Here is a 144,179-nt window from a genome sequence, read left to right on the forward strand (position 1 = left end):
GGGATCAGGGGTTATGGGGAGAAGGCAGAAGAATGGGATGAGAAAATATCAGCCATGATTGAATGGCGGAGCAGACTCGATGGGCCGAGTGGCCTAATTCTGCTCCCATGTCTTATGGAAACGTATGGACTATGCACCTCAAATACTGACAGATAGTGTCACTCATCAAAAGCTTAACAGGTTGCCCAATGTAATTCTAAGGGGATACAAGCCTGTGCTGAATTCACTGATCTCGGACACGCTGGCAGTTTGGGGGACAACTGTTCCCCTGAATCTCTGTGGGATGTGAATGAGGAACATTTCGGGCAGGATTTCAGCAACAGTCCCTGTGAGACACCATCGGTGTGTGTGTGTATTTCTTTGCTCATGATGCCTTCACAGTTGAACAGCTATTACCATTAGGGGGTGTCTGAACTCACACATGAATAATGGCCATCCGGTCCAGGGACAACTCTTCAAGAACATGTCAAGATTTCAATAAATCAAACTGTATGTATAAAAGAAAGGAATGGTTATTATCCAGCACCTGTAATGACCCGATAACAGCCCAAAGTGCGGACGAAGTGTTGTCAGTGTTGTAATGTAGGGAAATATTACAAGCAAATGTTGACTTTAATTTGAGGTCTACAATAAACAGTGCAGCAGACATCACAAACTGCGATGACAATTTTGGGAATTCTGGTAGCTTTGTAAACCTCTCTTACCTCACTCCAATTCCTGAGACACAAAATCTGCAGCCTGGATAGCCAGCTTCTAAATGCTATTTACTGGATACTTAAAATGAAATATTGTCACTTTGCAGTGATTTGAAGACACTCTGAGTTAATAAACATGCTCATTACTCATTGACGTTACTTCCCTCAGAATGATAAATAAGAATTATACATGAATTAGGATGAAGATATAAATGCTTAGATAATGGGACATCCCTAAATGATTCATAGCTGGTATTTATTGCAATTAATAGTGCATGTTCCACCACCTTACTGCATGTTTTACAACCTGGTCATAGTTCTATGGTTAAACCATTACCGCACCAATTATTTATTTGGGCTATTTTATCACTTGCTTTTAGACAGCAAACAGTGACAATGTGCATTACAATGACTGCAGTGAATGTCAACCAGGCTGAGGGACAGAGGTTAGATAGGGTGACTGAAGGCACGTTCAGCGGCAACACTTTGAGGTGGAATGCAAGGTCAAGGAAGTTTGGGAAGATGAATTCCAGGGTGTGAGGGAGCAGATGTTAAATCACGCCCCATCTGCTTTCTTGCGCGGCTCTAAATTATCCCATGACACCACTCTGAAGAAAAACATGAGCCTTGGCCGATATTTATCACTAAAACAGATTATCTGGTCGGTACCATTTCCTTTGGTACAACGATGACTCCATTTCAAAAGTGCTGTATTGGCTGCAAAGCACTTTTAGACTTCAAACTGGTGTGAGAGACACGATGGCCGAAAATAACGTCCCAGTTGACCACAGACGCAAAGCCCGTATTGGCCGCTAAACCCCTAGAGAGGCCTAAAACAAAATTTGCGCTGGCGAGATCTCAGAACGAGATCACCCCCCCCTTACCTGATGACACGATCAGGAACGGCGTGAGCGTGATTTACATAAATTAGTGTGCATTGTCATTGAGGTACCCTCAATAATGACGCTTAGAGATTAAACTGTAAAGAAGGCTTTATTAGACTAATAACTATACTACAGCTAGAGACGAGAGCTGACTGTTACACAGACCATGAGGCAGGCCTTTCTGTATGGCTCCCAGATGGGCGGAGCCAGAGGCGGAGTCCCCAGGGTTCCAAGCCCGGTCTTAAAGGGGACATCATCTTACATGATGATAAGGCAGTAACCGTTCATCACAGTCATGTAATCATCAGGCTGGACGCTGCACTGTCAGTCCCATTGAGGGGGGGGGGGGTCCCGTTATGAGTGGTGGAGAGGTGGAGGGAGTGCCCTGATGCCTTTGGGGACAGGGGAGTGCCCTGATGATTTTGCAGGGGGGGGGAGGGGCGGTGTTTATCACCCCAATACTTGTGGGTCTGGGTAGCGGGGAGGGGATTTAAAGGGATTCCTAGTCTTGCTGCTTTTTTTAGGCCCTACAGCTCCAGCTGATTGGCTGATTCTCACCTCGCCTGTGAAATTAGAGAGTGGTTCAATGTGCCTCTGAACCTCACACCGGTCCTCTTGCCTGAGCCAACGCTCTGTGCATTTTGGGAAGGTGCTGCCCTATGTAAATAGAAGTCTTTCTTTCATTTCACTATCTATTGCACCTTGCTATGCAAAAAGTAGTCCCTGCATTTCTGACATGACAAAAGTGCCCCCTAAATTGGCTGTGGAGTGCTCTGGGGTCTCCTGTGATAATGGAGAATGCTATTTTAGACTCGAAACATGAACTCGGCTTCTTTCTCCACGGGTGCTGCCAGACCTGCTGAGTTTTTCTGGCACTTCCTGTTTTTATTTCAGATTTCCAGTGTCCACAGTATCTTGCGGTTACTGTACATATTCTTCATTTTTTTTCAAAGGCTGGATTACTGTGCCTTATGGTAAAGTGCTCTGCAGAGTATTCCATAGCCACCACATTTGACAAAGGGAGCCTCCTAAATTGAACAGAATTATGATCTTTTGCAAACGTTTTGCTCTCTGAAGTGCACCCAAGGCTTAAAGCAGAGACCTCGGGGACGATTCTCCGAGCCCTGGGCCGGGCCGGAGAATCACCGCAACCGCGCCACGATGCCCCGACGCCGGCGCGCGATTCTCTGAGGTGCGGAGAATCGGCGGCATTTGCGCCGGCACGTTTGACGCGGGGTCGCCGATTCTCCGGCCCAGGTGGGCCGCGCGGCCGCACGGATACAACAGAGTCCCGCTGGCGCCGTTCACCGCTGGTCGCTGCCGGCGGGAACTCTGTGCGGATGGTCGGGCGGGGTCCTGTGGGGCGGGGGATATGCGATCCTTCACCAGGGGGGGCCTCCGATGGGATCTGGCCCGCGATCGGTGCCCACCGATCGGCGGGCTGGCCTCTCCCCTCCCGGGCCTACTTTCCTGTGCGGTCGGCCCCTGAACACCGACACCATGTTGAGTCGGGGCCGGCACACTGAAGAAGTCCTCCGCGCATGCGCAGGTTGGCGTGGTGCCCATTTGGCGCCGGGGAGGGAGGCTGGAGCCCCGTTCTGGCCCCCTGTGGGGGACAGAATCGGTCGCCCCTGTGCCCGTTTTAGCCCCGTCGTGAAACGCGACGGCGTTCACGACCGCGCAAACTCTTCATCTCCATTTTGGAGAATCAGCCCCCTAATACCAGAGAGGGATGATGCAAACAGTCCAAACTAAATTTGAACCTAGCTCATGTTATATTACCACGATTGGTAATATGTTGTATTCTTTGTCTTTTCTTGCAGAATGACCCGATGTTGTGTTGACGAAGGATGCACCAATCAAAAGACTGAAAGAAAACTAATTTATTATTCCACTACTAATTAAATGAAGTTCGAGCACTCTACTGAGTAGCAGATGATAATAAATGATATTGAATCTGTCTTACAGCATTCAATATCCTATCCAGTCACTGACTACACTATGATCTAACCTTGTGCTATCTCTAATTAACATTTACTCTGCTCTGAGCTTCTCCTTGTGCTTTTCACCCTGTTTCTCCTAGAATTCCCCAAGAGGCTGTCTTAAATACAGAGAGGTAGTAACGCCCTCTAGTGTTTGATTTCCACAGAGATGTGATTATTAACCCTTCACTAAACTGACGATGTACATATCATTGCAGCCCACTGGTGAAAGCCTGTGTTACAGACCAAACTGTTTTAAGCAGACTGAGAAAAATTGATTTTCGAGGATGTGCTTGTTCATTACGAAATCCATTTTCCAATATTCGTAAAGGAAGGAAACGGTAGACTTTCAAATGCTACCAAACATCTGCTTCTCGTAGAATTTAACATTTCAGAGACTTGCAATGTTTTTAAAAAATAAATTTAGAGTACCCAATTCATTTTTTCCAATTAAGGGGCAATTTAGTGCGGCCAATTGCCCTACCCTGCACATTTTGGGTTGTGGGGACGAAACCCACGCAAACACGGGGAGAATGTGCAAACTCTACAGTGAACATAGAACATAGAACATACAGTGCAGAAGGAGGCCATTTGGCCCATCGAGTCTGCACCGGCCCACCCAAGCCCTCACTTGCACCCCATCCCCTTAACCCAATAACCCCTCCTAACCTTTTTGGTCACGAAGGGGCAATTTAGCATGGCCAATCCACCTAACCTGCACGTCTTTGGACTGTGGGAGGAAATCGGAGCACCCGGAGGAAACCTACGCAGACACGGGGAGAACGTGCAGACTCCGCACAGACAGTGATCCAGAGCCGGGGAATCGAACCTGGGACCCTGGAGCTGTGAAGCCACAGTGCTAACCACTTGTGCTACCGTGCCGCCCCAACTTGCAATGTTTTTAACTCCTGCCTTTGATGTACACCTTTTTCTTTAATAGGAAATCATAAGCGAAAAATTCATTGCTTGCACCATCACTAGAGCTTTCATCTCCAGATCAGTGCAGGTGTACGTGACAAAGAAGAGTTAAAATATATTTGCATTTTGATGTGTATTTTTTGAATGTGCTGCAATACCACTTTTATTTAATCCCATGCTTTTGGTATCGCCTGACCTGATGCCCGTCTTGCATTCTCCATAACCCTCATCCATTATAAAAACAGCCAGTATCAGAGGAAGGGCAAGGACGAGCGAGGTCTCCCTGTTCCCCTCCCTGTCACTGCCAGGGTGCCAGGTTGGCCGTCCCAAGGTGCCCAGGTGGCATCTTGCCCGTAACGGAATCAGTCCTGGGGCTACCCTGCTCTTATGAGGTGGGGTGAGGGGGGACTCAAGGAACTCTATTCGGTATGTTGGGGGTAGCCACGGGGTCCAGTGGTTGCATTATCAGGTCACGGTGGCACAGTGGTTAGCACTATTGCCTCACAGCTCCAGGGACCCGGCCTGGGGTCTGCGTGGGTCTCCTTCAGGTGCCAGGGTTTCCTCCCCCAGTCCAAAGATTTGCAGGATAGGTGGATTGGCCATGCTAAATTGCCCCTTAGCGTCCAAAAGGTTAGGTGGGGTACTGGGTTACGGGGATGAGGTGGAAGTGTGGAGCTTAAGTAGGGCGCTCCTTCAATGGTTCCGTGCAGACTCGATGGACCAAATGGCCTCCTTCTGCACAGTAAATTCTATGATTCTACGATTCTATGAAGAGGAGCTGAGTTCCCCAGTGCAGGAAATGAAGGTATATGTGTCCTCAGCGGGTCTTCCTCGCTGAGGCCCCAACACCAGAACAAAGTCCTGATTAATAGCAGGGTCACTCTTGGGGTCGCAAGCTAAACGCATTCAACACGGGATTCTTTTTTTCCCATTAAATCGCACCCAGCATTTTCTGTTTTTCTTTCAGATTTTCAGCAGCCACAGTGCAGCGCCGTGCATTTGCCTTTTTTAATGTTCCATTTGTCTTTGTTCTCTCTTTGATCTTTCTGCATTAATATTTAACTCCAACTGTGTTTGCCCAGGGCCCTCTCCTTCGTCTCATTTTTACAGGACGTACTTTCGACTGCGTTCAGGAACCTGTTTCCTTGTAGGTCCTCATTCCTGCAGTGTGCCTTCTATCTGGGAGTCTTTCCTGCTCCGCGTCCAGTTCACTTCCGTGCTCCTGATCCCAGGCTCTTTCTCCCCCCGCCCCCCCCCCCCAAATCACGTTCTGTTAGGTTATTACAGCGAGTTCAACTGTTGAGTTCAGGAATCCCACATTCCACTGACATTCCATTGACTGGCAGCTGTCAGAGGAGATCGAATCCACGCACAGCCTCAGGAAATGGTCCCATTGTACACTGAAACCTGCAGTTCCTATTTATCCTTACAAACAAAACTTTAAATAATTTGGTTAGGTGGAGGGGTGGTGGGAGATGGTGGGTGGAGGTGTGCGTTTCCCAGTCGTAATGATTTAGAATTTGCCCAAAACACCTCCTACGACACGCCCGCAGAGGAAAATATTGTACACCGGGTGACATTGAGTACTTAAGAGATTTGGACAATTTATTTTAAAGGTTTGGAAGCAAAGTATTGAATGCTTTGTCTATAACAATGAAAGGGCGTCCGTCATAACTATTTTAACACTCCCAGGGTGTGGCAACTCGACACTGACACCTCAATCTTATCGCAGGATTTCATCAGCTGCAGGCCACAGCGTTTTAAAACCACCTCAAACATTTCGACTCAACGTCCTTGAACACGACAAAATTAACAGATTTTGATGGAATAGATAGGGAGAAACTGTTTTCACCAGCGGGGGGGGGGGAGGGCGTTGGTCATAACTGATGTAAGATGATTGACAAATGAACCAAGGAAGAGATTTGTTTTTTTTTAAAGTACATTTAGAGTACCCAAATATTTTCTTTTCCAATTAAGGGGCAATTTAGCGTAGCCAATCCACCTACCCTGCTCAACTTTGGGTTGTGGGGGCGAAACCCATGCAGACATGGGGAGAATGTGCAAACTCCACACGGACAGTGACACAGGGCTGGGATTGAACCTGGGACCGCGGCGCCATAGGCAGCAGTGCTAACCACTGCACCACCGTGCCACCCAAACCAAGGGTGAGATGAAGAGAAATAAATTTGATGCCATGAGTTGTTTGGATATGGAATCCATTGTCTGAAAGGGTGGTTAAAACAGAACCAATAGGTATTGGCACATGTACTTCAAGGATGAGAAAGTTACAAGGCTATGGGGACAAAGAGAAGCAGAGTGGGGCTCTTTTATAGTCAGCCTCCTATTACATTCATGGGCTGGGATTCAGCCCTACCCGGCGGGGCGCGGGGTCCCGGCGGGATGGAGTGGCGGGAACCACTCCTGCGTCGGGCCGCCCCTTGAGGGGCTCGGCCCATGCCGCAGTGGTTGGTGCACTGCCGGCCGGCGGGAAAGGCCATTGGCACCACGCCAGTCGGGGCCGAAGGGACTCCGCCAGTCAGCGGATGCCCGCGCATGCGCCGGAGCGTCAGCGGCTGCTGTCGTCATCCCCGCACATGCGCGGGGGGGGGGGTCACTTCCGTATCGGCCATCACGGAGGCTATGGCCGAGGCAGATGGAAAAGAGTGCCCCCACGGCACAGGCCCGCCCGCGGATCGGTGGGCCCCGATCGCGGGCCAGGCCACCGATGAGGGCCCCCCCCCCCAGGTGCCAGATCGCCCCGTGCACCCCCCCAGGACCCCGGAGCCCGCCCGCACCGCTAGTCCCGCCGGTAAGGTAGGTGGTTTGATTCACGCCGACGGGACTGGCATGACAGCAGCGGGACTTCGGGCCATCGCGGGCTGGAGAATCGCCGGGGGGGGGGGGGGGGGCACGCCGACCGGCGCGGCGCGATTCCCGCCCCTGCCAAATTTTCATGCCGGAGAATTCGGCGGCCGGCGGGGACGGGATTCACGCCGCCCCCCCTGCCGATTCTCCGACCATGGTCTTTCCCACAATGGTAGTGATGCACTTATTTTGAGTCAACTGTTTTGAGGCATGAGAATTTAAAATAAAAAAATAAAATAAATAATTTTGATGCTATATACTAGGAAGCGTCTAATTTGAAAAGGTGCGGAAGAAGCATTGGGATAGGCACAATGTGCGATGCTCATATGGTAAAACACAGCAAGGTGTTGTCAGATACCACGTTACATTTATATATACCTATAATTACAAACACCTAGATGTACATAATGCAGAAGTGATTTTCCCACTTTTCTCCATGTACTGGTGAAGTTACATCACGGACCTCAGCACAGCTACATGCGGGGGAATGCCTGGTGCTTGGGCAAACAAGCCATCCTTCAGACCACCTCTTTTTAAACCAGTGAACCAAGACGGGAAAAATATCCATTCACACAACCACAATCTGGAGCAACTCAGATAAGTGACCCTCGCTCAAATATATTGCTATGCCTTCAACAAGAAGTGACACGTGTCGGTAGCTGCCTCAAGGCTGTTTCGCATCGTACACATCTCGCTGAAATGATGTATGACAGGCAGGGTAGAGGCAATGATAAGAGCCAGCAAGCCATAGGAGAACAGGAAAATCCTTTCCAGATTGCCAGCAGCTCATTTATGCTTTGGTAATCTGTGTTTTATTGCAGATTCATTTCAACAGAATTTAACACTTCGAACTAATGGTATCTTTAGTTTGAGATTTAATACGAGTCTCCAAACACTCCGAGTAAGTCACTTCGATACTCTAAGGTGATTATAACAATTTTTAACATTTGTTCACACAAATGCTACCCTCGACTCCCAGAGCCAGATCCGCATTAAGGTCACGCATCTTAGATTACAGTCAAATTGTTTGCTTTTCCAACGGGTTACCATGGAATAAAAAATATATTTTTCCTGGCATCAGCTATCAATACAGTGCTGTGTCTTTGAAAGAGCGAATCCAGCTCGTCCCATTTCCGTGCTTTTCTCCCCATAGCCCTGGAAACTTTTCATTTTCAAGTATATGTTCAATTCCTTTTTGAAAATAACTATCGCTTCTGCTTCTATCGTCATTGCATGCAGTGCATCGCAAATCAGAACAATGCACAGAGCAAAAATTATTTTTCCTCATCTCCCCCCTGTGGTGAACCACTGTAATAGGAGATGCAAGGTAGGACCTGCACTACAGGTTCGCCGATAGCTCCTGCCGACTGGCTCCGCCTACTGAGAACTGTATAAATATGCATGACCTCCAGCGCCCTGCCATTTCGCCAGCTGCAGCAGGAGGCCACAAATCTGACTGTAATAAAACCACAGTTGTACCCAACTTTAGTCTTTGTGCAATTGATTGCGCATCAATTTATTACAGTCAGATTTTCCACAGAATTGATATCAGAATTAAGCCCGATCGCCTGCAGCTGGATCCGCACTTGCCGGACGCCAGAAAAGACTTTACTCACTGGCTAGCATGTTCTGAGGCCTACATCAAGGCTGCGGACCCCGAGCCAACGGAGGCTCAGAAGATAAACGTCCTGTACTCCAGACTGAGCTCCAGCGTGTTCCCGTTGATCCAAGACGCCACGAACTACACAAAAGCAATGGAACTCCTTAAGGAACACTACGCGCAGAAGGCAAACACGTTCTTCGCCAGGCATGTACTCGCCACCCGCTCGCAACTACCTGGTGAATCCACCGAAGACCTCTGGCGGGCCCTAATTCCACTCGTCCGGGACTGTGACTGTAAGGCAGTTACAGCCGCCGAACATGCGAATCTCCTCATGCGCGGTGCCTTCATGACGGGGATTGCGTCGGACCGCATCCGAGAACGATTAGCACCCCCGCTAACACTGCCCGGGCCGCACTGCAGTATGTAAAGCCTGCAGTAAAAAGGGCCACTTCGCGGCTGGGTGCCAGGCCCGTGCAGTCGCTGCGATCGTGCCCGCTATCGCCCCCTCCCCCACGCCAGGCGCACAATGGGAGCCGCCATCTTCTCCTTCCGGGTCCATGTACGACCAATGGGCGCCGCCATCTTGTCCCCCTTCGGCCACGTGCGCCCCATCGGCGCCGCCATCTTGTCCCGATCCCGCAATGTGCACACCATGGGCGCCGCCATCTTGTCCCGAACCCGCACTGTGCGCACCAGGGGCGCCGCCATCTTGTCCCCCCAGGGTCTCCGGACATCCCGACATCGGAACGGCACACGCTCGCCACCCGAAGCATCCGATGACTACCCGCAGCTCGCTTCGCTGACGCTGGACCAATCTCGCCTGCACAACCTGGCCACCGCGTCGACGACAGTTAAAATTAACGGCCACACTCCCTCGTGCCTGCTGTAGTCAGGGAGCACCGAAAGCTTCATTCACCCAGATATGGTAAGGCGCTGTTTCCTCGTGGTCCACCTTGCCAATCAAAGGTTCTCCCTAGCCTCCGGATCCCACTCCGTCCCGATCCGAGGCTTCTGTACAGTCACGCTCACGGTCCAGGGCGTAGAATTTAGTAACTTCCGCCTCTATGCCCGTCCTAATCTCTGCGCTGCACTCTTGTTGGGCCTGGACGTCCAGTGCAACCTCCAGAGCCTCACCCTCAAACTCGGCAGGCCCCTACCCCCCTTCCCGTTTGTGGCCTCGCGACCCTCAAGGTCGATCCCCCCTCCCTTTTTGCCAATCTAACTGCGGATTGCAAGCCCGTTGCCACTAGGAGCAGACGGTACAGCACCCAGGACAAGACCTTCATCAGGTCCGAAGTCCAGCGGCTGCTTAAGGAGGGCATTATCGAGGCCAGCAACAGCCCCTGGAGAGCCCACGTGGCAGTGGTTAAAACTGGGGAGAAACACAGGATGGTCATGGACTACAGCCAGACCATCAATCGGTACATGCAGCTCGACGCATACCCCCTCTCACGCATATCTGATATGGTCAATCAGATTGCGCAGTACCGGGTCTTCTCAACAATTGACCTGAAATCCGCCTACCACCAGCTCCCCATCCGGAATCGGACCGGCCATACACTGCCTTCGAGGCGGACGGTCGCCTCTACCACTTCCTTAGGGTCCCTTTCGGTGTCACAAATGGGGTCTCGGTCTTCCAAAGAGAGATGGACTGAATGGTCGACCAGTACGGTTTGCGAGCCACTTTTCCGTACTTAGATAATGTCACCATCTGCAGCCATGACCAGCAGGACCACGATGCCAACCTCGATAAATTCCTCTGCACTGCCACTCTTCTCAACCTGACCTACAACAAAGAGAAGTGTGTGTTCAGCACGACCCGGTAAGCCATTCTCGGCTATATCGTCCAAAACGGACTTCTCGGGCCCGACCCTGACCGCATGCGCCCCCTCATGGAACTTCCCCTCCCCCACTGCCCCAAGGCCCTCAAACGCTGCCTGGGGTTCTTTTCCTACTACACTCAGTGGGTCCCAAACTATGCAGACAAGGCCCGCCCACTCATCCAGTCCACCCAATTCCCCCTCGCGGCCGAGGCACAACACGCTTTCGCCCGCATCAGAGCAGACATCGCCAAGGCCGGGATGCACGCAGTGGATGAGTCACTGCCTTTCCAAGTAGAAAGCGACGCTTCAGACGTCGCCCTTGCCGCCACCCTAAACCAGGCAGGCAGACCCGTGGCATTCTTTTCGCGCACCCTTCATGCCTCAGAAATTCGACACTCATCCATCGAAAAGGAGGCCCAGCTATCAAGCTATCGTTGAAGCTGTGCGGCATTGGAGGCATTACCTGGCCGGTAAGAGATTCACTCTCCTCACTGACCAACGGTCGGTAGCCTCCATGTTCGATAACACACAGCGGGGCAAGATCAAAAATGATAAAATCTTGCGGTGGAGAATCAAGCTCTCTACCTATAATTACGAGATCTTGTATCACCCCGGTAAACTGAACGAGCCCCCAGACGCCCTCTCCCGAGGCCAGCGCACAAGTGGACCAACTCCGGGCCCTACACGACAGCCTTTGTCACCCAGGGGTCACTCGATTGCACCATCTGGTCAAAGCTCGCAATCTGCCCTACTCCGTCGAGGAAGTAAGGACAGTCACCAGGGACTGCCAGGTCTGTGCGGAGTGCAAGCCGCACTTCTACCGGCCAGAACGTGCGCGCCTGGTGAAGGCTTCCCGCCCCTTTGAACGCCTCAGCGTGGATTTCAAAGGGCCACTCCCCTCCACCGACCGTAACACGTAAATTCTCAGTGTGGTCGATGAGTACTCCAGATTCCCCTTCGCCATCCCATGCCCTGATATGATGACTGCCACCATCATCAAGGCCCTCAGCACCATCTTCGCTCTGTTCGGTTTCCCCGCCTACATCCACAGTGACAGGGATCCTCATTCATGAGCGATGAGCTGCGTCAGCTCCTGCTCAGCAGGGGTATAGTCTCCAGCAGGACGACCAGCTACAACCCCTGGGGGAACGGGCAAGTAGAACGGGAGAATGGGACGGTTTGGAGGGCTGTCCAGCTGGCCCTACGGTCCAGGAACCTCCCAGCCTCTCGCTGGCAGGAGGTCCTCCCTGACGCTCTACACTCCATCCAGTCACTATTGTGCACCACCACTAATAGCACACCCCATGAACGTGTTTTTGCCTTCCCCCGGAAGTCTACATCCGGAGTTTCGCTCCCGACTTGGCTCGCTGCTCCAGGACAGGTCCTTCTCCGTAGGCTCGTCCGACTCCACAAGGCGGACCCCTTGGTGGACAGGGTTCACCTGCTCCACGCCAACCCTCAATATGCCGACGTTGAGTTCCCCGACGGCCGCCAAGATACTATCTCACTCAGGGACCTGGCACCGTCAGGTTCCACCCCAACACCCCCCCCCCAAATGCACCCCCCCCCCCACCTCCCACCACGCCGCTAATATTAACCCCACCAGAGCACCCCCCCCCCTCCCCTTTTCTGCACAAGAGGACGAAGAGGACTTCTGCACGCTCCCGGAGTTCCCCGGTGCCTGGCCAGCATCAGCACCACCACCACCTCCATCGGTGCCACCTCCACCACCGCCAGAACCGACTTTGCCACCACCATTACGCCGATCCCAATGAAGCACCAAAGCACCGGACCGGCCGAACCTTTGACGGACTCCGGACCGTCAACATGGACTTTTCTTTCCCTACCACTGTACATAATTGCACTAATTTTATATAGTTTCACGTCGTCCCCACCGGACTCATTTTTACCAGGGGGTGAATGTGGTGAACCACTGTGATAGGAGATGTAAGGTAGGACCTGCACTACAGGTTCGCTGGTAGCTCCTGCCGGCTGGCTCCGCCCATGGAGAACTGTATAAATATGCATGACCTCCAGTGCCCTGCCATTGCGCCAGCTGCAGCAGGAGGCCACGCATCTGACTGTAATAAAGCCACAGTTGTACCCAACTTTAGTCTTTGTGCAATTGATCGTGCATCACCCCCTAGATATGTTTGTCATTATCTTAAGCCTGTGTCCATTGGTTACTGACCCTCCAGCCAATGTAAAAGTCCCTCCCTGTCTCCTCGATCTAAACCCTTCAGATTTGTGGTGTTCAAGGGTGGAAAGGTCATTAATCAGATTGGCAGATGGTGAGGAGTGGTGTTCCACAAGCATCAGTCCTGGCACAAACGTTGGACTCCATCCACAAAAAGGAAATTGGACTTGGGAATTCCCAAAAATATCAAATGGCACCAAATTGGAGCAAGAGTTGGGGGCCCAGGAAGTGTAATTAACAGAGGCGTACTGTCCCAAAATACAGGAAGATAATAATAAATTAGCAGAGTGGTTGACTTATCTCCAAATTAACTTAAATCTGGATAAATGTGAGGGGATACATTTTTATTGGGATAACTTGGAGGCCAGATACCGTTTGCAAAATAAGTGGCTAAATGGGGCAGAGAAGGAAAGAGAATTAGTGAGTATAGGCACCCAAAATGCTAAAAGTGGTGACACCGGTTATAAGGCCACCCACCTGCCCCTCAGGTACCGGACCTGAAGAGGCAACCGTGGACTTCCATTGGATTCATTCATGATCATACTTGGCAAAGTACTGAAGTGGTCGGAATAAGAAAAACAAACTGCACACTGGAGATAGAATTGAAAAGCAGGGAAGGCATGTTAGGTCTGTATAGAGCCTTGATGCGACAGCACATGGAATGTGCTGCACAGTTTTGGTCTCCAAGTACAAGAAAGATAGAGAAGTGTACTAGAAAAGGTGGTAAGACATGTACTACCATTGTGAGACATATTTGTATGTCATGGCCTGAAAGAGGTCTGCAAAATGATGAAAAGATTTGATAGAGTCAATGCAGAAAATATGTTTCCCTTTGCACAGGGGACCAGAACAAAGAGCCCTAAATGTGAGATAGTCGCGAAGAGGTTCAGTGGAGAACTCAGCAGAAATTTTATGCAGGAGTTAGAAAATGGAACACGCTGCATATTTAGTATTTGTGGCGAATAGCGTGGATGTATTTAAGTGGTCGCTGTGCATGCACAGTGCTATCAAAAAGTGAGTTCCAGGATTTTGGCCCAGTGACAGTGAAAATATAGTTCCACGTCTGAATCTCGGGTCACTTGGATGCAACTGAGAGGTGGCGGTGTTCCCAACTAGAAGATAATGCTAACATGTGATGCATCCCCATATGACCTTGGGGCAGTTTTATCCCACAGAATGGATGATCAGTCGGAGAGATGTGTCACATATGCTTTGAGTACCCTTACAAACGCGGAGCAGAACTATTTACAAGATGAGACAAAGGGTCTAGCTGTCATCTGAAACATCAAAACATTCCACCAATATCCATACAGGAGACATTTAACTTTAGTGACAGAGCACAATCCACTGTTGGGCTTATTCAAGGAAGGCAAGGTGATTCCACCAATCTCTTTGACCCAGACACAGTGTCGGGCATTGTTCTTGTCGGCTGATGAGTACTTAATTGAACATCATCCAGGGACACAAATAGCCAATGCAGATGCCGTGAATCAGATTCCTTTGCCACAGATGGCTGCACCTCCCACTACCAGAAAGCCAGTGTTGGCTCAACAGATTACGTACTGGACAAACAGAGACCCAGTGTTGCCAAAGGTGGAACAGATGATATTGTATGGAAGACGGAACAAGAGAACTTCAGAGGAAATGAAGCCTTACCCAATCAGCAAAGATGAGGTTAGCTTTGTGGATGGTATCATCACCTGGGAATCGAGAATGGCTGTTCCCAGGCCAGGAAGATCATTCTTACTGGAAGAGTTAAATAGTGCCTATCGGGGCATGAATAAAATGAGGATGCTGGCTGTTATATCTTCAGACGAACAGTACAAAAGAAATAGATTGCTGAAGCATATGAGTTTAATGCAAGATCAACAGAGGTTTATTTAATAGGTCTGCACTGTGCAAGGTTTGGCAGGAGACCAGTGAGCAAAGTAGCCGATGATGTCATGCATATCATGTGACTCCATTCTTAAAGAGACATTGCACACAACTACAATAACCCACATGTATAACACTCGTGGGAATCTGCATGCGGTGGCCTGGCATTGACCCTGCAATCGAAAGGATGGTAAAACACTGCGATCAGTGCCAATTTCAGCAGAAGTTACCTGCCGCAGTTCTATTACATCCAGGGGACTTTCGAGGTCAACAACGGTTTTGGGTCCATGTCAACTATGTGGGATCGTTTATGGCCACCGTGTTTTGTTGTTAGTGGATGCCCACCTAAGTGGATCGAGGCATTTGAGCTGAGGTCCACAATTGCTTGTGCCACAGTTGAGAAATGTCACCAGTGCTTCGCAATCCACGGGATACCAGCGGTCCTCGTTTCAGTAACGGAACGGCTTTTACCGGTACCGAGTTTCAGAGGTTTATGATTTTAATGGAATAAAACTATCAGAACGGCACTGTACCATCCTTCATCTAATGATCTGGCCGAGAGGGCAGTGTAGACTTTCGAGGCTGGCTTGAAGAGGCAACCACCTGCATCTTTAACCACCAAGTTGACTCGGTTTCTGCTATCGTATAGGATCACCTCACATACGACTACTGCAGTCTCTCCAGCTGAACGACTGATGGATTGTCGGTTGAGGACCAGCTTATGTCTGGAGTACCCAGATTTAGTGGGGAGGGTGGAGACAAGCTTGAAGAATCAAAAGAGGAACCACAATTCGTCAGTACAAGACTATTCGAGATAGAGGAGGCAATGTTTGTGAAGAATTTCAGAAACAGATCAAATTGAGGTACAAGAGTTGAGGCCAGAACAGGGCCGGTGTCCGATGAGGTTAAAGTACAGGACAAGGTTTTAAAGAAGCATGTAGACCACTTGCATGGGCAAGAGTGTCCCAAGAGCCAGTGTAACCACCTGATCCAATTGTGTCACCAGGAAGCGTTGTGGGTTGCCAGAGAAGTGAACTGTTGGATCAGTGAGTAACAGACCAAAATGTTATCCCCCAGGAAAAAAAGAACAAAGAAAGAACAAAGAAAAGTACAGCACAGGAACAGGCCCTTCGGCCCTCCAAGCCTGTGCCGACCATGCTGCCCGTCTGAACTAAAATCTTCTATATTTCCTCGGTCTGTATCCCTCTATTCCCATCCTATTCATGTATTTGTCAAGATGCTCCTTAAACGTCAATATCGTCCCTGCTTCCACCACCTCCTCCGGCAGCGAGTTCCAGGCACCCACTACCTTCTGTGTAAAAAAACTTGCCTCGTACATCTCCTCTAAACCTTGCCCCTCGCACCTTAAACCTATGCCCCCTAGTAATTGACCTCTCTACCCCGGGAAAAAGCCTCTGACTATCCACTCTGTCTATGCCCCTCATAATTTTGTAGACCTCTATCAGGTCGCCCCTCAACCTCCTTCGTTCCAGTGAGAACAAACCGAGTTTATTGAACCGCTCCTCATAGCTAATGCCCTCCATACCAGGCAACATTCTGGTAAATCTTTTCTGCACCCTCTCTAAAGCCTCCACATCCTTCTGGTAGTGTGGCGACCAGAATTGAACACTATACTCCAAGTGTGGCCTAACTAAGGTTCTATACAGCTGCAACATGACTTGCCAATTTGTATACTCAATGCCCCGGCCAATGAAGGCAAGCATGCCGTATGCCTTCTTGACTACCCTCTCCACATGTGTTGCCCTTTCAGTGACCTGTGGACCTGTACACCAAGATCTCTCTGACTGTCAATACTGTTGAGGGTTCTACCATTCACTGTGTATTCCCTACCTGCAGTCAACCTTCCAAAATGCATTACCTCACATTTGTCCGGAGTAAACTCCATCTGCCATCTCTCCGCCCAAGCCTCCAGACGATCTAAATCCTGCTGTATCCTCTGACAGTCCTCATCACTATCCGCAATTCCACCAACCTTTGTGTCGTCTGCAAACTTATTAATCAGAGGAAGGAGAAATGTCAGCACAAGGAGTGAGTCCTGATGAAACCACCTCAACAGAAAAACTAGTATAGCTCAGTGTCCTGGCCAGCTGGTTTGTGATGCAGACTAAGGCAAGCAGCGCAAGTTCACATTCCTGTACCAGCTGAGGTTATTCATGAAGGCCCCACCTTCTCAACCTTGCCTCTCGCCTGTGGTGTGGTGACCCTCAGGTTAGACCAGCACCAATCAGCTCTCCCCCTCAAAGGGGAAAACAGCCTATGGAACTATAGTGACTTGACCTTTTATCAATAGAAGAACCTCAGTCACTGGAACTACGTTGCTCAACGAATAAGAAGAAGTCACCGGGGCAGACGGACCTATTGATCGCCTGGTGTAAAAGGGTTCATGACCATTGCCGTTTTGGTAATTGTGTAGTTTAATTATGTGTGAAAAGGGATTTAAAGAAGGAGGGATGTAGTAGCTAGAGCATTTTAAACCCTCTGTAAATTGATATTTCTAGTTGGAATAAAATGTTGTTTCTGATAGGTTAACTGGTGAATTAAGCTAATTCTTGAAGTTAATACAACAGCCTTGGCCTTCATTCAGGGGATATGGATGTCGCTGGCTGGAACCGCATTTATCATTCATCCCTCATTCCTCTTGAACTGAGTGTCTCTTTCGGCCATTTCACAGAACATTTAAGAGTCAACAGAGTTACATGTGGTGTCATGTGAGACTACCTTTAAGAAATGGGTGTTTATAAATTGGTGTGTATATAAATATCTGTAATGAGAGTACCTTTACGAAATGGGTGTTTACTACTGCAGTGATGTCAGAGAGTGGGTGGAGCTGGGCTGTCTGTCAGCTTTTTACTTTCGTTTTAGGCTGTTTGCTGCAGGGTGTGTTTTAGTTTCGTTTTTAGTGTTGGAGCTGAAGCCAGACAGGGCAGGTGTACTGTTGATCTCTCTGCAATGAAAAGACTATCTCTTGATCATTTGGTGAATTCAGAATTATAAATGTTCTCAGTAGTGAATGTAAACCTAATGTTCTTCTGCTAAAAGGTGTTTCTTTGTCTTCTGGATGTTGTTTGGGAAGTTATTAAGGATTACTTAGTGTTGTATTCTTTGGGGATTGATGGTTGCTAAGATGTTCACTGTATGTTTTAAAAAGGTTAACTTGAGTTCATAGAATAAACATTGTTTTAATTTAAAAGTACTGTAAAGCTCTGTTTACACTATGCCTGTAGAGTGGACCGTGTGCTCCCCAGAACCACAATCTATTAAACGTTGTAGCCATCTGGGATGGCCACTTCCCGATTACAAAATGGACACTCTGCAAAGATTGCAGGGAAAATGGACAATACTAAGAAAGCAAGCAGGTGCAAGGTTTGTCTGTTGATTGGAGCCGTAGCTCCCAGACAAGACCGATACTGCAAACCATTTCCATACTAATGAGCCATCCCCGGGAACAAAAAGGTAACATTTAAGTAAACAATACCAAGACAGAACAAAGCAGGCCAACGGCCACCTAGGACACGCCCAGCAATCAGGGCACCCACCCCTCGATTGGAGGAAATCGATAGGAGCGATTGGGAAACGGCCCAATTAATTGGGGCCAAGTTCAAGGCCCGCCCAAAAGCGCGCGAAGCCCCTTTTGGGTATAAGAAGAATCCCCCAAGAGAGAATCGCTCTCTTGCGGCCCCAGCTCTCACCAAGGAGAGACCTGCCCAACAGCAACATCAGAACAAGTAAGTCCAAGGTCAATCTCAGAACCGAACCACGGCCATTGTTCCTCTGACTGAGTGGGCGCCTGAAGCTAAGTATAGGCTTTAGCAGTAGTGATGGTTTCGTTTGGAGAGTTTTATGCATGAGTATATTTGACTGTGTGTAAATAAATGAGCATTGAGTTTGAACTAACTAACTGGTGTATCGAGCCTTTGATCAGTATTCGGGTTTGAACCTTGTGGCGGTATCGAAAGATACCTGGCGACTCTAGAGCAAACGTAATTAGAATTAAGGAAGGCGACCATATTGGCCGCCATCTTCAGAGCCAAATTAAGAGAAACACAATTGGCAACAAAGTCGTGGGTCAGGTGAACTCCATGATACACTTTGGGGTTCTCTAAACCCTGGCCCATAACTGTAGGCCAGACCCGGCAAGAATGGGTGATTTCCTTCCCTCCCCCCAAGGGATATTAGTGAACCAGATGTTTTTTTTTACAACAATGGTTTATCATCATTCGGCTTTTAATTCCAGATTTTGATTCCGTGAAAACAAATTTCACTGCCTGCCATGGTGGGATTTGAACACGGATCCCAGGTTATTACCCAGGGTCTCAGGATGACCAGTCCAATGACAATACCACTACACCACTGCCTCCCCTTGTTGCAATGCATGTTGTTGTTGTTACACCTTGTAAAGGGTACATATCTGCTGGTCACTGAGTGCTAGTAGTGGAGGGGGTGAATAATTAAGGTGATGGGTGGATTGACAATATTGCGGACTGCTTTGTCATGGATGATGTTGAGCTTCTTGAGTGTTGTTGGAACTGCATTCGTCCGGCCAAGTGGAGAATATTTCATTACACTCCTGACTGGTGCCTTAGAGATGGAAAACAATCTTTGGGAGTCAGTAAGTGAGGTATTCAAACACAGAATGTCCAGCCTCTGATCTGCTCTTGTAGCGACGATATTCTTGTGGCTAATCAAATTAAGTTTCTGGTCAATGGTAACTTCCTGGATGCTGATGAAGGGGGATTCAGTGATGCTAATGCCGTTAAATATGAATGGAAGATGGTTGAATTCTCGCTGACCTCTCCATTTACACTGACCCTGCACTCCCACAATTGAGCAAGGGAAAGAATTTACAGGGTTCTAGGGAAAGTAGAGGCCATATGTGCTAAATGGCCTCCTCCTGCACTCTATCACTCCGTAACAAAGAAAAGGAACAAAATTAAACAGAAGTTTAAAATGAAATATCAGGCTGTGCCGTGAGTTGGATTCTGCAAAGCTACACTCCGCTGGATAGATACATGTGGCGAGATCAAGCTGCAATTCTTTGCTGCTGGTTCATTCATTGTGAGGCCAGCTTCTGCAATTCTCTCCCAGCGACATTCAAAACCTATCACCTATCTACACAATAGTGAACAACTTCCATCCATTAAAAAAACAGCTTGGAGCAATTGATCCTGAGGACAGTCAACAATGGCACAGATACACTCTGCACTCAGACGCATCATTACAGGCTATCAGTGTTCCTTTCGCAGAGTGCTTCCTAAGTCTTATTTCTCCACTACACTTTCATTGCAGGCTTAGGGAGTAATGAGCAGCATCAGGTCTCCAATGGTGACACTAATTAATCATTATTTTTTCAATACCGAATACATATTTGAAATGTGCTTCAGAGAGTAATTGGAGGCATCAGGTTTTTTGTTGTGTTGTTAAGCGAAGTGACACAGTCACGTTATTCATAAATCGCCACGGATTCAATAAGCCGATTCGAGCCATTGGACCATCTGTGGAACTTATGTTGTTAAAAAATGTTTTTAAATCTGAATTTACATTGTGCCTTAAGTGACATCCCAAAGTGTGTTTCTAACCAATGCAGTAAGTCACGTGTTAGGAAGGTCGGGATTTCAGTAGCCAGTTTATGCACAGCAAGCTCCCAAAGCAGCAGTGAGATAATGACTGAATATTGTATGTTTGCCATGTTGATTAAGGGATAAGTATTGTCCAGAACAGTGGGAGATTTACCCAGCTCTTTGTTGAAACAGGACCATGGGATTTTCAGATTCAGTTGGAGGGGCAGAAGATTCACTGGTTTAATATCAACCAAAAAGCAGCAACTTCTTTTTGGTTCATTCGTGGGATGTGAGTATCACTGGCAAGGCCAACATGTGTTACCCTTTGCTAAATTCCCTTGAGAAGGTGGTGGTTAGCTGCCTTCTTGAACCCCTTGAGTCCACATGGTGTAGGTATGTCCACAATGCTGGCTGGAAGCAAGTTCCAGGATTTTGTTCACATGATATTAAAATGAATGGAATCATAGTTGTACGCAAGGATTGTGTGTGGCACAGAGGGAAAGTTCCTGGTGGTGGTGTCCCCATGGATCTACTGCCCTTATCCTTCTAGGTGACAGAGGTTGCAGGTGTGGTGGGTGCTGTCGAAGGGGCCTTGGTCAGTTGGTGCAGTGCATCTTATAGAAGGCACACAGTATGCCAGTGCCCGTGGTGGAGGGAGTGATTGTTTAAGATGACGAATAGGATGTCAATCAAGGGCAGTATGGTGGCACAGTGCTTAGAACTGTTGCTTCACAGCTCCAGGGTCCCAGGTTCAATTCCAGCCTTCCACCTAACCTGCACATCTTTGGACTGTGGGAGGAAACCGGAGAACCCAGAGGAAACCCACGCACACACGGGGAGAATGTGCAGACTCCGCACAGACAGTGACCCAAGCCGGAATCGAATCTGGGACCCTGGAGCTGTGAAGCAATTGTGCTATCCACAATGCTACCGTGCTGCCCCAATCTTCAGTATTACTTCCAGAATATTGTCAGGCCCAATAGCCTTTTCAGTATCCAGTGCCTTCAGCCATTTTGTGATATCGGGTGGGATGAATCGAACGAGCTGAGCACTGGAATCCGTGATGCTGGGGACCTAAAGAGGATGCCGAGACGGATCGTCCATTGGGCTGAAGATGGTTGAAAATAATTCAATCTTGTCTTTTTCACTGATGTGCCGACTTCCTACATCATTGAGGATGGGGATGTTTATGGGCCCTCCGCCTCGTGTTAGTTGTTTAATTGTCTGCCACTTTTCACGGCTGACTGTGGTGGGGCTGCATGTCTTTGCCGTGGACTGTTGGCTGTAGCATTGTTTAGCCTTGTCTATCACATGTCACTTCCACTGTTTGGTATGTGAGCAATCCTGTGTTGTAGCTTCACCATGTTGACACTTCATGTGCAGGTATGCCTGTTGTTGCTCCTTCATTGCACCAAGGTTGATTCCCCAGCTTTATGGCTATGTTAGAATGAGGAAATGCCCGGCAATGAGGTTACAGGTTGACATGGAACTTTGTTGACTATATAGGAGTAGAGTCGTGATAGGACAGGGGTAGGAAGCGTAGGTACAATATTATTTCATTGGATGTTGTATCAGAGAAAGTTCCCTCGCCTGATCCCCAGTATGGAGGGATCGTCTTGTGAGCAAAGGGTAAACAGGTTGGGACTCGACTCATTAGAATTTTGAAAAATGAGAGGAGATCTCATTGAAGCATAGAGGGTTCTTAAGGGACTTGACAGTGTAAATGCTAAGAGGATATTTCCACTCATGGGAGAATCTAGGACCAGAGGACATAGTCTAAGGACAAAGGGATGCCAATTTAAGACTGAGATGAGGAGGAACCTCTTTTCTCAGAGAGTGGCGAGTCTTTGGAACTCCTTGCCACAGAGAGCTGTGGGGGTGGAGTCCATGCATCTCTCTAAGCCTGAGGCACATAGATTCTTGATCAGTAAGGGAATCAAGGGTTCGAGGAAAGGGCAGGAAAGTGGACATGAGAAATGTTGGGTCAGCCGTGATCCTATTGAATGGCGGAGCAGGCACGAGGGGCTGAATGGCCTACTCCTGCTCCTATTTCTTAGGGTCTTACAGACTGCATCCCCTACCCTGGGAAGCTGGTGGGAAGCAATCTCCTAGTAGTTGGCAGCCTCCCTACAAGGTGGAGGGCTGTATTGGTTCTGATGGAATACTCAGAAAGAGCAAGAGCGTGACATTCATTGAAAAATTCTTCGAAACAGCCAGTACAAACACAATAGGCCAAATGGCCTCCTTCTGTGCGATATGATCCAATGAACCTAAATGACATTTTATGTGGACAGGTGCAAGGCAGTGAACCCAGAGATGAGAAATAAACATTGGGAATATAAACTAAGTCATCTCCAGGACACAATTCCTGAGGGATCAGGAGTATTGATTGATAAACTCACTTTAGTCAATAGCACGGTGTGTGGCAGGAATAAGTAAAACTATCCAAGATATAGCCAGAGGGATAGGGCATAAGTCCCAGGAGGTGACAAAACACAAAAATATGGCTATGCTTGTGCAGTGTGTACAATTCTGATCATCGGACTGCAGCGTTCTAAGCAATGGAGGAAGAGGCACTCTCTTTGATAGTTTTCTCAAGGTATCAGAGTTCTTTGAGTAGCTTGTGATTGTCTGCACTGTAGAAGAGAAATCTTACAAATATCTTTCAGGCATTGAGAATTCTTAAAGGAACAGTTAAGTTGAACCCCAGCAAGATATTCACAATTGCCACAACTTCAGGTTTAAGTACTTGATGCAGAATGTCAATAGGTTACTGAGGAAGGCAGTAAAGGAAGATAATGTGGAAACCTGAGAGGAAAGTTAGACAATTATTTGAAGGAGTGACCGATAGGCAGAATTTGATGGGTGGTGGGAATTCCTACCATGCCTGAAGAGGGAGAGTTGGGGCTCCTGATGACAAGGTCAGGTGGGAAGGGGATCATTTCCCTAGGGGTTGGGGGGGGATCGAAGGGGGAAGATCTTGCAAGGGCACCTGATCTGGAGAATGAGCCAGTGATGGAGGTGTGCACACCCCACCTCCCCCAGCAACCCCCCCCCCCCCCCCCGGTTTAGCACACTGGGCTAAATCGCTGGCTTTTAAAGCAGACCAAGGCAGGCCAGCAGCACGGTTCAATTCCCGTACCAGCCTCCCCGAACAGGTGCCGGAATGTGGCGACTAGGAGCTTTTCACAGTAACTCCATTTGAAGCCTACTTGTGACAATAAGCGATTTTCATTTCATTTCACCCCAGCCTCTGCTACATAACACATGAGCAGAGTGACTTGCCCACAGGCCTCCCCCGTTCCCTGAACTCCTCTGTCGCCCTCAGTTGGGCCGGGAACGGGTGGCGAGCGGGTGGGCCGCCGAGGCTGCGCATGTCCCCTGCAAAGTTTCAGCCCAATTGGGGGCAGACAGGAATGTGGTGAGTCAGCTACCCAGGGAATGTTATAGATTTTCCACCTGCAAACCTGTCAGAAGATACCTTTTAGAATGAGCTGCATGATTTGTAATTTTTGTACAGCTTATATCACGATTAGCAAAGTCTTGCAAACCTTCCGTGAAATCTTCCCTTCTCATCTAAGCCAATGAGATGCCAAAATCCTATTGCCAAATATTGAGTCTTCCCACAAATAGACCTTGAATTAAACTATCTCTGACTGTGGATCTGAAGAGAAGACACTGAACCAAAACTCCACACAATGCAGTCTGGGCAGTTATCCACAGATTATCACCACCAGTGCCTCGAACACTGATGTTTACTGGTGTTTAGTGGATTAGGAGGGCACCTAATTAGCTTAGGATCAGAGGTTAAAGCCATCACTACAGCTCTGTCTCTGAGTAACACCCTGCACCAGGGACCCTAACAATGGGCCAAAGTGCTATCCCCCAACTCGTGATGTTTGCCTCACCTTGAACTCCCGTATCCCTTGATGTTTTTAATATGTTGGACCCTATTGATCTCAGTCTTGAGCATACTCAATAATTGAGACTCCCTCCGGAGTAGAGAATTCCAAAGATTCACCACCCTCTGAGTGAGACATGGGTGTCGCTGGCAAGGTCAGAATTTATTTCCCGCACTTGGCTGTCCAATGAGAAAATGTTGATATCTACCTTCTTGAACCTCTGCATTCTGAATGGTGAAGATACTTCCACAGAGCTGGGAGGAAGGAAGTTCCTGAATTTAGTCCCAAGCATCATAACCCTCAGCCTGGGCCGCTCGGAGAGCCCTATGATATTGCCAGAACTTGTCTCCAGGTTCATGGTGTTCTGCTGCATCATCTATAATCTTGAGGTTATGAGGGTGCAATCATTGCTACCAGGCCTGCAGAGACCACCTGATGTGGAGGCGGCAAGGCACAGCCATCTGTAAGCCCTTTGCTTATGATGGACGTTCCATGAGCACCGACTGGGGCATCAGTTCAATCAAGATGCCGCCCCATTGTCATCATTCTCCATCTTCCCATCCAACTATAACGTCCCATGACAGCATCCTCCTGACAAAGATCCTACAATAAAATCGACAAGCAAGTGCCTTTCCATAACAACCTTATCCAACACATCCTCTCCTGTGGGTGCTTTTGCCAGGCCTTGTGCTCTACACAGTGCACTCCAGTGGCTACAGCACAATTAGTGGAAGGAGGCTGAATTTGAAGGGAGAGATTGCAGGTGGCCTTTTTGGATGCCCTAGACCTCGAGGACCTCGCTATAGAGTGTACCTCCTTGCCATGGGGCACAGCAGCCTGGGATTGCTGGCTGGCGTGCAACAGGAAGGGCGCGATTGGAGTGGCAGTAGTGCTGTCACGCTGACAGAAAGTAGAAGATTCATGCTAAGACACAGCCAGTCCCCTAGGGCGAACCCTCAGCAATTCTAGTAATCTGCTTGAGAACAGGTGGCTGGATTTCCGTGAGAGGCCTGACTGCACCTTTGAACACTGAGATTCACAATCAGTATGCACCTGCATAGGATCAAGCATGGGTGTCACAACTTTTTCTGAGTTTCCATTGCAGTAGAGAGGTTTTGAATGTTTTTTGCCTGTGCTGCAGTGGAAGCTGAGACAGGGATCCTGGATCATGGATGAGTCTGTAAGTGCTGACATAATGTCAGGGTGGAAAGGATGGGCTCCAAGCTCTCCGAATGCCCTTCCAGATTCCATAATATTCCTTGACAGTGACAAGTGGCATGCCGGCCAGGCATCTCTGTGCAAGTTCATCAGCGTTCTCCTATATTCTGCACCATTAAAATCCACATCTGAGTTTTCTGTCGTAGAGCCGGTCTGCGACATCACCCTCTAGTTGAGCTGTTAAATCTGTGTTTCTTCTTCCTCGACTCTATGCAGCCCACTCATGTTCGATGACTCACCATGTTCAGGTCCTGGCTCAATACCACACTCCCTTTACATGCAGTGCCAGTACCCGAGCTGGCGACTGCATGTGAGATCATGGCTTATCTTCTACTTCACAGGTAGCACAGTGGTTAGCACTGCTGCTTCACAGCTTCAGGGACCCGGGTTCCAGCTGTCAAGAAGCCAGCTGTCTTAGCCCACTGTGCTAAATCAGCCCCTGGGGTGCTCTTTAGGGGCAGCATGGTCGCACATTGGTTATACAGTTGCTTCACAGCTCCAGGGTCCCCGATTCAATTCCCGGCTTGGGTCACTGTCTGACGGAGTCTGCACGCTCTCCCCGTGTCTGCGTGGGTTTCCTCCGCATGCTCCGGTTTCCTCCCACAGTCCAAGTGCAGGTTAGGTGGATTAGCCATCCTCATTTGCCCTTAGTGTCCAAAAAGGTTAGGTGGGGTTACGGGGTTACGGGGATAGGGTGGAGGCATGGGCCTCGGTAAGGTGCTCTTTCCAAGCACCGGTGCAGACTTGATGGGCCGAATGGCCTCCTTCTACATTGTAAATTCTATGATCCTATAAGTGATGGGGCGTTATTCCCAGTGGTGTGGTGGGAGCTCTCACTCTCCCTTGATCCTGCCCTGCCAGAGGCCTTGGGTGTGTGAAACTAAATCTAGAATGGACGGAGGGAAGGGATTTGTATTGAAAAGTAGGAGGTCCAATGTCACACCATTTGCAGCTTGCATTTCACACCAGTTAGCAGGAAGAGGGGAGCAGGGATTTGAGAAAAATCATAGGGCAGAAACATACTGTCATCCAATAACCCGGACAGCAGGCTCTGTGATGTGGTTCTGTGTCGCCTTTCAAAGACTTGGGTGACATCGGCAAACCTCCCAGTTCTGCTCTGCTCCCAGCTGCTCCCAGCGACTTTATCCTGCAAGAGAGAGGGAAGAATGTCAGTGATTTTATTGCATAGTTCATGGGTGATGTGCTTGCCAGTAGCTGAAGGTCTACGAAAGCAGCAAGAAGTGGATGTGCGAGTGAACATAGAACATAGAACATTACAGCGCAGTACAGGCCCTTCGGCCCTCGATGTTGCGCCGACCTGTGAAACCACTCTAAAGCCCATCTACACTATTCCCTTATCGTCCATATGTCTATCCAATAACCATTTGAATGCCCTTAGTGTTAGCGAGTCCATTACTGTTGCAGGCAGGGCAGCAATGTCCCTTCATGATAAACATCACCATCCGAGGAAAAAGGCTCTCACAATCCACCCTATCCAATCCTCTGATCATCTTGTATGCCTCAATTTAGTCACCTCTTAACCTTCTTCTCTCTAACGAAAACAGCCTCAAGTCCCTCAGCCTTTCCTCATAAGATCTTCCCTCCATACCAGGCAACATTCTGGTAAATCTCGTCTGCACCCTTTCCAATGGTTCCACATCCTTCCTATAATGCGGCGACCAGAATTGCACGCAATACTCCAAATGCGGCCGCACCAGAGTTTTGTATAGCTGCAACATGACCTCATGGCTCCGAAACTCAATCCCTCTACCAATAAAAGCTAACACACCGTACGCCTTCTTAACAACCCTCTCAAGTGGAATAGCTAACTATGAGGACTGAGTCCTGACTCCTCGACAGTGTGACTGAGCAACCAAAAGAAGTGTGGTACATTGAGCAGTGTGTGAGGTTGGTTGTGCAGTGGGTCGCAGGTGTCATTGGAAGATGCATTCACTGACATCCGTCACCTGTTAAGCATCTGGGAATGCATGCTTGCTGGTCCTGCATCACGTGATGTGTGGTGACATCAGCAAAGTGTTTGGGCCGGCTTCAGGCAGATCATCATCTCGATTGTATGAGCAACACCCTTAAAAAAACCTCTCTTCATATTTTACAGGAATCCAGATTGTGAGCACCTCCATAATTTTTTTCTTTGTGGCAACAAAGAAATATAACAGAAGAGAACACTGGAGACGAGGATTGAGGCAGAAAAATTGCTGGAAAGAAGATCTTCATCGACTAATTGTAGGACGGCTTCGGGAGCAACAAAGGACTCTTGAGATTGGGCTCACGCAGGGCTCATGCACGATCAGACGTTGGTCGAAGCACGACCGATGAAATGAAGGTTTAACAGACGTCTTCAACAGCAACTGTGAGTAAGAAGACCCACAGTCAGGGAGGACTAGTTTGCATTGAAGTGAGTGGGGTCAGGCTGCAGGGACCATGCACCTGGCGAAATTACACGGGCTGCGGGGAAAGGTGTTTTCGAAGTCTGCACGGGCCACTACTCAGAGGAAAAGTATGAAAGGAAAAGAATTCCTAGTTGCTTGTTCAAGGGATTATTTGTGCCTTACTTTCCAACATAGTCGGAAGGGAGGAAGCGTAGACCTAGGAGCCGGGATCCTAAAATGGCAGGGGAAACGGGCGCCTTGGATGTGTTTGATGAGGATGATGAAACATGGAATTCATATGAAGGAAGATTCTAGTTGTTTTTAAAAGCTAATCAGACACCTGAGGACCTAAAGGTTGCAACATTTCTCAGCTCAGTTGGCCGTAAAACATTTATGCTGTCACAGAATCGTGTTCAACCAGCAAAATCAGGAGACAAGGTCCCCAGTGAATTAATAAAAATCTTCGAGGGGTATGTCTCTCCGAAGCAGCCAATGGTTTCAGAAATATTCTGATTTCACTGCTGTAGTCAGTAAGAAGGTGAAAGTATTTTACAATTCATAGCGTCGTTAAGAAGGTTAGCTAGATACTGTGAATTTGGTTCCACACTTGATGGTGCTCTTCGAGACAGGCTGATTTCTGGATTACGCAGTGAAGCAATTCAGAGGAAGCTACTAATTGTAAGTGATTTAACTCTAAAAGATGTCCTGGTAATTGTCACATCTATGGAGCTTGCAATGAAAGAAACTTTGCAGATAGAGGCTAGAGCGAAGATCTACAAAATGGATACCTCAAGGAATAGGAGAGACAGTGGCACTGTGGTATTGCCACTGGACTAGTAATCCAGAGACCCAGGCTAATAATGCTCTGGTGACCTGGGTTCGAATCCCACCATGTCAGTCGGCAAAATCTGAATACAATAAAAAAATCTGGAATTAAAAGTCTAATGATGACCATGAAACCATTGTCGTAAAAAACCATCTGCTTCATGAGTGTTCTTTAAGAAAGGATTCAGTCATCCTTACCTAATTCGGCCTATATGTGACTCCAGATCCACAGGAATGTGGTTGAGTCTTAAATGCCGTCAGGGATGGGCAATAAATGCTGGCCCAGCCCGGCGCACATTCCATGAATGAATTTTTATAAAGTTCAACCATGTCACCTTTGTATACAGGTTGGACACTCAGTGGGGGAATGCTGAAGTAAATCGAATACATGCAAGAACTGTGGCAAAAAGGGCCACATTGCCAAAGGGTGTTGAGCTCAGCAAACGTATTCTACACCAAGAAAGTGCGAGAAGAACAAGACAAGTAAACAATCCAGACGTGTCTACAAATTAGTGGATGAAGCTCAAGATCATTCAAAAGACAGCGAATCTGAGCTACAGCAAGAGATAAAGCTAGGTTCTTTGTCCATGCAGGCAATTAACAAAGTTTTGGGGCATATCCAAAACTTCAAGGTCATGTAATTAAAATGGAAGTGGATAGAGGCGCAGCTGTATCGTTAATACCTGAGGCAGTTTATCATCAACAGCTGAAGCATCTGCCTTTAAAATCATCAAATATGATCTGAAGCACTTACGCTAAAGAGATCGTACCACTAAAGGATGTATTTTGATGAAAGTAGAAGCAAATAGGTAGCCAACAAAGTTGCCTCTTCACCTTGTCTGTGAAACTTTTTTAGCTCTATTTGGCAGAGCATGGTTGGCTAAGATTAGACTTAACTGGGAAGCCATCAATCAATTAGTGGATTCAAAGAGCAACTTGCAACAACTTCTGAAGAAGTATGAAAAGGTGTTCAAAGATTCACTAGGGTCCATGACTGGAGCTGAGCTACACTAAAAATCAAACCAGACAGCACACCCAAATGTCTAAAAGCTGTAATTTAGGCCTTCAAGCCTAAAGTTGATGAAGAATTAGAAAGATTAGTCAGGACAGGAGTCATTGAAACTGTTGCTATAAGCGATTGGGCAACACCAATCATTCTTGTGTTCAAACAGGATGGCTTTTAGAGAATTTGTGGAGATTTTAAAACTGCTATTAACCCAGTTTTGTGCGCAGATCATTATCCATTGCCGTTGATTGAAGACTTGTTTGCTGGACTATCTGGAAGCATGAAATTCAGTAAAATTGATCTTTCACAGGCATATCTGTAGATGAATGTGGCTGCTGAATCACAGCCACTACTCACCATAGTGACTCACAAAGGCCTGCTTCATCACAGAAGACTTCCTTTTGGAATAACATCTGTGCCTGCTCTTTTTCAAAGATCAGTGGATCAAATTCTAAGTGGGTTGAAGGGAGTCCAGTGTTATTTAGGTGACATACTCATCACCGGTTCAAGTGAACAGGAACACTTGGAGAATGTGGAAGATACCCTGAAGCGGTTACAGAGCCACAACCTGAGAGTTTAGAAGGAAAAGTGTGACTTTTTCAAAGTCATCCATAAATTAAATTGGTCATATCATCGACAAAAACGGTTCACACAAGGAATCAAGGAAAATGTCAGCAATCTTAAAAGCAGCACATCCTCAAAATGTGACCCAATTAAGGTCATTTCGAGGGTTGATCAATTATTCTGGTAAATTTGTGCCAAATTGAGCAACACGATTGAAACCTTTCCACGCGTTGCTATTTGTCAAACAGGCATGGTACTGATCAGAAGAATGTGACAATGCAGACAATGAAGTGAATGAAGCCTTGCAAAAGTCAATGCCGTTGGTTCATTATAATCCAATAATGAAGTTGCAATTAGCTTGCGATGCCTCACCCTATGATGTTGGTGCAGTTTGCTCACACATAATGACTTCAGGAGAGAAATGACCGATATCATTTGCTTCAAACACTCTTACCGGCACAGAAATGAATTATGCTCAGCGAGAAAAAGCTTTGAGCATCATTTTCGGTGTACAAAGTTTCAACCATTACCTTTTTGGGAATCATTTTACCCTTTTGACGGATGATCGACCCTTGACTACAATCTTTGGGCCATATAAAGGTCATCTCTGATATAAATGTCTTCTTGTCAGCTGGTAGATTGCAAAGATGGTCATTAATATTGTTGGCACACGCTCACGATATCGAGTATTGTAAGTCCGAGCAGCATGCAAATGCTGATGTTTAATCACAATTGTGGGCGGCATCATAGCACAGCGAGTAGCACTGTTCTTTTTTTTAAATACATTTAGAGTACCCAATTCATTTTTCCCAATGAATGGGCAATTTAGCGTAGCCAATCCACCTAGCCTGCACATCTTTGGGTTATGGGGGCGAAACCCACGCAGACACGGGGAGAATGTGCAAACTCGACACGGACAGTGACCCAGAGCCGGGATTCGAACCTGGGACCTCGGCGCCGTAAAACAGCAGGGCTAACCCACTGCGCCACCGTGTTGCCCTAGCGGGTAGCACAGCTCGAGAGTCCCAGGTTCGATTCCCGGCTTGAGTCACTTTCTGTGTGGAGTCTGCACATTCTCCCCGTGTCTGCGTGGGTTTCCCCCGGGTGCTCCGGTTTCCTCCCACAAGTCACGAAAGACGTACTGTTAGGTAGTTTGGACATACCGAATTCTCCCTCTGTGTACCCGAACAGGCACTGGAGTGTGGCGACCAGGGGCTTTTCACAGTAACCTCATTGCAGTGTAAATGTAAGCCTACTTGTGACAATAAAGATTATTAAATTGACAATTGCCATTACAAGTCAAGCATAACCCAGAAGAAAATTTTGTCAATGTTTTTTATTACTCACTCGTTGGTAGTGTACCTGTGACTTCATCTCAAGTTTGAAATATGCAAGAACCAACCCAGTGATGGGCCTGGACCAAATAGGAAAAATCCAGACCTCAAACATTACATCGCACAAAGACTTGCGTTGACAGTATAGAATGGACTTCTGTTGTGGGGAATCTTTGCGATGATTTCCATGTGCTCACAGAGTGGATTCCTTTACCAACATGGTGTGGATGAAGGAATTGGCACAGTTATTTTTAGTGGCCAGGATTGGATACTCAAATTGAAGAGAGAGTTGTGCAATGCCAATCTTGTGCAAAACTCAGAAACATTCCACCATTGCAACAGTTCCATCCGTGTGAATGGCCGACTCAGCCATGGCAGAGAATACACATCGATCATGCTGGTCCACTGGAGGGTCACATGTTCTCGGTGATTGTGGATGCGCACTCGAAATGGCCAGGACGTGCGATGACTGAGCAGACCATTGAAAAACAAGACAAAGTATTTGCAAGATTGGAACACCAGAGCAGATTGTCAGCGACAACGGTACGCAGTTTACTTCAAAGGAATTTTATGACGAATTGAAAGGGAACAGTATACACCGTATCAGGTCAGCTCCATATCATCCAGCAATGAATGGATTGGCTGAACATTTTGTGCAATCATTAAATCATTCTATCAAAGCACCCAAGGACTGGGGGGCATTATCCAGAAGAGCAAAGACATTTCTAATACCTAATCAGAACACTGTACATGCTACCACACAAAGTTCACCGGCAATGCTGTTGTTTCAGAAGAAGCGACGAACACAGTTTGATTTGTTAACTCCACCTGATACTTCAGAGATTGCCAAATGACAACAAACACAAATTGTTAAGAGGGAGAAAATCTCTAAAAAAGCGAGTTTTCAACCAGGCAGAGTGAGTGCCAGCTCGGAGTTACCACCACCAACGAGAAATGGGTACCAGCTATGATCCAGCAAAGATAGGTCCAATATCGTACATTGTACAGACGGATGATAAACGGTTTTGGTGAAGTAATTTTAATGAAGGCGAGGGGAGTTCGCCGAATAAACAAAAGACATTTATTCATAAGAAGAACTACTTACTTGAAGCCCGGTTATACCTCACTGGGCCCTCTCTCTGTGTCAGTTGGTTACTGACTGGCCGACCTTTTATACAACATGGTTTTCAGCCCCATAGTTAGTGGGAGAGCTCATACTAATGGAGCCACATGGGGAAAACTGTCCCTTACATAGAACAGTACAGCACAGAACAGGCCCTTCGGCCCTCGATGTTGTGCCGAGCTTTGTCCGAAACCAAGGTCAAGCTATCCCACTCCCTGTCATTCTGGTGTGCTCCATGTGCCTATCCAATAACCGCTTGAAAGTTCCTAAAGTGTCCGACTCCACTATCACAGCAGGCAGTCCATTCCACACCCTAACCACTCTCTGAGTAAAGAACCTACCTCAGACATCCCTCCTATATCTCCCACCCTGAACCTTATAGTTATGCCCCCTTGTAACAGCTACATCCACCCGAGGAAATAGTCTCTGAACGTCCATTCTATCTATCCCCCTCATCATCTTATAAACCTCTATTAAGTCACCTCTCATCCTCCTCCGCTCCAAAGAGAAAAGCCCTAGCTCCCTCAACCTTTCCTCATAAGACCTACCCTCCAAACCAGGCAGCATCCTGGTAAATCTCCTTTGCACCTTTTCCAATGCTTCCACATCATTCTTATTGTGTCCCGTGCAGGTTATCACACCCCTCACCCCCAATGTTCGAAGACCCCCAAGGGGGATGAAGAGGATGATGAAGGTGAGGAGTAGACGAACAAGTCGAAAGCACTGACGATGCGGAAGGAACAAATGAAAACAGTGCAGTTCCAGTGGGTGGCGAACAACACAGACGTTTTGGCTTCGAAACATTGCTGCCAGGCGGTGGGACTGCGTGGGCCGACGTATACCGAACCGGAGAACAACATTTGCAGCTGGAACGTCTGGTCGGAGAACCATCCGAACGTGGTCGAATGATGGCGTCCGAGTCAGAGACCCCAGAGGCCTGTGTCGCCATATCAGAATCAGACGACCCGACATCAACCATCTCAGTATCACAAGCAAAACAAGATGAGATAGTTGGAAGCAGAGCCATGTCATGGGAGCAACCAGCGGGACAGGAGTGGAAGACCCCCTGAAGATCGTCTCTCCGGGCAGGGAGGTGATTCAGGTGACGGTTCATTAGCTGACCTTGAACAGGGTCCTGGTACGAGACGGGACAGGATTGACGAGCGACAACCCTCGTGAACCAGATGCAAAACATTGTAAAAGGTGATGCCCAGTATGGCGACGTCCTTGTCAATCTTGTGTACGGCGCACTTTTGTGCCAATGTCAGGGAGCAACAAGCCCAAACTAGTCCTGAATCGGCGACCCATCAATCCTTCGGGCGGGGCCACTCCAGTCACAGCGTGAGATATAGTCCTACACCAGAACAGAAAATTTGTGGTCTGGTATCCATCGAACCTGTGGTTTCTTTCTTCAGGCCCCGCTTCACCATCTGTACGGCGCACTCTGCCAGCCCATTTGATACCACATGATAAGGAGCGGTGCGAACATTGCGAATGCCATTTGCTTTTGTGAATGTAGCAAATCCCTCACTGGTAAACAAGGCCCCGTTGTCGGTAATGAATACGTCCGGTATATTTCTGTCTGAATAGAGAGGTGCGCGACTGTTCAATGGTTGTGTGGGAGATGATGGACACAATGGGCTGGATTCTCCGTTTCAGGGACTATGTCCCCGCGCTGTCGTGAAAACCGTGGTCTTTTACGCCCGAAAACTGATGTGAAAAGGCCACATATTCACAGCCCTGCAGGGGGCTGGCAGGGACCCGTCGTGAAGCTTGCAGCTCCAGTTGCAGATACGGGCCCCCGTACTTCCGGGTCAGAGGCTGCGCATGTGCATGACGGTGGCCTCCAATGGCCGGTCCATGCTCCATGTCGAACTCAGGTAATGGAGCTGGACCACGTAAATATCGCCCCCCGATCGGCCGCTCGCCCGAGCCGGTCCATCCGATCAAAAATACCCCGGTCTCGTATAAGGCCCCTACTGCCCTCCGATTGGCCCGCCCCCGACCATGCCGGCAGTGGACTGAGTCCGCAGCCGCCACGTGAGTATCCCAAACGGCAGGACCACATTAGATCCACGCGTCGGGACGTCAGCCGGACGTGGGCGGAGAATAACAGGGCAGACCTCTGGCAATGGCTGCAGGTGGCTGATACACGGCGGGCCCGAGAATTTGGGAACCAGCGCTGGCCCCAGTTCCTTGCATTGAACTGGATTCTCCGCCCCTCCGCTGGATGCGATTCCGGCGTCGGGCTGCGGAGAATCCAGCCCCCTATTCTGGACCTCCAGCCACTTTGAGTCTGCATCCACCAAGGTGAGAAACATGGATCCTAAAAACGGGCCAGCGTAATTGACGTGAACGTGAGCCCAGGGATGTCCTGGCCATCCCATGGGAGCAGGGGCACGCTGCCGGAAGCTTTTGATGTTCTTGACAAATGGGACAGCACTGGGCGACAACCTCAAAGTCCGCCTCGAGTCCCGGCCACCAGATGTAATCCCTGGCCAGCATTTTCAGCTTGGAGATACCGGGATGTGCCAAATGAAGTCCTTTCAAAACCAAAGCTCGCCTTTCCCAGGGACGATGATCCTTGCGTCCCACAGGAGGACATCGTTTTCGACGGTCAGCTCCAACATCTTGCTGGAAAAGGCCTTTAATTCCATTGGACGTTTTTGTTGTGGTCCACCGAGTAAAACCAAATGTCGCACCTCAGCCTGCACCAGGTCGGTTTGGGTCCACTCACGGGTGCAGGCAGCCATCACGGGTAAAGTGTCGCTGACTGCAACAATTTCATCGGCCATCGGTGGGTCCGCCGAAACCGCGGGCAGGGGAAGATGGCTCAATGCGTCTGCATTTGCTATCCACATTCCTGTGGTGCTTGAAAGAAAACTGGTATTCATCCAAAAGCGGAGCCCACCTCTGGATCTGGACACAAGCGATCGCCACTGCCTTATCTTCACGAAACAGGCCAAGCAGCGGCTTATGATCAGTAATTATGAAACAATGGCGGCGGTAAATCTACTGATAAAAACATTTGACTCCAAACATCACTGGCAATGCCATACGATGATGTATCGCACGTCAGATACAGGGGCCTAGTTGCGTTGACTTGGGTCAGCATTCTCGACAAATCCAACTTCTGCTTCACCAAACGGCAAGCTGCCTCTTCTTCCGCGCCCCAAGCCCAGGTCTGGTGTTTCTATGGAAGAAAGTGCAGAGGGGTCCGGACCATCACAAAGTTCGTAAATGAATGGCCGTAATAATTGATCAGCCCGGAGAAAGAGCGAAATTCCGTAGCGTCACGTGGCACAGGGGCCATCTTGATCGCCTGTACTTTGTCTGCGACTGGGTGAAGGCCATCCCAGTGGACCCAGTAGCCGAGATACACCACCTCCTTAGCGCTGAAAACGCACTTCGGCGTACGCAGGCAGATGCCATATTCTGAAAATCCATGTAATACCGTTTCAAGGTTTCGCAGGTGCTCACTCTCCACGGCCTCTGTGATCAATGCATCATCGAGATAGGTGGCAACATAGAATTTACAGTGGAGAAGGAGGCCATTCGGCCCATTGAGTCTGCACCGGCTCTTGGAAAGAGAACCCTACTGAACCCCACCCTCCACCCTATCCCCGTAACCCTGCAACCCCATCTAACCTAAGGGCAATTTATCATGGCCAATCCACGTAACCTGCACATCTTTGGACTGTGGGAGGAAACCGGAGCACCCGGAGGAAACCCACGCAGACACGGGGAGAACGTGCAGACTCCGCACAGACAGTGAACCAAGCGGGAATCGAACCTGGGACCCTGGTGCTGTGAAGCCATAGTGCTAACCATTATGCTACCATGCTGCATGCGGGATACCTCGTAATATCCTTCCCATGATGCATTGAAACACGGTGCACGCCGAGGAGACGCCAAATGGAAGCCGGGTGTACTCCCACAATCCTTTATGAGTCTTGATAGTGACATATTTTGTCGAGCCCTTGTCCAATTTAAGTTGTCAATAAGCATTTCTCAATATTTAACGTGGTAAATGTAGAACCACCAGCCAGTGTGATGTAGAGATCTTCAATTTGAGGTAGCGGTTATGGGTCTAAATGGGAATCTGCATTGCTGGTCAACTCGTAATTGCCGTAAAGGCTGACCGGTCGATCCAGTTTCATCACCGCAACCACTGGCGCTGCCCAATCAGTGAAATGGACCAGCTGAATTATACCGAGGCTCTCTAATTACTGCAGCTCAACCTCCACCTTACTAACCACAGCATGAGGGACTGGTCGAGCACAAAAAAAACAGGGCTGGGCCTGCGGATCCACTGGGATTTTCAGCACGCCCCCTTAATTTTCCTAAGGCTGGGCCCGAAAATGAGGGGGAACTTTCGCAGTACCCTGTATAAGCACTCGTTTTCACCTGGAGGACACGTTGCCAGTCGATCCACAAATGGTTCAGCCAATCTCGACCCAGCAGGTCAGGGCCACCCCCCTGTGCCACAAGGCGGGGAAGGCGCAGGGAATGTTCGCAGATCACTTGGGCGAGCATGGAGCCTACTATAGCCAAACGCCCCCAGTGTACGTGGCAAGGCGGGCTGTCCCTTCTCTGTATTTTCAACGACAATTTATTTACCCCATGTTAGACACGCGGGGTGCGATTATCCGACTCCTAGCCGGGCTGGCGTGAATCCCGCCCCCGTCGGTTGCCGAATTCTCCGGCACCGGAGATTCGGCGGGGGCGGGAATTGCGCCACGCCGGTTGGCGCCCCCCCCCCGCCCCCGCCGTGATTCTCCAGCCCGGATGGGCCGAAGTCCCACTGCTAGAATGCCTGTCCCGCCGGCGTGGAGTAAACCACCTACCTTACCGGCGGGACAAGGCAGCGCGGGCGGGCTCCGGGGTCCTGGGGGGGGCGCGGGGAGATCTGGCCCCGGGGGGTGCCCCCACAGTGGCCTGGCCCACGATCGGGGCCCACCGATCCGCGGGCGGGCCTGTGCCGAGGGGGCACTCCTTTCCTTCCACCTTCGCCACGGTCTGCACCATGGCGGAGGCGGAAGAGACTCCCTCCACAGCGCATGCGCGGGGATGCCGTGAGCGGCCGCTAATGCTCCCGCGCATGCGCCGCCCAGCAATGTTATTTCCACACCAACGGGCGGGACACCAAAGGCCTTTTCTGCCAGCTGGTGGGGCGGAAATCAGTCCACCGCGGGCCTAGCCCCTCAAGGTTAGGGCTGGGCCCCCCAAGATGTGGAGGATTCCGCACCTTTGGGGTGGCGCGATGCCGAACGAATTTGCGCCGTTTTTGGCACCGGTCGGCGGACATCGCGCCGATACCGGAGAATTTCACCCGTGGTGTGGCACCATTGAGACGGCAGCGGCCGTATCGAACGCCATTTGGATTAAGTTGTCCGTTGACCCGCACAGGATTACGAATGGGAGCCACCCGTGGTGCAGCCACACAGTTCGGCTGCATTTCTGACTCATCTCCAGCTTCTTCAGAGGCATCCAAATGTAGGGTTCTAGCATGGGGACAACGCCTACCACACCCCGGGCAACCAGGGTGTTGTCCATCATGCTGCCGGTGGTCTCGGTGACCCCGACGTCCACATTCCTGGCAAGGGGCCGAGTCAACATCGCCCCAATCCAGAGAGAGTGTGCGGTTTGGCCCAAGACCCTGTGGATTCGGGCGCCCATCTTTGCAGCAGTCCATTCTAGCCGCTAATGGACGGCGAGGGACGGCAGCGCCAGACAGCATTCACCTCCATTCCCTGGAGCTCCTGTACTCCCGGAGCATACCTCCCCCGCGAGAGAGAAAGTTGCAATACCTGCTGGAATGCTAGCGAACCCTCACCTGGAATCTTTTGGATTTCGAGACTTTTAATACCGCAAAACAGGCGGTCGCGGAGCATGCCTGACAATACAGCACAGTATTCGCAATATTGGGTCATTTCTACTCGGCAACTGACTCCCTTTCTGACCTTTTCGCTGTATTGAACCTGTGCCTTTGCACAATGGCGGATGGAGTTGGGTTGGAAATGTTCCCCACTCACGTGATAAACTGGATAAAATGCTGTCATGTCCGACGCTGCCAGAAAAGTAAGGTCCTTAATTACGCCTTGTTTGTGCGTCCGCAGGACATCAATAGGATCACTGTCTGCCGCTCATTTTTGGTAATGTTAGTTGCTCTGAAAAAGTAATGCAAGAATTCCACGTACTGATCCAGCAGGGTCAAAAGCATACAATCGACCAAGCAAAGGGATGGTGAAGAACTTAATGCTGTACCTCAGTTCAAGGGGGAAGTAAAGTCACAGAGAGGCATCTCAGTTGGCAGAGTTGCATATCAACAGTTCCTATTTAATCCTCATTGGCAGTTTAATAAAGGCATCCAGCAAGTAAACTATTTACATGGGGCCCGGTTACACCTCACCGGTCCTCCAGCTGTGTCAGTCTGTTCCCGACTGGCCGAATATTTATAGAACATGATTATCAGCGCCATAGTTAGTGATGGAGCCCATACTCCCCGAGCCACACGGGAAAACAATTGACCCCTCCCCATGTGTCCCATGCAGGTTATCACAGTCATGCTTGTCGTGTTATTCAGCCTGGGGTAACACGGACTGCAACTGGATGCAGTTGTACTGTAAAGTAGACAACAAACTTAGACGTTAGTTCAATACGTTTTATTAAACTTCTGGAGCAGTGCACCCAGCTTGCTGTGGGTTGACACTCTACTAATCTAAGTGTGCTAACTATAACTAACTAGACCAGACTATCTCTGAGCCACGTGTAGAAGGTGCTAACTGGTATATACACCCTGACTGTCATGACAGTTGTCACAAGTGGAAAGAGGCAGAGTGCTGATGCCTCGTGTGTTTTATAGTGGGAAACCCCCCTCTAGTGTTCTGCCTGGTGATTGGTTGTGTTCTGTCCTGTGTGTTGATTGGCTGGACTGGGTGTCTGTCACTGACTGTCTGTATCTCATTATGTGCATGAGTGCATATCATGACATCCCCCCTTTTTAAAAAAAAATTGTCGGTTGCATGGAGCATATGCGACTGTATGTACATTAAATGGCGAGTGAATGAATATGTACATGAAAGGTGTCTAGCGTGCAGATACAGAACAATATTTACAAGATAAATGTCTATAAGTCCAATCTTTGGGGCTGGCGTCGGATCCTTGTCGACTGCCTGAAAGGTGGAGGTGGGGACGACGGCGCCTTGACAGGCGGGATTGCTGCCATATTGGTGGCCTCGTTGTGCGAGGTGTCCGGAGGAGGCATAACAACATCTGGAAAGGTGAGATTTGGTGACAGGCAGGCAAGTTTGCGTAGCGCCCTTCTGTTGCGCCTGACAATGGAGCCATCAGCCATATGAACCACAAACGATCTGGGAGCAGCCTGTCGAACAACAACAGCGAGGACTGACCAGCCTCCATCAGGTAGCTTGATGCGAACAGCACCTTCTGGAGATAGCACAGCAAATCGGTGGCATGAGCATCGTACGTCAGCTTTTGCCGGTCCCTGAGTTGCTGCACCTTTTGCAGCACTGGGAGGTGATCCAGGTCTGGTAAGTGTATGGCTGGAACAGTCGTCCGCAGTTTTTTTCATGAGGAGTTGTGCCGGAGACATACCGGTGGACAGAAGGGTTGCCCTGTATGCCAACAGCGCAAGGTTAAAGTCAGAAGCTGAGTCTGCAGTCTTACAGAGCAGTTGCTTCACTATATGGACCCCTTTCTCGATCTTCCCGTTGGACTGCGGGTAGTGTGGGCTTGAGGTAATGTGTTTGAATTGGTACCACTTAGCAAAATTGGACCACTCTTGGCTGTGGAAATAGGGACCATTGTCACTCATGACAGTGAGTGGAATACTATACCTGGCAAATGTCTCCTTGCAGGCCTTGATGACTGTCCTTGATGTGAGGTCTGACAGCTTCACAACCTCTGGGTAATTTGAGAAGTAATCTATGATGAGCACACAGTCACGCACATTGGCGTGAAAAAGGTCGATTCCCACCTTGGACCACGGATTGGTCACGGTCTCGTGTTGCTAGAGCATTTCTTTCGCCTGAGCAGGCTAGAAGCGCTGGCAGTTCGCACAATTGAGGACCATGTTGGATATGTCCTGGGTGATTCCAGGCCAATAGACAGCCTGCCGGGCCCTGCACCTACACTTTTCGACACCGAGGTGTCCCTGGTGGATTTGTTTGAGCACTAAGCTCTGCAGACTGTGAGGAATAACAATACGATCCAGCTTGAGGAGGATCCCCCCAATGACTGTCAGGTCGTCCTTGACATTAAAGAACTGAGGGCATTGCCCTTTTTGCCACCCATTTGCAAGGTGGTGCATTACACGCTGCAGAAGAGGGTCCTTGGCAGTCTCTTCTCGAATGTTGATCACTCTTTCATCTGAGGCCGGGAGGTTGCAGGCACACAGCTGCACCTGTGCCTCAATCTGGCGGATGAAGTCAACCTGGTCACAGGATGAGGTGGTGGAGCGCAACAGGGCATCCGCAATGATTAGCTCCTTGCCTGGTGTATATACTAACTCAAAATCGTACATGCAGAGTCGAAGGAGAATGCGCTGAAGCCTGGGAGTGATGTCATTCAAGTCCTTATGAATGATATGGACCAAGGGTCTGTGGTCAGTCTCCACTGTGACGGTTGGTAGACCATAGACGTAGTCATGAAACTTTACAATGTTGGTTAGGAGGCCCAGGCACTCTTTTTCTATCTGGGCATACCTCTGTTCAGTAGGAGTCATGGCCCTTGACGCATAAGCCACTGGAGCCCAGGATGAGGAGTCATCCTTCTGGAGGAGCACCGGACCAATGCCGTCCTGGCTTACGTCCGTGTAGATTTTTGACTCCCTGTCCGGGTCAAAAAACACTAGTACCGGAGCAGTGGTGAGCTTTGCCTTTAGCTCGAGCCACTCTGCTTGATGTGTGGGTAGCCACTGGAATGCAGTGGACGTCTTCACCTGATGCCTGAGAGCCGTGGTGTGTGGTGCCAGGTTGGGAATGAACTTTCCCAAAAAGTTTACCATACCGAGGAAGAGTAGTACCGCCTTTTTGTCTTCCGAGGTCTTCATGGCGTTAATGACCTTGACTTTGTCCGAATCTCGTTGCACACCCTGCTGGGATATCTGATCGCCCAAGAACTTGATGGATGACATGCCAAAGGAGCACTTGGCCTTGTTCAACTTGAGGCCGTTTGCATGGACACGTCGAAAGACTTGTTTGAGACGAGATATGTGTTCCTCGGGGATTGTGGACCATATGATTACATCATCTACGTAGACACGCACACCCTCAATGCCCTCCATCATCTGCTCCATGATCCTGTGGAAGATTTCAGAGGCTGAAACAATGCCGAATGGCTTCCGGTTATAGAGCAGATAGAGCAGGGACAGGAATGGTTGTTGCAGGTTACGGGGTTCAGGTGTTTTAGTAATCTCAGAGAAGGAGGCAAAAGAGGGGGAGGTGTGGCGCTGCTAGTCAAAAACAGTATTACGGTAGCGGAGAGGACGCTAGATGGGGACTCGTCTTCCGAGGTAGTATGGGCTGAGGTTAGAAACAGGAAAGGAGAGGTCACCCTGTTGGGAGTTTTCGAGAGGCCTCCTAATAGTTCTAGGGATGTAGAGGAAAGGATGGCGAAGATGATTCTGGATAAGAACGAATGTAACAGGGTAGTTATTATGGGAGACTTTAACTTTCCAAATATTGACTGGAAAAGATATAGTTTGAGTACATTAGATGGGTCGTTTTTTGTACAGTGTGTGCAGGAGGGTTTCCTGACACAATCTGTTGACAGGCCAACAAGAGGCGAGGCCACATTGGATTTGGTTTTGGGTAATGAACCAGGCCAGGTGTTAGATTTGGAGGTAGGCGAGCACTTTGGGGACAGTGACCACAATTCGGTGATGTTTACGTTAGTGATGGAAAGGGATAAATATACCCCGCAGGGCAAGAGTTATAGCTGGGGGAAGGGCAATTATGATGCCATTAGACATGACTTGGGAGGGGTAGGTTGGAGAAGTAGGCTGCAAGTGTTGGGCACACTGGATATGTGGAGCTTGTTCAAGGAACAGCTACTGTGTGTTCTTGATAAGTACGTACCGGTCAGGCAGGGAGGAAGGCGTCGAGCGAGGGAACCGTGGTTTACCAAAGAAGTGGAATCTCTTGTTAAGAGGAAGAAGGAGTCCTATGTGAAGATGAGGTGTGAAGTTTCAGTTGGGGCACTTGACAGTTACAAGGTAGCGAGGAAGGATCTAAAGAGAGAGCTAAGACGAGCAAGGAGGGGACATGAGAAGTATTTGGCAGGTAGGATCAAGGAAAACCCAAAAGCTTTTTATAGGTATGTCAGGAATAAAAGAATGACTCGGGTAAGAGCCGGGCCAGTCAAGGACAGGGATGGGAAGTTGTGTGGAGTCTGAAGAGATAGGCGAGATACTAAATGAATATTTTTTGTCAGTATTCACTCAGGAAAAAGAGAATGTTGTGGAGGAGAATGCTGAGACCCAGGCTATTAGAATAGATGGCATTGAGGTACGTAAGGAAGAGGTGTTGGCAATTCTGGACAGGCTGAAAATAGATAAGTCCCCGGGGCCTGATGGGATTTATCCTAGGATTCTCTGGGAAGCCAGGGAAGAGATTGCTGAGCCTTTGGCTTTGACTTTTATGTCATCATTGGCTACAGGAATAGTGCCAGAGGACTGGAGGATAGCAAATGTGGTCCCTTTGTTCAAGAAGGGGAGTAGAGACAACCCCGGCAACTATAGACTGGTGAGCCTCACGTCTGTTGTGGGTAAAGTCTTGGAGGGGATTATAAGAGACACGATTTATAATCATCTAGATAGGAATAATGTGATTAGGGATAGTCAGCATGGCTTTGTGAAGGGTAGGTCATGTCTCACAAACCTTATCGAGTTCTTTGAAAAGGTGACTGAACAGGTAGACGAGGGTAGAGCAGTTGATGTGGTGTATATGGATTTCAGTAAAGCGTTTGATAAGGTTCCCCACGGTAGGCTATTGCAGAAAATATGGAGGCTGGGGATTGAGGGTGATTTAGAGATGTGGATCAGAAATTGGCTAGCTGAAAGAAGACAGAGGGTGGTGGTTGATGGGAAATGTTCAGAATGGAGTTCAGTTACAAGTGGCGTACCACAAGGATCTGTTCTGGGGCCGTTGCTGTTTGTCATTTTTATAAATGACCTAGGGGAGGGCGCAGAAGGGTGGGTGAGTAAATTTGCAGGCGACACTAAAGTCAGTAGTGTTGTCGACAGTGCGGAAGGATGTTGCAGGTTAAAAAGGGACATAGATAAGCTGCAGAGCTGGGCTGAGAGGTGGCAAATGGAGTTTAATGTAGAGAAGTGTGAGGTGATTCACTTTGGAAGGAATAACAGGAATGCGGAATATTTGGCTAATGGTAAAATTCTTGGAAGTGTGGATGAGCAGAGGGATCTCGGTGTCCATGTACATAGATCCCTGAAAGTTGCCACCCAGGTTGATAGGGTTGTGAAGAAGGCCTATGGTTTGTTGGCCTTTATTGGTAGAGGGATTGAGTTCCGGAGTCATGAGGTCATGTTGCAGCTGTACAAAACTCTGGTACGGCCGCATTTGGAGTATTGCGTACAATTCTGGTCACCTCATTATAGGAAGGACGTGGAAGCTTTGGAACGGGTGCAGAGGAGATTTACCAGGATGTTGCCTGGTATGGAGGGAAAATCTTATGAGGAAAGGCTGATGGACTTGAGGTTGTTTTCGTTAGAGAGAAGAAGGTTAAGAGGAGACTTAATGGAGGCATATAAAATGATCAGAGGGTTAGATAGGGTGGACAGTGAGAGCCTTCTCCCGCGGATGGAAATGGCTAGCACGAGGGGACATAGCCATAAACTGAGGGGTAATAGATATAGGACAGAGGTCAGAGGTAGGTTCTTTACTCAAAGAGTGGTGAGGCTGTGGAATGCCCTACCTGCAACAGTAGTGAACTCGACAACATTGAGGGCATTTAAAAGTTTATTGGATAAGCATATGGATGATAATGGCATAGTGTAGGTAAGATGGCTTTTGTTGTTTGACTTCCCATGTCGGTGCAACATCGTGGGCCGAAGGGCCTGTACTGCGCTGTATCGTTCTATGTTCTATGTATGACAGTACCTTCCGAAAGGTATATTGAACGTGCAGAGCGTCCTGCTGGACTCGTCCAGTTGTATCTGGCAGAAACCACACGATGCATCTAGCTTCGTGAAGAATTTGGCATGTAAGGGCATGGCAAGGGATTTGGCATCCCTTGGTAAAAATCAAGGGCGCCTACCGTTCCACCCCCCGACCACACTTTGGGAAATCAGACCATAAGACGATGCTCCTTCTCCCGGCATGCAAGCAGAAACTCAAGCGGGAGAATCCAGCTAAGAAGGTTGTGCAGTGCTGGTCCGAGGAGACAGAAGAGGTCTTACGTGATTGCTTAGAGACAGTGGACTGGTCCATATTAAGAACTCAGCGACCAACTTAAATGAGTATGCCACCACCGTCACAGACGTCATCAGCAAATGTGTGGACGACTGCGTGCCAAAGAAAGCAGTACGTGCGTTCCCCAACCGGAAACCATGGCTCAATCGCGAGATTGACTCCCTACTGAAGGACAGATCTGAGGCGTTCAAGGCAGACGACCCTGACCTATACAAGAAATCCAGGTACGACCTCCGCAAAGCCATCCGGAATGCCAAGAGAGAATATCAAACCAAGCTAGAGTCACAGACAGACTCTCGGCGGTTGTGGCAAGGACTAAACAACATAACGGGCTACAAAGCGAAGCCGAACAGTATCTCTGGCAGCAGCGCACCCCTCCCCAATGAACTCAATGCATTCTATGCTCGGTTCGAGCAGGTAACCAACAATCTGCTGGCTAGTGCCCCAGCAGCCCATAATTCACCCATACCCACCATCACAGCTTCCGAAGTCAGATTGGCCTTCCTGAAAGTGAACCCTCGGAAGGCGACGGGCCCGGACGGGATCCCTGGTCGTGCACTCAGAGCCTGCGCGGACCAGCTGGCAGAGGTATTAACGGACATCTTTAACCTGTCCCTACTCCACTCCGAGGTCCCCACCTGCTTCATGACGACCACCATCATACCGGTACCAAAGAAGAACCAGGCAACGTGCCTCAATGACTACCGATCAGTGGCCCTGACTTCAGTCGTAACAAAGTGCTTCGAGAGGTTGATCATGAAGCGCATCACCTCCATACTCCCAGAACACCTTGATCCACTGCAATTCGCATACTGCTGCAACCGGTCCACATCAGACACCATTTCCCTGGCCCTACACTCATCCCTAGAGCATCTCGAAAACAAGGACTCCTACATTAGACTCCTATTTATTGACTACAGCTCTGCCTTCAACACCATAATCCCAGCCAAGCTCATATCAAAGCTCCAAAACCTAGGACTTGGCTCCCCACTCTGCAACTGGATCCTCGATTTTCTGACCAACAGACCACAATCAGTAAGAATGAACAACAGCACCTCCTCCACAATAGTCCTCAACACCGGTGCCCCACAAGGCTGCGTACTTATCCCCCTACTCTACTCCCTGTACACACACGACTGCGTGGCAAAACTTGGTTCCAACTCCATCTACAAGTTTGCTGACGATACGACCATAGTGGGCCAGATCTCGAATAACGATGAGTCCGAATACAGGAGGGAGATAGAGAACCTAGTGGAGTGGTGTAGCGTCAACAATCTCTCCCTCAATGCCAGCAAAACTAAAGAGCTGGTAATTGACTTCAGGAAGCAAAGTACTGTACACACCCCTGTCAGCATCAACGGGGCCGAGGTGGAGATGGTTAGCAGTTTCAAATTCCTAGGGGTGCACATCTCCAAACATCTGTCCTGGTCCACCCACGTCGACGCTACCACCAAGAAAGCACAACAGCGCCTATACTTCCTCAGGAAAGTAAGGAAATTCGGCATGTCCACATTGACTCTTACCAACTTTTACAGATGCACCATAGAAAGCAACCTATCAGGCTGCATCACAGCCTGGTATGGCAACTGCTCGGCCCAGGACCGCAAGAAACTTCAGAGAGTCGTGAACACAGCTCAGTCCATCGCACAAACCTGCCTCCCATCCATCGACTCCATCTACACCTCCCGCTGCCTGGGGAAAGCGGGCAGTATAATCAAAGATTCCTCCCACCCGGCTCACTCACTCTTCCAACTTCTTCCATCGGGCAGGAGATACAGAAGTCTGAGAACACGCACGAACAGGCTCAAAAACAGCTTCTTCCCCACTGTCACCAGAGTCCTAAATGACCCTCTTATGAACTGATTTCATTCACACTACACCCTGTATGCTTCATCCGATGCCAGTGCCTTTGTAGTTACATTGTGTATGTTGTGTTGCCCTATTATGTATTTTCTTTTATTCCCTTATCTTCCCATGTACTTAATGATCTGTTGAGCTGCTCGCAGAAAAATACTTTTCACTGTACCTCGGTACACGTGACAATAAACAAATCCAATCCAATCCAATCCAATGTGCCATCTCACTGGTCAGTTCCTCCCGCTTCGGGATCGGGTAGTGTTCCCGCATTATGTTCCGGTTAAGATCTTTGGGATCTATGCATATCCGCAACTCTCCTGAGGGCTTCTTCACACAGGCCATCTAGCTGGCCCAGTCAGTCGGTTCCGTCACTTTAGAGATTATACCCTGGTCTTGGAGCTCCTGCAGCTGCGCCTTTAAACGTTCCTTCAGAGGAGCCGGCACCCTGCGTGGATTACAGGCTTGGCATCAGGCCTGAGTAAGATCTTGTAGCAGTATGGCAGCGTACCCATTCCACGAAACACATCTGGGTATTGTGTCAGGATGTAATCAATATCAGCCTAAAGATCCACATTGGAAGAGGACATGGCATGGACTCGCTGTATGAGGTTGAGTAGCTTGCATGCATGGGCACCAAGCAGGGATGCCTTGTCAGGCTTGACGATTTTGAATCGCAGTGTGGCATTGATGGTCTTGCTAGAGACAAACAGATGACAAGATCCTAATGCAATTATGGCATTGCCATTATAATCAAGGAGCTGGCAGGCTGGCGGAAGAATTTTGGGTTGCTTTTTAATGCGGTATCCACATTGAGAATAGATAGGTATCTTGCTGAATTTGAGGAGGCATATTCACATGTAGTGATGATGCCCACACGATATGGGGACTCCAGGCAGTCGTCCTCTGGATCCGTAGTGCTACCAGGATCAGAATCCAGTAAACCTTGCTGTACACATCGAACGCGCTTGCGTTGGAATTGGAATCGCTGGCCCTTGACTGGTGGTGCAGACCTGCACAAGGCTGCATAATGTTCAGGCTTCCCACAATTTAAACATCGCCTGCCTTTTGCAGGGCATTGCCGCTTTAAGTGGGCGGTGCCGCAGTTCAGGCACGTCATGACGTTGACGTCGTTACGTTCCATGCGTCGTCGCACATGCGCAGTGCGGTCAGCCGCCACTTGCACCTGCGCAGTTTGGTCTTTGGCCGCTTCGTTCTCCCTTTCGTGTTGCGCATGCGTGGGGCCCCGGAAAAGCGCGCAAAATGGCCGCCTTCATCGACACTGAGGCGCCACATCCGGGCGATGGCCTGTACACTCTCTGCCTCGTGGGAGGCAAGTTGTTCATGTTCTGCCGATTTGAGACGGGAGTACCGATTTCTTGCCTCGTCATGAACTTTACACATCTCGATTGCGACTGGCAGGGTCGTGTTTTTAATTTTGAGGAGCTGCTCCCGCAAAGAGTCGGAGTGGACCTCAAACACGATCTGATCCCTGATGAGGGAATCAGCAGTGTCACCATTGTTGCAGGACTGCGCTAATATACGGAGATGAGTTATAAAGGATTGGAAAGTTTCATCCTTACCCTGAAGGCGTTGCTGGAAGACATAGCGCTCAAAGCTCTCGTTCGGTTCGACTTCACAGTGACTGTCGAATTTAGCTAAAACGGTCTTGAATTTGGTCTTGTCCTCGCCGTCGGCAAAAGTGAGCGAGTTGAAAATTTGGATGGCTTGGTCCCCCGCAATTGATAGGAGAAGCGCGATTTTTCTGGCATCGGACGCATCCTCGAGGCCCGAGGCCTCAATGTAGAGAAGGAACCTCTGCTTGAAGACCCGCCTGTTGGCGCCGAGATTGCCGGAGATCCGTAGCTGTGGAGGGGCCTGGATCTTCTCCATGCCGCTGGAAGGCACTCGCTGGTCCTCACGGAATCACTCGAGGTAAACCACTTAGATAAAGTAGACTACTGGTATCATGTCGTGTTATTCAGCCTGGGATAACACGGACTGCAACTGGATGCAGTTGTATTGTAAAGTAGACACCAAACTTAGACGTTAGTTCAATACGTTTTATTGAACTTCTGGAGCAGTGCACCCAGCTTGCTGTGGGTTGACACTCTACTAATCTAAGTGTGCTAACTATAACTAACTAGACCAGACTATCTCTGAGCCACGTATAGAAGGCGCTAACTGATATATACACCCTGACTGTCACTACAATTATCACCAGTGGAATGAGGCAGAGTGCTGATGCCTCGTGTATTTTATAGTGGGCAACCCCCCTCTAGTGTTCTGCCTGGTGATTGGTTGTGTTCTGTCCTGTGTGTTGATTGGCTGTACTGGGTGTCTGTCACTGCCTGTCGGTATCTCATTATGTTCATGAGTGCATAGCATGACAGAACTGATCAGTTATTTCCTGCACAAAGTGAGTTTGCAGAAACTTCTTAAGAGGTTCTACCTTGCGAAGACCTAGAGAACTAGACTTTGGTGCAGAGAACAGGGACAGTGGCAAGTTCAGAGTCTATTTCTGAAAACGTTTCAATGCCTATAGTGACAGGCACTGAAATAACTACTCAAGCAGCACCATCTACAGAAAGGAATGAGGACAAGTCTGAGGTTGTAAGTAGCCGAATTCAAGAAAGCTAAATTCTAACAAAAAGAATAGATGACCACCATTGAGACTGTCTTATAGCATTGTAGATATATATATAGAAATGGAATATTTGGGGGTCTGTTGTATAAATGTAAATTATTTTAGTTGCACTAATAAAGTACAGAGGGTACTAATAACTGTTGAGGGTGTAATGTATCCGGGAATACATTCTTGCCAGTTCTGTGTCATGTAATGTGTAGTGACGTCAGCAGAATTTTTGAGCGGGCTTTGGACAGATCACCATCTTGATTGTGCGAGCAACACCCTTAATAAACCATTCATGTTTTACAAGAAGCCAGGGGACATCTCCAAAGCTTTCTTTCTTGCGGCAACAAAGAAATATAACACCACTCACGTGATGTCACCAGCGATTTGTGGCACGGTTGCCAGGCATTTGGGTGGGACCCCTCAGATTGACCTCGCTGGCCATCTGTTCCCATTCCATGTTCAGGGCGGTCCCTCAAGGCACTCCTGCCTTTGGTGGAAACATTGCCTCCTGCCCACCTCCCAGATGAAGGCCTTGAACACAGCAACTGAGAAACTGGGAGTCCTCTCTCTTTTGCCTCTTCTTAGAGCCAGTTGCTCCAGAGACAGTTCCCTCATGCAGCTCCCCTTTAGCTAGTTGTAACACATACTCACGGGCTGGGCCGCCGGCCAGACAGTTCAGCCAGCCAGCAGCTCAGTTGAAAACTACAATCATTCAAATGAGGAAACAAGGTGAAGGTTGTATGCTTCCTGCCGGAATGGGCCAACCACAATTCCTGACCCCTGTGCTCGAAAACAAGAGCAAGCCAAGTTTCAGACTCCAGGTCCAATAGTTGGAATGTCAATGTTGATCATGAGTTGAGTGAGGAAGCTACAACCAATCATATCATTCTCTGACCTATAGAGGCTGTTCCCGTGCTATCAGTTCTCACCCTAGGCTTATTGATCTCTGGAATCCACATAAGGGCAATTATTATGTAAAGACATTGTGGTCCGTCAACCACTCCCACTCAGCTTCTGATGAGGGAACTGTTGAGCACAAAATTGCTCTTAGTAACAAGGCATTTCCGATGGGCCCAGCTACCGTGTTTCCTGTTTCTTTTCAATGGATCAGCCTGTGGTGAATGCATTCACCATAATGCATGACACTGTAACCATTGTATCCACCTAATGTAACCTTTGACCTGGAGGTGGTGATACGAGCTGCTTCCAGGTACTGTACGGGCACCCTGGTGGGCTCCGCCTCTGGCTCCGCCCTCACCGGGGCCATATATAACCTGGCCACCTACGGGTGGCACTCATCTGCACAACCGACTCTGGCTAGACAAGTTCACGACTAATAAAGCCATATGTTCACTCGCTCTCTCGGCCTCTCGGTGAATTGAAGGTATATCACAGCCTTTAGTCATCAACCTCCTCATAATCGCCTTCTCCTGCACATGAAAATGTAACGTACTCTCTGGCTGGATTCAAACCCTCCTTCCTTCACTCAGGAATGCATCCAACTCTCAAATCCATTTACACTGCTGCCGTGGTTTTTCACGGTCACTAGAGCACAGTTTGACCTGATTTTGCTTCTTAATCACAACTTTCAAGCAATGTTCCTCATTATTCCTTCACCACTGAGGATAATTTGCCTGGAACACTTTTACCAATTTGTTTCATAATTTTGAACCTTTCCATTGAATTCCCGCTATTAAAGAAAGCAAGACAGTGATCAAAGACTATTCTCCCTGACACTTACATTTCAAACAGTTTATTTCATTGCTGCCTGCCTTTGTACATTCTCAAAAAGCAACCGTATATTTTCTACTAATAGGGGATCATATCTACACAGCGTATTTTGGAGGAAGAATTTGCATTTTTATTGAACATTATCAGGTTTTCAGGATGTTCCATGGCACTTCTGAAATGATGAAGGAATTTAGAAGTGAAGTAGCTAAGTAACAGTCAATTTTCACACAGTAAGTTCCCACATCCATCAATGTAATGATGAGCAAATAATTGAGGGGTGATGAGTGAGGGGTGAATGTTGGCCGGGAGGTCTCCATTGAATTTCAAAATAGTGCCCGGGGATGATTGAGCCTCGGTTTAACACCAGAACCAAAAGCTGACATTGTGCATGTGCATATGTGTGTGACGTGGGGCAGAGGCAATGGAAGGCTTTTTAAAAATTCATTCAAAGGATGTGGGAATCACTGGCTAGGCGGCACGGTCGCACAATGGTTAGCACTGTTGCCTCACAGCGCCAGGGTCCCAGGTTCGATTCCCGCTTGGGTCACTGTCTGTGTGGAGTCTGCACTTTCTCCCCGTGTCTGCGTGGTTTTCCTCCTGGTGCTCCGGTTTCCCCCACAAGTCCCGAAAGACGCGCTGTTAGGTCATTTGGATATTCTGATTTCTCCCTCCGTGTACCCGAATGGGTGCTGGAATGTGTCGACGAGGGCCTTTTCACAGTAACTTCATTGCGATGTTAATGTAAACCTACTTGTGACAATAAAGATTATTATTATTTATTTCTCCTCCCTAATTGCCCCCGGAAAAGTGGTGGTGAACTGTCTTCTTGAACCGCTGCAGTCAATGTGGTGTAGGTACACCCACAGTACTGTTAGGGAGGGAGTTCCAGGATTTTGACCCAGCAACAGCGAAGGAACCGTGATATAAGTGGTTGAGAAGCGAACTTCCATATGATGTTCCCATATGTTTTCTTCCATTTTATTCCTAGATGGTAGCAGTCTTGGGTTTAGAAGGTGCTGCCGAAGGAACCTTGGTGAGTTCCTACAATGCATCTTGCAGATGGTACACACAGCGGCTACTGTGCATCGGTGGGGGTCAAATTTTCCAGCTGTATCTCTCCAGACAAGGTGTAGGAGCATTTTCAAGGCCTGTGTATTGAGTCGGCTTCCATGTGGGATTTTCTCCTGTGGCTCAACTGAGTACAAAGAGCAGCAGACACATCAACAGTCTGAAGACGGTTTAATTTTCTACAAGCTTGTTTTCATGTACATGAGAGATAAGACCTGGATAGCTGCCAAGGTCCTTCTACAGAACAAAGACACAAACTCAGCTCATATACAACTTTCAAAAATCAATAGCCCTCCCTAGTTGGATGTGATCCAATCCCTGAAGCTGCTATGTTTAAACTCACCCAATAGAATTGCAAGCAATAGTTAAACTTCACCCAATAGAATTGCAAGCAATGTTTAAACTTCACCCAATAGAATCGCAAGCAACCAATGATTGATGCCAGGATCTTCATCCTGACAGCTATGTACAATCGCAACATCTTGTGCTGTTTGTTTGTGAGAAACAGAACAACAGAACCAGCACCCTGGATTGTTTCACTATTGATTACTTTTTACTGCTATGTCCTAAAAATACATGTTTAATGGTTAATAATGATTACTTGGTACTCTTCCTATAATTCATCGCAATCCTTAATAAAACAACTTATGTAAAACTATTCTAGTGGCATGCTAACGATTTAGTTTTAAGAGGTATCATCGCTGAACCCCCCCTTCACAAGGCTATGCCATCACACTCATTAATTGTGCCTCGTAGGTTGTGCACAGGTTTAGGGAGTCAAGAGGTGAATTACTTATCATAGGATTCCTATCCTCTGACCTGCTATTATAGCCACAGTATTTAAATGGCTAATATGGTTAAGTTTCTGGTCACTGATAATGCTCCCCCAGTAGATAGTGGGGGATTCAGCAATGATAAAGCCATTGAATGTCGAGGGGTAAAATTGCCCTTATGTAGAACAGAGTTAGAGTTCTATATGTTTGTGATGGATGGGGAGGGGAAATGGGATGAGAGAGAGAGAGAAAGAAAGAGAGAGAGACGGAAGAGAGAGAGAGAGACGGGAGAGAGAGGGAGAGAAAGGGAGAGAGAATTAGTCCATTGAAGTCATCGCTAATTAAATCACATGCCAAAAATGACAATTGGCACGAAGCAAAGGATTTCTTGTCAGATAAAAAAAAGATTGATTTTTAAAAATCGAAGTCAGTCTTTTATTTTACATTCAAGATGCCCATAACATTCCGGATTATCCCTTTGATCAAGAGGGAATACTTCAGTTACATACAGAGATGATTGTATGCAACTGACAGTTTTGCTTGGAGGCTTCATGATATTTATTATGTAACTGATGTAGTAACATAACATTCCTTTCATGTGCCTGACCTGTTTGATCAGAGGAGATTTAGGATAAGATTAAATATGTGAGCGCTCTCTCCATTTTACTCGGGGCTAGATTGACAGAAGGGACTGGAGATTTTAGCCGTGAAATGTATTCAATTGCACACCGACAAAATTAAAGAGATAATACCACTCTGATTTCCAGTTATGTAAATCATTATTTAACAATGCATTAAAGATCACATAATTTACCTTTTGTGAGTTACCATTTGTTAATTCCGCGTTCGTTAATTCCCAGTTTTAGATCATTGCGAACAAACAGGTTCAGTCGCCGGAACCGGACCCCTCGAACAGGCGCTGGAATGTGGCGACTAGGGGCTTTTCACAGGAACTTCATTGAAGCCTACTTGCGACAATAAGCGATTATTATTATTATTACTATTTTCCATCCCTTTTTTCCTGCATCAGACGAATGATGTCAAAGGCTCCGATAGCAGATAGGCCGCTGTGTTTATGCTCAAAGATGTTTCATTACATTGAAGATTCCATGCAAATGCAAGTTGTTGCTTGGCAGAAAATGAGTTGTTGTCGTAAAAGACGGAGACATCTTGGGGTGCGATTTAATGCGCAAAAAAGAGTCCCGTTTTGGACGCGCATGGCGGGTTGTGTCTCGGCACAGGAACTCTAATTTTTTTCGCCCTCTGGCGGGAATGCCCCACCAAAGCCGCACTTACCTTCTTTCTTGCACTGATGATATCAGGAAGAGACCGGGGCGCCATTTTTAAATGCCGCCACGATTTTTCAGACGCCCCCTCCCCATTGCACTAACCTACCTCTTAGGGGTTCCTCGATCCAGCCCTCACCCCACCTCTTAAAGGTACGGCACCCCTGATCCCAATCCCTGGCATGGGAAACAACCTCCAGTACCTGTCCTACAGAGGTATTCTCCATATTTAAACTTTGAACTCAGGTACCGAATATCAGGAGGCTGTTTGATAATGAAGGACAGCAGAGCCCAGTCAATCTGTGCTCAATAGAACAGAGAACATACAATGCAGAAGGAGGCCATTCGGCCCATCGAGTCTGCACCACCCCACTTAAGCCCTCACTTCCACCTATCCCCCTAACCCAGTAACCCCTCCGAACCTTTTCTGGACACCAAGGACAATTTAGCATGGCCAATCCACCTAACCTGCACATCTTTGGACTGTGGGAGGAAACCGGAGCACCCGGAGGAAACCCACGCAGACACGGGGAGAATGTGCGGACTAGGCACGGACAGTGACCCAGCAGGGAATCGAACCTGGGACCCTGGCGCTGTGAAGCCACAGTGCTAACCACTATGCTGCCGTGCTGCCCTGTGACGACACACATTGGACAGAAGGAAGGGAAGAAAGACCTGGCTTTTCACAACCTCATTGCAAAGAGCTTCACAGATATTGGAGTACTATTGAAAGCTAGCCACAGTTGTAATGTAGAAAACGCATCAGTCAATTTCCTCACCGTGCTATCCCAAAAACAATTTTAAAAATTAAATGCAGGAGGAGGCCATTCGGCCCATTGAGTCTCCACTGACCCTCCAGAAGAGCACTCTGCCTAGGTCCACTCCCCCTGCCACCCCACCCTATCCCCGTAACCTAACCTGCGCAATCGAACCTGGGACCCTGACGCTGTGAGGCAGCAGCACTAACCACTGTGCCACTTGTAACATAATGTCCCGGCAGTGTGGACCGATTTGTGTGGCCCCTCCCCACATTGGCACATTGCCAAATCCCTTCCGCCGTGGAGGAATGCCAGAACCAGAGCATGCAATGCTATCTCTCTGCCATACTCCGTGCGTGCTCTGCAACCTCAGGGCCTGCCAGGATTTGGAGTCATAAAGAGCTCACAATTCTTCACAATAGCATTGTGAGATCTTTTGTATCCAATGGGGAGGGAAGCTGGGGTTTGAGTTCAGTCTCTCATCCAAAAGATAACACGTATAAATCCTTCAACACTGCACTGAAATGAGAGCCCAATAAAGTGCGGTAGCACAGTGGTTAGCACTGTTGCTTCACAGCACCAGGAACCCGGGTTCGATTCCCGGCTTGGGTCACTGTCTGTGTGTAGTCGGCACGTTCTCCCCGTGTCTGCGTGGGTTTCCTCTGGGTGCTCCGGTTTCCTCCCACAAGTCCCGAAAGACGTGTTGTTAGGTAATTTGGACATTCTGAATTCTCCCTCAGTGTACTCGAACAGGTGCCGGAATGTGGCGACGAGGGGCTTTTCACAGGAACTTCATTGCAGTGTTAGTGTACGTCTACTTGTGACAATGAAGATTGCATTAATTTTTTTATAAATGTTCAAGTCTGTGGAGCAGGGTTTGGCATTAAATCTTCCGAGAGACATAAGGAGCGGGATTCTCCCGCAATTGGAGGGATGGCCCGACGCTAGCGCCAAGAACGGCGCGAACCACTCCAGCACCGGGTCAACCAGAAGTTGCGGAATCCACCGCACCTCCGGGGGCTAGGCGGCGCCGAAGGGTCGGCGTGGGTTGGCTCATGTGCAGACCAGCTGGCGTGTTTCCTGCGCATGCGCAGGGGGGCTCTTCTCTGCGCGGCCATGGCGGAGCCTTACATAGGCTGGTGCGGAAGGAAGGCGTGCCCCCACGGTACTGGCCCGCTCGTAGATTGGTGGGCCCCAATCGCGGGCCAGGCCACCGTGGGGGCCTCCCCGGGGCCGGATCCCCCCGCGCCGCCCCAAGGACTCCACTAGACGGCCTACCAGCCAGGTCCCGCAGTGTTGGACCATGTCCATTTCACGCCGGCGGGACTGGCCAGGAACTGACGGCCACTTGGCTCATTGGGGCCCGGAGAATTGCCAGGGGGGGTGGCCGCTGCCAACGGCCCCCGACCAGCGTGGCGTAAACCCCACCCCTGCCCGAAAACCGGAGCCGGAGAATACGGCAGCCGGCGTTGGAGCGGCAGGGAGGGATTCACGCCGCCCCCCGGGGATTCTCCGACCCAGCGGGGGGGGGCGGAAAATCCCTCCCAAGATTGCTACCATTGAGCCAAGGCTGAAACTAATAGCAATTGGAACTTGGAACTTCAGCTAAAATGTTTCCAGAGTTCAGTGACCGAGACCATTTTCGCATCTCAATCACTATCCCCACGGAATCAATCGAATTGAACACAATTATACCTCTGTTTGAGACCTTCGATATTTGTCTTTGCTCTCATTGTAACATTTATTTTGATGTTCTACTCCCACACAATGATTGAGTACACCAAGCAATGATCACTCCCCTCTTTCTGATATCTTTGCTTGAGTCTGAATTGCAAACAGAAGGAAAGGAAGACTGTTTTGAAATGTCACGAATTTGGGCTATCCGGCAACATTGCAGCAATGAAGTGCGTTTCTTTTTAAACGTCGGGACTGTCAGGAAATATGGCAGCCAATGTGCACACAAGCTTCCACAACTAGGAATGCAAAGGTATCCGGGTGTGGTAGACGGTATTAGGGGTATTACGGTACCTAGGTTGAGGCTGTAAGATCATTGCTGTGGGAGGTACCTGAGACAGGAAGATCATTGGTGAAGCCTGCCTGCTGGTCACGCCCAGTAAGGCCGGGGAGCAGCACAGGGTGGTCATCGATTATCGTCAGACCATCAACAGGTATACGCAGCTCGACGCGTACCCTCTCCCCCGCATATCTGATTTGGTCAATCAGATTGCACAATACAAGGTCTTTTCCACGGTGGACCTCAAGTCCGCTTACCACCGGTGAATCCCTTCCCTTCCAAGTTGAGAGCGACACGTCCGACGTAGCTCTGGCGGCCACTCTCAACCAAGCAGACAGGCCCGTGGCCTTCTTCTAACGCACCCTCCATGCTTCAGAAATCCATCATTCCTCCATTGAAAAGGAGGCTCAGGCCATAGTAGAAGCTGTGCGACACTGGAGACATTACCTGGCCGGCGGGAGATTCACGCTCCTCACTGACCAACGGTTGGTAGCTTTCATGTTCGATAATGCGCAGCGGGGCAAGATAAAGAACGATAAGATCTTACGGTGGAGGATCAAGCTCTCCACCTACAACTATGAGATCTTGTATCATCCCGGGAAGCTAAACGAGCCTCCTGATGCCCTATCCTGCGGCACATGTGCCAAAGCACAAGTGGACCGACTCCGGGCCCTCCATGAGGACCTCTGCCACCCGGGGGGTCACTCGATTCTTCCATTTTATCAAGACCCGCAACCTGCCCTACTCACTGGAGGAGGTCAGGACCGCCACCAGGAACTGCCAAATCTGCGCGGAGTGCAATCTGCACTTCTACAGGCCAGAGAAAGCGCAACTGATAAAGGCTTCCCGTCCCTTTGAATGCCTCAGTATGGACTTCAAAGGGCCCCTCCCCTCCACTGACCGTAACACGTACTTCCTGAATGTGATTGACGTGTACTCCTGGTTCCCATTCGCCATCCCCTGCCCCGACATGACCGCAGCCACCGTCATAAAAGCCCCCACAGTATCTTTACCCTGTTCGGTTTCCCCGCCTACATACACAGCGATAGGGGGGTCCTCCTTCATGAGCGACGAACTGCGTCAATTCCTGCTCAGCAAGAACATCGCCTCGAGCAGGATGACCAGTTATAACCCCCGGGGAAACGGACAGGTAGAGAGGGAGAACGGAACGGTCTGGAAGACCGTCCTACTTGCCCTACGGTTGAGGAGTCTCCTGCTGGCAGGAGGTCCTTCCCGATGCATTCCACTCCATCCGATCACTGCTGTGTACCACGGCAAGCGAAACACCTCATGAACGCCTCCTTGTCTTCCCGATGAAGTCCTCCTCCGGGACCTCGCTCCCAACCTGGCTGTCAGCTCCTGGACCCACTCTGCTCCGCAAACACGTGCGGGCGCACAAGTCAGACCCATTGGTAGCGAGGGTCCACCTCCTTCTCGCTAACCCTCAGTACGCCTACGTGGCGTACCCTGATGGCCGGCAGAACACGGTCTCCCTACAGGACCTGGGCCCGCTGGATCCCCACCCTCCCTCCCACCGGCGCACCCCACAGCTGCTCCCTTCCCAGGTGGATCGGTTCTTCCACTGGTCCCACCCAGGGGTTATGAAGCTACCGAATAAGCCGAAGTCACGCTCCCGGAGGCACGGATGCCCGAGCCGGCGCCTGCACCACCGCCGAAACTGCGACGATCAGAGGACTACCAGGGTCCCCGATCGACTAATTGCTTCATTCTGATATGTACATGTAAAATGAATAGTGTAAATAGTTGTGACATGTAAAAAGGCAAAACACTGAACCACTGACGGGAACCACCATAACCTCTACCACTGTATGACGCAAGACCACCACATCCGCCGGACTTTTTTTTAACAGGGGGTGAATGTGGTAGTCGGTATTAGGGGTATTACGGTACCTAGGTTGAGGCTGTAAGATCATTGGTGTGTAAGGTATCTGAGACAGGAAGATCATTGGTGAAGCCTGCCTGCTGGTTCCGCCCAGTAAGGCGGAGTATAAGAGTCTGTGTCTCCCTAGCAGCTGCATTCTGTACCTGCGCTGCAGGGGGAAACATCTAGTCCAATAAAGCCTTCAATTGTCATCCAATCTCGCTTCTGGAGTCATTGATCGAGCATCACCGGGTTACTTGTTCAATATCGGGTAGGTCACCGGGAAAGAGCTCCCTTGCTCTTTGAAGTGGTGCCAAGTGAAATTCTACATCAGTCAGAGGAGGCAGATATGGCCTTGGTTTGACATTGCACAGAACCAGCAAATAAACAACCGGATCAGCCCTCTTATTACAGAATGAGTAAGCAGCAAAACCTGGACCAGGGAAACATCTACATACATCAGGGCATTAGCAGGGAAACCTGCTTATTGCATGCAAGTGGATCTGATTGCATTTGCATTTGATTGTACAATGCGTGATGATTTTACTGAGAGACAGTGTGTGGGTGGAAATTATTCCGCCCCCCCCCTCAATAAATGGAGCACAGAATTAAGCTGATGCTGATGGGATTTATATACCTCCAACCAGTTAATGGTTAGCACCGGGATATGAAAATCTGTCATGCACAAGGATAAATTCTTTGATCCTGCACTCCCAATGGAGAGCCTCATTTCAAGGCTCTGTAGATCTCAGAATTGGTGCCTTGTCCCTGACTCAAATTCCTTCAAACGTTTCTTCTCCCTGCATCCACTGAGAGTGTGGGATTGCTGAATGTACATCATAATCCCTCCTGCCAGACATGAGGTTGGAAATATCTCTGGTGACCAAAGGTGCACGGAAACCGAGAGAAGGCAGCTGCCCCGATTGTACCCTTCCTGGTACTCGAGGCTGTGGCTAAATGAACAGCTCGCCTCAATATTAGGGAGGAAATCACTGACCTCCTGGCCAGCCAAGATTAGAGTCATCCAGCCTGAAGGAGGAAAGCTTCCTTGCCCATGGAAACCCTGGTTAGAAAATTGCCAAAGTTCCCAAGGAGCCTGTCCTCTCAGTGCCCAGGAAAGCAGGAAGTGACACGTATCCCTTTGTGACCCTCATGTTCTTTCCTCAGCTCAACATCATCCAAACATTGCTGCCTATTCTGACATTGTCCTTCTGATCCGTGGGCTCTCGGTGTGGTAGTTGGTTAGTAGCACGGCAGGCAGCACAGTAGTCAGCACTGTTGCTTCACAGCGCCAGGGACTCGGGCTCGATACCCGGCTTAGGTCACTGTCTGTGGAGTCTGCATGTTCTCCCCGTGTTTGCGTGGGTTTCCTTCTAGCGCTCCGGTTTCCTCCCACAGGTCCCGAAAGACGTGCTGTTCGGGGAATCGTACATTCTGAATTCTCCCTCAGTGTATCCGAACAGGCGCCGGAGTGTGGCGACTAGGGGCTTTTCACACTGCAATGTGACACTTAAGCCTACTTGTGACACTGATAAAGATTATTATTAGATAGACTGTAATCATACTCTGGTACTTGCTTCGCATTTTGTTATTAGTATCATATCTAAATGGGTTGCAGAGTAGGCATGCTGCTGCTAGGCATGATTCCAACCTCTTTGTCTAGAGAGAGAGTCGAACACATGAAAAGATTGACTATAGTACAATACTCCTTCATCCCATCTATATCTCCACAAATGGACATAGATTTTTAACAATGGCACAAGTCATAAAATCGATTAAATTCTAGTGTTCTCTGCCCCTGTAAAGCAACTGTCGTCAGACGCACCACTCTCTGATGCAAAGATGCCACCCGCTATACCGGGCAGGATACTCCGTTAGCTGACTGCGAAATCGGGAAATGCGATTTGGTGGAGAAACAGCTTCCTACGCCAAAATCACGGCAGCCGCCGATTTGACGCCAAATCGTGATTCACTGTCACCTCGAAAACGGCGACAATGCGTTTCACTCTGCATGTACAGTAGGCAACGTTTGCACATCATTAGAGAGCCCAACCTAGTACTCTCCAGGGACTCCGCGAATCTTCGCCTTCGAAGGACCGAGTTCCCGATGCCGTGGTTCACATGTGCTTTTAAAAATCGTGAAACCGGCATGGCGGCTGCTGAGGGGAGAGAGAGGGAGTATGGAAAGAGTCCAACATGGCCATAGTGTGCTGAGAGTCGTGCTGTTGGCGGGAGGGGCTTCTGCCAGGGCTGCGGTGAGAAGTGGGGGGAGGCCAGGAGCCGGCTGTGTGGTCGTGGTGGATTGGCATGGAGCACTATTGCCCCAGCCGGCAAGGCAACCATGCAGCTGCACTCATTGCTGACAGCCCACTTTGAACCTGGTGCCACAGGTCATATAGGTGGCCCCCTCAGGGCACCCCCCTGGGTGTCCCCTAGCCCCAGCTGACCCATCAGCTGTATGGGCACGCTCCAGCGCAACCAGTGCCATCTTGTTGGCTGAGAGGAGAGTGTGTGGGGAGTGTAACGTGTATGTGCGGCTGCAGCTTGTCAGCCTCCCGAGGGTCAATCACGGACCCGGTTAATTCCGCACCATTCTTCTGTGGAATCGAGCGTGTTCCACGTGGCACCGGTGCTAGCCCCTCAATAGTAGTGGAATTGGCCCAGGTGCGGCCCCGTTTTTTTTCTCCTAAAAGTCCACTGATTCTCCATTGACATCAACTCAGCCCAGGATTCTCCGATTCGCCAGCCGGCCAATGGGGTTTCCCAGTGTGGGCAGCCCCACACCGTCAGGAACCCCCCAGGCTGCCGGCCAAATGGAGAATCCCGACAGCGGAGAATCCAGCCCTGAGACTGAGAAATGGAGAATCCTACCCACCTTCTGTGGAGTTCTCATCAAATCCCCCAGGTGCTCCTCACACTGCGAACCAACTGGTCTTATTGGAACTCCGATCTCCACACGAGTGTTCCTGAACTCCATTCCTGACAAAATATGTCTTTGAATCTTCTCCCAAACAATGTTTTCCATCTCTCCGTTCAGTATTCCTCTGCTTTGGATCACCACATGCATTCAAGCTTCCACACACTCTCGCAGATACCCAGCCACACCAATAGAACACCACTGCTTCACAGGCCGTACTCAGGCCACCAACCTTAGATTGCTTCAGATGTGTAGCCTCTCGCAAGGCAACTTCACCTTTCACCTCTGGGTTTAACCTTCAGTGAGCAATACCTTGTTCAGTTTCCAGTTCCTTTTGTCCCTTTGACTTCGGCTTCCTGCAACCTCTCTTTTCATTCCTTGGTTTCTAGAACTATCCATTCTTTAGCTTCTGGGACTTGCTTTCTTGCCCCTATTCTATTGTCCTGCATCTCTTCTGGCATTTTTCTGTGAGAGCGGCAACCTTGCCAGCCCCCTGACCCCAACTGCTCCTGGGTCCAGTTTAAAACTAAACTCAAAAATTAATTCTGACCCAAAGTGATCCCTGGTTGCTAAGTAACAGCCTAGTCTTTCTTTCCACTTGTTTACTTTCATGCCGTGAACTTTCTAACCACAATGTAGACACAGTTTGAAATAAACCCCATGCATGCAAACACCTTTATTTAACATGAATCTAGCTAGAGTGTTAACTCTTTCTTACAGAAAATTAAACTCATTTAAAACTATACCGTATTTCTAATATCCAAAAAGATAAATACAAATAACTTGAAACTGCCTCTGTTGTCCGACAATGGTGTTCCAGTCTCTCTCTCAAAAGAGTTTATCATATGACTGACTGGTCAGTGCTGCATTATCATCTATGTCACACATTAGCATATCCCATCTGTTAACTGTTTGTACTACACTGTCCTCATCTTAACTAATAGCCTAGCATCCTTCACACCTGTGCTCACTAACTTATATTGGATCTGCAATTTTAAAATTCTTATCTTTGTTTTCAAATCGCTCTACAGCCTCCCCCACCACTTCCTTATTTCCTCCAATGCTTTGACTTATCTGCGCTCCTCAAATTTTGGCCTCATGTGTATCCTCTCTTTTAATTGCTGCACCATTAGTTGCTGTGCCTTCATCTGCCTTAGCCTCAAGGGCAACTAAGGCTCCCCGCCCTAAACCTTTCAGCCTTTCCACCCCTCTCTCTTTTCCTTTAATGTGCCGAATAAAACCTCGCTCCTTAACCAACCTTTGGGCGCCTGTCTTAATATGCCTAATATAGCTTGGCAACAGATATTGCTTGTTGATGCTCCAATGAAACATCTTGAGATGCTCTGCTATGTTAGAAAGCACAGAATCATCGAGTTCCTACAGTGCAAAAGAAGATCATTTGGCAAATCGAGACTGCATCAACCCTCCGAAAGAGCACCCCAATCTGATCCACTTCTCCATCCACCCAGCCCCATCCTCCTCACATAACTGCACTAAGGGGCACGGCCAATCCACACAACTTTGGATTGTGGGAGGAAACTGGAGCATCCGGAGGAAACCCAAGCCGACACGAGGAGAAAGTGCAAACTCCGCACAGTCACCCAAGACCGGAATTGAACCCTAGTCCCTGGTGCTGTGAGGCAGCAGTGCTAACCACTGTGCAGCCCAAAGATGTTATATGTAAATATATATAGTGAGGAAAGTAGTGCTCTTCATGATCATTGGATGTTTCAAAGTGCTTTGCAGTACCATGGTTTCAATGTAAACCCTGCTGTATGTCGGAAATACAGAAAACAAATTGAACAGCAAACTCCCACAAAAATGTGATGATGACAAATAATCTTTGTTATGATGCTAGCTTAGCAACACCACAGATAACTCCCTTGCCCTTCATTGAAATAATAATTCTCTTTATCCACCCAAGCAGACAAATGGGGGGCCTGGGTTTAACATCTCTTATGAAAGACTGGCATCTCCAGTAATGCAGCACTTGCCCAGTACTGCACTCAAGTATCAGCCTTGACTTTCATGTTGAAGTCCTGGAGTGACACTTGAATCCGGAAATAATAGAATTTACAGTGCAGAAGGAGGCCATTCGGCCCATCAAGTCTGCACCGGCCCTTGGACCCCACGTATCCACCCTATCCCCATAACCCAGTAACCCCACTTCAACGTTTGGACGCTAAGGGACAATTTAGCCTGGCCAATGCACCTAACCTGCACATCTTTGGACTGTGGGAGGAAACCAGAGCACCCGGAGGAAACCCACGCACACACGGCGAGAAAGTGCAAACTCCACACGGGCAGTCACCTGAGACCGGAATTGAACCCGGGACCCTGGAGCTGTGAAGCAACATTGCTAGCCACTGTGCCACCGTGGCACCATGCCACCGTGCCTCAAAGGCAGGAGTGCTACCAATTTAGCCACAGCTGAGGCACAATAATTCAGCGGAAAAGTAAGTCCCAAGCGTACAATAAATTAAAATATTGCAATCTAACAGGTTAATTTTTTATTTCTATTGTGTTTTTAAAAAATAAATTTAGAGTACCCAATTTATTTTTTCCAATTCAGGGGCAATTTAGCATGGCAAATCCACCTAGCCTGCATATTTTTAGGTTGTGGGGGCGAAACCCACGCAAACACGGGAGAATGTGCAAACTCCACACGGACAGTGACCCAGAGCCGGGATCGGACCTGGGACCTCGGCTCCGTGAGGCAGCAATGCTAACCACTGCGCCACCGTGCTGCCCTATTTCTTTTGTGTTTTGACTAGAAACATTGCTAACAGGTGAATCCAGGAAACACAAAATGCCCTGAAACTCTCAGCAATTTCTGGGTTAATTCGCACCTCAGGCATGAAGAGCCAATGAAGATATAGTTGCTCTCCACATTTTAAATGTGAGGGCGGGGTAATGTTCAGACTCAGAAGCCACTGATAGAAAACACGTAACTTTTTGCAAAATTAGAAAATCAACAGGTAGGAAATTTTCAGCTCTTCATGGACCGAGAAAGTTATTAGTTCGTCAAGCAGGAAGGATGGAGCCGGAGAAAGAAACCCAAAAGAAAAATGAAGCTATTCATCACATAGGGAGCCAGCGCATTCTACAGCTTTAATCTTCTTCAAGGGCAGGTTGGGGAATGAGTTTTCGAGGAGTTCATTAACACCAGCTGCTGTGTGTCATAACCGATGAAAAAAATTGCCTTCAAGTGTAACGCCACTTCACGGAAATATTTTGTTTTCTTTCCCAAAACTTTTTTTCTTTCAGGTTTTCAATGCATCCAAGGAAAAGGCTATCTGGTTAGAAAGGGACCGATGTGTTATATTGATAAATGGAAATAGATATAAGAAAATGCTGTCTGGAACATGCTGGTTCCTAGGTTGGTGGCACCATGGAACCAGCAGATCAAGCAAAGGCAACTTGGTGGGGATAAATGACGGAAAGAAATTTTGAATGGGAATAGGTCAATTTTCTCTTCGAACCCTTCCATCCAGAATCAATGGCCGGGATTTTCCAATCCTGCGGCCAAGTTCTGACGCCAGCATGAAAAGTGGCACAAGCCCCTTGGGCCTCACCTGGCAGCTATCCACCCCTTCCCAAGGGGCTAGTACGGCGCCGCAGTGGTCTCCGCAGCTCTGGCACCTGAAAGCCGGCGCGCCGCGGATGCCGCGGGTTCGCACATGTGCGCCATGGCCGGCGCGAGTTCGCGCATTTGCGTGAGTTCCCATCTCCGCACCGGCCCCCGGGCAAGATGGCGGATCCCTACAGGGGCCCGGCGCGGAGGAACATAGGCTCCTACGGAACCAGTCCGCCCGCCGATTGGTAGGCCCCGATCGCGGTCCAGACATCTGTGGAGGCCCACCCCGGGGTCGGATTCCCCCCCCCCCCAACCAGGACGGTCCCCACAGACAGAACTTCCAGGTCCCGCCGGGTGGGACCATACGTAACCCACGTCGGCGAGATTCGGCCGAACTCTGTGAGCACTCGGCCCGTCGAGGCCCGGAGAATCGGCGGGGGGGAGGGGGGGTGCTTTCAACTCCGGCGATCACGCTGGTGCCTGAAAATTGGGCCCAGAGAATTGGCGAGCCGGCGTCGGGGCGGCATGTGCGATTCTTGCGCCCGCCCACCGATTCTCCGACCCCGTGATTATTCTTTCACTGACTCTCCTACCACCTGTCAATCTCCTACTTTGAGAAACATTTCATCCCTATCACCATAGTCTCTAAAAAGTAAAAATCATTCCATGCTACCAATTTCCCTCTAATCATCTATCCCTTTTCCTCAATAGATGCTTGCCCAGCTTCCTTTGACGAAGAATCAGTCTCCTTCTCTGGCTCTATGGATACTGCCCAGTGGGAAGAAATGTTTATTTTCTTGTCTTTAACCTTGCTTGAGAGTTCATGAGTGTTATACTTATTGCCCAATATCCGAGTTAAAGTGTTTATTGAATGAAAACATATCTTTGCCTTTGATTATTATTTTTTTTAAATGTAAATTTAGAGTAGCCAATTATTTTTCTTTTCCGATTATGGGGCAATTTAGCGTGGCCAATCCACCTAACCAGCCCATCTTTGGGTTGCGGGGTTGAAATCAAAGCAGACATGGGGAAAATGTGCAAACTTCACACGGACAGTGACCCAGGGCCGGGATTCAAACCCGGGTCCTCACGCCACAGTCCCAGTGCTAACCACTGCACCACGTGTCGCCTCCGCCTTTGATTATTTTGAAGGTCCTTTTAATATACAATGGTAGGGTAGGTATGTTTTCAGAAGTTTTCCCTAATTTCCTTCTCGAGACGCAGAACTTGATCAGAAAACTAGATGATGTCTGTTCAATCATTCCATTGGATCCCGGCTGATTTTTACTTCAGCTCTATTAAGGCAGCTTTATTCCATCGCCCTTGGTACCGTTTCCAGCGTAAACCTAGCAATGTCAGTTCTGAATGTTTCAATTTATCCAGCATCCAGTTTTGGGGGGGGAATGAGTTCCTGAGTTTCATTACCCTTCATGTGAAGGACTGCATCCTGATTCCATTCCATCCAGCCTAACTCCACTTTTAAGGTTATATTCATTCGATACTGGATGTCACCAATTAGATTTCTCTGTGTCTGTCTTACCAAATCACTTTATCGTTTTGGCAAGCCGACCTTGACTGCATCAACCCTCAACCATGTACATTCCCGGGAAGACAATGCAAATCTTTCCCTGTATTCCTCAATCCCTTTTCCAAACAGATATCAGTCTGTCACATTTTTTTAAACAACATATGAACATAGATACAGGAGGAGGCCATTCGACCCATTTAGCTTTTCCTGTCATTCAGTGAGAACATGACAGATCTGTGTTCTAACTTCATATACCCAGCATAATAAAATCAGAGCGAGCTGGAAAACTGTGGAGAGTTAACGTTTTGATTCAAATATGACTTTTCTTTGGAACTGATTCCACGGGCGGGATTCCCCAGTCTCCAGTCGATCGGCCAGAGAATCCCCGTTTGCGCTGAAATCGGGGTCGGTGCCGCTTTTGCGATGCTCTGCCCCCTTGAAAAGCACGCCGTATGGACGGCCTCAGGACGTTACCTGAGACCCTCCCCCAATGCCCTGACCCCGATGGGCCGAGTTCCCGCCGGCGTGGTTCACTCATGCTAATTTTTTCCGTGAACCCGGCATGGTGGCTGCGGACTGAGACCAGCGCCACCACAGTCGGGGGGGCGGGGGGGTGTGTGGGGGGGGGGGGCGTTCCGCGGGCGGGGGGTGTTTTGGCGGGGGCTGGGGGCACTGATGGGGGGTGGTCCGGAAGTGGCGAGGGGGTTTACTGGGGGACAGTATGTGGCAGGCCAGGTCCGCGTGCGGTGGGCGCCATGTTGCACAACCGCTGTAGGCTGCCTCCGTGCACATGGATTCAGCAATTCTCCGGCCGTATTTACGCTGCATGCCTGCTAACCCCCCACCGGACGGAGGATAGGTGCAGCTTTTGCACCTTTTTTTCTGGCGCAAAAATGCCACTGTTCCCATGCTGGTGTCAGCACTTAGTCTTCAAATTGGAGAATCCAACCTCATATACCTTTCCACCAGATCCTTCAATACCTTGATCACCAGAAATCTATCAATACCAGGTTTAAAATTAATGATCGTCTCATCATCAACCCCATTGGCGAAACAAAGTTCCAAACTTATCCCACCCTTTACGTGTAGAAAAGCTTTAAAACCTTAATCCTATAAGGCCTGGCTCTAATTTCGAGACCATGTCCTGTCGTCCTCCGTTCTCCGATGAGCAGAAATACTTTCTCTCCATCTATGCTATGTGTTCCTCTCAATAGCTTGAAAAATTTGATCTTCTAATTTCCCGGGAATATAACTCTGGTTTGTGTAACCTCTCCATGTAATTTAACTTTTGGAGGCCATGTAGCATGCTTGTAAATCTATGCAATATTCCTTCCAAGGCCAAGATACCCTTTCTAAAGTGTTGTGTCCGGCATTGAGCAGAATACTCCAGGTGTAGTCTAACCTAGTTTTTGTTCAGATGCACTTTGTCAAACACCTGGGCATGAATTCTCCATTTCAGGACAAAGTGCTGATGCCAGGACTGAATCGTGCGAGTTCTATGACACCGAAAACGCCACCGGTCTTGGATCGATTCAGGACATCCTATTGGGCTAGCACAGGCGGCAGGTGGAACTAGTGCAATTCCAAGAAACAATGACGTGTGATTTGCCGAGGTGACAAGCAGGAGCTGCATATTGGCACTCTATTTCCCACACACTCTCGTCCCAGCCACGAAGGTGCCGCTGATTGGGAGCATGCCCTTGCATTGATGTGTTAGCTGGGGCCAGTGGGTACCTGGGGGTGGCCTGGGGAGGCACCCATATGACCCATGGCGCTAAGTTCACAGTGGTCAGTCAGCGGCATGCTCAGCCACATGCCTGCCTTGCAGGCTGTAGCAAGACCCCGCGGCCCACCTCCTGACCGCTCCCCGCTACTCCCTCCGACAGTGGCAGAAGCCCCCACGGCCAGCGGCATAACTGTCAGCACACTATAACGATGTTGGACACTTTTCGTACCACCGCTCTCTCCCTCAGCAACGACGGCGCCAATATCCCAATTTTAAATAGCACATGTGAACCTCGCCTGGCGGGGGCAGAGAATCGTGCAGGGTCTGGAAATTGTCAGTTCGGGCCCTTTAATGATATGGCAATGGCATTTACTGTATAAGTTGCATGCCCATGCCGGCATGAGGTGTGGAACTCATTCACGCCGCTGTCGAGGCGCTGGAGCATGGCATACCGTCGGGCGCTCGGCGCTGGCCTCGGTTTCCGGCTGACATGCGGTCTCCACCCAATCACAGTTCCCAATTCCGGCATCACTGGACGGAGAATCTGTGGAGCCCATCCCCTTAGAGGGACCGTGGTACCACACTTACTAAAATTAACACTGCGACGGCGGCGCTGAGGACCTGGGTCCGAACCTCGGCCCTGGATCACTGCCCGTGCGGAGTTTGCACATTCCCGCCGTGTCTGCATGGGTTGCACCCCCACAACCCAAAGGTGTGCAGGGGAGGTGGATTGGTCATGCTAAATTGCCCCTTAATTGGAAAAAATGAATTGGGTACTCTAAATTTATTTTTAAAAATGGAGATAAAACTAACCTTTATTCATTAAAATGGGACTTAAAAAAGGAAACTCATTCTAATGGTGGGATTTTCCGGTCTTTTATGCCGGCGAGATCTTCCGTTCCCACCAACGTTGACCCCCATTATAGATTCTCTGGTGGTGCGATGGCGAGCCACGCCAAGATACTGAAGACTTCGGCAACACAGGAAGATCAGCAATGGTGAGACTCCTCTGTCACGGGAGGCTTGAAAACTCTGGCTTCAATCTTTCAGACAGTAAAAGGTATTAAAAACGGTTAGTATTGCTACAAACAAAATTGATGATGATAAAAACAATAAAATTAATTACATCTAAACTTAAGATAGCACAATTTTTGAACCTCTCACTTTTGTAACTGGATTCAAATCCATAATTATCTGCAAGAATTCCAGTGCTGACAACAGAATAAGTCCCGAAATTTGATTTACAAAGGCTTTATAGCGTTCATATTTAGGGAATTACATAATGCTGTTTATATTTGTCCCATTTTCTCTCGCCCCGATAGGAAACAGAAAGAATTTAGTGGCAGATGCTTTTGTCATTTCCTCAGTAAAGGGTTTCAGGGGTTGATTATGTTGTGTTATGCTCCTTAATGTAGCATGAGCTGCTTCCTTGATGTATGCTCTGACAAAGGAAGGTTCAGACTTGGAGATAGGTTTAACACATTTATTGAACAGTTAACAATTCTCCTACGTGAGTTTGACTCTCCTGCTGATCTTGCTATAGTAACTCAGTCTAACTAACTAGTCTGCTCTAAGCCATGCGGTGGGTGTGATGCTTCCGATCTGCCCCTGTCCTTCACTCTTGGCGTCGCCTGTGGAAAAGAGAACGAGCATGTGTGCCCTGTCCTTTTATATGGTTTGCCCCCTTGTGGTAGTGTCACCTCTGGGTGTCGTGACTGCCCATTGGTCGTGTCCTATTCTATGTGTTCATTAGCTGTATGCCTGCATGTCATGATGTCTCTGGTGCTCCCTCTGGTGTTTACTCAGTCCTAGTGTATCTACATTAACCCCTTGTGTATTTACAGTGATGCATATCACCACAGAATATAAATCTGCTTTTTAATTCAATGCACTTTCCTGGGATTTTTCACTGTCCTCGTAACATATTGTCATCGTCACAAAGACAAAACCATCTCCCTTATGGAAAATAATGTCAGGATTAGCAACACATTTGGAAAATCATAATCATAATCTAATCAAGCAGAGTCATCATGGTTTCATGAAAGGGAAATTGTGTCTGACTAATTTATTCGAGTTTTTTGTGGAAGTCCTAGTCATTGTGGACAGAGGGGAACCAGTAGATGTGTTGTGTTTGGACTTCCGAAAGGTTTTCGACAAGGTACCTCACAGAAGGTTAATTCATGAGATAAAGGCCCACGGTGTTAGAGGTAGTATATTGGTATGGATAGATATTTGGCTAATGGGCAGGAAACAGCGAGTCGGGATAAAGTTTGGTGACTTGTAACCCACGGGGTTCCACCTGGATCGGTGCTAGGACCACATCTGTTTACAATATATATTAATCCCTTGGGAGAAGAAAGTGAATGTACCGTAGCCAGATTCGAAGACACAAAAATAGGTGGAAAGGCAAGTTGTGGGAGGGATGCAAACAGATTGCAAAGAAATATTGATTAAGTAAGTGGACAAAAAGTAATGGAGTATACGATGGGAAAATGTCAAGTTCACACTTCTAAGTTGTTTCATCACTGTGGAGCTGAACTCGCTGGTCAAACCAGTTCCCCAGAGACCAGGCTGCCATTTTGAAATGGTTCTCCAATCTCTAAGTGAGCTTGAGTGTCCCCCACACCCACCAGCCATGGGTACTGGTCACCCCCTGCACGTATGGGCATTACCCTACACCCCCCCCCCCTCAAATAAGGACATACTGCTACAGGGATCGCTGAGGACCCCTGCCCATTGCAGGCTTTCCCATCCCACTTTTGCCCCCCCCCCCCCCGTCAGGAGTCCCACCCTTAAACCCCCAACCTTTATGAGGCCCCTTCATACAGGTCCTTCACCCCCCCCCTTCATAAACCCCCATTCATTCCCCCTTTCATCAGCATGGCCCCCTTCAGGCCACAATCACTCTGGCACCTGGACCACCCGAAACTGCTACCCAATCACCCTGGCAGTGCGCCCCCAGCCTGGAAGCGCCACTCAGGCATTCTGGCAGTGCCAGGGTTGCAGTGTTAAGGTATCAGGCTAGCAATGCCAAGGTGCATGGGTGCCAGAGAGAGAAAGAACCAGGGCTACTATGCCCTGTATCAGACCACCCAGGGGCCTCCAATAGCTTGGGAACCCCCCCCCCCCCCCCCCAAGGTGCCATTATGTCTGATCCCCATTGTAATAATAATCTGTATTAGTGTCACAAGTAGGCTTACATTAACATTACAATGAAGTTACTGTGAAAATCCCCTAGTCGCCACACTTGGGCGCCTGTTCAGGTACACTGAGGAAGAATTCAGACTGTCCAATTCACCTAACAAACATGTCTTTCAGGACTTATGGGAGGAAACCGGGAGGAACCCGGAGGAAACCAGACATGGGGAGAACGTGTAGACTCCGCACAGATACTGACCCAAGCCGGGAATCGAACCCGGGTCTCTGGTACTGTGAAGCGACAGTGCTCACCACATTGCTACCATGCTGTCCTACCTTTGTGTGGACCAGTGCACAATGGCACCTGGTCGAGGCCTCGCTGGGGAGTCCGGATAATCTGGCACAGGCATTTTGAAATGAGCCGGATAGCTCATTTAAATATGCCGATCTGGATCTCGCCCAGTGAGGGCGCAATCCAGTTCACGACATCACGTCAGGTTTGGTTCAATCTTGCGAGATGTCTCAAACATCGCAAATCTTGCAAGAGGCCTCTTGTGACATTCTGCCACCTTGTCGTGTCACCAAAATGGATGTGCTGAGTCTAGTAAATTGGGCCCATTATTTCATTGGAGGAGGTTCAGAGTAGGTTCACTCAGATGATCCCTGGTATGGAGGGATTGTCTTATAAGCAAAGGTTAAACAGGTTGGGACTCTACTCACGGAATTAAGAAGAATGAGAGGTGATGTCATTGAAGCATATAGGATTCTTAAGGGGCTTGACAAGAGTAAATGCTGAGAGGATGTTTCCCTTCTTGGGACAGTCTAGGATCAGAGGGCACAGTCACAGAAGAAAGGGGTGACCATTTAAGATTGAGATGAAGAGGGGCGGCACGTGGTGCAATGGTTATCAATGTTGTGTCACAGCGCTGAAGACTCGGGTTCGAATCCCGGCCCTGGGTCACTGTCCGTGTGGAGTTCGCACATTCTCCCCGTGTCTGCGTGGATTTTGCCCCCACAACCCAAAGATGTGCAGGGTAGGTGGATTGGCCACGCTAAATTGCTCCTGAATTGGAAAAAAAAATAATTGGGGACTCTCAATTTATTTTTTAAAAGATTGAAATTAGGAGGAATCTGTTCTCTCAGAGGGTTGTGAGGCTTTGGAACTCTTTGTCACTTAGAGCTGTGCAGGGAGAGGGGGGGAGGTGGTGCAGAGTCCTTGTGTATATTTGGGGCTGAGATTGATAGATTCTTGATCAGTAAGTGAATCAAAAGTTACGGGGAAAGGACTGGATAGTGGACATGATAAAAGCTGGATTGGCCATGGTCCCGTTGAATGACAGAGCCAATGGGCCAAATGGCCTACTCCTGTTTCTATTTCTTATGGTCTTTTCCACCATTGGAGCATTTAAATCTTGACTCAAAATAAAAAGTCCCCCGATCGTTTCCTTGAGCTTTTCAAGAACTTTATTGTGTATTAATCCCTGCTTTCTTAACCAAAGTACAACCTGCTGATATACGAGATAAAGTTTCACAATTGGATTGTTTCAATTTACTTGTAGCACTGAACCAATTATTTGTGTTTTATCGTAATAGTAATGAGTTGGCTTGACACCCTGGTATTAAAGTTTAATCAATCTTTTGAATGAGAAGTTTCTCCAATTAGGATATTCAGTGGCAGTGGTCCCCTTCATCCTAAGCCTCTCATTAGGTATTATATTTTGTGACAGTACAGCTGTGACAGGATCTGTATCTTCCATTCATTGTCATGCATGTTCTCTTGGGTAGTTATTTCTGAGCCTTCAGTTAGAGATTTCAGATGTTACAATTTATCCAAATTCCCCTTATTACTCATTCCACTGTATTCAAAAGAAGCTCTTAGAATCTGTGAATTCCTCTCGGCTCTTGAGCTTTCAATGGAATTAGCAGCTACAATTTTGGAGGTGAAAAGTCCCCACCTCTTACTCGGGGGGTCGAGTATTCCATCCGAGACGTCATGAGGTAAATGTCGGATTTCTTTAACTGCTTTTGAAAAATTATATTGTCCAAGGTGACAAGCATATTTTTCCATCCTTATGTCATACATTCTTGGTATCATGTATACTTTCAACATTTCTAACCCTTCTTTAAGATTGTAAGCCCACATAAGAGGATTCTCCAGCCACTTAGCCTCAATAATATTGGTCCATGGATCAATTTGAGCACCAATTTTCCAGGTGTTACTTAATTAAGGGTGGTATTAAGGGTCCATGTTTTCCTTGTGGTGATGCAGTATTCTCCAGCACCAAATGGAACCCCACAGTGTTCTTACCAGTGATGACTTGTCCTATGTTACTGCAAAAGGATTCCAGAATGAACAGACTCTTTATCATTTTAGTGTGGGAATAACTTAAAAGATCAAAGGCATTCACAAATGCCAGTGGTGTGCATTTCTTTGAGCTGCTGTTGAACTTCATCCATCCATTCCAAGTGAGCAACGAAAAAGGTCAATAGTTATAATAGGAAGAAGTGACGAGAGGTGATTCATTGAATCATAAAATCCCTACAGCGCGGAAGGAGGCCATTTGGCCCTTCAAGTATGTACTGACCCTCCAAAGGAGCACACTCCCTTGCCCTATCCCCGCAGCCCCGTAAACTAACCTACACATCTTTGGGAACTAAGGGAAAATTCTGCATGGCCAGTCCACCTAACCTGCATATCTGTAGACTGAAGCAGGAAACTGGAGCACCCGGAGGAAACCCACGCAGAATAGGGGGAGACGTGTCGTCTCCACACATGCAGCTGTCCATGTTTGGAATCAAACCAGGGGTCCCTGGAACTGTGAGGCAGCAGTGCTAATCATCGTGTGCCACCGTACCGTGATGGTTGATCTTATTAATCATAATTGTCAGCATTGTCAGAATCTCCTTCAATAATTGTTGATGTTCTGGAATTCTCCACGTTCCTTCCGTTCTCCCCTTGCCTGCTTGAGTTTCCTCCGGGTGCTCCGGTTTCCTCCCACAGTCCAAAGATGTGCAGGTTAGGTGGATTGACCATGCTAAATTGCTCCTAAGTGTCCAAAGGTTATATGGGGTTACGGGGTTACAGGGGAGTGGGCCAAGGTAGGGGACTCCTTTGGAGGGTCGGTTCTATGATTTGATGAATTCATGCCATCAATCAGCTTTAAGAGCCTGTTGTTCGTCCCAATTCTAGCTCAGTCCTGTAAAATCAGTTGATGATCCACCTCGTCAATGGCCTTGGGAAGATCTGCATTTGCTATGTCCAGTTTTACTTCTGCTTCATTTTTAACAAGTTTTACCATTAACAATTATTAACTTAACAATAATTTATTGATTTGTTAACAATTTCTAACAATTATTAAGTTCACATTACAACATTGGTGTTGCCACGATAAGATCTTTCTGCCTGGGGTGTGAACAAAACGAGTTCGATCATCTTTAGGAAATAATTTTATTAGAGAGACAGAGCAGAGTCAGGTCAATGGAAATTGGTCTCCAATTATCTGTGTTGCTCAGGAATTCCGCGTCTTATGTCTTGAAGATTTATACTGCGTGACTGCTCGTCAAAGTTCCTGGAATGAGCTGAGGATTTAATATAAGGAGACAGGAGTCTTGGTAACAGGGTAGAATTGGCTCCTGTTATATGCAAGTTTTCAATAGGCATAATTTCAAGGCCAGTAGCAGTGATATATTTCAATTTCCTCTAATGCTGAGTAATTTCAATCTCACTAACTGGATTCACGAGAGTCAGATTGTCAGGGTTTTTTTTGTATAGCCTCTGAGCGTATTAATGTCTGTGCTGTTAGTAGGATTGAATAATTTATTTTTATAGAATGATTCCACTTCTCCATTGATGGACATTTGATTTGCATCGGACCGTCTACTGTTTTGTCTGGTCAACCTCTTCCTCTCAGTTTTTCAAAAGATCTGAGTCTTTTCATAATTGTCTTTCTTCTTTGCACACCTTTCCTGTGCACCCGAGCTGTTAAAAGATGACTACCGTCCGGTAGCTCTGACTTCAGCCGTAATGAAGTGCTTTGAGCGGTTGATCATTGTGGTAGTATGTATTAGGGCTCATGTGGGACTGGAAGCCCTAATGTCATTGGCTGACAGATCCCGGGTCCTGGTTGGCCGTTGACCTCTAGCTCCGCCCTGAAGGCGGAGTATAAGAAGCCGGAGTCCTCCCCCGCAGGCCATTCTACTATCGAGCTGCGGGGGAACAGACACGCTTAATAAAGCCTCATCGACTTCACTCTATTCGTCTCACGGAGTCTTTGTGCGCTACAATTTATTAAGCGTGCCTAAAAAGGACTATGGAGCTCAGGATCATCCCGGAATGCCTGAGGATCAGCCCCCACGCAGTGAACGCGGCAGCAGCCTTCAAGCACTGGCAGACTTGTTTCGAGGCCTACCTCAGAACGACCATCGGCCGGGTCACAGAAGACCAAAAACTACAGGTCCTGCACTCGAGGGTGAGCACGGAGATTTTCTCCCTCATCGAAGACGCGGAGGATTTCCAGACGGCGTTCGCAGCACTGAAAAGTCTCTATGTCCGCCCAGTTAACCAAATCTACGCTCGCTACCAGCTCGCGACGAGACGGCAAGCTCCCGGAGAATCGATGGACGAATTCTACGCCGCGCTGCTGATTTTGGGACGAGCCTGCAGCTGCCCTTCGGTGAACGCAAATGAACACACGGACATGTTAATGCGCGATGCTTTTGTGGCAGGTATGAATTCCTCCCAAATCCGCCAAAGACTTCTAGAAAGAGAGTCGCTAGGACTCTCAGAGGCCCAGGCCCTAGCAGCCTCCCTAGACGTGGCCGCGCGTAATACCTGCGCCTACGGCCCCGACCGCGTGGCAGCCCATTGGGCTCCGTACGTACCCGTCGCGACAAACCCACCCCCCCCCGGACACCCCACAGGCTTGCGCGGTCCAAACGCCAAGTCGCACCGGGGACGCCCGCTGCTATTTCTGCGGCCAGGCGAAACACCCCTGGCAGCGCTGCCCGGCCCGCGCAGCAATCTGCAAGAGCTGCGGGAAAAAGGGCCATTTCGCGGTTGTGTGCCGGTCCCGCAAGGTCGCCGCTGTCCCGGGAGAACAGGGAGCCCTGCAAGCCGTTTACTCCGCCCAACCCCCCCAGCGCCCCATGTACGACCCGCAGGCGCAGCCGCTCTGGGTCCCGACCACCGCAGTCCCGGGAGAACAGGGAGCCCTGCACGCTGCTTACGCTCCCCAAACCGCCCCCCCCCCCCGTCCCCACGTATGACCCGCCGGCGCTTCCACTTTGGGTCCCGACCACCGCTCTCCCCGGAGAAGAGGGAGTTCTGCGCATCTCTAACGCCCCCCAAACCCCCCCCCCCCCGCGCCCCACGTCTGACCCGCCGGCGCTTCCAACTTGGGTCCCGACCACCGCTGTCCCCAGAGATGAGGGAGCCCCGCGCGACCTAACGCTCCCCAACCCCCCCAGCGCCCCATGTGCGACCCGCAGACGCCACAATCTTTTGTCCCGGCCACCACGAGGGGAGGAAGGGCGCCGCCATCTTGGACCACCCCAGACCTGTACGACGCGTGGGGGCGGCCATTTTGTCCACCCCGCCGCCATCTTGTGACCCCCAGCCATGTGCGATGTATGGGGGCAGCCATTTTGTTCATCCCCGACGCCATCTTGGACGGCAACAACGGACCCCACTCCACTACTACAACCACGTCTCGCTTCAATTACGCTCAATCAAGCTCGGCCCCGGACACTCCAGACGACGACGACAACGGTGCTAATAAACGGCCACGAGACTCCATGCCTCGTCGACTCCGGGAGCACAGTGAGCTTTATCCACCCCGACACGGTAAGACGCTGTTCCTTAACCACCTATCCCAGCGCACAAAAGATTTCCCTAGCTGCAGGATCCCACTCCGTACAGATCCAAGGTTTCTGCATAGTTACCCTAACGGTGCAGGGGAGGGAGTTCAAAAACTACAACCTAAACGTCCTTCCCCAACTCTGCGCCCCAACTTTACTGGGATTAGATTTCCAGTGCAATCTACAGAGCCTTACGTTCAAATTCGGCGGCCCAATACCCCCACTCACTATCTGCGGCCTCGCAACCCTCAAGGTGCAACCCCCGTCCTTGTTTGCGAACCTCACCCCGGATTGCAAACCCATCGCCACGAGGAGCAAACGGTACAGCGCCCAGGACCGGACCTTCATTCGGTCCGAAGTCCAGCGGCTACTAAAGGAAGGCATAATCCAGGCCAGCAATAGTCCCTGGAGAGCACAGGTGGTAGTAGTGAAGACAGGGGAGAAGCAAAGGATGGTCATAGACTATAGCCAGACCATCAACAGGTACACACAACTAGACGCGTACCCTCTCCCCCGCATATCCGACATGGTCAATCGGATTGCCCAATATAAAATCTTATCCACCGTGGACCTCAAGTCCGCCTACCATCAGCTCCCCATCCGCCCAAGTGACCGCAAGTACACAGCCTTCGAGGCAGACGGGCGATTATACCATTTCCTAAGGGTCCCATTTGGCGTCACAAACGGGGTCTCGGTCTTCCAACGGGAGATGGACCGAATGGTTGATCAACATGGGTTGCGGGCCACGTTCCCGTAACTCAACAATGTAACCATCTGCGGCCACGACCAGCAGGACCACGACGCCAACCTCCAAAAATTCCTCCAGACCGCCAAAGCCTTGAACCTCACGTACAACGAGGACAAGTGCGTTTTTAGCACCAACCGGCTAGCCATTCTGGGCTCCGTAGTGCGCAATGGGATAATAGGCCCCGACCCCGAACGTATGCGCGCCCTCATGGAATTTCCCCTCCCGCACTGCCCAAAAGCCCTGAAACGCTGCCTGGGTTTTTTTTCATACTACGCCCAGTGGGTCCCCCAGTACGCAGACAAGGCCCGTCCCCTAATACAGACCACGACCTTCCCTCTGTCAACAGAGGCTTGCCAGGCCTTCAGCCGCATCAAAGCGGATATCGCAAAGGCCACGATGCGCGCCATCGACGAGTCCCTCCCCTTCCAGGTCGAGAGCGACGCCTCCGATGTAGCTCTAGCGGCCACCCTTAACCAAGCGGGCAGACCCGTGGCCTTTTTCTCCCGGACCCTCCACGCCTCAGAAATCCGCCACTCCTCAGTGGAAAAGGAAGCCCAAGCCATAGTGGAAGCTGTGCGACATTGGAGGCATTACCTGGCCGGCAGGAGATTCACTCTCCTCACCGACCAACGGTCGGTAGCCTTCATGTTTGATAATGCACTGCGGGGCAAAATCAAAAACGACAAGATCTTAAGGTGGAGGATCGAGCTCTCCACCTTCAACTACGAGATTTTGTATCGTCCCGGAAAGCTGAACGAGCCGTCCGACGCCCTATCCCGCGGCACATGTGCCAACGCACAAATTAACCGCCTCCAAACCCTCCACGAGGACCTCTGCCACCCGGGGGTCACTCGGTTTTTCCACTTTATCAAGTCCCGCAATCTCCCATACTCTTTAGAGGAGGTCCGTACAGTCACAAGGGACTGCCACATCTGCGCGGAATGCAAACCGCATTTTTTCAGGCCTGATAGTGCGCACCTGATTAAGGCTTCCCGCCCCTTTGAACGCCTTAGTCTGGATTTCAAAGGGCCCCTCCCCTCCACCGACCGCAACACATACTTTCTTAATGTGGTGGACGAATACTCCCGCTTCCCATTCGCCATTCCCTGCTCTGACATGACCGCGGCCACAGTCATTAAAGCCCTGAACACCATCTTCACACTGTTCGGTTGCCCCGCATACGTCCACAGCGACAGGGGGTCCTCTTTCATGAGTGACGAGCTGCACCAGTTCCTGCTCAGCAAGGGTATAGCCTCAAGCAGGACGACCAGCTACAACCCCCGGGGGAACGGGCAAGTAGAGAGGGAGAACGGCACGGTCTGGAAGACCATCCTACTGGCCCTACGGTCCAGGGACCTCCCAGTTTCACGGTGGCAGGAGGTCCTCCCGGACGCTCTCCACTCCATCTGGTCGCTATTATGTACGAGCACTAATCAAACGCCTCATGAGCGTCTCCTTGTCTTACCTAGGAGGTCCTCCTCTGGAACGTCGCTGCCGACCTGGCTGGCGGCCCCAGGACCCATCTTGCTCCGAAAGCATGTGCGGGCACACAAGGCGGACCCGTTGGTCGAAAGGGTTCACCTCCTCCACGCGAACCCGCAGTACGCTTACATGGAGTACCCCGACGGCCAACAGGACACGGTCTCCCTGCGGGATCTGGCGCCCGCCGGCAACACACACACACCCCCGACACCATTCACCCAACCCCCCCTTCCTGCCACCGCCGCATCCCGCGACCGCCCCCTTCCCAGGAGGATCGGTTCCCCTCCCCTCAGGCCCGACCAAGAATAAAGCCCAAGCTGAAACCGTAAGGCTCCCGGAGACGACAACACCGGTACAAGCACCACCACCACCACCGGGGCCGAGGCGATCGACACGGACGACCAGACCGCCCGACCGACTCGTGGCGTCGATCTAAATCAATATATGGACTTTTCACAAGAACATTTTGCTTTTCTCCCGATACCTTCTGTAAATAGTTGAAACAGGACAAAATTGTACAATACTGTATTGCCATGTGAATGTTTTCCTCCCAGGACCAGCCCTGTAAACCCTTACCACCATACGAAGCATCACCCCGCCGGGTTCATTTTTGACAAGGGGTGAATGTGGTAGTATGTATTAGGGGTCATGTGGGACTGGAAGCCCTAATGTCATTGGCTGACAGATCCCGGGTCCTGGTTGGCCGTTGACCTCTAGCTCCGCCCTGAAGGCGGAGTATAAGAAGCCGGAGTCCTCCCCCACAGGCCATTCTACTATCGAGCTGCGGGGGAACAGACACGCTTAATAAAGCCTCATCGACTTCACTCTATTCGTCTCACGGAGTCTTTGTGAGCTACAGTCATGAAACGCATCACCTCCATACTCCCAGAACGCCTTGATCCACTGCAATTCGCATACTGTCGCAACCGGTCCACAGCAGACGCCATTCCCCTGGCCCTACACTTATCCCTAGAGCATCTCGACAACAAGGACTCCTACATCAGACTCCTATTTATTGACTACCGCTCCGGCTTCAACACAACAATCCCAGCCAAGCTCCTATTAAAGCTCCAAAACCTGCAACTTGGCTCCCCACTCTGCAACTGGATCCGCGATTTTCTGACCAACAGACCACAATCAGTAAGAATGAACAACAACACCTCCTCCACAATAGTCCTCAATACCGGGGCCCCGCAAGGCTGTGTGATTAGCCCTCTACTCTACTCCCTGTACACACACGACTGCGTGGCAAAATTTGGTTCCAACTCCATCGACAAGTTTGTTGACGATACGACCATAGTGGGCCGGATCTCGAATAACGACGAGTCAGAATACAGGAGGGAGATAGAGAACCTAGTGGAGTGGTGCAGCGACAACAATCTCTCCCTCAATGCCAGCAAAACTAAAGAGCTGGTCATTGACTTCAGGAAGCAAAGTACTGTACACACCCCTGTCAGCATCAACGGGGCCGTGGTGGAGATGGTTAGCAGTTTCAAATTCCTAGGGGTGCACATCTCCAAAAATCTGTCCTGGTCCACCCATGTTGACGCTACCACCAAGAAAGCACAACAGCGCCTATACTTCCTCAGGAAACTAAGCAAATTCGGCATGTCCACATTAACCCTTACCAACTTTTACAGATGCACCATAGAAAGCATCCTATGTGGCCGCATCACAGCCTGGTATGGCAACTGCTCAGCCCAGGACTGCAAGAAACTTCAGAGAGTCATGAACACCGCCCAGTCCATCACACAAACCTGCCTCCCATCCATTGATTCCGTCTACACCTCCCGCTGCCTGGGGAAAATGGGCAGCATACTCAAAGACCCCTCCCACCCGGCTTACTCACCCTTCCAACTTCTTCCATCGGGCAGGAGATACAAAGATCTCAGAACACGCACGAACAGAAGACTCAAAAACAGCTTCTTCCCTGCTGTTACCAGACTCCTAAATGACCCTCTTATGGACTGACCTCATTAACACTACACCCTGTATGCTTCATCCGATGCCAGTGCTTATGTAGTTACATTGTATACCTTGTGTCGCCCTGTTATGTATTTTCTTTTCTTCCCATGTACTTAATGACCTGTTGAGCTGCTCGCAGAAAAATACTTTTCACTGTACCTCGGTACACATGACAATAAACAAATCCAATCCAATCCAATCCAAGATTTGGTAGACGGATAACCCTTTCTGTTGATAATATATTTTGTTTTATTACTTACAGTTAATACTCCGGTGATGTTCTTGGTAAGATCAATTACACACATCCTACAATCTTCATAGAATCCACTGTGCAGGAGGAGGCCATCCGGCCCATTGAGTCTGCACTGGCCCCCGGAAAGAGCACCCCACTCAAGCACACGCCTCCACCCCATCCCCGCAAACCAGCAACCCCACTTAAACATTTGGACGCTTAGGGGCAATTTAGCCTGGCCAATCAACCTAACCTGCCCATCTTTAGACTGTGGGAGGAAAGCGGAGCACCCGGAGGAAACCTACGCAGGCACGGGGAGGAAGTGCAAACTCCACACAATCACCCAAGGCCGGAATTGAACCCGGCACCCTGGAGCTGTGAGGCAGCAGTGCTAACCGCTGTGCCACCGTGCCGCCCCAAAACCTGGTTCATTTGACATTGTAGTGAGTTCAATTCCTGCTATTAATAATTTTAAATTTGTTTTTTCCTTGCTGGCTTTACATTAAACTATCCATTACTATTTATTTTCTCCCTTCTGCTCTGACTTGAAGATTTGTGGTATAACATCCAAAATTCTGGAAAATCTCATCTGTGCAAATGGAAACGAATGGGCGGCATTTTCGGTAAAAATCCACCTGGTTCACTAACATCCTGTCGGTAAGAAAATTTGTCGTTGTTCTCCATGAAGAGCTTTATGTGACTCCAGACCCACCGCAATGTGGTTGACTTTTAACTGTCCTTTAAAATGTCGCGGCAAGCTAGCTACTCGGGTACATCAAATGATTATGGAAAATTCTCCTCAGGATACCACCACACCTACCCCCGTGGGCCACCTTTAAGCATCACCCATGACAAAGACACAATTTTTGTCCAGTCAACCCCGCAGAGTCCTCCTCAATAATATCGGGGGTGGGGGGGGGGGCGTTGTCCCACAGACAATGCAAGAGCTGTCCCACAGACTGACCAAGCAATAATCTAGCTCACCAAATCATACTGTAAGCTAATGCCCCGGACCAGAACCATCCCGGGGCATGTCCTGTGCCACCTTTAATAATATCATGGCTCATCTGATTGTGGCGTCACGTCCACATTCTTGCCTATACCCCGAATAACCTTTTGACTCCCGTGTTAGTCAAGAATCTATCTACTTCAGCCTTAAGAATATTCAATGATGCTGCCTCCACCACTCTCTGGGTAAGAGAATTCCAAAGACCCATTGTCATAATATACACCAGTATATTCAGGTACATTCACTGCACGATATTTATTGTCACGCAGGCACATGTTCTTCATATAAAAGGGGGGATGTCATAATATACACCAGTATATTATGTTGCAGACACACACACACACACTGATGGACATGCAGTGGGATGAATCAGCATACACAACACCGCAGCCAATCACCAGTGAGAGCACACGCACTATAAAGACAGGGGACAGGAGAGTTCCCGCTCACTCTAGTAGCAGCCAGCTCGGAGCACAGAGCTCACAGCCTGCAACTCCGACATTCATCATGTGCTGAGTGCATCACCTGGTTAGGACTAGGCAAGGGTCAACAGTTAAAGCTGGTATTGCATTTACCCACAGTTCAAGTATGTTGATATAGTTAACCTTATAATAAAATAGAGTTGCATCACTTCCAGTGTTGGTGACCTGTTTGTGATCCAGAACACCCAACACATCACCCATGATCCTCAGATAAAAGAAACACCCTCCATCCAAGTCATTGACATAAATTATAAACAGTGGAGTCTAGCAAATAGTTGAATGATGTAGCAGCCTCCAGAGACTGTATGATCTACGCCTGATTCTACTTCATACATCCTTATGTCCACTAACAGGACAGGCTCACTGCTGGTAGTGACAAAATGGTATGCAGTTGAGTGGAAGTGTTTCTTGGAGTTCAAATATTGTGCCTTCAAACAGGGTCCCGGATGGCTCTGTGGAGGCAGGGACAATCCTGTCCACGATGTGGCTGATGACAGCTGTGAAGAGCCCGACCACTGACACCCTACCACTGACACTCCCTCATGGCAGGAAGCAGGATGTTTATGCCACAGCAAAACTCACTCCACAATCATTTAGGCTGCTGACCTTCCACTGGAAAAGTTCTACTGAAAAGTCCTGAAGTCTAAGATTTAGCCATTGTTGTAGAAAAATATTCTGGACACACATATTGGGCGTCATTTTCCGACAGCCCTCCAGGTCCGAGAATCACCGGGGGGTCCGGCGTGAATCCCGCCCCCGCCGGCTGCCGAATTCTCCGGCGCCGGGGTTTTGGTGGGGGCGGTAATCACGGCGCACTGGTCAGCGACTGCTGGCAGCGGCCCCCCCCCCCCAGCGATTCTCCGGCCCGCGATGGGCCGAGTGGCCGCCCGTTTTCGGCGGGTACCGCCAGCGTAAATCACAACAGGTCCTTACCGGTGGGACCTGGCTCCATGGCGGCCTGCAGAGTCCCCGGGGGGGTGCGGGGGGATCTGGCCCTGCGGGGTGCTCCCACAGTGGCCTGGCCCGCGATCGGGGCCCACCGATCCGTGGACGGGCCTGTGCCGTGGAGGCACTCTTTTCCTCCGCACCGGCCGCTGTCAACCTCCGCCATGGCCTGCGCGGAGAAGAACCCCCCTGCGCATGCGCTGGGATGATGCCAGCACACGCTGGCGCTCCAGCTTATGCTTCAACTCGCGCCGGCCTGCGGAGGCCCTTCAGTTGGCGTGGCACCAACCCCTTCCGCGCAGGCTGGCACGCGCCAAACACTCCGGCGCCGGCCTAGCCCCTGAAGGTGCAGAGGATTCCGCACCTTCGGGGCGGCCCGAAGCCGGAGTGGTTCACGCCACTCCTCAGCGCCGGAGTGGTCCGCTCCGCGGGTTCGCGGAGAATCCCGCCCATTTAGTCTGGTTATCCCTATCCAAATGCATGTTAAAATTCCCCATTAAAACCACATTGCCTTGACTAACGGTGGCACAGTGGTTAGCACTGTGGCTTCACAGCTCCAGGGTCCCAGGTTCGATTCCCAGCTTGGGTCACTGTCTGTGCGGAGTCTGCATGTTCTCCCCGTGTCTGCGTGGGTTTCCTCCGGGTGCTCCAGTTACCTCCCACAAGTCCCGAAAGACGTGGTTAATTTGGACATTCTGAATTCTCCCTCTGTGTATCCGAACAGGCACCGGAATGTGGCGACTAGGAGCTTTTCACGGTAACTTCATTGCAGTCTTCATGTAAGCCTACTTGTGACAATAAAGATTATTATTGCTTGTCTAAACTCTGCATCAAAACACTGACTCTTTACAGCGGCTACCAGGGAGCCTATGCACAACTCTCATTATGGTCTTAAATCTGTTTAGAACTTTCTCCTTAATGACTCATGTTAGTCCTCCACCTCTATCATACACCTGTTCCTTCCTGAAGACTTTAAAGCAGGTTTAGTCCATTAACAGCCCTGGACATCAGAAAGTCATGTCTCTGTAACATCTATCATGTGGTACCCTCGAAATTTAATTATTGCCACAGATTATTCACTTTGTTACTTTCAGCCTGCACATTGGTATGAAGAACATTTATGTGGGCCATACATTATAGTCTATCGTTATCTGCTCTTGGCCCAAGGTTGACATAATAATGAACAAAGAATAATACAGCACAGGAACAGGCCCTTCGGCCCTCCTAGCCTGCGCCGACCATAGTACCTGCCTAACCTAAAACCGTCTGCACTTACAGAGTCCGTATCCTTCCATTCCCACCCTAATCTGCTGAGTCTGGACAATCGTCGATGACCTGAATAACAGCAATCACCCACAAATATCACCAAGAGTAACTTCCTGGAAAGGAGATGCAGCTTATCGAGTCTATTCTTAGTAACAAGCCTTTATAATTACCATTGCAAAGGAGTCCCTCAAACCGTTTAACCTGCACAACGATCACAGCCATGTCTTCTCATGTTTACCTGAATTAAACAAATCTGCTCAAGGAGGCAAGTTGCTTGCAGATAATATCTTAAAATTTTTCTGCAACATAGCCCACTGATCAACCCAAAGACATCAATCTAACCGGAGAACTGGTATTCCTCAGCCTCGTCTTAAAATTGTGTGATAGATGATGGCAATGATTTGCCTCAGGCCAAAGCTTTTGGTCACCATTCCCAATATTGTCTTCCTTGGTTCGATGCGATGCCAAATTTTGTTTTGAAATTCAATCCGTTGAAGCCCCTCCGGACAATTTACTGCGTTAAAAGACCTTACGCATTCAACGTGCCCCTTACAAAAGCTGGTAATGAAAGTCTGAGCAAGTCAATCGGATGCTAGCTTGTAAAGGGTTAAGCAGTCAGATGAGATTCTTTTGAAAATTCTGTCACAGAACTTGAGATAAAACAAGGGCTTTTCACAGAGAGAGATAAAAGTCTGTTTTCCTGGCAAACCAACAGAGTAGAATCTGCAGGATTTAAGTGAAGGTGTACCTCTGGAGATGTCATCATATCCCACAGCCAGACTAAACCAAACAGCCAACACATCAAATGCACAGGAGGCTTTTTTTCAAATAAAGACCCTTTGAAAACTGTCTCTGCTTTGAAAGAGAGATATGGGCAATAGGTCATCAGCTTGAATAATGCTTCCACCTACAAAAGTAACAACAATTCCATTGCTTGCACACATCCTCTGAAAAATGGTTCAAATAAACCGTCCACATTGGAATAAATAATTGTTAGAAACCTGGGGCTGGATTCTCCGTTTTCGGGACTATGCCCCCATGCCGACGTGAAAACTGTGGTCTTTAACGCGAGGAAAACTGGTGTGAAAAGGCCACAGATTCACAGCCTTGCAGGGGGCTATCAGGCAGCTGTCATGGAGCTCGCAGCTCCAGCTGCCGATATGCCCCCCCGGGTCAGAGGTCGCACATGCGGACGGCGGCAGCCTCCAGTGGCCCTGGCGGACTCAGCCCACGGACCTGGACCACGGAAACAGTGCCCCCGATTGGCCGCTCGCCCGAACCGGACCACCCCCACAAAAAAAACAGTCCCGAATGAGCCCCCCCCCCCACCCCCACCCCCCCCACCCCCCCCCCCCCCCCCCCCCGCCCTCCGCTCGGCCCGCCCCTGACTGTGGCAGCCGCAATCTGAGTCCGCAGCCGCTTCGCGAGTTTCCTGAATGGCAGGACCACATTGGAAATACACTGTCGGGAATTCAGCCGGTCGGGGGTGGAGAATAGAGGGGCGGACCCTGTGGTGATATACATCACTGTAAGTACACAAAGGGTTAATGTGCATACACTGCACCTAGCTAGACACTAGAGGGAGCACCAGAGACATGACACACAGACATTCAACCAATAGGTCAGTAAGATAGGACACGACCAATGGGCATTCACGATACACAGAGAGGTGACATTACCACAGGGGGGAATTACACCAACCCATATAAAAGGTCACAGTGGAGACACTCAGTGAGTGCAGACACAGGGTTGATTGAACATTACACCCACCACGTGGATTGTAGCAGACTGGTTCGTCAGTCTGAGTAGCGATAGAAGGATTAACAGTAGAGTCGAATCCAAGTAGGAGAATTGTTAATAGTTTAATAAACGTGTTGAAGCTATCTCCAAGTCTGAACCTTCCTTTGTCAGAGTACACATCAAGGAAGCAGCTTATGCTACGTCAAGAGCATAACAAAACAGACCTCAAGCAATGGCCTCAGGTTGTGAGGCATTTGGGTTTCCAAAAGGAATTTGATAAGATGCCACGTCAAAGATTGCTACACAAAATAATGGGCTGGCTTCTCTGGTCCCCCGGCCTTCTGTTTCCTGGCAACTCACCACTCGCTGGTGGTGGAATTCTCTCTTCCCACCGCTTGCCAGTGGCATTTCCTATTGAAGGCACCTCACGCCACTGGGAAACCTATGTGCGGGGTGAGCTGTCGGTGGGAAAAGAGAATCTGAATGGCCGGAGAACTCTGGCCAATATCACATGCTGTCAGGGTAACATATTAGCGTGGAAAGAGCACTGGTTAGCTAACCAGAAGCAGAACATAGGGATAGGGATAAATGGGTAATTTTTGGGTTGCCATGTAGCAACTAGTGGAGCACCACAGGGATCAGTCTAGGGGCTTAAACTATTTACAATCAATATTAATGAGTCAGGTAAAGGCATGGAATGCGAGGCTGCTCAATGTGCCAATGACCAAGATAGGTATGAAATATTGTGTCAAGGGACAGTAAATCCCCCACAATGGGATATGGATAATTTAAGTGAGTGGGCAAAGGTTTGGCAGGTGGAGCTTAATTTGTGAAATATGTAACTTGTTGAATTTGGATGGAAGAACAGAAAAGTAGTACACTATTTAAATAGGGAGGGATTAGGAATAAAGGAGCGGGAGTAGACCATTCAGCCCATTTAACGTGTTCCACAATTCAATACGATTATAGTGGATCATCCATTATCTAGTCTTTTTCCCACACTAGCCCGGTCTCCCTTCATGTCAAAGGTTTTTAGAAATCTGTCAATCTGCGCTTTAAAAATACTCAATGACTGAGTTGTCACAGCCCTCTGGGATAGAGAATTCCAAAGATTGCAGAACTATGTGGTGGTGTAATGATCTCCGGATGCCTATCTTAATTTTGAGACAGATGTTGCAAATCGGGAATTTGGGAACTACAGTATCCTGGGGCCTTGGGACATGCACCGACTGGGGAACGGCCGTACTTGAGCAGTTCATGCATTTTTTGCACTTTTAGGCGGGGAACAAGTCCTGTGCACATGTTTTAAGGGTCCTTCCAGTTTATTCCCTGTCTATTCCCTTATTTTTCCTTTCTTTTTGATCCATGGATGATTTTTGGTCATGTGGTCTTTAAGGGAGCCTGGACTTTTAATTCAAGCAGAGGATTTCAGCAGCAGGAGAGATCACTGTGTTAGTCTGTGCTGGCTCAAACCGGAGCGGTAGACTGTCCAATACCAATGACAGAGATTGGCTGGGACTCGGTTTGATCGATTTGGTTGGTGGCCAGTGAATTGGTCCTAAAGGATGTTCTCTGCCTGCTAACAGGTGGTGATTGGATCTGCTCCTCCTGGAATGTTTTCAGAGTCACAAGGGTTCCAGTTTCATTTCAGCTTTTATTCTAGGAGATGGGCGAAGAGATCTAACTCGCTTTCTCCAAAAAGATTCAGCTAATCCTCCCCACAAGGCTACTGTGGGGGCTGCCTCTCTCTCCAGCAAGTCTGGGTGCCATCCTCGTGAGGCCGCAGAGGCCTGAAGTCAAACCACAAGCTGGAAGCAACATTTGTTGTGAAATCAAGTTTCTCTCCAGAAAGGTATGAGTCTGAATGTGAACCTTGAGCTGGAGGCCCAGTTTAATACGAACTAAAACGTATCTCCAGAAAGCCTGCTGTCTGCGAATACAGCATTTTTCTAAACTACCGGGATTCTGAATAAATGACTCTATGCAGAAGACCATTACCAACTATAAATCAAAGGTTTTAATCAGCAAGCATGTGGTAAGGAAATTGCACTGAAGATCCTCTCTTTGAAGCAAAGATGCTTATCCTTTGACCTTAATCCTTATTATTTTTACCTTTTCCCACCCCTGTGTGTTTGTCTGTCTTTTGTGTGTAAGTAGAGGATGGGCAGTTAAAGGGGGTAGTAGGTATTAGCTTGCTGTTATCCAGTTGTAATTACTCCATGGTTATTGGTATAAATAAACAGTAATTGTGCTTCAGGTTACAAACCTGGTGACTGATTATTGAGCAGTCAAGATTTAGGGAATTTTTATAAGAATTATTGGTTAATTCACTTACGTTGTGACTCCGGGGCATGTGGGTCTGAAATTGACCGCACACTTCCCAGGGTGGCCTAACAATGTGTAGAAGACAAAGGGAGGAAAAAAAGTGAAACGGGGTGAAAGGTAAGTCAGGTGACGTGAAGTGGAATGCCATCAGAGAGGTGTGCCAAGGAGCAAGACACACAAAGGGAGACAGCAAGCGGGCCCATGAAGAAGATCCCAGTCCTAGGTAAAGGACAAGGACAGAGATCAGGAATTGATCCTGTTAAATACCGTTTAGAGAAAGGAACAGAGCAATTGAGTCCGAGATAAAGAGAAAGCTCAGGGAGCAGGCGTAGCGTAAAGTGGCTTCATAGTGGCCAGAATATCCAAGGGGGCAGCCAATGATTGGTGACTTGATACTGCAGGCCTTTTGGAGCAATGAGGTTCTGCTTGGCATGGCCGAAGATTTCAATGTGTGCTTGGAAGGTTAAGCTTGAGTATACACGCAGATCAAGAGGAAAGGAATCTCAGAAGGTGAGTTTGAAACCCTGGAGGTAGATCCTTGTTGAAGCCATACAAGCGGGAATGATGCTTAGAGAGAATTCCCAGGCACATTCTTCAAACATGGATGAATATTGGAAGCCTTCTTGAGAAAGAGTTTCAGCGACAGCGATTGGCTCACAGTGTAACAAACGTCTGGGCGGTTGTTGACAAATCCATTGAATCTGCTTTGGTCACATTTGTCATTTACTTTGGAGTGTGGTCAGGCTGTTCACAGTTCATGAATTAGTTCACATCTCCGCACGCTTACCCTGAATATTAGAATATAAGGTGGATATGATAAATTGTTTTACCTTTTAGAATTTGTATATGGTATAGTGTGTATTTGTATATGTAAAGGTATAGCTGGGATGAAGGAATAGTGAATATATGAGTAATTTTCTGGTATTTATATTGAGATCTTTACAACCTTTTTGTCTGGTGTAATATAGTTAATTTTTCTTGTTTAATAAATGTTTCATTCTTTTTGTTAAAATTCATTCGCAGAATCTTACGAATTGGTTCAATACCTTACCTCGATGTAAAAAATTTAAAAGTTCAGATTTATCGAACCAGGTTTCATCCTGGGATCTGACTTGGCCAGTGTTAACATCAGCTGGGATTGTAACAGTACACGGAGAACTGTGTGTCCTGGTAAATGAATCGGAAAATATTAGTTTGCAGGTACAGCCAGTGAAAAGAACGCAAATTGAATGTTCGCAGTTATTGCAGGGGGAATGAATGATAAAAGTAGGGCAGTTTCACTGCAGCTATAGTGGGCATTGGTGAGACCATGAGCATGATTCAGCAATCCCATTGCGTCAGGTGCAGATCTGGGAACAACATTTGAATCGCACACCAGCCCCAAATCAGATTCCATGCCTGGTGCGAAACCTTCGATCGCTCCTCCCGCAGCAATCTCGCCCTCGCTGGGCAAGATCTAGATCAGGGCCAGGGCAATGTGGCACCCTGGCACCTGGGCACCACCAGCCTGGCACTACCAGGCTGCCAGGTTGGCACTATCAAGGTTCGGGCCTGGGGGGGGGGGGGGGGGAATGGTCTTGCCAGGTAGAGTAGAGCAAGGGGGTGGTTCCCGTGGGCCTCCCCAACGTTGGGAGGGGAGTGAGGGGGGGGGGGTGTCAGAAGAGCATGGGGGGCCTGAAAGGGAGGGAATGATCAGGCCTGCTGGAAAAAATATGGCACCCAATCTGTGAGGAGCCATCCAGCTGGAAATCCCTTGAAGTCTGACCTCGGGGGGGAAGAAACTCCCCGAGGCCAAGAAGGCAGAGGCCCTTTGGCGCCAGTTGGAGCGGCGCCAAGCCCCTTCTCCGACGGTCGGCTTGGCGCAAACCATCCGGGGCCGGCCTTGCCCCTGAAGGTGCGGAGGATTCTGCACCTTTGGGGTGGCCCAACGCCGGAGTGGATCTCGCCACTCCTTCCCGCCGGAGTTGCCCGCCCCACCGATTACGGCAGAATCCCACCCCACATCTTTCGGGACTTGTGGGAGGAAACTGGAGCACCCGGAGGAAACCCAGGCAGACACAGGGAGAATTTGTAGACTCCGAATAGGGGGTGACCGAACTGACTTAGTCTCTTGCTCCTTAGTAAACGTTCGCTGCACTCCCTCCATAGCAAGACCATCCTTCCTCAGATAAGGACACCAAAACTGCACCCAATACTCCAGGTGTGGCCTCAGCAAAATCCTGTACAATTGCAGTAAAACATTTCTATTCCTATAGTCAAGTCCTCTCGCTATGAAGGCCAACATATCATTTGCCTTCTTTACTGCCTGCTGTACCTGCGCGCTTACTTTCAGCGACTGATGCACGAGGATACCAAGGTCTCGCTGAGTATCCACCTCTCTCAATTTACACCCATTTAAACAATAATCTGCCTTCCTAGTTTTGCTACTGAAGCAGATGACTTCACATTTATCCACATTATACTGCAACTACCATGCATGTGCCCCCTCACTCAGCCTGACCAAATCCCACTGAAGCATCTCTGCATCCTCCTCACAGCTCACCCTCCCTCCCAACTCTGCAAATTTGGAGATAATACATTTAGATCTCTGGTCCAAATCATTGATATGTAATGTGAAGAGTTGGGGTCCCAGCACAGATCCTTGCGGCACCCCACTAGTCACTGCCTGCCAAACAGAAAAATACCTATTTATTGCCACCTTTTGCTTCTTGTCATAGGTCCTTGGTACCTTCTTGTCATAGGTCATTGGGGAGCCCAACACATTTACACTGCCCAAGGCAATGCCGGTCACTGCTTGGACTGGCAAATCCAAACCCAGAGTGCTGTGTGCAGTTTTGGTCTCCTTATTTGAACAAATAATATAATTAGATCATAAGCAGTTCAGAGAAGATTCACTCGACTGACTCCTGGGAGGAAAGGCTTACATCATGAAGAAAGGTTCAGAAACTTGGGCGGGATTCTCCGACCACCCGTCGGGTCGGAGAATCGCCGGGGGCTGGCGTGAATCCCGCCCCCGCCGGTTGCCGAATTCTCAGGCACCGAATATTCGACGGGGGTGGGAATCGCGCCGCGCCGGTTGGCGGGCCCCCCCCCGGTGATTCTCCGGCCCACGATGGGCCGAAGTCCCACCGCTGTCAACCCACGCCAGCCGGCGTGGATTGAACCACCTTTGGGACGGTGGGACACGGCGGCGCGGGCGGGCTCCGGGGTCCTGGGGGGGGCGCGGGGCGATCTGGCCCCGGGGGGGTGCCCCCACAGTGGCCTGGCCCGCAATCAGGGCCCACCGATCCGCGGCCGAGCTTGTGCCGTGGGGGCACTCTTTTCCTTCCGCCTTCATCGCGGTCTCCACCATGGCAGAGGCGGAAGAGACCCCCTCCACTGCGCATGCGCGGGGATGCCGTGAGCAGCCGCTGACGCTCCTGCGCATGCGCCGCCCGGCAAAGTCAGTTTCGCGCCAGCTGGCGGGGCACCAAAGGCCTTTCCCGCCAGCTGGTGGGGCGGAAATCAGTCCGGCGCGGGCCTAGCCCCTCAAGGTAAGGGCTCGTCCCCTCAAGATGTGGAGAATTCTGCACCTTTGGGGCGGCGCGATGCCGGACTGATTCGCGCCGTTTTTACCGCTGGTCGGCGGACATCGTGCCGATATCGGAGAATCCCGCCCCTTGTGCTCATAGTCTTTGGCGTCTTGAGGAATGAGAGGTAATTTTACTGACATGTATATGAGCGATCCTGAGGGGGCTCAAAGGGTAAATGGAGAGAGGATGTTTCCGCTAGAACTAGGGCACACATCTCCCTTTTAAGACTGAGATTCCGAAAAATTATTTATCTCAGAGGGCCGTTCGTCTGTGGGATATTCTTCTCCAAAAAGCAGTGGAGACCGGGTCATTGAACATTTTCAAGGCTGTGTTCGATAGATTTGCCTGATAGTCAACGGAGTCAAAGGTTGTGGGTGGCAGACAGGAAAGCGGAATTGGGACCACGACCTGATTGGCCGTGATCTTACAGAATGGCAGAGCAGGATCGAAAGGCCGAATGGCTTACTCCTGCTCCTAAGTTCCATGATCCTATGTTCCTGATCTGCCGCGTGGTGGAAAGAAAGTTGGAGGCACATTCTCACAATCCGTACCTCCAGACTACAGCAAGCATGTACAATTGCCACAGCAACTCAGACTTCCTGAGTGATCCGCAACACGCCATCACCAGTTTCTCCTCTGAACCTCCTCTGTGGTGGGGGAGAAAGCAATGGCTCAGATTTTGCCTGATTACGCTGCTGTGAAGCAGCGTGAGACATTCTAACACGTTAAGGTCACTTGAGGCATGGAATATTTAATCTAAAACTGGGATAGTGATGGGATCCACAGTGGAGACACCACTCCGGGTTAACTGAGCAAATGCAAGGGTAATTTTAATTGAGAGAGTCAACAACATTGCTGTGGGCCTGGAGTCACATGTAGGCCAGACCAGGTAAGGATGGCAGATTTCCCTCCCTAAAGGACGTTAGTGAACCAGATGGGTTTTTACGACAATTGACAATCGTTTCATGGTTATCTTTAGACTTTTCGTTCCACATTTTTGTTTTATTGAATTCAAATTTCACCATCTGCAATGGCAGGATTTGGACCCAGGTCCCTGGAGAATGACTCTGGGTCTCTGGATTACTAATCGAGTAATAATACCACTGCGCCACTGTCTCCTCTCAGACAGGACGTAGGGGAGAGAAATAAGATTAGAAAAAAAGCACATGCCGGGAAATTCAGAGGTGTAGCGGCGTGGCCCCTTGATTGTCGATTGATTGCTGGGCACGTGACCCGCCTGGGGCCTATCATGCAGGAACGTGTGAACCCTAGCCAATGGACAGATATGTTTTCCAACTGTACATAGTACAACTCTGTTTTTAATTCCAATAAATCCCAAGAAGGCTCTTGGCTGATACCTCGCGCTATTACAAGAGGAATATTTATTGCAAATATATTAACAGAATCAATTAGGGCTGCAATGAAATTTGGAAGCTGAGAATGAAAGGCAGGCATCTGTCACTTTCTTCCACGGGGACAATTAAGACAACTGAACATAGAACCCATAGAGTTAAGTAGTTGCACTTTCTTCACTGCCAGTTTTCACTGACCAGTACCCCATTAAAATCTATTATTTGAACTGTCTTGTCAAAAGGTCTAAAGGATTATCTTCCACAGAGATATTGCATTGATGTTATTTTTAGACAGTGATTTTGGGCCTGTAGGCTTCGTTCAATTTACTTCTGCTTCATATAGATTTTTCAGCACCATATTAATCTTGTGCATGGGTACCTGACAGAGACTGAATCGACTGACCTGATGGATGTGCACATGGCCGGTGTAAGTCCTTGCAGCCTATTGAGCGTGAGCGCTGCCTAATCCTGCTGCCACCACAATCACACTTTGGCATGTGCCAGCTTACCAGGGCATTAAAAGCCATTCTTCTTTCTCTGCCTCATCCATAGCCCAAAACAAAGCCCTCAGTTCCTCACTCTGCACATACTGTTAAAGGCCCTGTGTTCTCAGTTCCTGGCCTCAAACTACATTCAAGGTTAACTGTCCTGCTAAAGTCTTCTGTCTGGAATTCACTCCCAAATCCTCTTCACCCGTTGAACATTGTCTGTACCGTAAAATTACGTTTGGAATGTATCGCATCGATTAAGCTTTTAATCACCCTCTCCAAGGAGCTCCTCCTCTGGCTCGATATTGATTTGTGTCTGATTACAATCTTGAGAAGCGACTTGGGACAGTTGCCTGTGATAAAGGTGCGATATAAATGCAGGTGATTCCTGTTGAAATATATCAGTGCCACAGATTGCTACATGGTGAAATATTTATCCAAAAACAGTGAGGGGGGGGGGGGATTTTATGGAACATATAAGGGTGGAAAAGAGGCAAGTGCTGGAACTTAATTAGTTGAAATGCCCAAATGTTGATTTCCTGACGGTGAGCTGAGATGCAGAGGAAAAGTCAGAGTTGTGTTTGCAATATGTCAAACATCATTCCTACTTCTAATACGGTGTCTGCCGTGAGAATTAATTTGCTTGAAACAAGAGGTTTTTGTTCAAAGGCCGACCCTTGGCATAAAGTCAACGGCAGATAAAAATCTTGTGGCACCTGTTCCTCAATTGTTTAAAGGCGGCATGCACCGGCTGGCTTTGTGCAGTTGCATCAAGGGCCAGCGGTTTTCTTTGCTCACCTTCCATGGTACAAGGGAGGGGAGCGGGATAATGACAGCCTACCTGGAGGCCCGGGACCCAACAGGGGTGAGTCCATAGCGAGGGATGCTGCGGAGTGGGAATGGGAGCATGGCGGAGAGGAAGAACCATTCGGGGGAGCACAGCGGGGTTTGGTTTACTTGGCTTGGGGGGCTATTTTATAGCACACTCACTCCTGCGGCATTGTCAATTGACGGCGGGTCCCCGGAATGGAAAGCTATCCCAGCGATGCCAGCACTTGGAATTTTAGTGGTAATCATGGCAAGAAGAGGCTGTAAATGGTGCAATGTTCTGGTTAGGAGGTTGGGAACAGCATGCGGTTGGCAATATCCCAGCCACTGTCTCATCCCATCCATAGGAACGACCACTTGGATGAGGATGGGGAGTATCACCAGTGCCCAGAGCTTCCCAGCAAAGCTTTCAGAAGGTGGGAATGGTGAACAGTAAGGAAACTAACAGAAGAAAGATTTTTTGGAAGATGGTATTCTAACTTTATTTCCTTCACAGCAATAATGTGCTGGCAAGATACACGCAGAAAAGATTTATTGAGTCCTTCTCCGGTTTAAGTTAATAATCATTATAATCTTTATTAGTGCCAAAAGTAGGCTTACATTACATAAGCACCCTGCCAAATGTGCCGTTCAGCGGATTTTAACTGGAGTCTGATAAATCGGCCCCATATCCAACGTGGAATTTTTAAAATAATAATAATCTTTATTAGTGTCACAAGTAGGCTTACATTAACACTGCATTGAAGTTACTGTGAAAATCCTCTAGTCGCCACATTCCGGCGCCTGTTCGGGTACACTGAGGGAGAATTCAGAATGTCCAAATTACCTAACAGCACGTCTTTCGGGACTTGTGGGAGGAAACCGGAGCACCCGGAGGAAACCCACGCAGACACAGGGAGAACGTGCAGATGCCACACAGACAGTACAAGTGCCAACATTTCTACAGTTTAATAATTTTTTCAGTTTGAGCTGGTTGAATGTGATATGTTTCAAAACTAATTAACATCAAACTGGTGACTTTATAATTTGTATTCATGTGACCAACAGTAAACGTAAACACGAAAGTGAGGATTATTTCTCCTGATGAGAATCATATCCATGCTTTTTCTTTCTCATTCTGATGTACCTTCCTTTTGATGAATAAGGTGAGAGAATGCTGCCCAACTGAGGCTGGCACCTTCAAAAGTGGCTTTTCCTCTCGATGGTCATTGCAGCCGTTTAAATAGCACCAGGTGGACCATCCTCGAGTCTACCAGCACCCTGTGGTTGGAGTTGGAGCCAAAGCCAGCAGCTTCTCGTGGCTCACTCTTTACCCTAATCAAGCAGACACACATCCTGATCACTGCAGCATTTCCAATCCCATTTCCATCCTGTTATGAAAAGTCCACTCTGCATGTTCTCACACTCCCACCCGACAAGGTAATTTAAATCGTAGGGGTGGAAAGAAAACACGGCTGTGTTCGCTTGATGGGAGAAGGCGTACTGGTGAACTCTGAGAGTCATGGAGATTTACAGCACAGAAAGAGGCCCTCTGGCCCATCGTGTCTGCACCGGCCATCAAGCACGTATCTATTCTAATCCCACTTTCCAGCACTTACAGACCTAATAGACATCTTTTAAAATTATAAAGGGAGAGATGTAACAGGCCTCCAAATCGAAGTGGTTGGAACATTTTTTAAAAATCCAACAGGGAATTCCGTAAAAATCTCAAAAACAGCACCTTAGCGCCTTCAACAGAGTGAAACGTCCCAAGATACTTCACAGAAGCATCACAAAACAAAGTATATCATAGAATTTACAGTGCAGAAGGAGGCCATTCGGCCCATCGAGTCTGCACCAGCTCTTGGAAAGAGCACCCTACCCAAGGTCAACACCTCCACCCTATCCCCATAACCCAGTATCCCCACCCAACATTAAGGGCAATTTTGGACACTAAGGGCAATCTATCATGGCCAATCCACCTAACCTGCACATCTTTGGACTGTGGGAAGAAACAGGAGCACCCGGAGGAAACCCACGCACACACGGGGAGGATGTGCAGACTCCGCACAGACAGTGACCCAAGCTGGAATCGAACCTGGGACCCTGGAGCTGTGAAGCAATTGTGCTATCCACAATGATACCGTGCTTCCCACGGTAGTTATATCACTGAGCCATGGAAGTAACCAAAAGGTTGGTCAAAGAGGGAGGTTTTAAGGAATTCCACAAAGCAAGGCAGAGAGGTAGGGAAGAAGTTGCAGAGCATTAGGGCTTAGGCAAAGAAATGTTTCATCACCAATGGTGGAGTGATCCAAATCGCGGTGCACCAAGAGATCAGTATTATTGGGGCACAGATATCAAGAAGGATTGTGGAACTGGAGGGGATGGCTGAGATAGGGAGTGGCGAGGTCATGGTGTGATTTGGAAAAAAAGATGAGAGAATTTTAAAATCAAGACATTTATGCGGGGAGTGGTTAAAAATATTGAACTGTCCTCCTGTGTGCTGGTTTAAGCAAAAAGAACATAGGCAGCTTCAAAGGGAAGGAGATTTGCCAAATCTGGCTGGACACAGTCCAGGGCACATTGGCCGAAGCGATGTCATGGAAAGCCAGTGGTATGATGTGAGAAGTTCTGGGAAGTATGAAAATATCAACACATTCCCAAGGAATCCCCTGTGGCTGAAATATCTTCCTGTCTAAAGTGGTTAACACAAGGAGTGCACATTATTCCAAAGATTCCCTTGTTTTGGCCTCCATCACTGGGTAAACAAGGATCCCACTGTTATGGGCCAGGGTTTAGAGAACCCCAAAGTGTATCATGGAGTTCACCTGACCCACAACTGTTAATAGATTGTGGTATGGGGAGCACACGGCCCACTCTACAGGTGTGGTACAGCAGAAATGGAAAAGTATTTTTTAAAGCAAAACAATGTTTATTCTATGAACTCAAGTTAACCTTTTTAAAACATACAGTGAACATCTTAGCAACCATCAATTCAAATATAGCCCCAAATAATACAACACTAAGTAATCCTTAAGCTGTCCTTTTAACATCCATAAGACTTTTAAAAAAAACTTTAAATGGAAGAACATCAGGTTAAAGTCACTACTGAGAGCAGTTATTAGTTTTAAATCACCAAAGGATCGATTTACAGTTTTTAGATTACAGAGAGAGATTCATACACCTTCTGGCTGTGACTGCAGCTATCCAGCTCTGAAAACGAAAGTAAAACACACCCTGCAGCAAACAGCCTAAAACGAAAGTAAAAAGCCGACAGACAGCCCAGCTCCACCCACTCTCTGACATCACTGCAGTAATAAACACCCATTTCTTAAAGGTACTCTCATTACAGAGATTTATCTATACGCCCATTTATAAACACCCATTTCTTAAAGGTACTCTCACATGACACCACCTCTAGATTATAGAACATAGAACATACAGTGCAGAAGGAGGCCATTCGGCCCATCGAGTCTGCACCGACCCACTTAAACCCTCACTTCCACCCTATCCCCATAACTCAATCACCCTTCCGAACCTTTTTCGTCACTAAGGACAATTTAGCATGGCCAATCCACCTAACCAGCATGTCTTTGGACTGTGGGAGGAAACCGGAGCACCCGGAGGAAACCCACACATTCACAGGGGGAACGTGCAGACTCCGCACAGACAGTGACCCAGCAGGGAATCGAACCTGGGACCCTGGCACTGTGAAGCCACAGTGCTATCCACTTGTGCTACCGTGCTGCAGGGAGGTCATGTTGGAGTTATATCGAGCTTTGGTGAGGCCACAGCCGGAGCACTGTGTGCAATTCTGGTCGCCACATTATAGGAAGGATGTGATCTTACTGGAGGGGTTGCAGAGGTGATTCACAGGATGTTGCCTGGGATGGAACTTTTAATTCATGAAGAGAGGTTGGGTAGGCTTGGGTTGTTTTTTCTGGAGCAGAAAACTGAGGGAAGACCTGATCGAGGTGGACAAGATTATGAGGGGCATGGACAGGGTGGATCGGGAGCAGCTGTTCCCCTTAGTTGAAGGGTCAGTTACGAGGGGACACAAGCTCAAGGTGAGAGGTGGGAGCTTTAGGGGGTATTTAAGGAAAATCTTTTTTACTCAGAGGGTGGTGACGGTCTGGAATGTGCTGCCTGGGAGGGTAGTAGATGAGGGTTGCCTCACATCCTTTTAAAAGAAACTGGATGAGCACTTGGCACGTCATAACACTCAAGGCTATGGGCCACGTGTTGGAAAATGGGATTAGGTAGGCGTTTTTCATGCGTTGGCGCAGAGTCGATGGGCTGAAGGGCCTCTTCTGTGATTCTGTGATAGGCTGCCAGCTCGAGCTCGTCCTGCTCTTGGATCGTTTAGAAGTTCTGGGCTGGAGAGCTGTAACCAATCAGAGCCGCAAAGCCTCGGTATTGCACTTTCCACTTGGAAATAGCCAGGCAGACTGTCTTATTGTTTGGCAAGCTCCCGGGCACAGCCTCAAGCCACACACATGTGCACCTGCAGTGTCAGCTTATCCGTATTAAACATGGTGCAGGCCAGACAAACACAGGTGAGAGTAAAAAGCCCAGCCTTGGCAACTTCGGTCTGCGTTCCTTCTTCCTGCGTCACTGACATTGCAGCTTAGAATCTCCCAGAAGTCTATCTTTGGCCACCCGGAGAATACTGCCAATCCCAGAAAACTCCCGGCCTTTACAGGAGTGTCGGAAACCCCGAAGAGGAGTAAGATAACCACATGGGGGTTAAGGCGCGGAAAATATGCTGACAGGATTAGAATAGATAGAGTAGGAGGAGGTTCAGGTGCAGCAGAAACCACAGCACCAACCAGAGGGGTTGAAAAAGCTGTTTCTGTACAACAACTTAAATGTAATCTGAAGTAAATAAAGAACCAGAACAGGATTCCACACACACACACACACACACAAACTCAAGACACCTCAGATGCCCCAACAAACTGACTCCATGTGAATTTCCCGGTAAGTCTGAACTTTTAATGGGCAATTTCATGCTCCATGTGATCCTATGAAAATGTTTCCAAGGCTGAGTTGAAGTTGGAGACTTCAGATAGTTCTGGCTGGTTAGTTCCCCAGGCAATGTTAGACACAAAGGGGGCGATTCTCCAAAATGGAGACTAAGTGTTCGTGCCGTCGTGAACGCCGTCGCGTTTCACGACTGCGCGAAACGGGGGCGGGGATGACCGATTCTGTCCTCCACAGGGGCCCAGCATGGCGGTGGAGCAGTTCACACCACTCCAGCCTCCCTTCCCGGCACCAAATGGGCACCGCGCCAACCTGCGCATGCGCGGGGGACTTCTTCAGCGCGCCGGCCTCTACGCAACATGGCGTGGGGCTCAGGGGCCGGCCGCACAACAAAGTAGGCCCGGGGGGGGGGGGGGAGGGGGGGGGGGGAGGGGGGGGGGGGTGAGGCACGCCCGCCGATCGGTGGGCCCCGATCGCGGGTCAGACCCCATCGGAGGCCCCCCCCCCCCCCGGTGAAGGAGCGCTTTTCCCCGCTCCACAGGCCGCCCCCCCCCCCCGACCCTTCGCGCAGAGTTCCCGCTGGCAGCAACCAGGGGTGAACGGTGCCGGCAGACTCTTGTCGTATCCGCGCGGCCGCTCGGCCCATCTGGGCCGGAGAATCGGCTGCCCCGCCGATTCCAGCGGCCCGCGGCCGGCGCTGCGTCAAATGCGCCGCTGCAAATGGCGCCGATTCTCCGCACCTCGGAGAATCGCACGCCGGCGTTGGGGTGTCGTGGCGCGGTTGCTGCGATTCTCCGGCCCGGCGCAGGGCTCGGAGTATCGCGCCCAAAAATCCTGGCGTAATTCCAGGAAAACTGTACAAACATTTCCCCAACTGCAACCTCTGCCAATGCCCCTCCCAACCCTCCATCTCATTCCCGACTCCCGACTACCCCTCCCAGCCTAACCTGATTGGCACCCCAATCTGACTGTGCCTCCCGTCCTGACCCAACTATCTCTCCTGACCCACCGACGCACTCACCCAGCTGCCCATCTCAACCAAACAGCTACCTCGCCCACCTGCCATCCCGTCCGCCTTCTACCCTACCCAACTGCCAACCTGAATCCCTTCCCTCCTGCCACCCTACCCACCCACCATCCTACCCAGCTGCCACCCTGTCACCCTACCTGCCACCTTACCTACCTGTATAATGGGCATTCCTTTTGACCAATCACTATCAGAAATTAGGCGTCCAATCCCGATCTGAGTATTTGGACCAACAAAGTTGTCACTTGAAAAGATAAACGTAAACTCACAAAGTATCTCATCGCAGAAGTTAAAACTGTAATTTCGCCTTCAGATCTTCACTGACGAGCTGATCATTGCTCTTTCCTATTCGGCCTGTAAGTGGCTATTAGCTTTGCTGCTCATTTCATTGTAGTTTTAAAAAAAATTTATCTAATTGTTTCTTTGCCCTTAAACACACCAAAAAATATTCTCACAATGCATTCTGGAAATGAATCAGAGATGGAGTTTTAATACTTTCACAATATTCATATTTGTTAAGCCTATCTAGGAAATTTCATTGCCCTTTTCTTTGAGTCTCTCTACTCTTCTTAACTGGATCACTGATTCTAATTACAGTACCGTCTTCTGTCAGATCCATCTTCGTTTGTTCAGACCACAGGGGATTACATTTGGCTGAAGGTTGCACTAAATTAGAAACTATTTTAGATGCTGCCAATCACTGGGTTTGAAACAGAGCTTTGATTGTGCTTTGTGCTATTTACATTCCAAACAGCATCATCATAGGAGACTCACTTGGATCTGGCTGTGATGCTCTCCGTTGAGTCTAGTTGTCAAGCAGCGCTGAGCACTGAGAGTTATGTTAAAATAAGAATGACTTCAGCTTTAACTTCAAAATCCGTGGAACATAATGGGCTCAGTGCCTGTGGTGCAATGGGCAGCACCCTCCAGTTTGAGGCAGAAAGTTGTGAGTTCAAGTTCCATGCTAGAAAGTTGAGTGAAAAATCCAGGGTAAAACTCTTGGGCCGACGCCAGGATCGGGAAACGCGGCTGGGCGGAGAATCACTTCCGATGCCGAAATAGCAGGGGCTGTTTAGCACAGGGCTAAATCGCTGGCTTTGAAAGCAGATCAAGGCAGGCCAGCAGCACGGTTCAACTCCCGTACCAGCCTCCATGAACAGGCGCCGGAATGTGGCGACTGGGGGCTTTTCACAGTAACTTCATTGAAGCCTTCTTGTGACAATAAACGATTTTCATTCGGGGCTGTTTAGCACAGGGCTAAATCGCTGGCTTTGAAAGCAGACCAAGGCAGGCCAGCAGCACGGTTCAATTCCCGTAACAGCCTTGTAGCACCGTCAATATGACGCGAGGCAGGTTGAGGTAATGTCAATTGAAGGCTTTATTAAGCAGAACTTTATCCCCAGCAGCGTGGTTACAGAATGCAGCTGCTGAGGGAAATGGAGGGAAAAACTGGGTTCTTATACCGGCATTTCTGGGTGGAGTCCAGTAGGTGACAGATCCTATCAGGACCTGGCATCCCTCCACCAATAGCCTGTCGACACGTGGTGTACCGTATTACCCCTAATACATACCACCACATTCACCCCTTGTTGAAAAAAAACCCGGCGGGATGGTGGTTCGCATGGTGGTAGGGGTTTACAGAGTCGGTACTGTGCCGTAACTTTGAACAAAACACAAAATTATCGCTTCAACTGGGCCAACGGGCCAAACAGGGTCGGCACGATGCCATAACTATAACAAGACACAATAACTGAAAATGTTGAGCGTTAAAGTGATTCGATGAGCCGGATGGGCGCCCTGGTCATCCTTTCCGATCGTCTCGGGTGTGGTGGTGATGGCGCTGGCTCGAGTCCAGTCGACTCTGGGAGCGTAGCGCTGTCCCCTGTGTCCTTACTCCTGGGCGGGTCTGGGAGGAGAACCGAACCCCCCGAGAAGGGGGTGGCTGCGGGATGAACCGGCGGGAGTAAGGAGGTGGTGATTGGCGTTGGGGGGGTGTGGGTAGCTCCGGCGTGCGCCAGATCTCGCAGCGAGACCATGTCCTGTCGGCCATCGGGGTACTCCACATAGGCGTATTGCGGGTTGGCGTGAAGGAGATGCACCCGTTCCACCAACGGATCTGATTTGTGCGCCCGCACATGTTTCCGGAGAAGAATGGGTCCCGGAGCTGCTAGCCAGGTCAGAAGTGGCGTTCCAGAGGAGGAATTCCTAGGAAAGAGGAGGAGGCGCTCGTGAGGCGTTTGATTCGTGGTGGTGCACAGCAGGGACCGGATAGAGTGAAGGGCATCCGGGAGGACTTCCTGCCAGCAGGAAATTGGGAGGCTCCTAGACCGGAGGGCCAGCAGGACGGCCTTCCAGACCGTTCCATTCTCCCTTTCTACCTGCCCGTTCCCCCGGGGGTTGTAACTGGTCATCCTGCTCGAGGCTATGCCCCTGCTGAGCAGGAATTGACGCAGTTCGTCACTCATAAAGGAGGACTCCCTGTCGCGATGGATATAGTCGGGGAAACCGAACAGTGTAAAAATGGTACCGAGGGCTTTAATGACCGTGGACGCTGTCATGTTGGGGCAGGGGATGGCGAAAGGGAAACGGGAGTATTCGTCAATGACGTTCAGGAAGTACGCGTTGCGATCGGTGGAGGGGAGGGGGCCTTTGAAATCCAAACTGAGGCGTTCAAAGGGTCGAGAGGCCTTAACCAGGTGCGCTCTATCTGGCCTGAAAAAGTGCGGTTTGCACTCAGCGCAGATCTGGCAGTTTCTGGTGACTGTTCGGACGTCCTCGACGGAGTGAGGGAGGTTGCGGGCCTTAAGGAAGTGGTAGAAACGAGTGACCCCCGGGTGGCAGAGGTCCTCGTGGAGGGCTTGTAGACGGTCCACTTGTACATTGGCACATGTGCCGCGAGATAGGGCATCGGATGGCTCGTTCAGCTTTCCGGGACGATACAAGATCTCATAATTGAAGGTGGAGAGTTTGACCCTCCATCGCAAGATCTTGTCGTTCTTGATCTTGCTCCGCTGTGCATTATCGAACATGAATGCAACTGACCGTTGGTCAGTGAGGAGAGTGAATCTCCTACCGGCCAGGTAATGCCTCCCGTGTTGCACAGCTTCCACTATTGCTTGTGCCTCCTTTTCCACTGAGGAGTGGCGGATTTCCGAAGCGTGGAGAAGAACGCCATGGGTCTGCCTGCTTGGTTGAGGGTGACCGCCAGAGCTACATCCGATGCGTCGCTCTCGACCTGGAAGGGGAGGGATTCGTCGATGGCGCGCATCGTGGCCTTTGCGATATCTGCTTTGATGTGGCTAAAGGCCTGGCATGCCTCTGTCGTCAGGGGAAAAGTAGTGGACTGGATTAGTGCACGGGCCTTATCTGCGTACTGGGGGACCCACTGGGCGTAATAAGAAAAGAAGCCCAGGCAACGTTTCAGGGCTTTGGCACAGTGGGGGAGAGGGCACTCCATGAGGGGGCGCATGCATTCAGGGTCGGGGCCTATCATTCCATTACGCAATACGTAGCGCAGGATGGCTAGACGATCGGTGCGGAACAGTCATTTTTCTTTGCTGGAAGTGAGGTTCAGGGCGTGAGCGGTCTGGAGGAATTTTTGGAGATTGGCGTCGTGGTCCTGCTGGTTGTGGCCGCAGATGGTGACGTTGTCGAGATGCGGGAACGTGGCCCGTAAACCGTGCTGGTCAACCATTCGGTCCATCTCTCGTTGGAAGACCGAGACTCCGTTCGTGACGCCAAATGGAACCCTTAAAAATGGTATAACCGCCCGTCTGCTTCGAAGGCAGTATAGTCGCGGTCACCGGGACGGATGGGGAGCTGGTGGTAGGCGGACTTGAGGTCCACGGCGGAAAAGACCTTGTACTGTGCAATCCGATTGACCATGTCAGATATGCGGGGGAGAGGGTACGCATCTAGCTGAGTGTACCTGTTGATGGTCTGACTATAGTCGATGACCATCCTCTGTTTCTCCCCGGTCTTAACAACTACCACCTTGGCTCTCCAGGGACTGTTGCTAGCCTGGATGATGCCTTCCTTCAGCAGCCTCCGGACTTCGGACCGGATAAATGCTCGGTCCTGGGCGCTGTACCGTCTGCTCCTTGTGGCGACGGGTTTGCAATCCGGGGTGAGGTTCGCAAACAAGGAAGGCGGTTCAACCTTGAGGGTCGCGAGGCCGCAGACAGTCAGTGGGGGTATAGGGCCGCCAAATTTAAATGTTAAACTCTGGAGGTTGCATTGGAAGTCCAACCCTAGGAGTGTGGGCGCACAGAGATGGGGGAGGACATACAGCCGGTAATTTCGGAACTCCCTCCCCTGCACCGTTAGGTTAACGATGCAGAACCCCGTGATCTGAACGGAGTGGGATCCCGCCGCCAGGAAAGTTTCTGGGTGCTTGGCCGAATTCCGAGGGAACAGCGCCTTACCGTGTCCGGATGAATGAAGCTCTCCGTGCTCCCAGAGTCGATAAGACACGGCGTCTCGTAGCCATTCACTAGGACTGTAGTGGTTGCAGTCTGGAGTATCCGGGGTCGCGACTGGTCGAGGGTTGTCGAAGCCAGACGTGGTTGTTGAAGTTGAGCATCGTAATCAGGCAGTGTCGGGGTCCGTCAGCCAAGATGGCGGCATCCACAGATCGAGCGCGGTCGGGGGTGGACAGAATGGCGGCGCCCATCTCTCCCTCGTGGCGTCCGTTGGTCACACGTGGATCGCTGAGGGGGCTAGGTCTGTGGTCCCGTTTCTTCCCCGGAGATAGCGGCGACCCCGCGGGACTTGCACACCGTCGCGTAGTGGCCCTTCTTCCCGCAGCTTTTGCAGGTAGCCGTGCGGGCCGGGCATCGCTGCCGATGGTGTTTTGGTTGGCCGCAAAAATAGCAGCGGGGCCCCCCCGGTTGGTCTCGTGTTTTGGCCACGCAGGTTTGCGGGGGTGGGGGGGTGTCGGAGAGTCGACCGCAGTGGGGGTCCACGGAGCCCAATGGGCTGTAGTGCAGTCAGGGACGTAGGCGCGGGCGTTACGCGAGGCCACATCGAGGGATGCCGCCAGGGCCCGAGCTTCTGTAAGTCCCAGAGATTCTTTCTCCAGAAGCCTCTGGCGGATCTGGGAAGAGGCCAAACCTGCCACATACGCATCGCGGACCAGGAGCTCTGTGTGTTCACTCGCTGTTACCGCCGGGCAGTTGCAGTTTCGACCCAGGATCTGCAGGGCGTTATAAAACTCGTCCAGCGATTCCCCCGGAAATTGCCGTCGTTTGGCGAGCTGGTAGTGAGCAAAAACCTGGTTGGCCGGCCGGATGTAGATATCCTTCAGCGCAGCGATGGCACCGGTGAAACCGTCCTCGTCCTCGATAATGGAGTAGACGTCAGGACTCACCCTGGAATAGAGGACCTGCATCTTTTGTTCGTCAGTCGGTGTGCCGGGGGCCGTTCGGAGGTAGCCCTCAAAGCATGCCATCCAGTGCTTGAAGATAGAGGGCGAGTTAGCTGCTTGGGGTGCGATGCGCAGGCACTCCATGATGATTCGGAGCTCCATGTTCCCACGTCGTTTTCTTCAATTTAAATTCTGCTTAATAAATTGTAGCACCATCAATATGACGCGAGGCAGGTTGAGGTAATGTCTATTGAAGGCTTTATTAAGCAGAACTTTATCCCCAGCAGCGTGGTTACAGAATGCAACTGCTGAGGGAAATGGAGGGAAAAACTGGGTTCTTATACCGGCATTTCTGGGTGGAGTCCAGTAGGTGGCAGATCCTATCAGGACCTGGCATCCCTCCACCAATAGCCTGTCGACACGTGGTGTACTGTATTACCCCTAATACATACCACCACAAGCCTCCCCGAACAGGCGCTGGAATGTGGCGACTAGGGGCTTTACACAGTAACTTCATTTGAAGCCTACTTGTGACAATAAGCGATTTGCATTTAATTTAATTTCAAATCGTGGCGAGCATTGGTTCCACGCCAAATCGCAATTCTCCGTTGCCTCGGCAGCAGTGCCAATGCATTCCACACCGCATGTACAGTAAAGGTCATTGGCATATCATTAGCAGGCCTGACCCGTTATTCTCCAGGGCCTCTGTGATGCTCCGCCCCCGCTGGGGCAAATTCCCGATGGCAAGATTCACTTGTGCTTTTAAAAATCGTAAAACAGACGCCATGGCTGCTGAGGGAGAGGGGGTATGGAAAATGGCCAACATCGCCATTGTTTGCTGAGAGTCATGCCACTGGCTGGGGGGCTTCTGCCAGGGCTGGGGCGAGTAGCGGGGGGTGGCCAGGAGGTGGGCTGTGGGGTTGGGGTGGATGGGCAAGGAACACCATTGCGACGGCCTGCAGGGCAACCATGCAGCTGCGCACACTGCTAACAACCCACTGTGAACTTACGGTCACAGGTTGTATGATGTGCAACCCCTTTAGGTGCCCTCTGGCCCCAGCCGACCCATCAGCTGTATGGGCGCGCTCCAGCGCAACCAGTGCCATCTTGTTGGCTGGGATGAGTGTGTGTGGGGAGTGTAATGTGTATGTGCGGCTGCACATACTATATTTCGGCGGCCAACAGGAAATCATGCCAGGTCGTCCGCCCACATCGCACTAATTATGCATCCGAGGGCTTTGTTGCATTGCATGGCTGGGAGGGCTTGACTAGCGGCACATTTAAAAGGCGCTCAACACCACCGTTGAAGAAAGAAGATGGACCTCCTGAGAAAGAAGATGGATCTTTGGGAACACACTCTTGGACCTCCTCGATGACACTGAAGCTGGAGCACCCACCTGATAGATGCTGCCCCCACCCACTGCTGTTGTAATCAAGGGCCCAAGGTCACTGGCGGCCTCCATCCTGAACGCCGTCGGCAGCCCCAATCATTCTTCAGGTAAGTCCCGACATCTGTCCATCACGTTGTTCCAGCCCTGCTCTGGACGGGCACATTTTCTTGCTGGCATCATGCAGAATCACGCGGGGAGCGAGGGACGGTGGGGCGCGGGGGGGGATTTAAGTCAGGACTTCATCTCCATCCCATTAATAGGGTGCCACTGGATTTCACGATGCGTCACAGTGAGCCCCAGTGTACGATTCCACAGGACATTCATGCTGCTGTAAACCAATTTTTGGAGACTCCATCTAATTCTCCATTGCCCGCGTTGAATGCATCGGTGGGGGCAAGGGAGAATTTCAGCCCACTGGCCAAGGCTTCCTGGCCCTTGCCGCCGGCAGATTTCTGGTCCCGCTGATGGCTACCCCCCACAGTGTATTTTGCGGTGGCGCAGGTTGCGGAGCATACATAATCCCGTTGACGTTGAGGGGTCCGAAAGACCCTGCCACCGGCCAATGGCAGCCTCTCCCTCTCGCCACGTTGAGGTCAGAAAATCCCCTCCGCCATATCTGCCCTCTCAGGTGAACATAAAAGGTCCTCTCTGACACTCATTCAAAGATGTGCAGAGTATTCAGGCAGTGGTAGCATGGCCCCTTTAAGGGGCAATCTATCACTAGCTGGGTGGCCCCCAGGACCTGTCGCATGGGGGCGCTCAAACTTCGACCAATTCAGAAAAAGTGTTTTTTAAGTATAAAGACCTGTATCAAATACCCCTGTGCCTGCATAAGTGAAACCTCATTCTTGTTCCCAGTAAATCTCTTTCTTACATAAGAAGTCTCCTGAGTGATATCTCGCGCTATCACACTGTCTAATGTTTATTTTTCAACTAAAGCCACATGATCTGGCCACTATCTCATTGCTGTTTGTGGGGCCTTGCTGTGCGCAAGCGAGCTGTTGCGTTTCCTAAATTACAATAATAACTAGACTTCAAAATCACTTTTGTTGGCTGTGAATTGCTTTGCATGTCCTGCTGTTGTGAAAAGTGCAATCCAAATGTAATTCTCTTTTTCTGAGCGTTGACCACAATAGCTATCGGGTAAACCTTGTAAAACCACCAGAGTGGATTCTCCCTCACCTCAACTTTGTTCTCCCATGGAGTGGCGCGGTAGCACAGTAGTTAGCATTGTTGCTTCACAGCACCAGGGACCCGGGTTCGATTCCCGGCTTGGGTCACTGGCTGTGCGGAGTCTGTACGTTCTCCCCGTGTCTGCGTGGGTTTTGTCTGGCTGCTCCAGTATCCTCCCACAGTCCAAAGACGTGCAGGTCAGGTGGATTGGCCAACAATGATTGGTCATGAGAAAATTGCCCCTTAATATCCAGGGATGTGCAGGTTATGTGGCGCTACGGGGATTGTGCAGAAGAGTGGGGCCGAGTTAGGATGTTCTTTCAAGGGGTCGGTGCAGACTCGATGGGCTGTATGGCCTCCTTCAGCACTCGAGGTATTCTCTGATTCTATGATGCAGCAATTAAATTCCAGTCCGTGAAATCAGACCTAAAATATTTTCAAACAAAGAATCGATTCAACAAGATGGAAAAGTCTTAATTCTCAACAATCGTTGTAAGTCGTTGACGGAAATCATTGATGGAAGACGTAACTAGGATGAACTGTGACTATGGTGGGGCGGGGGGGGATTTTCCGCATCCCACCCCCGCTACGTGCTTCTTGGATGTGCACCCACCTCCACTGTAGGCCGGTGGCGGAATCTTCTGGTCCAGCCGCAGTCAATGGGACTTCCCATTAAATCCGGTCACCGGGAATCCCGCAGCAGAGATGCTCCATCGGCGGGTCTGGAAGATCCCGCGAGCGCGAGCGGCCGGAAAATCTCCCCCGTGAATTTTTTTAAAATTTGTTAGTGAGATGTTGACATCACGAAGGCCAGCAATGGTTGTCCATCCCTAATTGCCCTTGGACTGGCGAGCTTGTTCGGCCATTCCAAAGGGCATTCCACATTGGCATTGACCTGGAGTCACACATCGGCCAGACCGGATAGGCACGAAAGATTTCCTTCCTTAAAGGATATTAATGAACCTGGTAGGGATTTATGACAATTGATGATAGTTCGAAAACTAATCGGACTGTTTTTCTCATTTGTCACCTTCATCCAAACCAATTTTCGAGTACTGGGGCGAAATTCTCCAGTATCGGCGCGATGTCCGCCGACCGGCGCCAAAAACGGCGCAAATCAGTCCGGCATCGCGCCGCCCCAAAGGTGCGGAATGCTCCACCCCTTGACCGGCCGAGTCCTAACCTTGAGGGGCTAGGCCCCCGCCGGACTGATTTCCGCCCCGCCAGCTGGCGCGGAAATGACATTGCCGGGCGGCGCATGCGCGGGAGCATTTGCGGTCGCTCACGGCATCCTCGTGCATGCACTGTGGAGGGAGTCTCTTCCGCCTCCGCCATGGTGGAGACCGTGGCGAAGGCAGAAGGAAAAGAGTGCCCCCACGGCACAGGCCCGCCCGCGGATTGGTGGGCCCTGATCGCGGGCCAGGCCACCGTGGGGGCACCCCCCCGGGGCCAGATCGCCCCGCGCCCCCCCCAGGACCCCGGAGCCCGCCCGCGCCACCTCGTCCCGCCGGTAAGAGAGGTGGTTTAATCCACGCGGCGGGACAGGCATTCTAGCAGCGGGACTTCGGTCCATCCGGGCCGGAGAATCGCGGGGGGGGGGGGGGGGGGGCCGCCAACCGGTGTGGCGCGATTCCCGCCCCCGATGAATCTCCGGTGCCGGAGAATTCAGCAACCGGCGGGGGTGGGATTCACGCCAGCCCCCGGCGATTCTCCGACCCGGCGGGGGTCGGAGAATCTCGCCCCTGATGTCTACAATGAAGCACTTACACGTATGTGATACCTTACCAAATCCTCCAACTGTCAATCAAGAGTTATCTTTTGAATGGTGGTTCCTCCTGCTGTCGACCAGCACAACAGTCAAATTTTCATACTTGTGTCCCACTAACAGCAATGGGACAGTGTCTGGATAATCGATACTGGTATTGTTGATTGACGATGTAATGTTTCAAAACACACAGGGAGCACACCTCGCTCCTTTCTGGCCTGGAAGCTTTTACATCTGCTGATCAGGCACTGGCCACGGATCATAGTGATTGAGGGACATCGTCACTGACATTGCAACGCTCATTCCACATGCTGACTTGTCAGCCAATGACCTCTCGCATATTTAACCCTGTCACCCCCAGTTATTTCCAGCTTCAGGAACATGAGTTGGCCAGATAGCTTATCAAGCTCACTCCACCATTCAATAAGACCACAGTAGATCTTCTCCCTTTCCTGCCCTATCTTCATATCCATTGATTCCTTTAGTTTAAAAAAAAAAGCTTCTTCAAAGAACATGCTGAATTGTTGCGTTCTGCAGCAGTACAATGATGTTCCATGAAGGAGGCGATGCAGGTGATTCGTGCACAGCTTTGGAGCTTAATTTTATTACTGCAGTTTTATGACTGATTTTAAAGAATCATTCTTTGGATATGGTGGCCTGGATTCTTCAATCCCGCGGCCAAGTTCTGACACCAGCGTGAAAAGCGGCGTGAACCACTCCGGCGGCAAAGGTCCTCGATTGTCAGATATTCACCCCTTCCTGGGGGGGCGAGGTCGGCGCCGGATTGGTCCCCGCACTCCAGCCGGCGTGCTACGGCCGCCGCGCGTCCGCGCATGCACGCTACGGTCGGCGCGAGTTCGCGCATGCGCGTGGGTTCCCGTCTCCGCGCCGGCCCCCGGGCAATATGGCGGAGCCCTACAAGGGCCCGGCACGGAGGAACATAGGCCCCCCACGGAAATAGCCCGCCTGCCGATTAGTAGGCCCCGATCGCGGGCCAACCCACTGTGGAAGCCCCCCCCGGGGTCGGATCCCCCCCCTGCCCCCCCCCACCAGCACGGCCCCCGCAGACAGAACTCCGACGTCCCGCCGTGTGGAACCACACGTAACCCATGCCGGCGGGACGCAGCCGAACGTGGCGGGCACTTGGCCCGTCGAGGCCCGGAGAATCGCCGGGCGGGGTGTTGCGCTTTCAACGGCCCCCAACCAGCGCGGCGGCGATCCAGTGGGTGCCCTAGAATCGGTGCCGGAGAATTAGTGAGCGGGCGTCGGAGTGGCGTGGCGCGATTCTCGCACCCCGCCCGGGGATTCTCCGACACCGCACGGGGTCGGAGAATCCCGGACGGTAAATTTGGCACTTATTCTCAGCTGGTTTGAGAAGGTGGCGGCGCACATACTTCCTGAAGGACTCATAAAATAAATAACCTTTATTGTCACAAGTAGGCTTACATTAACACTGCAATGAAGTTACTGTGAAAAGCCCCTCGTCGCCACACTCCGGCACCTGTTCGGGTACACGGAGGGAGAATTCAGAATTCTCAGCTGGTATGGGAAGTGAACCCACGCTGCTGGCCTTGTTCCGCATCACAAACCAGCTGTCTAGCCCGCTGAGCTAAACCAGCCCTAGCCCTGAGCTAAACCAGCACTTCAACGAAGTAGCTTGAAACAAATGAGTGATTCCCTGGGTCACCTCATTGAGGAAATGCCACTGCTCTAAATGTTGGGGAGAATGGCATGACCTTCTACACATTTCCTACCTGATAGCCTTTTGCACCTTTCTGCCGTTGATATCACTCCAGGAGCCAGGGGAAGTCCTACGCAAATTCCAAATAACTCTCTGTAATCGCAGGATTGAGAACTATTTGGTGCTTCATTCTAAACCGGGGAAACAGTTTTTGGGTGTGAGCACAGAATAAATAATCCCCGAGAATAAATTTCTTCTATATCTCCTATGGCTTCCGAGATTTTGCGGTATTGAAGGGAATTGACAGGATCCATAGAAGACAACTGCTCTTTCCTCTGGTCGGAAAGTCCCGATTCAAGGAGCAGAATCTTAAAATTAGAGCTGGGGTGTTCAGGAGTGAAGCCTCGTCACTCAAATGTTTGTGGAAATCTAAAATTCCTGACCCTCCAAAGGATGTAAAGGTTGGTGAGTAATGGATACAGAATCAATGCAGGAAGAAAGTGTTCAGGTACAAATCAGCCATGTTCTAGTCGAATGGAGGAACAGGCTCAAGGAGCTGATTGACCTCCTCCTGCTCCTGTGCATTATTAAGCTGCATAAACAGATATGGCTTTCAACATTTCTCGAGAGTTTCTCTTCTCTGAAATCACTAAAAGGGCACCTCCATAGACAAGAGGAATCAACCTTGAGGTAGTCAGTGGAGAGGCTTGAATAAAATGATCAAGCATTATATTCTTCTCCCTACTTCATCCAGAATCACATTCAGTAGAACGTGTTGCTGATTGAAGTACATTCCTGAATATACCGTTCCACACAATACATGCACAAGTAGTTATGCATACTTTATGCGAGCCGGGAGAGTTCTTGGGCTTCAGTACTGCCAAGTACATTTCTACATTGTTGTACTTTAGCTTTGCACCATGCTGCTCAATATGTATTGGGCGTACATTTCCCAAAACTGCACAGAGAGCTGGATCAGATGAGAAAAAATGCAGTGAATCTCGCCAGCTTCACCGAGACCGGGCTGGATTCTCCGGTCGCCGATACCGAAATCACGGGCGGGATTCTCCGACCTCCCGCCGGGTCGGAGAATCGCCGAGGAGCGGTGTGAATCCCGCCGCCGAATTCTCCGGCACCGAAAATTCGGCGGGGGGGGGGGGGCGGGAAATCGCGCTGCGCCGGTCGGCGGCCCCCTCCCCCCCACCCACCCCCCCGGTGATTCTCCGGCCCGCAATGGGCCGAAGTCCTGCTGCTGTCATGCCAGTCCCGCCAGCGTGAATCAAACCACCTCCCTTCCCGGCGGGACTGGCTGTGCGGGCGGGCTCCGGGGTCCTGGGGGGGGCACGGGGCAATCTGGCCCCAGGGGGTGCCCCCACGGTGGCCTGGCCCGCGATTGGGGCTCACCAATCCACAGGCGGGCCTGTGCCATGGGGGCACTCTTTTCCTTCCGCCTCGGCCATTGCCTCCACGATGGCCGATGCGGAAGTGATCCCCCCTGCACATGCGCGGGGATGATGTCAGCAGCCGCCGACGCCCGCGCATGCACGGCCTTCCGCCGGCCGGCGAAGTCCTTTAGGCCCCGGCTGGGGTGACGCCAAAGGCCATTCCCGCCAGCTGACGGTGCGCCAACCACTCCGGCGCGGGGCTAGCCCCTCAAGGAGAGGGCTTGGCCCCTAAAGGTGCGGAGAAATCTGCACCTTTGGAGTGGCCCGACGCCAGAGTGGTTCCCGCCACTCCATCCCGCCAGGAACCCGCCCCGCCGGGTAGGGGAGAATCCCGGCCCACATTCAGCGACGGGCCGGAGAATCTAAATTCCCGACAGAATCGGGCACGGCGCTGCTTCCGCGATGCTTCGTCCCCTCCAAAACGACGTACTCACGTATCCACGGCCTGAGGACATTGCCTGAGGCCCGCCCCCGACACTTCGCCCCCAACCGCCGAGTTCCTGACGGCGTGGGTCTCTCATGGTCTCACCCGTCCGTTGTGGACTCAGCCCAGCACCGCCACAGTCAGAGGAGGGCTGATGATCTGCGGGTAGGGAGGAAATTATTCTGGGCTGGGGGCACTGTGGTGGGGTGGTCCAGAGCGCGTGAGCCAGCCGAAGCGGGTTACTGTTTCGCAGGCCGTGTCTGTGAGCAGCTTTAGCCATGAAGCACAACGCGGCTGCTGCAGGACATTGCTGTACAAATGCGCGGCCATGGACCCAGCAATTCTCCAGGCCATATCGGCTGCTAGAGCCAGGTCTTCTCCCCTCTGTAATAAAACTTAAGCATTGGCAATGTTATTCCGTGTAACTCAATTTGCTGTGATACCTTATCAAATACCTCAAACACCAGCAATGTGATAACAATTATGTCAGCCTTGATTCAGTGGGAGCTCTGTGCCTCATCTTAACCCATAAAATGTTATGACTCGACAAGTCAAGTCATGTATCCCTGCCCGCCTGAGCATGTGACCCATGTGTACATTCAGTACTGTGGGTGTGTCGCACAGTCAACAATGCCATAATTTGGATGAGGTGTTAAACCAAGTCCCTTCTGACTTCCAATGTACAAGGTCCACAGTGCTACAGTATTGTAAAGATGTTCCCTCAATATCCTGGCCACCTTCATCCCGCAGCATACAATATCTGATCAACTGACCCAGTGCGTTTTGTGGAGTCTTGCACTAAGTGAATGGGCGACTCTATTTCGCACGGTTGTTCAGCTGGGGTCCTCCGAGGCTCTTTGTGTAACTCCATTACGAGCAACCTCAATTCAGACATTCCACTTGGGGTTTTGCAGCTCCTCTATTTGAGTTCTGGCAAGAAACCCGGACCTGGGATTAGAATTTGAAAGCCTGCATATTTATGGTGTGTCTTTTTGTGTTTGATCTTATTCATAGTCTTTCACTGCTCCCTCACTGAGTCGGAATCTGGAAGACCGTTCTTTTCTAATCAAAACTGAATCAGTAAAAATTTTCTGAATATCTCCGCTACCACTTCATTTATTTTCTGCATAATTAAAATCACTCATAATTCACACCCTCCTTTACATCAGGGACTCCTCAGTTGCTTGATTAATTTTGCATTGATTGTCTGAAACATTTCACAATCTACTACTTTCAGTCTTTCTGTGATCGAAACTGAGTCACAAGAGGAAGCTAGTCAACCCAGTGGATGTGCTGAAGTTTGCTCTCTGACTGGAGATAGTCTGTTCCAGTTACTGCGCCATTTCGTATCAGGCGTTAAACTATCTTTTCTGATTACTGAACCAAAAGCCAAGGCAATACAGCTTCCGTAAATCTGGATTTCTTTATCTCCAAACAATGTCATCGGCGAGAAATTTAATTTGAATTATGGAATCATAGAATCTCTACAGTGCAGGTGGAGGCCATTCAGCCCATCAAAAGTCTGCACCGATCCTTGGAAAGAGAACTCTACCTCGGCCCATGCCCCGACCCTATCCCCGTAACCCAGTAACCCCACCCAACCTTTTGAGCACTGAGGGGCAATTTAGCATGGCCAATCCACCTAACTGCACACCTTTGGTCTGAGGGAGGAAGCTGGAGGAAACCCATGTAGACACGGGGATTATGTGCAAACTCCACATAGGTGGTCACCCAAGGCCGGAATTGAACCCATGTCCCTGGCGATGTGAGGCAGCAGTGTTAACCACTGTGCCAGCATGCCGCCCTGTGAATGTTACGGATGAAAGAGAAGCTAGATTTGTTCTATTGGCATAGTGTAGGTTAGATGGCTTTTGTTTCGGTGCAACATCGTGGGCCGAAGGGCCTGTACTGCGCTGTATTGTTCTATGTTCTATGTAGATTTAACTCTGCCTCCCTGCCTTTCTTCCCATCTTTGAGATGCTCCTTAAAACTTACTTCTATGACCAGGCTCTTGGGTGGCTGATAGTCCGATGTTATCTGATAATCATTTCTGTCATGAGGCTTGGGATGTTTTATTCTACTAGTGCCACGATACAAAGACAAAATGTTGTGTCATCTACTCAAGACTGTGTAACCATAAGACCATAAGACATAGGAGCGGAAGTAAGGCCATTCGGCCCATCGAGTCCACTCCGCCATTCAATCATGGCTGAATAAGGGTAACCCCTTACCTCCTTATGTTATGATCCCAGTTGATGTTATGACTGGACGGGAAGATCCCAGAATAGAACCCTGGTTCAAAAGATCATAAGCTTTTTAAATAAAACATGGAGGAACCGAGTCACCGGACCACTAATTATTTTTAACAACAAGGAAAAAGCATTTATTAAACATGAAAAATTGGATTATGACTCATTTACTCTCCCCTTATCTTAAGAAATAGACTCAGATTTAAATATAACCAAGGATTGCAAAGTACCTCTTAAACTACAACGGTCTCATTAGCACAAAATACCTTTTAAGCACTCAAGATGACTGTGGTCAAATACCAGGGATTTCCCCTCAGAATTCCCCCCTCAGATGATGATCACAGCCTTTTTTTCTGTTTTGAGCCTGTTTCTCCATCTTTTTACCTGAACTGGGACATTTTCCTGCGCCTGGCCTCTCTCTCTCTGCACCTCTTCCTTACAGACCTCACCCTATCTCCGGCCTGGGACACTGAGTTTCTATGGTTCATTGCTCCTGGTTACCTGGCCTGGCTTTTAACCTGGTGTATGCACAGGGCTCAAAGAATATAACAATGTTGATCTGCACATGTACAGCCTGTTCCCGGTCTGCGCATGCGCAAAGACTCTGAGGTCCGTTAGGAGTTGAACTTCCCGACCTGCATTGTCAACATTAAGGTTAATATGAGCACACATTCAGCTCTTCGGTGGTGCCGAGCAGAACACTCGTGCTCCGAAGGGATACCTTTGCCCCAACATGCTATTACACGGAATCGCAAACATTCTGCTGCCTTCTTAGATCTTCAGAGCGCATCCTGAGCCCTCACCACTGAAGATTTGCCAGCCGCAGATCTGTCTTTGACCACCTCTTTCTCCATTCCTCTTTTTTCTTTAAGTTGACTGCGCCCTCTCTGTCCCCTGTCTGGGGCTTCTCCTTTGGAACCTACCTTCCTTGCCCCCTCTCCCTCTGGGACCTCTCACGGACACCCTCCCTGTCCCCTGCCTGGGATTCTTCTTTGCAATGGGCACCCGTTCTCAGTCTCATGCTCCAGGTGATCATGCTGTTTACCATTTCTACGCAGATGGGTTGGGTCCCTCCTCAACGCAAAGAGCTTCAGATGTTGAATTTGCATAAGGGCAGCCCATTCCCAGTTCGCAAATGCGGGAAAACCCAGTGGTCGGATAGGACTTAGAGTTCTTGACCCTGCTCTGGACAAGAAAGTAAGTTGACTTTCACAACGAAAAGTCATTGAACCAGATTTGGTTCTCCGGAAGGCCTCCATTTTACCTTTTTACCACAGTTTCCTTCACAATCGTACAGCCTGATTTATAACACTTGTACTCGTGAAAGTTGCCTCGGCCTTTTCTATGATAAAGATGAAAGGGTAAAGTTCACGATGAACTGCCTTCTGAGTTCCCCTTTTGCGAAGATGCCGAGTTTCTGCTTGACACCTTTTACGACTGAGGCTGATATGTAGCATTTTCGCTTCTCTAATTCTCATCAGTCCACTCATAAAAAGAGCAGGGTTGAGGTTAAGGTTCTGAAGTGGCCATTCCTTCCTGACACCGGTTTCAATATGTACCAGGAGGTTACCCGGCAATGGAACCATCTGCTGTTGACCACCATCTCGTGACCCTCCATGAAAGGTTTCAACAGTCAACTGTCACAAAGACTGAAAGATACTGCTGGCTTTAGATCCCTCTGTGATCTCAGTCGCCTGTCAACATTCAGCGTTTGGCTTCCCACACTGAAACAGGTCACTGTAAGTTGACCAGTAAATGTGGAGTCACACTGGGGCAAACTGGCCGTCAGTATAATGACTACCCGTTCCCTTCTGGAGACGGGTCAAACTTGAAGTGGTGGAGTTCTGAGTGACAGCCCTCAAGAGATAATTGGAAAAAGTTGTTGAACAAAGCCAGAGGCGAATAAGTTTGCGGTAATTCAGGTTGATATACCAGCAACCTAAAATCATGAACCCGAATCCCCTCCCCACCTCGGGATATGTGCAATTTAATGAATTTAGTAATTTGTGTATTAGTACTAAAAATAAGTGAGGCTTAGAACAGCAGGAAGACATTCAACCTCTTGAGTTGATACTTATATTCAATAAGATCATGTCTGATCTGTGTCCCAATTTCATTTCCTTGCCTTGACTCCATACCACTTACTGGGCTAGATTCTCCCAAAATGGGACTATGTCCCCAGTGTTTCACTCTGGAGTTTCCTATAAAAAAGATCAGCCAATTCACGCACCTGCAGGGGGCCAGGAGAGACCCAGAGCCATGCACGCAGCTTCAGTGCCGAGCGTCATGGCAGACTTGGACCGCGGAGGCAGATGAAGAATGTAGGCCCCTATGATCGGCCGCCGCCCGAAGATCAGACCGCCCCGACCTGTTCCCCGGCCACCCCAAAAGCCCCTTCCCCCCCCCGCCCGGTGTCCGATCCCTCCGCCCCCCACCAGGACAGCTACGGGCCACGCGGGCTTCCCGAACGGCGATAGATGGTTAGAACTCGTGAACGCCGTCGGGAACTCAGCCAGTTGGGAGCGGAGGATCGCTGGGCGGGCCTCTGGCAATGGCCCACCAGCCGCGCGGAGTACTCCGTGAACACACCGATTCTCGGGTCCCGGAGAATCGCCAGACCGACGCCGCGCCCAATTTGGGCGTGAGATTAGATTCTTCGCCCCCGCGCCAAACCCGATTTCGGCACGGGACTGCGGAGAATCCAGCCCCCTAACCATTCCTTATAAAAATCTGTTAATCTCAGTGTTAACAGTTTTTATTGATCCCCAGCATCCCGAGGGATAGGTTTGTATATTTCCACGATCTTTTCTGTGCGAAAATGACTGTGAAATCGGCCAAATTGTTGTGAAATCCCAAATGATTTATGAATTCCCTTCAACCTCTGGCCCACATTTGGCATCAATCTTCACCTGACCCTCAATTCTATTTGGGTTGTGTCAGCATCACCAGACCAACATACATTTCTGCCAAAATTTATGGATGTAAAATAATCTAATAATGGCCAAATGATCTGTTATTTTGTGATGGACCTTGAGGGACAAACATTGGCTAGAACGCTTCAGGCGGCACAGTAGCACAGTGGTTAGCACCGTTGCCTCACAGCGCCAGGGACCTGGGGCGAGATTCTCCGACCCCCCGCCGGGTCGGAGAATCGCCGGGGGCTGGCGTGAATCCCGCCCCTGCCGGTTGCCGAATTCTCCACTACGGGATATTCGGCGGGGGCGGGAATCACGCCGCGCCGGTTGGTGGGCCACCCCCCACGATTCTCCGGCCCAGATGGGCCGAAGTCCCGCCGCTAAAATGCCTGTCCCGCCGGCGTAGATTAAACCACCTACCTTACCGGCGGGACAAGGCGGCGCAGGCGGGCTCCGGGGTCCTGGGGGGGGGCGGGGGGCGATCTGGCCCCGGAGGGTGCCCCCACGGTGACCTGGCCCGCGATCGGGGCCCACCGATCCGCGGGCGGGCCTGTGCCGTGGGGGCACTCTTTCCCTTCCGCCTCCGCCACGGTCTCCACCAAGGTAGAGGCGGAAGAGACTCCCTCCACAGCGCATGCGCGGGAATGCCGTCAGCGGCCGCTAACGCTCCCGCGCATGCGCCGCCCGGAGATGTCATTTCCGCGCCAGCTGGCAGGGCACCAAAGGCCTGGGCGGAAATTCGCCCAGCGCCGACCTAGCCCCTTAAGGTTGGGGCTCGGCCCCCAAAGGTGCGGAGCATTCCGCACCTTTGGGGCGGCGCGATGCCCCAACTGATTTGCGCCGTTTTGGGCGCCAGTCGGCGGACATCGCGCCGTTTCCGGAGAATTTCGCCCCTGGGTTCGATTCCCGGCCCTGGGTCACTGTCCGTGTGGAGTTTTCACATTCTCCCCATGTCCTTGTGGGTCTCACCCCCACAACCCAAAGATGTGCAGGTCAGGTGGATTGGCCATTCTAAATTGCCCCTTAATTGAAAACAAAATAATTGGGTACTCTAAATTTATAAAACAAAACAAAAGAAGTGCTCCAGCAGGCCACTCAGTTTTAAAAAAACATTAATTATGGATGTTACCGAACATCATTGTGCGAGTACCATCATTAGAATCATAGAATCATAGAATTTACAGTGCAGAAGGAGGCCATTCGGCCCACCCTGTCTACACCGGCTCCTGAAAGAGCATCCTTCCTAAGGCCACACCTCCACCCTATCCCCAGCAATCGCACCTAAGTTTTGGACAATTTAGCACGGCCAATCCACCTAACCCGCACATCTTTGGACAGTTGGGGGAAACCAGAGCGCCCGGAGGAAACCCGCGCAGACACGGGGAGAACGTGCAGACGCGGCACAGACAGTCACCCAAGCCGGGAGTCGAACCCGGGTCCCTGGCGCTGTGAAGCAACAGTGCTAACCAGTGTGCTCACCTGCCGCCCCCAGAACATAAGAAATTGGCCACCGTAGGACCGCACTAGTTCAGGACAAATGTAACCTTCGGAGGACAACCAGACAGCGTAAATAAATATGGTTCCACACACACCCTGAGAACAAATTAAAAAAGAAAAAAGGGGAAAGGAGAGAATGCAAGAAATTGTAATTGTGTCGACAATCTAAGGTGCTGACAATAATTGCAGAGGTATAGAAAGAATGGAATAGCTGTAAAGACTGGAACAAGTGGGATTTGAAGTGCCTCGTCTGTATTTCAGGATCTGCACTATGAAAAGTAATGTAATTATCATTCTGTCAAGGAACTTCATCAAGTTTTCAAAAGGAATATCCTGTGCTCATTACATTTCATTTCACAGCAGATGAGCCCTTAATTTGCAGTTGTTGTAACTGAAAATACTTCAATAATACATTAATATACTAAGCAGCAATTTATTACAGTTTCCTTAGAACTGACGTTTAACAGGAGTAAGACTATCACAGTCTCTTGGCAACAACTAGTGCAAATCCTCATTAAAGATAAGAGCATCCTTCAGATAGTTGAAAATACTCGGAATAGCAAAGTTCTGGAATGGACAGGCACTGGGAATGATGAGCACGAGGAAGTGCGAGGGCCGGATTTTCCACCCCACCACTCTCCACCCCCCCATCGCACCCCGCTACGTGTTTGTCATTGGCCGGCCATGGGATCTTCCAATCCTGCCAACATTTATGGCCTTTTGTTTTGTTCGCTGGCCGTGCCGCTGGGGGAAACTCGCCTCGGGGTGGGTCGCCATCGGCGGAACCAAAATATCACGTCAACTGGAAGGGTTGAAAAATTGAGCTCTAAATCTTGTGACAAGATTTAGAAGAAGCAAGTGGAGAATTGGTAAATGATAGGAATTGTTCTTTGTTCAGCTCGATAACCCCTCATGGGATCTGTCAGGATTCGTTATTGACCTGAATCTGTACCCTACATATAACAAAGGACAAATATTTGGTGTGGTAATCATTGTGATGTGACATACATGTGGCTGTAAGGAGGCTTTACCCAAACTGATGTCCATCACTACAAGGCCATCAGATAGTGATGAATTAGCCCGTGTCGGACAGAATACTCCAGCAGTCCTACAGGCCAGGCTTGTCGACATAGCCTCCCAGTGAACATGATCTGTGCATGGTCTTATCTTCAATAAAGGACCCACATTATTGTTTTACCAATCCTTGTGGCGTGATTGGCTATGTTATCCTATGTGATAACAGGAGAAAACGACAGAAATTGTTAACAATGACACGTGCTCCATTTGTAAGCACCGAGAGTGGTGTGTTTTTAAAACATTTATTCAGTCATGGGCGTCACCAGCATTTGTTGCCCATCCCTAATTGCCCTTGAGGGGGCAGTGAAGAGTCAACTACATTGCTGTGGGTCCGGAGTCACATGTCGGCCAGACCAAGTAAGGATGACAGACTTCCTTCCCTAAAGGACGTTAGTGAACCAGATGGGTTTTTATGGCAATCGACAATGGTTTCATGGCCACCATTGGAGGTTTAATTCCAGATTTTTGTTGAATTCAAATTTCACCATCTGCAGTGGCGGGATTCGAACCCTGATCCCCAGGGCATTACTCGGCGTCTCTGCCTTACTAGTTCAATGACCATACCACTGCGCCATCACCTCCCCTGTGTGTTATGAGAGGCCCAGACCGTTGTGAATGCTGGGGGTGGTAAGCTTTGGGTTTGGTTCGAAATTAGAATTGGTGGAACGTTAATTGGTGTGAATAGAAAGTTTACCCTTCCCATTGAATGAAAAGCGAGGAAGCATTCTGCTAATCAATTGTTCTTTTGTGCTACTTTCATCATCCTGCTGGTCTTCTGAAGCTCTCTGTTCCTGTTGAGTTATGGTATCAATTTCTCTGGAAACTGACACAGGTAAACCAATTTGGCAGCGGTGGTTGTTACCATTACATTTAACAATGGGATGGTGTGAGAGGGTGGTCACAGTCAGACCTTTTTCCATCCTTCACCTGGGACTGCTCTAGGCCTGTAAAACGCAAATGCTCAATGCCTTAGGCACATGTGCCACTGACCAAGCTTCTTCCCATTTAGCAAGAAAAATGCGTTTGACTTTGTTGCTGAACAAGTTAAATATGAATTAAACTGAGGCACTCAAAGAAGGAATCAGGTCCCTGTCCCTGATGAGGGAAGTGGGATAGATCAATATCAAACTACATTGCTCAGAATAAATGCCCGGTGAATGAGTGCGGTAGACAGAATGTGATGACAGAACAGTTACACCAGATGGATGCTCTTTTCTTGCATCTACTTTCTCATGAGCTGTGTCACTTAAGTGATAAAGCAAGATGTGGAATCAATGCCCATAGTGCTACCCTTGACAAAGTTGAAATGACTGAGACAGCACACAAAACCAAGCAGAAATAAATGTGATTCACGCAAACCAAAAGCTATGCAGGTTATAAGGGGACATAAATGTTGTATTTCTATGTTTTCTTAATGCCAATCTCATGCAGGACTGGTAAACCAAATGCATATTTGATTTATTTGAAGACACAGTGCAGGATTTCTCAGCTGACAGATTTACTATAAAGATTCAACAGCTATTGATACTAGGGAAGTACAGTTGTAATTTCTTCAAACCACATGCTGCCAGCTAAACTGAAAGCTTCCCTGAAATGTTTCTGCTGGTGACATGGATTACGTCCTGGCCACTTACTCATTGGCACATTTTCTCTTAAAAGCAATATCACAACTGCAAAGGCTGAAGGAGGCAAGGTTTGAAGGTCTAGAGAGCACTGACTTAGAATAGAAGTTGATGCAATTCATTGGGGAAGTAGTACGAGTATTAAGTTGAAGTCTCATTTACAAACCAATCCACAGACTCTTACCTTTCTCAGTCATGACATTCCAAATTGCTTCACAACCAAATAGATACTTTTATAAAGCAGCAACACAGCAACCATTTTCCACACAGTTGGATTCCAGAAACAGCAACGTAATAACAATCAGGTCATTTGATATTAGTAATGTTGGTTGAGGGATAAAGATTGACTCTGACACTGGGGAGAACGTTTCAGTTCTTTTACTCAAATGTCAGCCTGGATTATGCAGTAAAATCTCTGGATTAGGACGTAAATCCACGACCTTGATTTCGATATATGTCTACAGTCCCTAAAGCACGCAATTGGCAGAAAAACATCAAAAGAGTACTGACCATAATCAAGGAAAGAGAAAGAAAGAGAGGAAAATTCATAGCAGCGAATCACTGTAGCCTAGAAGTGAAAGGACCATTTCCCGATGTACACAGCTCAGTGGCCTAAGTTGTGTGTTGGTAATAATGGCAAAACTGTCAGGGTTCCCTGTGAGTACTCCACTGAAAGTGTAACTTCTGGGACCCACATAATTGCAGAAAAATGTGGAAATCCTGAAGTTGTTGTCAGTAATTCTATGTTTCGGCACCTCCACCCCGCCCCCCCGGGCAATACCCAAGCAATCAGTGACATTCTGAAAAACGCCATGGCTGTGCTGTTAGTTGCTCTGAAACATCCTTTGAAAAAATTACACCTTGTTGAATAAAGCATACCTGGGGTTTTAATAAGGTATTACGTTTCTAATTACTGCTAAAATGAAGCACAATCTTATATTTGTGGATTGCACGATTTCCCCATTTAAATAATAAAATCAAAGAAATGTAAAGTTAAGTTATAATATTTTAGCTTCCATCTTAAGCCATAGCCTTAATCATTTATTACGCCATCAGAATAAATTAAAAGTGAAGGCATTCGGTGCTTTTGACTTCTTGGATTGCTGTTTGTGAGAATACTTCAATATGATTGGCTGCTTTGAGGAAACATTGCTATCTGTGGGAGTTTGCTGATATCACTGCCACTGGAGGTATAATGATCCCCTTTAGTTGGTGCTCTATTTAGGCAACCGTTGGGGGAGGGGACTGCATGCTGCGGAGATTGCTGAATCTTTATGGCCAGTTTACTTCAACGCTGGAACTAAATGTCATTCCTTCATTGCTGACCACAAAACTTTGGCATATGTGCTTTGTAACCTCTTCAGGTGGAAGCAAAAAATGTCATGGCACTTGAGGAGCTCAGCCCCTGAACTCGAAGTTCCAAGGTTGCTTTTTGAAGTCTACTCCAGGGCTTGAAGATCAAACGCAAGCACGGAAGGAGTGCTGCACTGCCAGAGGTGCCGTCTTTTGGATGAGATGATAAAATGGAGGCCCTTTTTCCTGCTCAGGTGGATGTGAATGAGCCCCTTAGTGTTCATAGGGGAATATCCATTCATCGAATTAGGCAGCAGCAGACATGTTGATGATTCACAAGTGTTAGACGGTGATACTATAGTTCAGTACAAATACTGGTTTACTCTCTTCCCTTCTGGATCCTCTCGCTGTCCAGAAGCCACTCAGCTACTGTGGAAAACCCCAGGTCTTAAGTCCAGGTTTCAGTGAGCATTACGCTGAAGAATCTCCTGGTTTACCCTTAAAGAGAGCTGCAAGTCTAACATTGACACATGGCACTATTTCAAAGAAGAACAGGAGCGTTACCGTCAGTGTCCTGGCTAATATTTATCCCTCAATTAACATCTCAGAAACAGATTATCTGATCATTGCGGTTTATGGGAGCTTGCTGTCCATGGTTTGGCTGCACCGTTTCTGACATTGCAACAGTGACTACACTTCTGAAAGTACTTCGTTGGCTGTGAAGTGCTTTGAGACATCTGGTGATTGTGAAAGGTGCTACATAAATGCAAATCTTTATTTTCTTCTTAGGACCTTTTTCTTTCAAAAAAAGAATAAATCTGCCGTGTGGTATTGTCATGACTGTAAGAACTGCAAGGGTTAATGAAGTGTCTAGAATAGCCGCTAGAGGGAGCTACAATTACAAGTATATAAAGCGGTGATGCTAAGCCTTGAGGGAGATTGTGTGCAGGGGTTAGCTAGAGAGAATCAGAAGTACAAATAGTGTAAGTGAGAGCAGATCATAGTTTATATCAGCAGTAAGATGAGCTGTAGATGCGTGTCGTTTAAATGTTACTAATCAATTGTGTATTCTTTAGGAGTACGTGTCGAATCCAAGTTAGGAGTGTTAATAAATGTATAGCTTTGTTTAAGTTCAAGCTGTACTGTGGTCTTTGTGAACACTGCGCCAACCATCCTGAAATAAGCAACACAAAGAACATCACATGCCGGGAATTATTTTGGAGAGAATCCCACAACTTGAATTCTTTCTTTCTTTCTCGCACTCTGTCTCTCTGGTCTGGATGTTGGTATTGATCCTTATTCCATGACACGTATTAACAAACTGAGAAATCCTTAACAGCAACAAACCTCTGAAGAGACACTCTCATTATGTAGCCAGCAAACTTGCTGGGAATGTTGGCAATTTTAATAACTAACTCTCCACTGAGCCGTTTCAGAAATATCAAGATATGAAATTTACGAGAACAATAATCTTAAGAAACCCTAAGCAGATGCCAGTACCTTCTCTGCAACACTTGTAACTATATTGCATTCTTGAAGCATTTTGGTAACCTGAGATTTGAATCTGCACGTGTTATTAAATGCGATGTCTGCAGTGAATGATGAATTATAAATTCATTCAACTGTTATTACATTTTTATATTAAATATTAAAATCCCACTTGCACATTCTTTTCTAAATTCTGCTCACACCAAGCTTTCCTTGCACTCATTAATGTTTTACACTGTCACTCAGCAAAGTGGTTTCATTATTTCTTTACCTAATTGAAGGTGATTCAGAGAAATAAGACGGAAAAACATCAAAGAAGCTGAAAGCTATCACATCAAGTTGCTGCTCACAAAATGGCAACATTTTAAACCAATTGCTGCTCAGGATTTATGGGTTGAAAATAACAACAACAGCTGGCATATTTCATAGAATTTACAGTGCAGAAGGAGGCCATTCAGCCCATCGAGTCTGCATCGGCCCCTGGAACGAGTACCCTACCCAAGCCCACACCTCCACCCCATCCCCATAACCCAGTAACCCCACCCAACACTAAGGGCAATTTTGGACACTAAGGGCAATTTAGCATGGCCAATCCACCTAACCCGCACATCTTTGGACTGTGGGAGGAAACCGGAGCACCCGGAGGAAACCCACGCACACCCGGGGAGAACGGGCAGACTCCACACAGACAGTGACCCAGCGGGGAATCGAACCTGGGACCCTGGAGCTGTGAAGCAATTGTGTTAACCAGCCTTGCACATCTTTGGGTTGTGGGGGCGAAACCCACACAAACAGGGAGAATGTGCAAACTCCACACAGACAGTGACCCAGAGCCAGGATCGAACCACATTCCGGCGCCTGTTCGGGGAGGCTGGTACGGGAGTTGAACCGTGCTGCTGGTCTGCCTTGGTCTGCTTTCAAAGCCAGCGATTTATCCCTGTGCTAAACCAGCCCCTGCTCCGCTCCCGCTGTGCTGACAGCAAAGGGAGTTCCTGCTTTGTGGACCAGCCAGCGTGTTGGGTGAGAATGGGTTTGCGATGTAATGGGGGCAGTGGATGGGGAAACGGAGATCTAAGATATTTCTCTGTGCTGTGGCAAAATGGCAAAGGAGAAACCTCTCAAGATGGAGGGTTTGTTATGTAAAAGTAAAAGCCAGAAATGGAAGCAAATGGCTCAACGACTAACTGACGTATCACAGCAGCTGTATACATTGCCTGCTCCTAATAGCGCCCATGTTTATGGTGAGTAAGTGGGCAATTTCCCATCACCTTAGAAGCCAATTACAAAGGTGACACTTACAATGCATTGAATGTGCCGGTTATTTCGGGCAATTCAGCAAGCTTGTTAAAGTGCGATTACCTTAATTGGTTAATTCTCTCTACTTTACCATTTGAGAAGCTCTGCTGATTCCAGGCAAATTGAAATGTTAATTAAATTTCTTTCAGAATCTAGGTTTCACCTGGCGCGCAGGAACTGAGTGGCTCAGTCTCGTTCGGCATTGGTACTGTTGGTATCGCATGAAATGGCGAGTTAATGGTTGAGTGGCGGGACCTAAGTGTTGCCCGTCCCTAATTTCCCCTTGAACGGAGAGGCTTGCTCGGCCATTTCAGAGGGCAAGTGAGAGTCAACCACGTGGCTGTGGGTCTGGAGTCACGTGGGCCAGACCGGGTAAGGACGGCAGATTTCCATGCCTAAAAGGCATCGGTGGCCCAGGTGGACTTTTACAACAATCAGTGATTATTTCATGGTCAGCATCACTGAAAATGTAGCTTTAATTCAGATCTTATTCATGGAAGTTAAATTCCACCAGCTGTCACAGTGGGATTTGAACCGATGACCCCGGAACATTCGCCTCGGCATCTATAACACTGGTGCTAGTGCCACTACACCATCAGCTCCCCAAGATCGATATCTTGGTAGTATGGTAGCACAGTGGCGAGTTCGATTCTCGGCTAGGGTCACTCTCTGTGCGGAGTCTTCATGTTCCCCCGTGTCTGCGTGGGTTTCCTCCGTGTGCTCCGGTTTCCTCCCACAAGTCCCAAAAGACTTCGGTGAATTGGACATTTTCACAGTAACTTCATTGCGGTGTTCATGTGAGCCTACTTGTGACGATAAAGGTTATTTTTAAAATTTTTTAAATTATCTTTGAATCAGAATATCCTGAAACATGAAATCTCTCCCTCTCAATAGAAGCTGGCTGACGTACCAAGCATTTTCCACATCTGTTTTTATTTCTGATTTCCAGCAGCAGCATTTTGCTTTTACCCCAATATCTCATTATGTGGCTAACTGTCAAATTTTATTTAGTAACACTCGTGAGAATAGGCTTGGGATAAAAGCAAATTACTGCAGATGCTGGAATCTGAAACAAAAGAGAAAATGCTGGAAAATCTCAGCAGGTCTGGCAACATCTGCAGGGAGAGAAAAGAGCTCACGTTTCGAGTCCAATGACTCTTTGTCAAAGCTATAAGACAGAAAAAGTGGGAAATATTTATACTGTGGAGTGAGAATGAAAGATGAGTCATAGCCACAGAAACCCAGGGAAACCGGGTGCTAATAGCCACAGAAACCAAGGGGAAAGAGTGCGAATGGCAGTCCCCAGAGAGGACAAAAGGTGTGAAAGGCCAAACAACAGAGAAACTAACATCCCAGAGGGTGAACTGTAGATCTGGGGAGGAGGGGAAGGGGGAAGCAAAGAGGAGGAAGAGTGAGGAAAGATGGAACAGATGGGGTGGTTGATTAATATATATTAAGAAAGACAAGAAAGAAAGAAATAGTAAAAGACAGTTAAAATGAAACAGGATGAAAACAAATGGGCCGAGGTGGGGTAGATCTGATCATCTGAAGTTGTTGAATTCGATGTTGAGACCGGAAGGCTGTATGTAGCGTGCCGAACCGGAAGATGAGATGTTGTTCCTCCAGTTTGCGTTGAGCTTCACTGGACGTTTATACTGTAACAAAGATGCTGTATAATGTGGGGAAGGGAGGGTTTGGGGGTTGGTAGGGATTGGCTGGGATTTTGTGTGTTTTTTCGTGTTGGGTTTGTGGGATTGTGGTGTGGGGAGTTTGGAAGGTTTGGGCATCGGGGGATTGGGTGTTGGTTTTGTTTCCCAGTTGGGGGGGGGGGGGGGGGGGGGCTTTGGCAGGGGCTACCTCGCCGGCAAACCCAGGTTGGCTAGTGAATGGGATCGAGCTGGGGGAAGGGCCATGGTCATTGGATCCTGTAAGGACAGGTTTTTGATGGGCCTGGGAGGTGTGAATGGTGGGGGGAATGTTGTCCTAGAGAAGGGGATTAATCAAGAGGCTGGCGTGGAGGTTGGATGGGGGACTGTTGGCTGACCCAAATGTTTGTACCTGTCAACTGGGGGAAGTAATCGAAGATTAGATGGGGTTTAATTGACATGGGGAAGTTTCACCATCAATGGTATGGGAGTGTTGAAGGCGGTAGTGAGGGGTGAGGTTGTTTTGTTTAAGGCACGGGTGAATAGGGAGGCGAGTGAGGAACGGGAACGGTTGATAGAGGGAATTTTGGAAGTAAATGGGAGGTATGCGGGGGGGACCCGGATCCAGGTCTTCTGGTGGCGAGAAAGGAGTTACAGGCGAGGTTTGATCTTCTGGGGAAGGCGGTTCAGCAGCTGAGAAGGGCGAGGGGGGTCATTAATGAGAATGGGGAGAAGGCCGGCCACCGGTTGGCGGACCGGCTCCGCAGGGAAGCAGCAGCGAGGGACACAGTTCGGGTCAGAGATGGTGCTTGCGCCGGAGCAGGTGAACTAGGTTTTTGGAGCGCTTTAAAGGGACCTGTATAGATCAGAGCCGCCGGACGATGTGCGGATATGAGGGACGTTTTGGGGGCGGTTGGAGTGCCCGGAGGTAGGAGAAGACGAGAGGACGGGTTTGGAGGAACCAGTGGGGGTGGAAGAACTGCAGGTAGCAATAGGGAAGATGCAGATGGGTAAGGCACCAGAGCTGGATGGTTTTCCCATGGAAGTGTGTAAAAAGTTTAAGTTTAAAAAGTTTATAAAAAGCTGGCGCCGCTGTTGGGTGAGGTGCTTGAGGATGCGATGGTAAAGGAGGCCTTGCTGTTAACGATGGGTTGGCATCCATTTCATTGTTGCTTAAAAAGGATAAGGAGTCATATCAGCCCATATCTCTGTTGAATGTGGCTGCCAAGATACTGGCAAAGGTGTTGCCGTCGAGGTTGGAGGGGTGCCTTTCGAAGGTGATTGGGGTGGATCAAACGGGGTTTATTAAGGGTAGGCAGTTGTCATCGAATGTGCAGGGACTGCTGAATGTGGTGCTTTCTCCAGCAGAAGGAAGGGAATTGGAGGTGCTGGTGGTGGCGTTGGAGGCAGAGAAGGCATTTGATCGGGTGGAGTGGAGCTATCTGATTGCAGTGTTGGAGAAATTTGGGATTAGGCCTAAGTTTGTGGCACGAGTGAAATTGATGTATAACGATTCGATGGCATGTTTGCGAATGAATCATATGAATTCAGGGTACTTTCCGCTTCATCGAGGAACAAAGCAGCAATACTCCATGTCGCCCCTTCTGGTTGCACTGGCGATAGAGCCCCTGGCCTATGCGCTGAGGAGCTCAGATTTATGGAAGGGGATAGTGAGGGGTGGGGTGGAGCACAGGGTGCCTCTGTGCACAGACAATCTACTGTTATATATTTCGGACCCGAGCTCTTTGGTGGGGGACATAATGGGTCCGCTTAAGAGATTCGGGGCATTTTCGAGATACAAGTTGAATTTGAGGAAAAATGTGTGTTTTGTGGTGTCTTCTCCAGGGGTCGGGGTTGGAGTGGGCGGGGGGGGGGGTTGCTGCTTCTGGCAGCAACAACCCATTGCAGGCAGGTGACCTGGGCTTGGACACAGCTTCATAAGCTGAATTTTACAAGTTTGGTTGGGAGGGTGAAAGTGCATTTATTGAGGTGGGACAGTCTTCCACTATCGCTGGCAGGTCGGGTGCAAGCAGTTAAGATGAATATTTTCCTGTGGTTTTATTTCTTATTTCAGTACCTGCTGGTCTTTTGGTCAAAGTCGTTTTTTAAGGGGTTAGACAGGTTGGTTTTGTCGTTTGTTTGGGCAGGGAGGTGGCCAGGATAAGGAAGGTGGCACTTCAGAGTGGCCGGCGGTTGCGGGGGGGGCGGGTAGGGGTTGGGCCTCCTGAACCTGTTGTATTATTACTGGGCGTCAAACGTGGAGAAGGTGCAGAGCTGGAGTAGGCAAGCAGGATCTTCATGGGTGAGAATGGAGTCGGGTTCTTGCATGGAGTCAGGGTTGCGGGCGATGGTGATGGCACCCCTTCTGTTTGCCCTCGGGAAGTATTCGGGAAGTCCTGTGGTGGTTGCCAGTTGAGGATTTGGAGGCAATTTCGGCAGCACTTCAGATTGGGAGTGGGATCAAGGTTGATGCCGATCCGGGGGAACCATGGACTTAAGCCGGGGAGGATGGATGCGAGGGTTCGGAGATGGGGAGAGAGAGGGGTGAAGGAGATGAAGGAATTGTTTTTGGAAGGGTGGTTCGCAAGCTTGGAGGAGTTGAGGGCGAAATTTGGGTTTCTGCCTGAGGAGGGTTTTCGGTATATGCAGGCGTGGGACTTTGCGAAAAAGCTCTTTCCGACCTTTCCGATAGTGCCTGCCTCCTCATTGTTGGAGGAGATGCTGTTGGTAATGGGTTGAAGGGTGTGGGCATCTTAGCCATTTATGGCAGGACTTTGGAGGAAGGTGAAGTGTCTATGGAGGGGGTTCAGGCCAAGTGGGAGGAGGAGTTGGGGATGGTGCTGGAGGAGGGACTGTGGTGTGAGGTTCTGCGGAGGGTGAATACCTCAACCTCGTCCACAAGGATGGGTTGATGCAATTGAAGGTGGTGCACAGGTCCCATTTGACAAAGCTAAAGATGAGCCGGCTGTTTGAGGGGTAGGGGATACTTGAGAACAGTGTGGAAGTGGCTAGGCTAATCAAAGTTGGAGATGTTCTGGGTGCCGTTTTTCAGTACCATGTCGGTGATGCTGCATGTGGACTTGGTATCGGGTCCCCTGAGGGCCATGTTCAGGGTGTCAGACCTGCCGGAGTTGCAGACAGGAGAGGGAGGGGGGAGGAGATGTTTTGCCTCGTTGATCGCTCTCAGGCGGGTTCTGTTGCGATGGAGGTCAGCTTCTCTGTCCTGTGCCTTGGCATGGCTGGGGAAGCGAATGGAGTTCTTACATCTTGAGAAGGTGAAATTTGGCCAAAGGGGGGCAAATGAGGGGTTCCACAAGAGATCGGGTTTGTTTATTTTGCATTTCGGAGAACTAGTTACCATCAAATGTTTATGCGGGGCGGGGGCATGGGTTGGGAGGCAGGGGTTGCTGGTGCTGGGTTTAATGTTTCTGGGGGTACAATGTTTTTGGTTTGTCTTGTTTTGTAAAATATTAAAATGCTAAACACATTGAATAAAAATACTTTTATAAAAAGATGCTGTGTAAACCAAGTCATGTTATTGTTCAGCAGGAAAATGATTTAGGCAAATAAATCCTCTTTCGAACTTCCTTCTGTACAAATCTGGCAGAAAATTGTCAATTCCAGGCTTAATCTTAGCAAAACATTCTTCCTTTTATTCTCACTGGCCTTGCAGGGCACGGGAACTCAGCACGCCAATTTGGGCAAGTGTTTTTCCTCTACAATATGCGTTTATAAGGACATCGAGAAGGTTAAGGAGCTGCTGCACATCTTTAAGTTATGTGGAGTTAAGAATAAGTGAAGGATAAAATTGTCGGACTGAGAAGGTAAGGTGGAGCGATAAGAGGGCGTGCGTGGCCCACTGCTGAAGCAGCTCAGATCCTGGTTCCGATCAGGTGGCCAAGAAACAGAGATGCTATGACTTGAGTGCCATGATGTGGAGATATTGGCGTTGGACTGGAGTGAGCACAGTAAGAAGTCTTACAACACCAGAATCACTGAAACGACTACACAATGACATCAATAAGTTCCATCCCACCATCAGACTCACCATGGACTACTCTCCAAAATCAGTTGCATTCTTGGACACACTCGTCTCCATCAAGGATGGTCACCTCAGCACTTCGCTTTACCGCAAGCCCACGGATAACCTCACGATGCTCCATTTCTCCAGCTTCCACCCTAAACACATTAAAGAAGCCATCCCCTATGGACAAGCCCTCAGTATACACAGGATCTGCTCAGACAAGGAGGAGCGTAACAGATCTCTACAGATGCTGAAAGATGCCCTCGTACGAACGGGATATGGCGCTCGACTCATCGATCGGCAGTTCCAACGCGCCACAGCAAAAAACCGCACCGACCTCTTCAGAAGACAAACACGGGACACAACCGACAGAGTACCCTTCGTCGTCCAGTACTTTCCCAGAGCGGAGAAACTATGACATCGTCTTCGCAGCCTTCAACACGTCATCGATAAAGATGAAAATCTTGCCAAGATCATCCCCACACCCCCACTACTTGCCTTCAAACAACCGCGCAACCTCAAACAAACCATTGTTGGCAGCAAACTACCCAGCCTTCAGAACAGCGACCACGACACCACACAACCCTGCCATGGCAATCTCTGCAAGGCATGCCAGATCATCAACATGGATACCACCATTACACGTGAGAACACCACCCACCAGGTACGCGGTACATACTCGTGCAACTCGGCCAGCGTTGTATACCTCATACGCTGCAGGAAAGGATGTCCCGATGCGTGGTACATTGGCGAGACCATGCAGACGCTGCAACAATGAATGAATGGACATCGCGCGACAATCACCAGGCAGGAATGTTCCCTTCCAGTTGCAGAACACTTCAGCAGTCAAGGGCATTCAGCCTCTGATCACAGGGTAAGCGTTCTCCAAGGTGGCATTCAGGACGCGCGACAACGCAGAATCGCCGAGCAGAAACTTATAGCCAAGTTCCGCACACATGAGTGCGGCCTCAACCGGGACCTGGGATTCATGTCGCATTACATTCACCCCCCCCACCATGGGCTGGGTTTGCAAAATCCTACCAATTATCCTGGCTTGAGACAATTCACACCTCTTTAACCTGTGGTTACCCCTATCTCTGGATCTGTAAAAACTTAATTACCTGCAAATGCTCGCATTCTAAGCATTGTCTGGCATCTTTGAATTTGTCTATATATATGTTTCTGGAACCTACCTCTTCATTCACCTGAGGAAGGAGGAATGTTCCGAAAGCCAGTGTTTGAAACAAACTTGTTGGACTTTAACCTGGTGTTGTAAGACTTCTTACCATGACTTGAGTGGCGAGAACGAAAGTTGCTGGTATGAACACTCGAGGCATGGTCCCTCTTAACAGAGATATTGCTTGTCTGGCAGGAGTGGACAATGATGAGGAAGCTGCGTCTCAGGGTAGCAGGACAACGGGTGTTTGAGGTAGACGATCTAAGCACGGCAGACTCCAGTGCAGTTTATAATCATTGATACAAGATTCAAGTATGGAAAGCACAGTCTTAGAGACACCTAATACAGCTCTCTCCTCAAATGCAGCACTCTCCACTACGACAGCACTCTCCTCTAATACAGCACTCTCCTCTAATACAGCTCCCTCCTCTAATACAGCACTCACCTCTAATACAGCACTCTCCTCTAATACAGCTCTCACCTCTAATACAGCACTCTCCTCTAATAACTCCTCTAATACAGCATTCACCTCTAATACAGCTCTCTCCGCTAATACAGCACTCTCCACTACGACAGCACTCTCCTCTAATACAGCACTCTCCTCTAATACAGCTCCCTCCTCTAATACAGCACTCACCTCTAATACAGCACTCTCCTCTAATACAGCTCTCACCTCTAATACAGCACTCTCCTCTAATACAGCTCCTCCTCTAATACAGCACTCACCTCTAATACAGCACTCTCCTCTACTACAGCTCTCACCTCTAATACAGCACTCTCCTCTAATACAGCACCCTCCTCTAATACAGCATTCACCTCTAATACAGCACCCTCCTCTAATATAACACTCTCCACTACTATAGCACTCTCCTCTAATACAGCACTCTCCTCTAATACAGCTCTCTCCTCTAATACAGCACTCTCCTCTAATACAGCTCTCACCTCTAATACAGCTCCCTCCTCTAATACAGCACTCTCCTCTAATACAGTACTCTCCTCTAATACAGCACTCTCCTCTAATACAGCACTCTCCTCTAATTCAGCTCGCTCCTCTAATACAGCACTCTCCTCTAATACAGCACCCTCCTCTAACACAGCACTCTCCTCTAATACAGCACTCTCCTCTAATACAGCACTCTCCTCTAATACAGCTCTCTCCTCTAATACAGCTCTCTCCTCTAATACAGCACTCTCCTCTAATACAGCACTCTCCTCTAATACAGCACCCTCCTCTAATACAGCATTCACCTCTAATACAGCACCCTCCTCTAATACAGCTCTCTCCTCTAATACAGCACTCTCCTCTAATACAGCTCCTCCTCTAATACAGCACTCACCTCTAATACAGCACTCTCCTCTACTACAGCTCTCACCTCTAATACAGCACTCTCCTCTAATACAGCACCCTCCTCTAATACAGCATTCACCTCTAATACAGCACCCTCCTCTAATATAACACTCTCCACTACTATAGCACTCTCCTCTAATACAGCACTCTCCTCTAATACAGCTCTCTCCTCTAATACTGCACTCTCCTCTAATACAGCTCTCACCTCTAATAAAGCTCCCTCCTCTAATACAGCACTCTCCTCTAATACAGCACTCTCCTCTAATACAGCACTCTCCTCTAATACAGCACTCTCCTGTAATTCAGCTCTCTCCTCTAATACAGCACTCTCCTCTAATACAGCACCCTCCTCTAACACAGCACTCTCCTCTAATACAGCACTCTCCTCTAATACAGCACTCTCCTCTAATACAGATCTCTCCTCTAATACAGCTCTCTCCTCTAATACAGCACTCTCCTCTAATACAGCACTCTCCTCTAATACAGCACTCTCCTCTAATACAGCACTCTCCTCTAATGCAGGTCTCTCCTCTAATACAGCACTCTCCTTTAATACAGCTCCATCCTCTAATACAGCTCTCACCTCTAATACAGCACTCATCTCTAATACAGCTCCCTCCTCTAACACAGCACTCTCCTCTCATAGAGCACTCACCTCTAATACAGCTCCCTCCTCTAATACAGCACTCTCCTCTAATACAGCTCTCTCCTCTAATACAGCACTCTCCTCTAATACAGCTCTCACCTCTAATACAGCTCCCTCCTCTAATACAGCACTCTCCTCTAATACAGCACTCTCCTCTAATACAGCACTCTCCTCTAATACAGCACTCTCCTCTAATTCAGCTCTCTCCTCTAATACAGCACTCTCCTCTAATACAGCACCCTCCTCTAACACAGCACTCTCTTCTAATACAGCACTCTCTTCTAATACAGCACTCTCCTCTAATACAGCACTCTCCTCTAATACAGCTCTCTCCTCTAATACAGCTCTCTCCTCTAATACAGCACTCTCCTCTAATACAGCACTCTCCTCTAATACAGCACTCTCCTCTAATACAGCACTCTCCTCTAATGCAGGTCTCTCCTCTAATACAGCACTCTCCTTTAATACAGCTCCATCCTCTAATACAGCTCTCAACTCTAATACAGCACTCATCTCTAATACAGCTCCCTCCTCTAGAACAGCACTCTCCTCTCATAGAGCACTCACCTCTAATACAGCTCCCTCCTCTAATACAGCACTCTCCTCTAATACAGCTCTCTCCTCTAATACAGCACTCTCCTCTAATACAGCTCTCACCTCTAATGCAGCTCCCTCCTCTAATACAGCACTCTCCTCTAATACAGCACTCTCCTCTAATACAGCACTCTCCTCTAATACAGCACTCTCCTCTAATTCAGCTCTCTCCTCTAATACAGCACTCTCCTCTAATACAGCACCCTCCTCTAACACAGCACTCTCCTCTAATACAGCACTCTCCTCTAATACAGCACTCTCCTCTAATACAGCTCTTTCCTCTAATACAGCTCTCTCCTCTAATACAGCACTCTCCTCTAATACAGCACTCTCCTCTAATACAGCACTCTCCTCTAATACAGCACTCTCCTCAAATGCAGGTCTCTCCTCTAATACAGCACTCTCCTTTAATACAGCTCCATCCTCTAATACAGCACTCATCTCTAATACAGCTCCCTCCTCTAACACAGCACTCTCCTCTAATAGAGCACTCACCTCTAATACAGCTCCCTCTTCTAATACAGCACTCTCCTGTAATACAGCTCCCTCCTCTATACCAAAACTCTCCTGTATTACAGCACTCTACTCTAATACAGCTCTCTCCTCTACTACAGCTCTCTCCTCTAATACAGCACTCTCCTCTTATACAGCACTCTCCTCTAATACAGCACTCTCCTCTAATACAGCACTCTCCTCTAATACAGCTCTCACCTCTAATACAGCACTCTCCTCTAATACAGCACCCTCCTCTAATACAGCATTCACCTCTAATACAGCACCCTCCTCTAATATAACACTCTCCACTACTATAGCACTCTCCTCTAATACAGCACTCTCCTCTAATACAGCTCTCTCCTCTAATACAGCACTCTCCTCTAATACAGCTCTCACCTCTAATACAGCTCCCTCCTCTAATACAGCACTCTCCTCTAATACAGCACTCTCCTCTAATACAGCACTCTCCTCTAATACAGCACTCTCCTCTAATTCAGCTCGCTCCTCTAATACAGCACTCTCCTCTAATACAGCACCCTCCTCTAACACAGCACTCTCCTCTAATACAGCACTCTCCTCTAATACAGCACTCTCCTCTAATACAGCTCTCTCCTCTAATACAGCTCTCTCCTCTAATACAGCACTCTCCTCTAATACAGCACTCTCCTCTAATACAGCACCCTCCTCTAATACAGCATTCACCTCTAATACAGCACCCTCCTCTAATACAGCTCTCTCCTCTAATACAGCACTCTCCTCTAATACAGCTCCTCCTCTAATACAGCACTCACCTCTAATACAGCACTCTCCTCTACTACAGCTCTCACCTCTAATACAGCACTCTCCTCTAATACAGCACCCTCCTCTAATACAGCATTCACCTCTAATACAGCACCCTCCTCTAATATAACACTCTCCACTACTATAGCACTCTCCTCTAATACAGCACTCTCCTCTAATACAGCTCTCTCCTCTAATACTGCACTCTCCTCTAATACAGCTCTCACCTCTAATAAAGCTCCCTCCTCTAATACAGCACTCTCCTCTAATACAGCACTCTCCTCTAATACAGCACTATCCTCTAATACAGCACTCTCCTGTAATTCAGCTCTCTCCTCTAATACAGCACTCTCCTCTAATACAGCACCCTCCTCTAACACAGCACTCTCCTCTAATACAGCACTCTCCTCTAATACAGCACTCTCCTCTAATACAGATCTCTCCTCTAATACAGCTCTCTCCTCTAATACAGCACTCTCCTCTAATACAGCACTCTCCTCTAATACAGCTCTCACCTCTAATACAGCTCCCTCCTCTAATACAGCACTCTCCTCTAATACAGCACTCTCCTCTAATACAGCACTCTCCTCTAATACAGCACTCTCCTCTAATGCAGGTCTCTCCTCTAATACAGCACTCTCCTTTAATACAGCTCCATCCTCTAATACAGCTCTCAACTCTAATACAGCACTCATCTCTAATACAGCTCCCTCCTCTAGAACAGCACTCTCCTCTCATAGAGCACTCACCTCTAATACAGCTCCCTCCTCTAATACAGCACTCTCCTCTAATACAGCTCTCTCCTCTAATACAGCACTCTCCTCTAATACAGCTCTCACCTCTAATACAGCTCCCTCCTCTAATACAGCACTCTCCTCTAATACAGCACTCTCCTCTAATACAGCACTCTCCTCTAATACAGCACTCTCCTCTAATTCAGCTCTCTCCTCTAATACAGCACTCTCCTCTAATACAGCACCCTCCTCTAACACAGCACTCTCCTCTAATACAGCACTCTCCTCTAATACAGCACTCTCCTCTAATACAGCTCTTTCCTCTAATACAGCTCTCTCCTCTAATACAGCACTCTCCTCTAATACTGCACTCTCCTCTAATGCAGGTCTCTCCTCTAATACAGCACTCTCCTTTAATACAGCTCCATCCTCTAATACAGCTCTCACCTCTAATACAGCACTCATCTCTAATACAGCTCCCTCCTCTAACACAGCACTCTCCTCTAATAGAGCACTCACCTCTAATACAGCTCCCTCTTCTAATACAGCACTCTCCTGTAATACAGCTCCCTCCTCTATACCAAAACTCTCCTGTATTACAGCACTCTACTCTAATACAGCTCTCTCCTCTACTACAGCTCTCTCCTCTAATACAGCACTCTCCTCTAATACAGCACTCTCCTCTAATACAGCACTCACCTCTAATACAGCACTCTCCTCTCATACAGCTCTCACCTCTAATACAGCACTCTCCTCTAATAACTCCTCTAATACAGCATTCACCTCTAATACAGCTCTCTCCGCTAATACAGCACTCTCCACTACGACAGCACTCTCCTCTAATACAGCACTCTCCTCTAATACAGCTCCCTCCTCTAATACAGCACTCACCTCTAATACAGCACTCTCCTCTAATACAGCTCTCACCTCTAATACAGCACTCTCCTCTAATACAGCTCCTCCTCTAATACAGCACTCACCTCTAATACAGCACTCTCCTCTACTACAGCTCTCACCTCTAATACAGCACTCTCCTCTAATACAGCACCCTCCTCTAATACAGCATTCACCTCTAATACAGCACCCTCCTCTAATATAACACTCTCCACTACTATAGCACTCTCCTCTAATACAGCACTCTCCTCTAATACAGCTCTCTCCTCTAATACAGCACTCTCCTCTAATACAGCTCTCACCTCTAATACAGCTCCCTCCTCTAATACAGCACTCTCCTCTAATACAGCACTCTCCTCTAATACAGCACTCTCCTCTAATACAGCACTCTCCTCTAATTCAGCTCACTCCTCTAATACAGCACTCTCCTCTAATACAGCACCCTCCTCTAACACAGCACTCTCCTCTAATACAGCACTCTCCTCTAATACAGCACTCTCCTCTAATACAGCTCTCTCCTCTAATACAGCTCTCTCCTCTAATACAGCACTCTCCTCTAATACAGCACTCTCCTCTAATACAGCACCCTCCTCTAATACAGCATTCACCTCTAATACAGCACCCTCCTCTAATACAGCTCTCTCCTCTAATACAGCACTCTCCTCTAATACAGCTCCTCCTCTAATACAGCATTCACCTCTAATACAGCACTCTCCTCTACTACAGCTCTCACCTCTAATACAGCACTCTCCTCTAATACAGCACCCTCCTCTAAGACAGCATTCACCTCTAATACAGCACCCTCCTCTAATATAACACTCTCCACTACTATAGCACTCTCCTCTAATACAGCACTCTCCTCTAATACAGCTCTCTCCTCTAATACTGCACTCTCCTCTAATACAGCTCTCACCTCTAATAAAGCTCCCTCCTCTAATACAGCACTCTCCTCTAATACAGCACTCTTCTCTAATACAGCACTCTCCTCTAATACAGCACTCTCCTGTAATTCAGCTCTCTCCTCTAATACAGCACTCTCCTCTAATACAGCACCCTCCTCTAACACAGCACTCTCCTCTAATACAGCACTCTCCTCTAATACAGCACTCTCCTCTAATACAGATCTCTCCTCTAATACAGCTCTCTCCTCTAATACAGCACTCTCCTCTAATACAGCACTCTCCTCTAATACAGCACTCTCCTCTAATACAGCACTCTCCTCTAATGCAGGTCTCTCCTCTAATACAGCACTCTCCTTTAATACAGCTCCATCCTCTAATACAGCTCTCACCTCTAATACAGCACTCATCTCTAATACAGCTCCCTCCTCTAAAACAGCACTCTCCTCTCATAGAGCACTCACCTCTAATACAGCTCCCTCCTCTAATACAGCACTCTCCTCTAATACAGCTCTCTCCTCTAATACAGCACTCTCCTCTAATACAGCTCTCACCTCTAATACAGCTCCCTCCTCTAATACAGCACTCTCCTCTAATACAGCACTCTCCTCTAATACAGCACTCTCCTCTAATACAGCACTCTCCTCTAATTCAGCTCTCTCCTCTAATACAGCACTCTCCTCTAATACAGCACCCTCCTCTAACACAGCACTCTCTTCTAATACAGCACTCTCCTCTAATACAGCACTCTCCTCTAATACAGCTCTCTCCTCTAATACAGCTCTCTCCTCTAATACAGCACTCTCCTCTAATACAGCACTCTCCTCTAATACAGCACTCTCCTCTAATACAGCACTCTCCTCTAATGCAGGTCTCTCCTCTAATACAGCACTCTCCTTTAATACAGCTCCATCCTCTAATACAGCTCTCAACTCTAATACAGCACTCATCTCTAATACAGCTCCCTCCTCTAGAACAGCACTCTCCTCTCATAGAGCACTCACCTCTAATACAGCTCCCTCCTCTAATACAGCACTCTCCTCTAATACAGCTCTCTCCTCTAATACAGCACTCTCCTCTAATACAGCTCTCACCTCTAATACAGCTCCCTCCTCTAATACAGCACTCTCCTCTAATACAGCACTCTCCTCTAATACAGCACTCTCCTCTAATACAGCACTCTCCTCTAATACAGCACTCTCCTCTAATACAGCACTCTCCTCTAATACAGCACTCTCCTCTAATTCAGCTCTCTCCTCTAATACAGCACTCTCCTCTAATACAGCACCCTCCTCTAACACAGCACTCTCCTCTAATACAGCACTCTCCTCTAATACAGCACTCTCCTCTAATACAGCTCTTTCCTCTAATACAGCTCTCTCCTCTAATACAGCACTCTCCTCTAATACAGCACTCTCCTCTAATACAGCACTCTCCTCTAATACAGCACTCTCCTCTAATGCAGGTCTCTCCTCTAATACAGCACTCTCCTTTAATACAGCTCCATCCTCTAATACAGCTCTCTCCTCTAATACAGCACTCTCCTCTAATACAGCACTCTCCTCTAATACAGCACTCTCCTCTAATACAGCTCTCACCTCTAATACAGCTCCCTCCTCTTATACAGCACTCTCCTCTAATACAGCTCTCTCCTCTAATACAGCTCCCTCCTCTAATACAGCTCCCTCCTCTAATACAGCTCCCTCCTCTAATACAGCACTCTCCTGTAATACAGCACTCTCCTGTAATACAGCACTCTCCTCTAATACAGCTCCCTCCTCTAATACAGCTCTCACCTCTAATACAGCACTCTCCTCTAATACAGCACCCTCCTCTAATACAGCTCCCTCCTCTAATACA

Source organism: Scyliorhinus torazame, chromosome 10 (assembly GCF_047496885.1).
Source record: "Scyliorhinus torazame isolate Kashiwa2021f chromosome 10, sScyTor2.1, whole genome shotgun sequence".
In the NCBI taxonomy this organism is placed as follows: Eukaryota; Metazoa; Chordata; class Chondrichthyes; order Carcharhiniformes; family Scyliorhinidae; genus Scyliorhinus; species Scyliorhinus torazame.